We start from the raw sequence: 144,179 nt of genomic DNA on the forward strand, positions 1-144,179 counted from the left end.
AGTGTGTTTCTTATAGGCAACAGATCAATGGGTCCTGTTTTTTTCATCCATTCGGATACTCTACGTCTTTTGATTGGAAAGTTTAGTCCATTTACAATCAATATTACTATTGATAAGTAGGGACTTCTGCCATTTTGTTATTTGTTTTCTGGCCCTCCCTCCCTTCCTTCCTTCCTTTCTTCCTTTCTTCCTTCCTTCCTTCCTTTTAGTAAAGGTGATTTTCTCTGGTGGTATGATTTAGTTTTTTGCTTTTTATTTTTTGTGTATCCATTGTACATTTTTCAATTTAAGGTTACTATGAGGCACATAAATACTATCTTATAACCTATTATTTTAAATGGATGACAACACTGATTACATAAACAAACACAGAAAAAGAAAACTAATAAAAACTCTACATTTTAACTTCATCCCCTTGCTTTTTAATTTTTTGCTGTTTCTCTTTTGGTTTATGGTACTACCTATGTATTGAAAAATTGTTGTAGTTATTATTTTGTATTGTTTCATCATTTAGCCTTTCTACTTAAGCGTAGTTTATGCACCATAATTACAACATTAGTACAGGAGTGGTGGCTCATGCCTGTAATCTCAGCACTTTAGGTGGTTGAGGCGGGCAGATTTTTGAGCCCAGGAGTCTGAGGCCAGCCTGGGCAACATGGCAAAACCTGTCACTACAAAAAATACAAAAGCTAGCCAGTCATGATGGGGCACACCTGTAGTCCGAGCTACTTGGGAGGCTAAGGTGAGAGGATGGGTTGAGCCCAGGAGGTTGAGGCTGTAGTGAGTCACGATTGTACCACTGCACTCCCACCTTGGTAACACATACAAACATACACACATACTCTGGAGTGTTATAAACAATTACAGTGTTATAATATTCAGTTTTTCCTTTTTTTCTATGAGCTTGCCTTTACCAGTGAGTTTCGTACATTCAGGTGATATCTTCTTGCTCATTAACATCCTTTTCTTTCATATTGAATAACTCCCTTTGGCATTTCTTGTAGGACAGGTCTTGTGCTGATGAAATACCTAAGCGTTCGTCTGTCTACAAAGGTCTTTACTTCTCTTTTATGTTTGAAGGATATTTTCACTGAACATACTACTCTAGGGAGATTTTTCCTTCAGCACTTTAAGTATGTCATGTCCGTCTTTCCTGGCCTGTAAAGTTTCCACTGAAAAGTTTGCTACAAGACATATTGGAGTTCTATTGTACATTATTTGTTTTTTTCTTTTGCTGCTTTTAGGATTCTTTCTTTATCCTTGACCTTTGGAAGTTTGATTATTAAATGCCTTGAGGGAGTCTTTTTTGGGTTAAATCTTCTTCGTGTTCTATAATCTTCTTGTACTTGAATGTTGGTGTCTTTCTTTAGGTTTGGGGAGTTCCCTGATAATATTCCTTTGAATAAACTTTCTACCCCTATCTCTTTCTCTGCCTTCTATTGAAGGCCAATAACTCTTAGATTTGCCCTTTTGAGAATATTTTCTAGGTCTTGTGTAATTACAAATAGCCTGTCTTCAAGCTCACCAGTTCTTTCTTCTACTTGATCAATTATGCTCTTAAAAGTACCATAGAGCCTAAAGTATAATAATAATAATAATAATAATAATAATAATAATAATAATAATAATAATAATAAAAAGGAAAAAAAATTAAAAAAAAAGACACTGATGCATTCCACAGTATGTCAATTGCATTTTTCAACTGTAGGATTTTTTTCATATTCTTTTAAATTATTTCAATCTCTTTGTTAAATTTATCTTATAGAATTATGAATTTCTTCTCTGTGTTATCTTGAATTTCTTTGAGTTCTCTCAAAACAGCTATTGTGAATTCTCTATCTGAAAAGTCACACATCTCTCTTTCTTCAGGATTGGTTCTTGGTGCCTTATTTAGTTTGTTTGGTAAGGTCATATTTTCCTGGATGCTACTGATGACTACAGATGTATTTTGGTGTCTGGGCATTGAAGAGTTAGGTATTTACTGTAGTCTTCACAGTCTGGTCTTATTTGTGCCCATTCTTGAGATGGCTTTTTTTCTAAGGAACTTGGGCTCCAAGCCCAATATTTCTGTGTTTTTTGCAGACTTGTAGAGAGATACAACCTAGGTGGTATTGCATAAGATCCAGAAGAATTCTCATTCTCTCTCTCTCATTTTGTCTCTCTCTCTTTCCCTTTCTCTATTTCTCTCTCTATTTCTCTCTCTCTCTCTCTCTCCTGAGCTGCCTGGAACAGGGGGTGGTGGTGATGCTAACACAAGTGTGGCCACTACCACTGTTTCTGCACTGAGTCAGACCTGAAGTCAGCACAGCACTGGATCTTGTTCAAGGCCCACTGTAACCACCTCCTGTTACCACCTATGTTCATTCAAGGCCCTAGGGTTTTATAGTCAGCAAATGGCAAAGCCAGCCAAGTTCGTGTTCTTCCCTTCAGGCAGCAAGTTCTCCCAGACCCTGGGCAGGTTCAGAGATGCTGTCTGAGAGCCAGGGTTTAGAGTCAAAAACCTTAGCAATTTGCCTAATGTTCTATTCTACTGTAGTTAAGCTGGCACTCAGTCCACAATATAAGGTTCTTTCCACTCTTCTGTCTTCTTTTCAAAGGCAGAGGAGCTTCTCTCTTGGTTACCTCCACCACCAGGTCACGGAGGGTGCTGCCATGCCACCACCAATGTTAATCTAAAGCCTAAGGGCTCTTCAGGCAGCTTGTGGTGAATGCTGCCAGACCTGGGACTCACCCTTCAAGGCAGTGGGCTCTGGGCAGGTCTAGAAATGCTGTCCAAGTGCCACAGCCTGAAATTGGTGACCCCAAGAGGCTGGTTGGTGCTCTGTTCCCCATCGTCGAGGGGGATAGAGGCAGGACAAAGTCCATTTTACTCTTCTCCCTGCTTTTCTCAAGCAGAAGGAGTCTCTCCTTGTTGCCACTACAGCTGGGAATGTACTGGCTCACACCTGTAGTCAGCACATTTCAGAACACAAGGCCCACAGCATACTACCAGGATATCACTGCTGGTTATTTAGGGCCCAAGGGCTCTCTAACCAGCAGGTGATGCATCCTTCTAGGACTGGGTTTTTCCCTTCAAGACAATGGGATCTCTTTTGACCCAGTGTGTGTTAGAAATGTTATCTAGGAGCTAGAGCCTGGAATGAGGCTCTGCCCAGTGCCCTGTCTTACTGTGGCTGAGCTTGTATCCAAGATGCAAAACAAAGTCCTCTTTACTCTTTGCTCTCATCTCCTTAAGCAGAAGGAAAGATACATTTTCATTGCTATGAGCTGTACTGCCTATGGTGTGGGAGGATGGCAGAAGCTCTCCTTTGGCCACTCTGTCTTGTATTTCCCTAGGTTACATGCCACCCTAGTCCTCTGGCTGTTAGCCCAGCCCAGCACTAACAGTTGCCTAGGAATTGTAGTCCTTGTGTCCTAGGCTGCCTTTCAAGTTTACCTAGGACCCTAGAGTGCATTGGCCTGTGGTGATGAGGGCTGCTGATACCTTGAGTTCAGACCAATGGGGTTGGCAATTTCCCTTTGCTTAGGTCTGGTCCAAATTCTCCCTCTGTTCACAGGCACTGGCTGAGCCAAACATGGCTGTACTCTCTGCTATGATAGGGCAGCACTGAATTCAATGTAAAGTCCCCAGTCACTGCACTCTCCCTCCCCCAAATGCACAGACTCTGTGCTATAGGCCCAATCCAAGGGATGGGAAAGAAGTAATATTAATGATCCAAGACTGTCTTTCCTGTCCTCCTGAATGCCTCTTTTAATGATATGAAGTTAAAACCAGTTACTATCATTGCCTACCTGATTTTTGGTTCTTGTGGTGGTGCCTTTCTGTGTGCAGATATTTGTTAAAATTTGATGTTCCTGCAAGGAGTACAAATGGAGTAGGCTTCCATTCCTCCATCTTGCTCCAACCTCTCCAGTTTTTTGTAGACTTTTAAATATTTTCTACATAGAAAATTATGTCATCTGTGAACAAATATAGTTTTGTTTACTCCTTCCCAATATGTATGATTTGAATTGTCTTTTCTTGTATCATTTCAAATAGGAGTGGCAAAAGATGATATCCCTACCTTGTTTCTGATCTTATGGAGAAAACACCTAGCTTATCATTATTTAGTATGATATTAATGTAGGGTTTTTGCAGATGTTCTTTATCATGTTAAACAAGTTCCTGTGTATTCCTTCTTTGTTATAATGAATAAGACTGAAAATACATATAATGCTTTGTAAAAATTTATTGATACGATCATATGATTTTTTCATTTAGCCTGTTGATAACGGTGAGTTACATTAATTGAGTTTCAAATCTTGAACCAGTCTTGTATACATGAAATAAACCTTACTTGGTTATAGTATATGTAAGTTTTTAGACATTGTTGCATTTGATTTGTGGATTTTTTAAAGGATTTTTGCATCTATGAGATATTCATGAGAGATATGGGTCTCTAATTGCCTTCCTTGAAATGTCTTTGTCTTGGTTTAGTATTAGGGTAATGCCAGTGTTATTGAATAAATTAGAAAGTGTGCTATCTGCATCATTTTATAAAAGGGATTGTAGAGAATTGATATAATTTCTACATTAAACATTTGGTAGAATTCACTGGAGAAACCATTTATGCCTAGTGTGGTCTTTTTTGAAAAGCTATTAATTATTATATAAAAATATTACCAATTACATGTATACATATATTTACAACCATATATGAATGGTTTTATGTAAATCATATACATATAAATTATAAATAAATCATATATGTAAATTATATATAAAATTATATAAATTAATATATATATGCCTTTTTAGTTTATCTTTTCTCTTTGTGTAAGTTTTAGTAATTTGTATATTTTAAGGCATAGGTCCATTTCACGGAAGTTATCAAATTTGTAGTCATAAAGTTTTACATGACTTTTACTTATTATACTTTTAATGTCCTTGAGATGAGCAGTGATGGCCTATTTCTTATTTCTGATATCAGTAATTTGTGTCTTCTCTCCTTTTTCTTAAATAGCCTGGCTAGAGAATGATCAATTTTATTGGACTTTTTCAAAAAATACCTTTTGGTTTCTTAAGTTTTCTGGATTGATTTTCTCTCTTTAATTTTATTGGATTTTGTTCTAGTTTTTATTACTTTTTATTATTTCTTTTATTTTGCTTGATTTAGACTCAGATTGCTCTTTTTTCTCTGGTTTCCTAAACTGGAGAGCTTAGATTACTAATTTTAGATAATTCATTAGCTTTTGTTTTAAATTCAGAGGTACATGTACAGTTTGTTATATAGGTAAACTTGTGTCATGGGGGTATGTTGTACAGATTATTTTGTAACCCAGGGTATTAAGCATAGTACCCATTAGTTATTTTTCCTGATTCTCTCCCTCCTTCTACCCTCCACCCTCCAGTAGGCCCAATGTCTGTTGTGGTCCTCTATGTGTCCTCATCATTTAGCTTCCACTTTTAAGTGAGAACATGTGATATTTGTTTTTCTGTTCATGCATTAGTTTGCTAAAGGTAATGACCTTTAGCTCCAGTCATGTTCCAGCAAAGGACATGATCTTGTTCTTTTTGATGGCTGCATAGTATTCCATGGTATATGTATACCACATTTTCTTTATCCGGTTTACCACTGATGGGCATCTAGGTTGATTCTGTGTCTTTGCTATTTTGAATAATGCTGCAGTGAAGACATGTGTATATGTGTCTTTATAATAGAATGATTTATTCCTTTAAGTATATACCCAATAGTAAAATTGCTGGGTCAAATAGTAGTTCTGCCTTTAGGTCTTTGAGGAATCACCACCCTGTTTTCCACAATGGCTGAACTAATTTACACTGCCACCAACAGTGTATAAGCATTCCCTTTTCTCCACAACCTTGTCAGCATCTGTTATTTTTAAACCTTTTAATATTAGCCATTCTAACTGGCATGAGATGGCATCTGATTGTGGTTTTGATTTTCATTTCTCTAATAATCAGTGATGTTGAACTTTTTTTCATATACTTTTTGGCCACATGTATGTCTTCTTTTGAAAAGTGTCCCTTGTTGTCCTTTGCCTACTTTTCAATGGGGTTGTTTTTTCTTGTAAATTTGTTTAAGTTCCTTATAGATGCTGGATATTGGATCTTTGTCAGATGCCTAGTTTGCAAAAATTTTCTCCCATTCTGTAGGTTATCTGTCTACTCTGCTGATAGTTTCTTTGCCTTTGCAGAAGCTCTTTCCTTTAATTAGATGCCATTTGTCAATTTTTGCTTTTGTGGCAATTCCTTTTGCCAACTTTGTTATGCAGTCTTTGCCAATTCCTATGTCCAGAATGGTATTGCCTAGGTTGCCTTCCAGGGTTTTTTATGATTTTTGGATTTTACATTTAATTCTTTAATCCATATTGAGTTAATTTTTTTATGATATAAGGGAGGTGTCCATTTTCAATCTTCTGCCTATAGCTAGCTGTTATCCCAGAACCATTTATTGAATAGGGAGTTCTTTCTGCATTGCTTGTTTTTGTCAGCTTTGTCAAAGATCAGATGGTCAGAGGTGTGCAGCCATATTTCCATGCTTTCTATTCTGTTCCATTGTTCTATATGTCTGTTTCTGTGCCAGTATCATGCTGTTTTTGTTAGTGTAGCCCTGTAGTATAGTTTGAAGTCCAGTTGTGTGATGCCTCCAGTTTTGCTCTTTTTGCTTAGGATTACCTTTACTCTTTGGGCTCTTTATTTTTCTTCCATATTAATTTTTAAAAAGTTTTTTTTTCTAGTTCCATGAAGAATTCCATTGGTAGTTTAATAGGAATAGCATTGAATCTATAAATTTCTTAGGGTAGTATGGCCATTTCAACCTTATTGATTCTTCCTATCCATGAGCATGGAATGTTTTTCCATTTGTTTGTGTCATCTCTGATTTCTTTGAGCAGTAGTTTGTAATTCACCTTGTAGAGATCTTATATCTCCCTGGTTAGCTGTATTCCTAGGTATTTTATTATTTTTCTGGCAGTTGTGAATGAGATTCCGTTCCGGATTCAGCTCCTGCTTGACAGTTGTTGGTGTATAGGAATGTTAGTGTCTTTTTTATGCTGATTTTGTACCCTGAAACTGCTGAAGTTGTTTATCAGCTTAAGGAGCTTTTGGGCCATGATATGCAGTTTTCTAGATATAGGATCATGTCATCTGCAAAAGGGATAGTTTGATTTCCTCTCCTCCTATTTGGATGGCCTTTATTTCTTTCTCTTGCCTAATTACTCTGGCCAGAACTTTCAATACTATGTTGAAGTGAGAGAAGGCATCCTTGTCTTGTGCCAGTTTTTAAGAGGAATGCTTCTTGCTTTTGTCCATGCAGTATGATATTTGCTGTGGATTTGTTATAAATCGCTTATTATTTTGAGGTATGTTCCTTCAGTACCTACTTTATCGATAGTTTTTTAACATGGAGTGGTGTTGAAGTTTACTGAAAGCCATTTCTGGTTTGCATATTGATTTGTATGCAAATCAATAAATGTAATTCATTACATAAGCAGAACTAAAGACAAAAACCACATGATTCTCTCCATTCAGAAATTGAACCAGTCTTGCATCCCAGGGATAATGCCTACTTGATCATGGTAGATGAACTTTTTGATGTGCTTCTGGATTCAGTTTGCCAGTATTCTATTGAGGATTTTTGCGTTGGTGTTTATCAAAGATATTGACCTGAAGTTTTCTTTTTTGTGTGTGTGTCTCTGCTAGGTTTTGGTATCAGGATGATTCTGGCTTAAAAGAATGAGTTAGGTGGAGATTCCTTCTCCTCAAGTTTTTGGATTAGTTTCAGTAGGAATAGTACCAGCTTTTCTCTGAACGTCTGGTAGAATTTGACTGTGAATCCATCTGGTCTTGGGCTTTTATTAGTTGGTAGAATATTTATTACTGATTCAATTTTGGTGCTTGTTATTGGTCTGTTCAGGGATTTAATTTCTTCCTGGCTTAGTCTTGAGAAGGTGTATATGTGTAGTAATTTGTCCATTTCTCCTAAATTTTCTAGTTTACATACGTAGAGGTGTACATAATATTCTCTGTTAGTTATTTGGGTCTTCCCTCTTGTCATCTTTATTTGTTTAGCTAGAAGTCTATCTATTTTATTAACTTAAAAAAAAAAACTCCTGGATTTGTTGATGTTTTGAATGGTTTTACATGTCTCCTTCAGTTCAGCTCTGATTTTGGTTATTTCTTGTCTTCCACTGTCTTTGGGGTTGGTTTTCTCTTGGTTGTCTTGTTATTTTAATCATGATGTTATGTTGCTAAGTTGAGATCTTTTTAACTTTTTATGTGGATATTTGGTACTATAAGTTCCCCTCTTAACACTGCCTTAGCTGTGTCCCAGAAATTCTGATATGTTGTATCTTTGTTCTCATTAGTTTCAAAGAACTTCTTGATTTCTGCCTTAATTTTATTATTTACCCAGAAGTAGTTCAGGATCAAGTTATTCAATTTTCATGTAATTGTATGTTTTTGAGTGAATGTAGTAGTCTTGATTTCTAATTTGATTGTGCTCTGGTCCAAGAGACTCTTTGTTATGATTTCAGTTTTTGCTTTTGCTGAGGAGTGTTTTATTCCTGATTTTGTGATTTATTTTAGATTATGTTCCATTTGGCAATGAGGAGAATGAATAACCTGTTGTTTTGGGATGGAGAGCTCTGTAGATGTCTATCATGTCCATTTGATCTGGTACTGATTTCAGATCCTGAATATCTTTGTCTACCACTATTATTGTGTGGGAGTCTAAGTCTATTTCAAGGTCTCTAAGAACTTGCTTTATGAATCTGGGTGCTACTATTTTGGATGGATATATATTTGGGATAGTTAGGTTTTCTTGTTGAATTGAACTCGTTACCATTATATAATCCCCTTCTTTGTCTTTTTTGATCTTTGCTGATTTAAAGTCTATTTTGTCTGAAGCTGGAATTGCAACCCCTGCATTTCTCTGTTTTCTATTTGCTCGGTAGGTTTTTCTCCATCCCTTTATTTTGAGCCTATGGTTGTCATTGTATGTGAGATGGGATTTTTGACCCATATCAATGGGTCTTGGTTCTTTATTTATCTTGCCCTTATACCTTTTAATTGGAGCATTTTAGTCCACTTACATTCAAGGTTATTATTGATATGTGTGGATTTGATCCTGTCATCCTGATGTTATCTGGTTATTTTGCATACTTCTTTAGATGGTTGCTTTATAGTGTCATTGGACTGTGTACTTCAGTTTGTTTTTATAGCGGCTGGTAATGGTCTTTTCTTTCCATATTTGGTGCTTCTCTCAAGAGCTCTTGTAAGGTAGGTTTGTTGTTAATAAATTCCCTCAGGATTTGCTTGTCTGAAAAGGATCATTTATCTCCTTTGCTTATGAAGCTTAGTTTGGCTGGATATGAAATTCTTGGTTGGAATTTATTTTCTTTAAAATGTTATGTATTGGCCCCCAATCTCTTCTGATTGTAGGGTTTCTGCTGAGAGGTCCACTGTTGGTCTGATGGCCTTCCCTTTTTGGTGACCTGGCCTTTCTCTCTAGCTGCCTTTAACATTTTTTCTTTCATTTTGACCTTGGAGAATCTGATGATTATGTGTCTTGGGAATAATCTTCTTGCAAAGTGTCTTACTGGGGTTCTCTGCCTTTCTTGAATTTGAATGTTGGCCTCTCTAGATATGTTGAGAAAGTTCTCATGGATGATATCCTGAGATATGTTTTCCAAGTTGGTTCCATTCTCTTATTCTCTTTCAGGAACACCAATGAGTCATAGATTAAATCTCTTTACATAATTCCATATTTCTCAGAGGTTTTGTCCATTCCTTTTGATTCTTTTTTCTCTTTTCTTGTCTGACTATCTTATTTTAGAAAGCCAGTCTTCAAACTCTGTGATTTTTTCCCCACTTGGTCTATTCTGCTATTAATACTTGTGATTGCATTATGAAATTCTTGCAGTGTCTTTTTTAGCTCTATCTGGTAGGTTATATTCTTTTCTATTTTGGCTATTTTGTTTGTCAGCTCCTGCACTATTTTATTGTGATTCTTACATTCCTTGGATTGCATTTCAACATATTCCTACATCAAATAATCTTCATTCCTATCCATATTCTGAATTCTGTTTCTGTCATTTCAGCCATCTCAGGCTGGTTCAGAACTCTTGTTGGAGAGGTAGTGTGGTCATTTGGATGAAAGAAGACACTCTGGCTTTCTGAGTTGTCAGGGTCCTTGTACTGGTTGTTTCTCATCTTTGTGAGCTGATGTTCCTTCAGTCTTTGAAGGTGCTGACCTTTGGAACTTTTTTTTTCTATTATCCTATTTGATGACCATGAGGGTTTGAATGTGGTATAAGATGGATTCAGCTGACTGGTTTCATTTCTGGACTCTGATGGGTGGTGTCAGGCAAAGTGTTTTGTGGTGTGGTGACAGTGGGTCCCATCCTCGTCTGCATGTTCCAGCAGCAGCAGCAGCAGCAGCAGCGTGGTAGGGTGCACACTTGTTATCTGTGTCAATTAAGAGTAATACAAATAAAATATTTATTTTACTTTCTTTAGTCCTTCTCTGACACTTTTCCTTTATTTAGATAGATCTGAGTTTCTCACCACCATTTTTTTCTACTCTCTGAAGAGTATCTTATAACATTTATTACAGGAAGGTCTACCGGAGATAAATTCATTATTGTTTGAGAAAATCTTTATTTTTCTTTCACTTTTGAAGAATAATTTTGGTGAATACAGAATTTGAGGATCATGTTTTTCTTTTGTTCTTCATTCAACACTTCAAATATTGGAGAACCTTGGATTTAAATTTTAAAAATTAGACAGCATCCAAATGAAACAAACATTCCACTCTCTTCTTGCTTGCATGCTTTGTGATGTGAAGTGTAATGTAATTCTAATAATTATTCCTCTATCTTTAAGATGTTTTTATACCTTCTGGATTCAAGATTTTCTCTTTGTTTTCAAACTCATATGATCTTCATATGCAGTTTGTATATGATATGGCTTGGTGGTATCTTTCCTTTTTGGTATCTATCCTCCTTGGTGTCCTGTGAGCATTCTATTTTCATTTTTTAAAGGCAAATGTTATTTAAATGCATAAAAATAAAATTTAAAAATATCTTATTTTATAAAGCTTTGCTTCTGTTCACCCTCTGTATATCTCTATTTCAGTTGTTTTTCATTTCCATTCCTGTATATCTCTATTTCAGTTGTTTTTCATTTCCATTCACCCATTCATACAATAAAATTTACTGGACTTCTGCCAGGCATGGTGACTCACTCCTGTAATCCCAGCACTTTGGGAGGCCGAGGTGGGTGGATCACCCGAGATTGGGAGTTTGAGACCAGCCTGACCAATATGGAGAAACCCTGTCTCTAATAAAAATGCAAAATCAGCCAGGCCTGGTGGCGCACACCTGTATTCCCAGCTATTCAGGAGGCTGAGGCAGGAGAATCGCTTGAACCCAGGAGGCAGAGGTTGCGGTGAGCCAAGATAGTGCCATTCCACTCCAACCAGGGCAACAAGAGTGAAACTCCATCTCAAAAAAAAAAAAAAATTACTGGACATTTATTCTATTATGTGTTAAAACCTGATTTTGGAAAACAGGACCATGATCTTTATATTTGTTTTGCAAAATTAATTTTGTCATTCAATTTGCAAAATTCTCAGCAACTGTTACTTTAAATATTCTGCTTTTCTGTCTCCCACCTCCTCTTCTGCTTCCTTTTCCCCCTCCCTCTCCTCTTCCTCTTTCTTCTTTTGCTTTGCATTTGTTATTCTGTCGTTTCTGCTCTAAGGAGGTTTAGTGTTTGTTTCTTCAAGTTATTTGAAGGCACTGCCTGTCTAGGTCAGTCAATTAACTTCAAGCTTGGGAATGTTTGTGCAAGATGATATACACTTTGGCTGAAATACCTAAAGTAGTGATTTTCAAAGTCTGTTTCTGAACCAGCAATATTAACATTATCTGGCAATTTTTAGAAATGCAAATTTTCAGAACCTACCTAGATCTACTGAATCAGTACCTTTGCAGTAGGTCTCTGCAAACTGCTTTAATAAGATCTCCACGTAATACTGATGAATGGTAACTTCTGAAAACAATCAGGTTTTGGAGGGCCAACATATGCCCAAGCATTCTGAAACTGCTTTATCCCTTTAAATTCACTGCTGAGATTTGAGAGGATTGATTTTCTTTGCAGATCCACAGTAGGGAATGGAGAGAGTAGTTGTAGATTATAGGTGAATTTTATAATGAGGGAGAGACCCTTTTTGGATCTAGCTACCAGTGGAGTATTTTCTATTAGAGGTCCCACTTCACAAGGTCCAGGAGCTTGGTTTCTTGTGTGGAGCCTCTAAAGCTATAAAAATCTAAGATCAATGATGAAAGTGAGTTGATACCTATACTCTCCTTTCTTACTTCTCTCCTTTTCTAAGTATCCAGCCCTTAAAATACTTATTTTTTGTCTGCTCAGTGATGCTTATAGTTTTTGTTTTGTTTTGATTATCATTTATTTGTTTGATTTAAATTCAAGATTCTTGTCAACTTCAGTAGACTAGTACCCAGAACCATGCTGCATGCAAAGCTTTTTCATCCTTGCTATTGTTATATACTCCTTTATCATTTCTATTGCTGTGGATTGTTTCTTCTAATCTATATTCTATCACCTTTCTCTTTCTTTGGGTTCAATTTGCTAATGAAAAAAAAGACAGTCAGAGGACTGTATGTCTAAAGAACTGGTCAATTTCATTTTTAATTTCAATGTATAAGTTCTAGATTCTGGAAAAAGAGTTTGTTTAGAACAAGCTTCCCTGGAATGACCTTCCTGGACAAAACTCATATTTATTTTGAAAAAATAAACAAACCCCACAGCTCTTTGAAAGCCCCAGGAAGTGACGAAAATTAGACCAAACAATCACCTTGTGTTTCTGGTCGGACAAGTAACTGTTTTGAAATATACCCAAAATGTTCTCCACAACAGAAGCCTCTAAGAACTCTCTAAGAGAAAATAATTTACCAGAGCTTTATCAAATTAAAGAGCAGTCTACGAAAGACAAAGTACAGTAGGTAAGATTTGTGAGCAAAGAAGTCATAAAATTCAAAAGAAACTTGAGAAAGGAAGGGATTTCCCTAGGAAGGAACCACAGAGGAATGAGAAATTTGAGAATCTCTCAAATTTCACAAACTTCTTGCTAATTACTAATGTCATGTTTGGGCCACAGGGGACCTGGGTTGGAGAAAGCAGAATCTAAAATCTTAAATAATTCAGAATTTGAGCCCAGCCAGACTGCCTGCTTGAAATATAAATTGGCATTCTTCAGACAAACATAGCAATTCAGAAGCTCTACAGTGTCATTTATGATGTCCTGTTGTATAAATCAGTAAGCATGAGAAGAAAAATGTGACCCGTACTCAAGATAAAAACAGTCAACAATACCAATCCTAAGATAACCTATATGTTACAATTATAGTAGATAAAAACTCTTAGAGTCAAATGTAGAGCTGAAAATGCTTATGTAGAAAGGAGGAAATAAATTGAAATTCATGACCTTATTTTCTACATTAAAAAACTAGTAAAGAAAGAGTAAATTAAACCAAAGTAATAAAATGAAAGAAATAATAAACATGAGAGAAGGTATTAATAAACTAGAAACTTTAAAACTATAGAGAAAAGCGACAAAGCCGAAAATTGATTTTTAAAAATATTAATAAATCTATAAAGACTGATCAAGAAAAAAATTAGTAATATCAGTAATGAAAGATAGTATAGTATTATAGATCTTACAAGTGTCACAAGAATAATAATATTATGAACAACATTTTACCAACAAATTTGACAACTCAGAAAATAAAAAAATTTATAAAAACTGCTTATTAACACTGACAGAAGATAAAACACAAAATATAAGTATATATTTCTATATTATATATTTACATATTAATTGAATTTGTTATTCAAAACTTCCCCCATAAAGTAAATCACAGCCTAGATGACTTCAGCCACAAATTCTATCAACTATTTAAGGAGAGAAATAATACTATTCTCACACAAACTCTTTCAGAAATAGAGGAGGAAGAAACACTTTCTTATTTGCTTTATGAGGGCAGTATAACCCTGATAACAAAACCTAACAAATATACATGAAATGAAAATTATAGACCAATATCCTTCAGGGAGGGAACTTTTCTCAAAATATTTAGCAGGTCAATTCATTGAAGCTGTATTGGGTTAAAATTTATTTAGTCTACTTTTATAGTATTTTTTATGATTTTTTAACTCAATTTCATTAAAATTATTATTAATGGTAGTTCCTAATACTTATATAGAAATTAACATGTCATAGGCATTTTAGCACCATATACATGTTAACTCATATCAACTTCTTTTATTAATAAGGAAATGAAGGCACAGAAAACTTTTCTACTGTCATAAAGTTAGTCATACAAGATTCGAAGTTAGGTCATATGACTGCAGAGTTTGTGCTGTTAAATACTTTATTTCTATCTCTTTATTTTGCATGTGATTATTTCATTATCTGTGGACAACTTCTAATGCTTATTTTGTCTGCTGATTCTCTATTCCTTATTTACTTATGTATTTTGTACCTATTGATTTGCATCAATAAATATAGATATTTGTGGAAATCCATTGATGCTCTTTATGTTCACACTTTTCCAAAGGATAGACTTTATTGCTGCCAGCTTTTTATGTTAACTTCTCTTTTTGGGTAATATATCACAGCTTTTATAAATCCACAGTTGCAAACCACAGGAATGCAGACCTGATATTCTGAATTCTCAAATGAGATGTTTTCCAAAGCCAGTTCAAGACATGCTTCCTTGTAATCTTAAGTCACTGATGGTGACTTTTAAATATTTAGTTCCCTCTTTGCCTGAGGATATAGATTGTTGAGAACCCCAACTTCTAAGTTTGTATGAATCCAAACCTCATTTTCTGAACGTGTGAGTTCATTTTATGTTACTGAACTTAGCAAAAGTTCCCAAACTAGGTGAAGTAGCAGTGAGAATGCACCAGTATCATTTTCAGCTCCTGTGAGTTTGGATTCTGGAGATTTGTTTTCACTTTTTTGAAAACTCAACAGTGTATCTACACGGGTTTAACTAGGTATCAAGGACTGTGAGATGCTGTCTCTGGGTAATCATGCACAGAGAATTGGAGAAGAGGCTTTTGATTATTTTAGTCTTCCCTTAGGGACAAGGAGGCTTTCCTGGACCTGTGACTAGATCAGTTATAGCTGAGTGCATTTGCTTGTTTGGGGAAAGGTTGGTTAAGGTAGGTTTGTGGCATGGGTAAGAAGTGTGCAGTGGGGAGAGGGCACACATGATTGCCCTGCTCTTTTCATTATGCAATTATTTAATCTCATCAGAAAGCTTCAGAACATGGGCTGTGTACCAGTTGCAGTTTTATGGTTGTCTGACCACCTAAAGCTGTAGCAGGTAGGGTCATAAACTGTACTCTGTGGCATCTCCTGGACATCTGTGTCAGTTGACAGCTCACAGACATCAAAAATTTAAAGTCTGGGTTTACAATGATGTAATTGTTGACTTTTAAGACCAGGAAGATTTCTATATTATTGGACACTTAAAAACACAGACATAATTTATTTTTAGATGGGGATTCTCTGTAGATAACCGAATATGAATTTTATGAGTCTGTCTTTGCCTGCTTTGGAGCGTCTGATTTTTTTGAACGGTATTTGTCTTCTTACAATACTTGCTAAGCCACTAAATTTAACAGTTTGAAACAGCTGTCCCCAGGCATCCCTGGAAATTAATACTGTGGCACTACACTTCATTTTTCTTAAAATTAATATTTTGGCTCTCTATAAATTAACTTCTAGCAATCTATCAATGTAAACATTTGTTCTTTTAATTTAAATTTTTTGACACAGGAGGTGTTTTCAAAGTAGAAGAATGTACAATTATTCACCTCAAAAATGGCACATGAAAATGAAGGCATAGCTACATCTCTGACATATATTCTTTCACAGTTGCTGCTTAAACTCTGAATCCTAACTTTTTTTTTATGGAAGTACTCCCTTTTCCCTCTTTATTTTTTGAACTTAGAGTCATTATGCTACCAAAAACATTTCATTGTATTTTCTCCCTTTCTCTCTCTTCTCCCCATCTCTCCCTCCCTTCCTCCTTTCTTCCCTCCCACTCATCTTCCCTCCTTTCCTTCCTTCCCTTTTTCTTTCTCTCCCTGTCTCTTTCTTTTTAAAATTTGATCTATCTAATATTATAACTCTTGTTGAGAACACAAGTGGGCAAACACAAGTTTTTCTTTACATCTTCTTTGCTTCAAGATCTCCTTTCCAACATATCAAATGAGTAAAATTTGGCTGCCTGTAAAAGAAAATGCAAAATAACAATGTCTTAAGCAAATTATATATCTGTCTATATACTTAGTTTCTTCTCATGTATAGTCCATAGGTAGTATGGCGGAGGCTGGTGTGGTGATGGTCGGTTCATCATTACCAAGAGCTTGTTTTCTGTTTTTACTCCATTTATTTTATTATGTCAGCTCAGGGTCCACAATAACTACTGGAGCTCTGGTTATCATATGTGCCTTCCAGTTGTCAGAAAAACTGCCAGAGCATAAATGAGAAGCTTTAAATTCAAATTTAATCAATTTTCTTTAAGGTCCTGTCTTGGTCAAGGGGTAGGAACATTACCAATGATAGTCTAATACATGAAAAATAAACACCATGGGAGCTGGATCATCCTGCTGATGTTTCACTTATTCCCGTTACATTATTAACAGATCTTCAGAGTTGAACTGATTCCTATTCTTTCTGTGGCCTACCTTTGTTTTCTGTTTTTCTTTTTCGATTTTTTTAGACAGGGTCTTGCTGTGTTGTCCAGGCTTGAGTGCCTTGGCATGATTACAGCTCACTGCAACCTCCACCTCCCAGGCTCAAGCCATCCTCCCACCTCAGTTTCCTGAATAGAGAAGCTGGGACTACAGGTGTGCACCACTATGCCATGCTAATTTTTAAAAAAATTTTGTAGAGATGGGGTTTTGCCATGTTGGGCAGGCTGGCCTCAAATTCCTAGATTCAAGTGATCCGCCCACCTCAGCCTCCAAAAGTGCTGGTATTATAGGCAGGACCCACCGCATCATGCCCTATCTTTGACTCTTGAAATAACTCATATACAGTAAATTCCATTTATTTATTTATTTAAAAACAGCCTGAGTTAGTTTCTTTTTTTGGAACCAAAGACACTTAAATAGGAGACATAACAAGAAAACTTAACTCACATATTTTTGCCATGATTTTTACATGTACGGGGTGTGGGGAGAATGAGTGCTGTTGTTGGGTGAGTTTCTCCAGGGTAAGGACCATAATTTAAAAATCCACACTAATGAGTGTACTCAGTATTTGTTGTGTCGCGCCTTCCCAGTTAATTCTCAGAGAATAAAAATTATGCCATCTACTTAGAGAGAAAATATGATACATCTTTCAAACCAGGATGGACATCAGAATAAAGAGGGAGGCACAAAAGTAATTAACAGTTACTAACTGACTCTTATTTGGACTGTGCCAAGCAAACCAGGATATACATATATTTATTTCCACCTAACAAAATGCTTGATAACTGGCTGCTACTTTAACATTGGTGAATTTGATGACATATCTCAATGTAGATTTGTAGGTTATGGATAACTCATGGAAACCTTTCCATATAATAAGATATATGTGTGTGTATATATGTGTATACACTATATATACATATGTACACACACACACATATATGACTGAGCACTAAATTGGTAGAGGTATAAGAAGCTGTAGCAAACATGCTAACAATTTCTCAGAAATGAGTTGTAAATACTTATAGTAAGCAACTTACACTGACTGGAAAAAGAAAAGTTACCTAAAAATAGCTCCTCCAAAAAATTCCTAGGTACTTACAGTTTATTGAAAGCAATTTTAGCAATATGCATGAAATTACTTCCATTTGGATATATAATCACTTTTGTGCCATCAGTACGCATTTACTAAATTACCTTTCCAATTATATACTCTCACTTTTATAATTGTACTTCTATTTTTTCAACATGACAAACTTTGTTGCAATCCAATTAAAGTTTGTAGCACATACTTTAGGTTGGGTTTTCTAGAAAGAGACTTGGATAAAAAGCTGGAAGCAGAATGTGTAGCTGGGAGTGCTCAAGGAAGATACACCTCTAGGATGTGAGGAAGGCAGAGTTGGGCAGAGGGAGAAGCTGACTCACACTGTGATAGAAACTTTGGCCTCAGAAAATCCTGCACAGATGGCCAAAGTATCACAGGTTGAGGCAGGGTCACTGAGTCTTTGTATCTCTCCATCAGGTAGTTAGATATAGAAAGCTCCCTATGAAGGTGGCTTAAACTTGGACAGGGAAGAATCTATCGCTGAGGGCAATTGCCGGAGAGGCTGATAACCGTGCACCAGTACATCAAATCCAATGAAGGATCTGGGCAGAGCACTGCAGTATTCACTACATGAAGTATATTTTGCACTGTGGACACAAATTAGAAAAATTGCAAGTAGTGGTATATTGTAACTGGCATGCCCTGTATGTGCAGAGTCAATGTGTCTCCTTGTAGAATATTCTCTGATGATACTCACTATTATCCTCTCTCTGCTAAGCTTTGTTCTGTATCTAAAGGGCATAAAGCATGGAAACTACATTTTTCAGACTCCATTACCAGAAGGATATGGTTGGATTTCAGCAATGAGTGGGCTTTGCATAAAGTTTAGAAGACGAAAGAGAAGAAAAACCTGGCTGCTGCAGGTTGGAACACTGGCAACAATAGATACGGAGTTTGCAAGAAGCTGCTAAGCTTCCTCAGGAAAATTATTTGTTTCAATATTTCTGGCATACGGGATCATCAATTGTTGTTTTCAGTGGTTCTGGCTGAAAACTGGTTCAATTCTTCTACCTGAGAATTGTTCATTTCTGTGTTTTAGAAATTGAGAATTGTTCATTTCTGTGCTAAGACCATCACTGGCAGTTTTTTTTGAGGGATACTTGTGCATTCATTTTTCCTTAAAACAGCCTTCCTAATTTTTACTCCTCCAGCCTCCATGGTTGTGTAAGCCTTTAATTCTTAGAGTTACATTTCTCTTACTCAGTAAATCCTAGTGCAGCTTCTGTTTTCCAGACCCAACCCTGACTGATATAGTCTCCATATGTTTTAGATGGTGGGATAGTTTGGATATTTGTCCCTGCCCAAATTTCATGTTGAACTGTAATCCCCAGTGCTGTAGGTGGGGTCCAATGGGAGGTGTTCAGATCATGGGGGCAGATCCCTCATGGCTTGGTGCTGTCTTTGTGATAGTGAGTTCTTGTGAGATCTGGTCATTTTAAAGTGTTTGGCACTTCCACCATTTCATTGTGTCTTGCTCCTGCTTTCACCATGTGAAGTGCCTGCTCCCGCTTCACTTTTCACCATGATTGTAAACTTCCCAAGGCCTCCCTAGAAGCCAAGCAGATGCCATCGCCAGGGTTCCTGTAAAGCATGCAGAACTTTTAGCCAATTAAACCTCTTTTCTTTACAAATTAAAAAGCTCTTTTCTTTACAAAATAGAAAGAATAGAGGTATTTCTTTATAGCAATGCAAGAATAGCCAAATACCGATGGCTCCCCCATTAGTGAGAAAATTGAGACACTTTCTCTAGATGGCAAAAAAGTTGTAAAAATAAAAGGAAATTATTAATATACCATCTATTGTGATCATTTACTATGTTAAGCATGTTATTAAGAAGATAAGCATAAGTTTAACACAATTTTGGCAATGAAGAAGATTGAAGGAGAGAGAGCATATGTTGGCTTTGCTCTGGGAAACTCAGATGAAATGGTCACCTGTTCTAGCAGCTCATGAAAAATTCTGCATTGTTTATTATGTGTCAGGATCAACCTTAAATTCAGAGTTATAAAAAGTTTGATTATTACAAAAAAAAGGGAAGCACTAAGTAATATAGGTACAGAGAAGGAACAGTGTCAAACAGAATTTTCAATCTGTGTATAAGGATACTTAAGCCTTTTTTAAGGAAAGCAGAAAGAAGCATGAGAAAGTCTACAATGACATCTATGCCAATATAATGAGCTAGATATTTAGAGAAGAAACTCTTGATTAAATACTTTTTATAATATGAACACCACATATAATATGACATGACTGTGTTTGTGGAACATAAAGAAATTCCTCTGACCAAAGAGAACTGGAAAAAAAATGAAAGAAATTATAGAAATTGGTGGAAACAACAAGAAATGATCGGAATGTCAAGAAAGTGAAAATCTAGAGTGGCAGATAAACACTGGATTGACATTGTTTGGGGGAGTGTTGGTTTATATCTGGTGGCCTAATGATGATTTAAAGGGCATGAAAGCGGGAGGAGCCAAGATGGCCGAATAGGAACAGCTCCGGTCTACAGCTCCCAGCACAAGCGACGCACAAGACGGGTGATTTCTGCTTTTCCGTCTGAGGTACCGTGTTCATCTCACTAGGGAGTGCCAGACAGTGGGCGCAGGTCAGTGGGTGAGCGCACTGTGCGCCAGCCGAAGCTGGGGCGAGGCATTGCCTCACTCGGGAAGCGCAAGGGGTCAGGGAGTTCCCCTTCCAGGGGTGACAGACAGCACCTGGAAAATCGGGCCACTCCCACCCGAATACTGTGCTTTTCCGACGGGCTTAGGAACCGGTGCCCCAGGAGAGTATAGCCCGCACCTGGCTCAGAGGGTCCTACGCCCACGGAGTCTCGCTGATTGCTAGCACAGCAGTCTGAGATCAAACAGCAAGTCGGCAGCGAGGCTGGGGGAGGGGTGCCCGCCATTGCCCAGGCTCGCTTAGGTAAACAAAGCAGCCTGGAAGCTTGAACTGGGTGGAGCCCACCACAGCTCAAGGAGGCCTGCCTGCCTCTGTAGGCTCCACCTCTGGGGGCAGGGCACAGACAAACAAAAAGACAGCAGTAACCTCTGCAGACTTAAATGTCTCTGTCTGACAGCTGTGAGGAGAGCAGTGGTTCTCCCAGCATGCAGCTGGAGATCTGAGAACCGGCTGACTGCCTCCTCAAGTGGGTCCCTGACCCCTGACCCCTGAGCAGCCTAACTGGGAGGCACCCCCCAGCAGGGGCAGACTGACACCTCACATGGCCGGCCAGGTACTCCAACAGACCTGCAGCTGAGGGTTCTGTCTGTTAGAAGGAAAACTAACAGAAAGGACATCCACACCAAAAACCCATCTGTGCATCACCATCATCAAAGACCAAAAGTAGATAAAACCACAAAGATGGGGAAAAAACAGAGCAGAAAAACTGGAAACTCTAAAACCCAGAGTACCTCTCCTCCTCCAAAGGAACGCAGTTCCTCACCAGCAACGGAACAAAGCTGGACGGAGAATGACTTCGACGACCTGAGAGACGAAGGCTTCAGACGATCAAATTACTCCGAGCTACGGGAGGATATTCAAACCAAAGGCAAAGAAGTTGAAAACTTTGAAAAAAATTTAGAAGAATGTATAACTAGAATAACCAATACAGAGAAGTGCTTAAAGGAGCTGATGGAGCTGAAAACCAAGGCTCGAGAACTACGTGAAGAATGCAGAAGCCTCAGGAGCCGATGCGATCAAATGGAAGAAAGGGTATCAGCCCTGGAAGATGAAATGAATGAAATGAAGCGAGAAGGGAAGTTTAGAGAAAAAAGAATAAAAAGAAACGAGCAAAGCCTCCAAGAAATGTGGGACTATGTGAAAAGACCAAATCTACGTCTGATTGGTGTACCTGAAAGTGACGGGGAGAATGGAAACAAGTTGGAAAACACTCTGCAGGATATTATCCAGGAGAACTTCCCCAATCTAGCAAGGCAGGCCAACATTCAGATTCAGGAAATACAGAGAACGCCACAAAGATACTCCTCGAGAAGAGCAACTCCAAGACACATAATTGTCAGATTCACCAAAGTTGAAATGAAGGAAAAAATGTTAAGGGCAGCCAGAGAGAAAGGTCGGGTTACCATCAAAGGGAAGCCCATCAGACTAACAGCGGATCTCTTGGCAGAAACCCTACAAGCCAGAAGAGAGTGGGGGCCAATATTCAACATTCTTAAAGAAAAGAATTTTCAACCCAGAATTTCATATCCTGCCAAACTAAGCTTCATAAGTGAAGGAGAAATAAAATACTTTACAGACAAGCAAATGCTGAGGGATTTTGTCACCACCAGGCCTGCCCTAAAAGAGCTCCTGAAGGAAGTGCTAAACATGGAAAGGCACAACCGGTACCAGCCACTGCAAAATCATACCGAAATGTAAAGACCATCGAGACTAGGAAGAGACTGCATCAACTAACGAGAAAAATATCCAGCTAACATCATAATGACAGGATCAGATTCACACATAACAATATTAACTTTAAATGTAAATGGATTAAATGCTCCAATTAAAAGACACAGACTGGCAAATTGGATAAAGACTCAAGACCCATCAGTGTGCTGTATTCAGGAAACCCATCTCACGTGCAGAGACACACATAGGCTCAAAATAAAAGGATGGAGGAAGATCTACCAAGCAAATGGAAAACAAAAAAAGGCAGGGGTTGCAATCCTAGTCTCTGATAAAACAGACTTTAAACCAACAAAGATCAAAAGAGACAAAGAAGGCCATTACATAATGGTAAAGGGATTAATTCAACAAGAAGAGCTAACTATCCTAAATATATATGCACCCAATACAGGAGCACCCAGATTCATAAAGCAAGTCCTGAGTGACCTACAAAGAGACTTAGACTCCCACACATTAATAATGGGAGAATTTAACACCCCACTGTCAACATTAGACAGATCAACGAGACAGAAAGTCAACAAGGATACCCAGGAATTGAACTGAGCTCTGCACCAAGCAGACCTAATAGACATCTACAGAACTCTCCACCCCAAATCAACAGAATATACATTTTTTTCAGCACCACACCACACCTATTCCAAAATTGACCATATACTTGGAAGTAAAGCTCTCCTCAATAAATGTAAAAGAACAGAAATTGTAACAAACTGTCTCTCAGATCACAGTGCAATCAAGCTAGAACTCAGGATTAAGAATCTCACTCAAAACCACTCAACTACGTGGAAACTGAACAACCTGCTCCTGAATGACTACTGGGTACATAACAAAATGAAGGCAGAAATAAAGATGTTCTTTGAAACCAACGAGAACCAAGACACAACATACCAGAATCTCTGGGATGCATTCAAAGCAGTGTGTAGAGGGAAATTTATAGCACTAAATGCCCACAAGAGAAAGCAGGAAAGATCCAAAATTGACACCCTAACATCACAATGAAAAGAACTAGAAAAGCAAGAGCAAACACATTCAAAAGCTAGCAGAAGGCAAGAAATAACTAAAATCAGAGCAGAACTGAAGGAAATAGAGACACAAAAAACCCTTCAAAAAATAAATGAATCCAGGAGCTGGTTTTTTGAAAGGATCAACAAAATTGATAGACCGCTAGCAAGATTAATAAAGAAAAAAAGAGAGAAGAATCAAATAGATGCAATAAAAAATGATAAAGGGGATATCACCACCGATCCCACAGAAATACAAACTACCATCAGAGAATATTACAAACACCTCTATGCAAATAAACTAGAAAATCTAGAAGAAATGGATAAATTCCTCAACACATACACCCTCCCAAGACTAAACCAGGAAGAAGTTGAATCTCTGAATAGACCAATAACAGCAGCTGAAATTGTGGCAATAATCAATAGCCTACCAACCAAAAAAAGTCCAGGACCAGATGGGTTCACAGCCGAATTCTACCAGAGGTACAAGGAGGAGCTGGTACCATTCCTTCTGAAACTATTCCAATCAATAGAAAAAGAGGGAATCCTCCCTAACTCATTTTATGAGGCCAGCATCATCCTGATACCAAAGCCTGGCAGAGACCCAACAAAAAAAGAGAATTTTAGACCAATATCCTTGATGAACATTGATGCAAAAATCCTCAATAAGATACTGGCAAACAGAATCCAGCAACACATCAAAAAGCTTATCCATCATGATCAAGTGGGCTTCATCCCTGGGATGCAAGGCTGGTTCAATATACGCAAATCAATAAATGTAATCCAGCATATAAACAGAACCAAAGACAAAAACCACATGATTATCTCAATAGATGCAGAAAAGGCCTTTGACAAAATTCAACAACCCTTCATGCTAAAAACTCTCAATAAATTAGGAATTGATGGGACGTATCTCAAAATAATAAGAGCTATTTATGACAAACCCACAGCCAATATCGTACTGAATGGGCAAAAACTGGAAGCATTCCCTTTGAAAACTGGCACAAGACAGGGATGCCCTCTCTCGCCACTTCTATTCAACATAGTGTTGGAAGTTCTGGCCAGGGCAATTAGGCAGGAGAAGGAAATCAAGGGTATTCAATTAGGAAAAGAGGAAGTCAAATTGTCCTTGTTTGCAGATGACATGATAGTATATCTAGAAAACCCCATTGTCTCAGCCCAAAATCTCCTTAAGCTGATAAGCAACTTCAGCAAAGTCTCAGGATACAAAATCAATGTGCAAAAATCACAAGCATTCTTATACATCAATAACAGACAAACAGAGAGCCAAATCATGAGTGAACTCCCATTCACAATTGCTTCAAAGAGAATAAAATACCTAGGAATCCAACTTACAAGGGTTGTGAAAGACCTATTCAAGGAGAACTACAAACCACTGCTCAAGGAAATAAAAGAGGATACAAACAAATGGAAGAACATTCCATGCTCATGGGTAGGAAGAATCAATATCATGAAAATGGCCATCCTTCCCAAGGTAATTTACAGATTCAATGCCATCCCCATCAAGCTACCAATGACTTTCTTCACAGAATTGGAAAAAACTACTTTCAAGTTCATATGGAACCAAAAAAGAGCCCGCATCGCCAAGTCAATCCTAAGCCAAAAGAACAAAGCTGGAGGCATCACACTACCTGACTTCAAACTATACTACAAGGCTACAGTAACCAAAACAGCATGGTACTGCTACCAAAACAGAGATATAGATCAATGGAACAGAACAGAGCCGTCAGGAATAATGCCACATATCTACAAGTATCTGATCTTTGACAAACCTGACAAAAACAAGAAATGGGGAAAGGATTCCCTATTTAATAAATGGTGCTGGGAAAACTGGCTAGCCATATGTAGAAAGCTGAAACTGGATCCCTTCCTTACACCTTATACAAAAATCAATTCAGGATGGATTAAAGACTTAAATGTTAGACCTAAAACCATAAAAACCCTAGAAGAAAACCTAGGCATTACCATTCAGGACATAGGCATGGGCAAGGACTTCATGTCTAAAACACCAAAAGCAATGGCAACAAAAGCCAAAATTGACAAATGGGATCTAATTAAACTAAAGAGCTTCTGCACAGCAAAGGAAACTACCATCAGAGTGAACAGGCAACCTACAAAATGGGAGAACATTTTCGCAACCTACTCATCTGACAAAGGGCTAATATCCAGAATCTACAATGAACTCCAACAAATTTACAAGAAAAAAACAAACAACCCCATCAAAAAGTGGGTGAAGGACATGAACAGACACTTCTCAAAAGAAGACATTTATGCAGCCAAAAAACACATGAAAAAATGCTCACCATCACTGGCCATCAGAGAAATGCAAATCAAAACCACAGTGAGATACCATCTCACACCAGTTAGAATGGCGATCATTAAAAAGTCAGGAAACAACAGGTGCTGGAGAGGATGTGGAGAAATAGGAACACTTTTACACTGTTGGTGGGACTGTAAACTAGTTCAACCCTTGTGGAAGTCAGTGTGGCGATTCCTCAGGGATCTAGAACTAGAAATTCCATTCGACCCAGCCATCCCATTACTGGGTATATACCCAAAGGACTATAAATCATGCTGCTATAAAGACACATGCACACGTATGTTTATTGCGGCATTATTCACAATAGCAAAGACTTGGAACCAACCCAAATGTCCAACAATGATAGACTGGATTAAGAAAATGTGGCACATATACACCATGGAATACTATGCAGCCATAAAAAATGATGAGTTCACGTCCTTTGTAGGGACATGGATGAAACTGGAAATCATCATTCTCAGTAAACTATCGCAAGAACAAAAAACCAAACACCGCATATTCTCACTCATAGGTGGGAATTGAACAATGAGAACACATGGACACAGGAAGGGGAACATCACACTTCGGGGACTGTTGTGGGGTGGGGGGAGGGGGGAGGGATAGCATTGGGAGATATACCTAATGCTAGATGACGAGTTGGTGGGTGCAGCGCACCAGCATGGCACATGTATACATATGTAACTTACCTGCACATTGCGCAGATGTACCATAAAACCTAAAGTATAATAATGATAATAATAATAATAATAATAAAAGAAAAAAAAAAAAAAGGGCATGAAAGCAGCAGTGCAAAAGACACGGCCTGGACGTTACTGGGTTGAAAGATTGGATAATCACATTTATAGGTTGTATTTTTTTTTTAAGATGGAGTCTTGCTCTGTCACCCAGGCTGGTGTGCAGTGGCTCAATCTCCGCTCACTGCAAGCTCCACCTCCCGGGTTCACGCCATTCTCCTTCCTCAGCCTCCCGAGTAGTTGGGACTATAGGCGCCTGCCACCACCTCCGGCTAATTTTTTATATTTTTAGTAGACGTGGGGTATCATCATGTTAGCAAGGATGGTCTCGATCTCCTGACCTGGTGATCTGCCTGCCTCGGCCTCCCAAAGTGCTGGGATTATAGGCGTGAGCCCCTGTGCCTGGCCTATTGGTTATATTTCTTAAAAAGTAGACGTGAAGATGGATGCCTCAATCTTGACTGTGGGTAGATTAGAAAAATGTTTCCTGTAGAAATTTCTAACCACAAGTGCACTTTTATTTTAAAAAAATTAGGATCAAAACCACTTTTTTAGTATGAAAAACCAAAAGCTAAAAGTTTATCTTCAAGTGGGCCTGATAAATGGTGTCAACAAATCCTGCCTTCTTAAAAGAAAAATCTCTAAATCCAGCTTATATTTTACCCGGATAAATCTTTGGTAAACATGAACTCACAATAAATGACTAACCACTGGAGTAAGATTAGTGTAAATGGAAAATTATGCAGACCAGCAAAGAATGTAAATATTAGAACTATCAGAAATAGAAAGTAAGTATGTTTAATATGTTAATAAAAAATAAAGACAGGCTATATGAAGAAGGAATATGATTCTTTCAAAACTCACTAGGGAACTTTGTATAAATTCTGAGTTGGGAAAGAAGGATGAAATTATATCCAGTTCGAGTTCCAGGAGAAGATAACATAAATAATGGGAGAAGTAAAACATTTTATAAAATAGTGTATGAGATTTTCAGTATATGAGAATAACATAATCCACAGGTTCCAGAAACCCAATTAATCCTCAGTATTATATAAAGTAACCTTACTAGCAAATCATAGTGAAATTACAGAATACCAAAGTGAAAAATAAAATCTCAAAAGAAGCCAATGAAAACTGGTATATACAAAAGGATGAAAGGCAAATTGGCTGCTGATTTTCTACAGAAACAAGTGAAACCAGGAGCCAGAAAATTATGTCTCTATATTTAAAATTAAAAAAACGAATATTTTAAATTGATAAAGTAGTATGTGTTTATGGTGTACACATGATGTTTGAAATATGTATGGATTGTAGAATAGCTAAATTGAGCTAATTAACATATGTATTACTTCGCATACTTTTTTTTCTAATTAGAATATTTAGTCATCAAATTACAATATCTTTACTGAGATAAAATGTTCATCAACCCAGAATGTTTTTCCAAGCTATCTTCTAAGAATGAAAGATAAATGAAGAGATTTAAAAAAAATACAACTGAGAGTGTTTACAACAGGCCTTTCCTAAAATAGCTTACAAAGGTTGTACTTCAAGAAGAAGGAAATTGGACTCAGAAGGGGAAGCTCCAAGAAGCAAGAAGAAATGGTGGGTAAAATAATGTTAAATATATTTAAAATAGTATGAAAAATTATATTTAAACTAACATTGACTATGTAAAACAACTAAAATAATATTTAATTTGTGAAGTTAAAAAATGATATAGAACTAAAATCTTGAAGTCAATAATCCAGGATGAAACTATTGTACTTTGATAATTCTGGGCTCATGAAATTATTAAAACATTGTTAAATATGAGTGTTAGGGCTTCTATGATAAATAATACAATAATATAAATAAAATCTATAAATTATAAACTAGTGGAAAGAACCACTAATAGAGGTGGCCATTTTTCCAAAATTAAACAAGAAATAAGAGAAATTAAGAAACACACAAACAGTAGAAGTTATAAACACAAAACAACAAGAAAAATTAAGTAAAATGCATCACTAGTTATAGCAATTTAATGGAATACATTCTGGCTATTTTATACTAACGAGGAGACCAGCCTATTATATGTGATTATAAGCGATACAATATGCAGAACGGTTGAAAATTAAATAATAAAAAAATTAAAAGCAATGCTAATGAAAACAGGTTTATATGCTGTATAAATAGCAGTCAAAGTTATCTTTAAGGCATAAAACAGAGAATAGTATTACTAACAAAGATAAATAGTTATTTTTGGAGATACAAATGGTTGCTAGAAGAGGGACCAACTCACCAGGAAGTTATAAAAGACTTAAAATTCTATATACAATTTCTATTCTATATAAAATAAATATTAGTAGCACTTAAAAATAATATCAAATCTCTATCAGTATGTAAGGTTTTTAACATAACTAACTCACTAACTTATAGATCAAGTAGATAGTAAATCAGTAAGAATATGGGAGATTTGAGCAACAAAACATGGAGTTTGATTACACTCAGCAATCAGAGTATATGGATTTTTTTCAACATTTAGAACATTTACAAACAATGACCACATACAAAATAATAAAGCAGCTCAATAAATTTCATAACCACTATTGAATATACCACATTCTAACCCATAAGAAAAGATAACTTAAAAATCCCCAAAAACCCTATTATTGAGAAATGTAAAAACACACTAAATTATCCATATGTTAGTGAAAAAAAAGTCCTATCAGAAATTAGAAACTACTTAGAACTGAATGGTAATGAAATTATATCCTGTAAAACATGTGCAATTCAGGTAATAAAATATTAAGACAATATACAGACCGAGAAAAGAAGCCTTGAAATTTTACAAGTTAAGCGTCAACAATATTAAGTGAGGGGAAAAGCAGAACAAATTTATGAAGAGAAGGAAATATGTAGTAGCAATCAGAGTAGAAACTAATAAAACATAAAACAAACCTAGCACAGAATATCTTAACAAATCATAAAGTTAGTTCTTTAATAAAACTGGAAAAAAATATACAAATCTCTGGTAAAAATTGAGTCAGCAGAAAAGAGAAAATGAACAAATAATATTAAAAATGGTAAAGAAGACAGATTTTCTGCAGCAATATTAAAATATGGTAAAATAATGTTTAAACATTTTCATATTGATGAACACAAAAGTGAAATGGACAATTCTTAGAGATACGTAAAGTACTAAACCAGTAACTCAAAAAGAAGTATAAATTTGCAATTGCCCTATAATGATAAACAATTAAAATAATTGAATAAAAAGTGTATTCAGTACCATATAAAAGGTCAGTCCAAGGTATGTCAGTATCTTAAAGGAGAATATGATCAACTCTTCTTGCCTGATTAGTAAGGCTAACTAGGGAACAAGTTTTCTTGAGCTGATTCCCGAAGCATAGGTAAGAATTCACCTGTGGATAGAAAAGCACAGCTTGTGTTAAAGGTTGAAGGTGTTTAATGATGTAGTAAATTCATATTAGTCATTCAGGAAAATGGAGAGGGGTGGGGAAAACAACAAAATGAGGCAGGAGGTGAGAAAGTTGAAATAGGTAGGGCCGTATGTGTCATGTCAAATCAAAAGCTAAATATTTAATAATAGTAAATACTTATATTTTCTGTATCTTAAGAAGAATATAAAATTTCTTATTTTTTTGCAACCTTAGTGGGTGCTTACTCCCCGGATTTCAATCACAGCACATTGGAAACAACTATGGTAGATACAGGGGTCAGTTGAAGGATTTTCATGAGGAGCAACATGTTTAGGTTTGTGTGTTAACATGATCCTGGTAACAACTTGGAAGAAACATTGGAAGGAAACAATGAAATGGTAGGAGGAGGAGCAGTTAGTTGGCTATTACAATAATTCAAACAAAAGCAAGTCAGGACATAAACAAAGGGAAGAGCAGTGTGAATGGATTTTACCACCCTAGCTCAAATAATATATCAGGATTCTGCACACATTGAGGATGTTTGTTAATACATGTGACTGCACATTACTGTGCATTTCCCACAACCAAGCATCAACATTTAGGTGTCTGGGATAATCTATCAATTTGCATAATACAGATGTAGACAATGTTATTCCCCAGAATTGCTCCACTGAGATTTCAGAGTGAAAAGCAGTTAGACTGTAGGAACTTCTCTTCAGTGTCTCTATGAGGAGAAATAGAATATTGGTGGTCCTTTAGCCACCAATTTTTTGGTCTGAGGCAATTTGTGGGTGTCTTCAGAAATTCCAATAAAATATAACAGGAAGGAGGCACTGGTAGCATGGGGTTGGAAAAGATAAGAGTGAAAAGCCCATGTAAATGGGCTATCTGGGAGCATTTCAGGGAGAAAGTTAATGGAGTGTTAAAGATGGACTCTGGAGCAATTACAAACTATGAGAGAATTGGAGGTGAGAGGCGAGGGGATTTTTATAACATATCATAGTTGCTGATCTAGGTGTCTACTAACACCTCTAGACTGGTCCACATGAGCATCTGGCCTCTATTTGACTTACACAAAAAGTAGAGGGATCAAAAAGGTTTTGCTTGCATGTGGCATCGTAAAAGAAACAAATGTAAAAATCTGTCTCATGAAATATAGTTTAAACCAGAAGCATATGGAGAAATAACGCTTTAAAAACACCTTGAGCTTTTTATCAGGTTATTAATATACCCACAGATTTTCATATCTTTTCAAATATTAAAAATGAATTGAGAAACATTTTAATAATATAATCGTCCTTAGAATATTTGTAATCAGATAATCAGCTGACGAAACATGTGATTCATCTTTGCCATGGAAAATTATTTTAATTTGTATAACTGTGTTAAGCCAAACTCACTAATTTATAGGTGTGAAAACAAAAAAAATAAGAAAACTATGTAAATACTAAGGTCCATTCCTTAAGACACAAACATTCCGAAAAACTTTAGGTAACAATTCATTATTCTATCTTGAACTTTTTTAAAAAAATTGCAATCTAAAGAGCAAGACCAATGTTATAATAAGACCACATTGTCAATGGATGCTTAGGTGTGAAAACAAGAAGTGTTTAATATTTTATTTATTATAGACCTGAGCACTTGCTGTGTTGCAATATATTGCTCAAGCTAACTGGATCTTAATATTTTTGTTATATTTTTGAAAAACTTCAGCTTTCAAAGTTATAATCAAGTTTTACCTCTAGGGTAGATAATTAAATTGTTAAATTCCTGTGGGGGCATACTCTCTCTTCCCTAGAAGGAGTAGGGGGGTTGTGGTGAAATTTTTAGTTTGGTAGATATCAATCATGTTTCTTCTCATTGAAATTAATGGGATAAGGAAGGGTGAAAAAAGGGAATTGTCACCGGGAATCACTTGGCCCAGAGGCATGATGGCATTCCAAATGGTGAAAGTATTGGGGATGTTGATATTATACCACTGATATTTGGCAGGTAGCTGAGAATTAAGTAAAAAAAATAATAATAAAATAAAAATCAGCCCTCTAGAGATTCCAAAGTTGATCTGAGGACTCTAGACCCTTTTGAGTAGCTGCCTCTAATAACATTTGGAGATGACATCCCAGAGAAAAGCCTTGTTCCCTCCTACAGATAAGAGAATTAGCATGAGCTGAATGGATCCACAAAGGACAGCAAAACAGAGGATAAGCAGTAGTTGAGAAAATGACCTAGTAGCAGATAACACCAACAACATGGTGCAAAGTTATGCCGGAAACTGATGCTTTTGCAACATTTTTATATGTCAGGCCATATATTAGGCATTTAAAATACATTCCTTCATTTAGTAAACCTCACATATTTTTAAAATAAACAGTTTTCCTCCCAGTTTGCAGACAAGAAAATTGAATATGAGATGTGAAATAACATGTCTTTGTCAAACAGCTAATAAATGGAGGAACTACAATTTAACTCAGGTCTAGGTAATTATTTAAATTGTGGTTCCTCCATTTAACTGTACAAACTATGCTTCTTATACTATTGTGTGCAGAATTGTAATACATCACTTTCTGGTTCTGTTTTTATAATTCTTCAAATGCCTAGATAGCATTTTCATATCCACGTTTTCAACTAACTTTTAAAACGGAGCAGCACAATGTTCTACTTTCATTGCAAAATAGTTGTCATTGTTTGATTAAGTATTTCTTGGGAATTTTTGAAATAGACTACTAGTTTGTCTGTTCACTGAGCCAATATCATACTCTGTGTTTTTCAGGCTAGAAAACATGCAGAAGTAAAATATTTGCTAAGATAATGTTTCTGAATACTAACATGGAAAACTTAGAAACATGAATTAGTTTAAAGGGTATGCTATCTGGGCTACAACTTCCAAGGAGATTTCTTTCATATACATTAAGAAAATAGATCACTGAGATATGTCATATCCTAATAATGGTTTACTTTCACTGAAAACTTAAAATTGAAGTTTAAAAATCACTCAAAGTAATGGTCTTTATATGGGAAGGAATCACAGAGTCCTAAATTTCATGTAGTCAACAATCTTTTGTATCCATAGTCATATATCCAATCTGTCTAGGTTGCCAAGGAGGCAGTGCATAGAGTAGATGAGTCAGCAAGTGTGGCTGCTTCAGGACCACTTCAGTGACTGATCTAATTGCTGCCTGGGTTATCATAATGCCACTGTGCAAACTAACAAGAATAATTCAAACAGAAATTGTATGTTTTAACCTACTTATCTGCAAAAAGCCCTTTATGACTGTATAAGTGGTAAATATAAGCAATTTCTTATACCCTCATTATACTGACGTGATTAGAAATTACCTCCAATTTTTTTGGACATAGCAATTAACATGAATTGAAAGATGTAATAGATTTTTTTTTTTTGAAGCCTAAGCTATGGAAAGATAAAGACCACAGTAGGAACTACTTGTTACAATGTGGTACTTAAAAATACACATTTTAAAAAAGGAATACCTGGGGTAAATTTTTTTGTATATTTAGTTATTTGTTGGTAAATAATAACTTGTGTCTATCTTTTTAAATTTTGTTTCCATTTATTAAGATAACTTTATCATAGCTGAGCATCAGAACCTTAATGATGATTCCTGTTTACAGATATTACTGTTATGTGATTAGTAGGATTATTTAAAAAGTAAAATCAATCTAACTCTATGATTATTTCTGATATATCACCATGCCTAAATTGCATTAGCCTAAATAAGATTTATGATTTTTATAGAAACTATAAAATGTGAAGGAAATTATGATAAATACCTTTTTTGCTTCCACTAATCAACATTTAAAATAGTTAACTATATATGTATATTAAAATAGAGGATTAAGTGAAATTCTGTCACATCTGGAAGTTACATTGTTTTTGCATGTGAAAGCAAGATAAATTACCTTTCATCTTTAAATACTGTTGAATTTTTTTCTATGTTGGGCAAATTACTTTTGTGTGGAAAATTTCTTGCATAAGAGGTGGCCAATATTTTAGATTTGAATAATTCATCAGACTACATGCATCAATATAGATACTTTGAAGTGAAATGTTCAGGGCCAAGAATCTTATATAACTAAAATAGATAGATAATTTCCACTTCTGCACCAGAAGAGGAACAGGATATTGTTTAATAATTGAAGCATAATAATGGTGGTACATTAATAAAAGTCTATTCATATAATTATTGTGTCAAAAAACGTTTGAAACATAAATAAAGGTATTGATGGAAATGACATACAGATAATTATTGAAAATTGCTTTAAAATTAACAGAGTACTTAAATGCAGTAATTTTAGAACAAGATGTTTTTAAAATTAAATTTCACACCATTTTATCTTATAATAAAGTATGATTATTATACTTATAATAAAGTATAATAAAGTATGAATACAGTAGGCAATATAGAAAAGTAGAAAGAAGAAAAATATAACCATAATATATACCATCAGACTTTCTAGTATCTTGCCATTCCATCCCTTCCAGGGTCCTCATAACAAAGCCAACAATGGGCAGTCAATATGCCTAGACAGATTCTCCTTTCTAATCCCAATTCTTTATATTCAACTGCCTACTGAAAAGAACTACAGCATATGGTACTTTAACATAGCCCAAATTTAGGCTGAACGTGTCAATAACAAGCCATGAAAGTAAAGAGACCGAGAAAAAACACAAACGTGACTCCATCACTCTGGAATGTACTCTATAATATAACACAATGTAGGCCTATTCAGGTACTAACAGACACAGACTAAAAAAGGTTATATAAAGTGTGCAAAATTTCTTCTGCTAGGTTTAGCCCTCTCTTTAATCTTGTCTAGGATTCAGAGATTTCCCATTCTGAGTGAGTAACAAGATGGTGAAAATTAAGGTAGTAAATATTTCCCAAGGATATACATTAATTTTTTTGTAAGGCAATAGCTTTAGGATGGTGCTATTGGTGTTTATATTTATCTAAGCCAATAGGTAGACCTGAGGTTTTTTTTCAAGAAAATTATGTAGCTTATTTTATTTCTATCAAGGACTTTTTGCTTAATGAACTTCTTCTCATGCATTTCTCAAGTCTTTCTATCAAGAATAGAAACTGCTTTTTCCCAATATTCAAGCAAGGTGGTCTCTAAGTGGGGTATGTGTACATACCAAGGCCCTGAAACACCAGGCTTTATTTTTTTTTTATCATATCCCTTTTTAATATCTATTTTGGTTTATATGTTTTATAATGTACATCTTACAGAAAAAAATCCATACTAATTAGCACGTAAGATATATATATACCTGTGGTAGATGAAGTATATTTTAAATAGTGAAGATAAACATTATCAAGTATGTATCAAAATTGAATATGACAACAAATAAATCAAAATATACACTGTTGCATGTTGCTATCCCTGAATATGTGCACTGCATTTTTTCTGCACAGTGTATATTTTTAAAATTTGTTTTCTTTTCTTAGAATATATTGTTACAGAGTTAGGAAAGGCCACATTCTTTCTTCAGTTTTAGTGTTGAACTACTATTAATGTAATGGCTGCTCAGTGACTCAGAGGAGGCACTGAATAGCTATTCAAGTTAGGTTCTTAGTAAGAGAAATTACAAACCTCCAAATAACATTTCTGTTTTGAATGTGGTACCAGTCTAGTAATGTATGTTTAAAGCTTTGCATGCTGGGCTTGATTATTCCATTTCAATAATGAATAAGAGTATTTAGATGACATTGTGTTCCATGACTGATCTACAGTTTTATTCAGGTGAAGACAGGCCATGACTCAGAGAAATATTAACATGCTCTTACGTACCCAGTGTAAACTATTAAGTCGATCCTCTTCATATGATTATAACAATCACCTCCCACCAGTATCAAAGTAAGTTCTTTTAAGAATTAAACAAATGTAGATTTAGATTAGCAATTGAATAGCTCCTTAATCTCACATAAACATACATAAATCACAATTGGCACTTACTTTTGCATTTGTTTAGTCACTTCAATAATGTTTCTCTTGAAGAACTTCAATCATCATTGACTTTGCCTAGAATTCTGGGGTTTGTGGCTTTTCCATACTCAGTTAACCTGTGTACCACTTGTTTACAGGACAGACAACTATAGCAGACCATCTCTAAATTCTCAAAGCCAGAGCTGTTAAGACAGTATGCCCTATCATTCTTCTTTTGTAGGCTCTATGTAACCTAACAGAAATGACCAATGATTTTATGTTAATTAACCTGCTCAGGTTTTCAGTTTCTGGGGATTTTAAATTTTGATGATTTAAATTTTTATAAGGAATTATTCATTTATTTAAAGTTTTTAAATGTATTGCTATAGAGTTACAAATATTACTTTAATTTCACCTTTTCTGTGCCTATGTTTCCTCTCTCTTAATTTTGTATCTCTCCCTCTCTTTTCTCTTGTTGGAATAATACAAAGTTTAGCTATTTTATTTGTCATTACAGAAAAACAGCTTCTGAATTATTTCTTTCTACTAATTTTGGCTATTTACTTTCTGCTTCATTAATTTCAGCTGTTATCTTAATCCTTTTTTTCAAAAGTATTTCAATTTTGTTAATTTTTTCTTATGTATAATTAATTTTCTTCATTTTTAGTCTTTTTAGTAGTAAAAGAACTAAATACCACAGAATTTTTAAGCAGTTTTTACTGTGTCTCATAAGTTGTCAGTTTGAAGTATTCTTTTTTCAATAACTGTAAGGTATTTTGCAATTTTCTATTGATTTTCTTTTAGATCCATGGATTTTGTAGAGGCCTGTTTCTTAATTTCTAATGAACTAAGAAGTTTGGTCACGTTTTGCTATTTATACTTGATTTTATTGGATTTAGATCAGAGGACTTAGCATGTAATTTTCCACTTTCAAATTTGTGTAGTTTCTATGTGGCCAAGAAAATAAATATTTTTTGTAAGTGTTTCATAGACATAAGACAAAAATTATACTCCATTTGAGAGATCTAAGGTTTTTTACCTGTGCACATGTGTGTGTCCAAAGTTGTTAATTTTTAAAAATTCAATTTTTATATACTGTTACTGATTTTTGCCTACTAGATATGTCCAAGATAGGAAGAGAGATATTTTAGTCTCCTACTCTAATTCTAATCAATTTCTTCTTACATTTGTAATAGTTTTTGCATCACGTATTTCATTTGGCACACAGTTTTATGAGTGTTTTATCTTTTTTATAGATTGTGATTTTTATTATTATTCTTCAGTTTCACATTCCTCTATTCTTTGAACCTTAAATTCCACCTTGTCTGGTGCTACTTTATTTCTATTTGCATTTTCTCTCTATCCCTTTAAGTATTTTTTTAAATATCAAATAACTGTATGGATGGGTGGATGTGTCTTTGTGTGTGTGCTTAAACATAATCTGATTATGTTTCTATTTTAATTGAAGAATTCAGACCTTTCACATTTAGGATAATGCCTAATATGACTTATTGTATTTTTTATTCCTTACTTTGAGTTTAATAATTATTTTGAATTGTAGTTTTTTGTTCACTTTTATCATTTTAGATTTTATTGATTGTTACATATTCGATATTTTTCTCTTGTTGATTTTGAAGTTCTCCATAATTTTCCACACAATATTGATTCTCCTCCAGCTTCCACATCTGTTATTGTTTACAAGTTAGATCTCCTGAATTGATTCTTTCACCTGCTTACCTTTTCTCTTGTTTTCTATATCTGAATAGTTTTCTCTTTGTTGTAAAATGTTATTTTTTCACGTGATAGTCCAGATTGTCCTTCAAGTGATTATGCTGTTCTTTATTGAATTATTTGGGAACTCGTGTTTTTATTTAAGATCCAGAAAGACTGTTTCCTGTGTGATAATGGTATACCTGATTTTGCTTAAATGCCTCTTCTCCCCTTTTAAATTAAAAACATTGCCTGGATTGTCCAAAAGCTGTGTTTTATACCATATGTTTTCTGACTGATCTTCCTCTATCAAGCTGCTCAGCACCCATGGATGTACTGCTATTTTTCTTTGTTGCTTCCCTGAGGCTCACATTCAATTGCTGGAATACTCTAAGAGGTGGCATCCTAACCAGCGATGGAAGATGAGTTTGGCATTGCAGACTGCAGTCGTAGAAGCAGGCAGATTTCTAGACATTTGCTGAGGCACTTGGAAGCTTTCCTGCTATCTGGATTCATGTTCTTCCTGTACAGAGATAAGTCTGACCTAAGTCATTTTTTTTCTTGGCATCTTGTGAACGGTGGGAGATCAGGAACGCTGGAGAGAAAGAAGGGACAGTGTTGCCTTTCCTTAAAGGATAAAACAGATCTCTGAAGAACACTGCTTTGCTTTCAACTTCTTTAAGGGCTCCTCCGAGTTGATCTGACACCCGACCACTGGAATCAAGAAATGCTGTTGGGCAGGACTTTCTAAAAACTGAACTTTAAACTTCCTCTTTTGAACCTTGAGTTATGACGCAATGGGAGGAAGGTTATATTCTCTTCCTTTCTTCCCATGGAAAATTGTCAGACCTATTGAATGAAATGAATTGTGCAATATTCCAAGGAAACACATTTCTGTTTCATTTTAGCTGGTATGTGTACTGTGAGCAGATTTGATTTTTCCCACTGGCCTCGTGATTGCCCAGTTTTAAAGCAAGAATTCCTCCATGTTTAGCTTTATAAATAATGCTTGAATATTTCACAAGCCAATTTTAATAGTATCAGTCACTTTAGAGCAAAATCTCTACCAGTTATACCTTCATTAAATTTGACCATTTAACTTTAAAGTGAAGGTAGAATAAATTTATCCTTATGAGTTGCAAAGACCATCTAAAGTTTAGATATAATTAGCAAGCTGAAGTTATATTTCATAGTGTTTTATAAAGAATTGAATTCCCTTATTAGCATTCATGATTTATAATAAATAAGAGTAGATAAGTGACTGCATAAAAATTTAATCTTTGTCAGCTGAATGGTTGGACTTTTAATTATGAAGCTTTCTGCTTTACGTCGAAGAAAATGTCCTCTTTCACATTGCTAACTTGTTAATTATTACTATTAGGTGTTCTTCACTTATTTCTCTTTATTTTTCTTATCAAAGTTTATTATGAGAATAAGTATTCTTTGGAATATTTATGGTAATAACATTAAAATATCATTCAACAAGTTCAGATCTTTTAATAACAAGAAAGGTTAGCCATACCATTGAGAAAAAAAGGTGACTGAGGAAAAATTCAAAAACATTAATAATTATTTTCAGTAGCATGATGTATTTGTTTTTGACAGAGAACTGAAAAACATAAAATCCAATACACCAAAATCACAGAACAAACTGCTCCTTTCATTCTTTTAAATCATTTTTAAAATCTGTTTCTTTAATAAAATGTAATTACTTTTACCCTCTCCTAGAAAATGTTTCTCAGAAAGCAACCTCCTTTCTTCAAATCTTCATCTGATTTTTTTTGTCTGAGATTTCTAAATTACCTTCTACATGAAAATCATACTTTCATCAACTTCATTGTAAAACTTTTCTACCAACCTTCAACTCACAGTAATTTTTCAAAGTCAAATAAAGATATAAAAGCATGCTTTAGGAGGATCTTAGAGTTTGTGGAAGGCCATGTCTGCATGTAGACCATGCTATATCATTCTTGAGATGTGTGCCATAATGGGAAGAGAAATGATTCCCACATTTATCTGTGCGGTACCAACTGAGGCTTTCCAACATGTCTTTAGGTAGAGTCTGTCTATGGTCAAGTTGTGAAGGAGGCAAAGTGCTTGTCCACTTGATCTTTAAGCCTATATTTCTCTCCTTCTTCATCCAGGTCTCAATGGCACCCAATGCCTTCGTGCTGTCACCTCTCTGCTTTAGGTCCTGTTGTACTGATTATGTTGTAATGCTTCAATTCTTATAGAAGACTGCTAATCAATAACCAGCCTGTTCTCTCTAAATTTCATATCGCAGCCTCCCTTGAAGTTGGTATGAATAGGCTACTGAGTTCCAGGCAATGTAATATGAGCAAAGTAAATTTCTTCACTTCCTGGGTGAGCTCTTACGAACCTCTCAAAGGTGGATCCTCTATGTCTCCATATTTCCTCCCACCCTTTGGTAACCCTGGTAGCTATAAGTTGAAGACAGAGAAACTGACATATGAAAGGTGCCTGAGTCCCTAATTCATCATTTATAGAAAGCTGCTTGCCAGGAAAACCCATTTGGATGATTCATAGTGATAAATAGTCTTTTGTCATAAAATATTGTATACTTAGATATTTAAGATGAATTAGAATAAATATCAGAGTTTCACAGGTGATGTTTATATTCTCCCACTGATCCTCAACTTCCGTTTTTTCCTGACAAAATTTGCCAGTTCCTAATTCTGTTTTGTCTCCTGATAAACAATAGTGTCCCTGTATGACTACCTCCTACTTCTACTACCTAACACAATAAACCCTTCATCATTGCTTTTGAAGTTCTTTTGGGCCTAATTATTCCCACACTCCAGGGAAATTATTTTAATTAAAAAAATGAAAAACTCAGGAAAACTGTCCCTTGGAGACAATTAAGTCAGTTTTCTTGGGAGAGCTCTGGAGCTCTTTGTTCTTATGGTCTGCCTCTCTCACTAGGCATAATCTCTGTCCTGCTGCTCCAAAGCTGGAGGCAGGAACAGTAGTCTGCTTCTCTTGGACTGAGGCAGTGCAAAGGGGGGTAATCATTGGCCTTCCTGGCTTCCTTTCCCCAACAGGGGAACTTCTTCTGTGAGCCAGCTGGGGTAAGGGTCATCTGGTTCCCAGTATTCTTGGCTTGCCTTGCCTAGAATGGAGCCTCCATCCAATGAGTGGAGGCTGGTAGAGGAAGAAAGCCTCCAACCTCACAAGTGTACTCTCCTGGAATTTAGTCTCTTCAGTACAAAGGTGAGGGGAGGGTATGAGACACGCTGGTGGTCTTCCTCTTCTGAGGATATATGTTGGCCCTTGACTGGGAACTGGGAGGAGGGAGAACCCTATTTTCTCAGCCACACCCATCAGAGTGGAACTTCTGTTATGATGAGATAGAGAGAGAGGTGAAAATGCTGCTGCTCAAGTGATGCAAAATCTCCCTATTCTTACAGAGATTAAATAGAGTTTTTGAAACAATGTTTCTTAATTTTCTATATGCCTTAGGACAATTACCTGGGGCTGCAAATGATTGTTTGCTTGTTTTTAAAAATAATTTTCATCACTAGCGTTTGGGGAGAGAGTGTGCAGAGCTCCTCACTCTGGCACTCAGAAACTGTCTTATACTTTAATAATTTTTAGAATTGTATTGAATTTATATAATTTTTATTCACTTTAATAATTTATATGCCCTATGTTTCTTATTATATTTTAAGCGATATTTATTTTCTTTTTATTCATTTAAGTTTGCCTTGTTTATATGAGTTTTGTTTTCTTCTACTTCTTGTTGGGCTTTATCAGCTCATCTTTTATTTCCTCTGTTGATTTCGCATCTCTATATGTAGAAGACTGATACAAAATTTTCTTTAAAAAAATCATGATGAAACATATGATCTTTTTATCTGTTTCTTCACTGGTTTTCTCATCAGTGTATTCTGCCACTTTTGTTGTTATTTCTTTTCTATAATTTTTGTGTACTACATTTTTTAGATCTTATGATGGTATACTTTTTATTTCTCATTTGTGATGGAGCAAAGTTTTTTCTAAATGAATTATTTACATGTATTCTATGTGAAGGAGGAATCAAGGTCAACGACTAGTCTAAAAGAAATTTTCCTTGTAACCTAGTTTTGTGTGAGTTCATTTAACTTTTACTGTCTCATCAGTAATATCAGAGAGCTGTAGAATTTTAAACAATGCAAAGCTTCTCTTTCTCACTATTCTGCCTCTAAATTTTTCCTGTAAGTAGCTTTTCTGGGTGATTCTCATATCCTTTGCTTCTTAGAACAAAACCCATTCTAGAAAATCTCTTATTGCTAATCTGTATGTTCTTTTACTACAAAAAGGATTTAAGTTTTACTCCCCAGGATATGCTTCTTACTTTTAAGAAGTATATTTTCTGTGTTTTGCTGTGATTTGGTACCATGGCTTTCTTTCTTTGCTTTCATCTACCCTACTCTAATCAATCTTTAATTTTTTAGTAGCCATTACACCCATTTTGTTCTTTGTAATGTTTAGCTTTCACCTACTTTTATAAAAGTGGAGAATAATTTTATATTTTTAATTATCCTCTTTGCCTTTGTATGACTTTTTAGAATAGGAGGAAAATGCTAGAATCTTCAAACATAAACTGAATAAGGGTTATTATAAAGTGATGCTAATAATGAGATTTCATAAATGTCAATCACATATGATTATATAGATACCGGAGATCACTCTTTCTATGCAAGATACCATTTTTATCTACAGAAAAAGTCATACTGCACCAGTGACAGCTTGTTTTCAACCCCTGCCCCCAGCTTTATCTTTAGCACATAGTGCTCATATATTTAGTAATAGATAGCAATGCAGTTGAAATAATTTTTCTGCTACAGCTAATCAGTAGGATTTTAATTAAAGATATAAACATGTGATCACACTGTAATACCTGGGAATATTTTAATTCATGTACTAACATGAGAACAAACAAATTTTTCACACTAGTGAGAGTTGGAGGTGGTCCATGTTTGAATAATGCAGCTCGGCTTGATTTTAATATTTATTAAGTTCTCTCTCTCCCTGTCTATGTATTTGTGTGTGTGTGTGTGTGTGTGTGTGTGTATAGATATATATCCATGCTTCCTTCCTTCTCCTTTAAAGGTTCACCAGGGTAGCCTACTAGTTTAGAATAACGCCTGTCAATCTATTAAATATTGTTTTAGATGGTGTAACTCCTTATGGGCCATCTAATTGAGTCAGCATTAGTGAAGAATCTAAATATCATCTGTGCAAATACAAAAAAAATTAGATATATAGATAGAAAAAACAAAGCTTATAAGCAAACAAACCCAGTCTGTGGAGGCTGCATATCATAGGATTCAAATGATATGGCATTCTGAAACAATCAAAAGTCTAGATATATTAAAATGATCAGTAATTACCAGAGATTTGGGGAGAGGGTTGAATGAGTGAAGCTCAGGCAAGTTTTTTCAGTATATGAAACTGTTTTGTATGATATTATAATAATAGATACATGATACTGTGCATTTGTTAAAACTCCTAAAACTTTACAACATAACCATAATATATGCAATTTTAAAAAATCATTTAGGAGATTGAGTGATCTCGGGAAAGAACACAGATTATGATAAGAGGACATAACTGTGTTAAAAATATATAAAACAACCTCAATGAGGAAGATGGGGAAAAAGATGGTGACCTAGGTAACTTTGGAAATGAATGGAGTCTGTAAGATCAATGGCAAAAGAAACCATGAGTAAGCACTGTACCCTAGTTGAAAAGGTTTTCCTATGGATGTATGGTTTAATAATTCTCATACCATTATATGTTTATACTGGAATTGAACAATTAAGTAAATATTTGAGGAAAGATGGAGCCAGATTTCTTGTGTTTCTTCTTATTGGGGTGGGAAGTTACAGACAAGGGGAGGAAGTTAGAATGATCTATGTAGAAATGCATTAGAATGGAGACATTGGTATGAAGTCATGTTTAGCTTATTATAAATAAAAGTGGTCACACACAGAGATATTAATAGATATGTGTATGTTGTATGTACATGGGTTATTACATACATATATATATTTTTTTCTTGCTTTATCATCCAAAATCAGCACAAGTAAAGCCCAAATTTCGGTTTCTACCACCTTTCTCTAGTACCAATTATCAGAATCCTTGAAGAAATTGCTTAATCTAAGACTAGACAAGGAAATATACAAGATTAGTTTAGGGCATTTTATAGTGCCAGAATGTAAGGAAATGTATAAAACCAAAGCTTTGTAAAATATGGGAAGAATTCCATAATCATGTCTGTCAAGGACTCGTATTTTCATTCTCAAAAGAAAAACATTATACAATCACTTAACATACACCTGTGCTCTCCTATTCCATGGCATCCCTCTTACACCTGTGCTCTCCTATTCCATGGCATCCCTCTTTAAAATTTTGGAAACTTATATCTCTGGGTGAAAAAAAAATTACAGAACCCTACAATGCTTTAATATGTTGGGAATTTTTAAATTAAGACATTTTGATGTATATCGGCATTTCATTAACACTTCTCTAATTCATGTAATTTTCTTTTCAACATTTCCTCTATCTCCCTGTGGAACCATTAAAAGTATAATAGGCTCTGTTTTTTTTTCCTGGCTACTTAGACTCAGTTACTCTGGAAAGAAGAGTTCTCTTTTACACTCCTGCTGTCTAAACCAAGAAACTATAAGCTTTGGGTTTTCACTATTTTGTACTTAGTACTTAGAAGTATTTTTGGAATTTGGTATAATTGGTACACAACACATTTTTGAGAAGAGGGAAGGCAGGCAGAGAATAGGTTCATTGTGCAGCTAACGGACTGTGTGTGCACAGCTTGGAAGACAGTGTGTTCCTGGGGGATGGGAGGAAAGTGTTTACTTCTTGACAAAATTAGAATTTTATTTAATAAGATTTACTGGTAGAGTAACATGCCAAATTATAGAAAGAATAGGATAAAATAGTGAAGACTGTATTGTAGGATTGTAGGAACATGGTATTATATTGTGAAAGGAAAGAATGATAGGCGGTGCCAATGGAGTCATAAAGCTTGGCTACAGCATGGAGGAAATTTGCCTCACGGGTATTTTCCCACTCATTTATTCTATTTATTTGGTTGTGCTTCAAGGCAGGATTGTTTGTATCAGAAATATGAACTAGAAGTAATCTCATGTGGAAATTCTACTTTTAATTTTAAATATTCTGAAGTCTTAAAATTACATATACCCAGAGAGTATCAGCAGGATGTAGGGAAGTCAGCATTAATTAATTCTTTTACAGGAGAACTCATGGGTCAATCTAGCATTTTGTGTCCCCCACCATGACCCTGGTAAGTCAAGGAAGATGAGAGTAAATTATGCCAATACCTGCTCCAACTCCTCTAACTTTTACTGTCTTGCTGCACTCCAACCTGTCTCCAGCTGCCAGTGCCTGAATTTTTGCATGAAAGATTCCCTAAGCCAGGAGCTCACGTGCACAGCCAGCCTGAAATGCCAGGAATTACTGCCCTCCCCTCACCCCCACATCCTGAAATGATGACTGACTGGAGTCAGTATGTAAGAACCTTAGTCTCTCGCTTCTTCAGTGGAATAACTCTAATTTTTTTCTAGATTTCTCCAAAAATATTAAGATCCAGTTATCCACAGGGATAACTCATTTAATAACACACACTTTATTGATTGCATTCCCTTTCACCCTTTCCCTGTCTCGTTTTTCCTGGGGCTATGGGAGGGCAGTAAAGTGCAGCACTCCTACTGGTGTTTCCTAGACAATCATTTCTCCATCAAATGACTCCCACTCCTTCTGGAGGAAGCCAACTAAGTGCAGATACATTTGACATAATTTTATTCAAAAACATAATTAATTATTTTTTATGTATAGATGTCATGGCTTTCTTACTTCTCCTGTCAGGTTATTGCTTATTCTCTCTAGAGTGTTGTGGGAGGTCAGACTATATATGCAGCAGTGTCAACCCTCCTTCTCCAATTTTCATATTTCTTTAATCCTTGGAATTTCTGAACATGACATGATGCAAAAAGAATATTTTATAACACATCATTTTATTTACAAAATTTCCCTCGGTGTCTTGTTCATAATCTAAACTCTTCATTATTAATATCAATATGTAGGCTCTTGCTAGCCCTGAACAGTAATGGGGAAAAAATGGTTACTTACTATTTGTTTTTAGAGACTTCTAGACTAAATTCCTCTCTAAATTTTAAAATATGTACAAGACCTATATTACTTTTTAATTTACTGTATGACATGAGTTAAGCATAGGTAATAAGATATTCCATGCTCATTTGCTTCATGTAAATTTTAAACATTCTTAGTGATAGCCTGATGAAATAGAAAATATGGTTTAACAAATTCTTACAAAATGGTATTTACTCACTTGTCTGCAAAGAATTACAAGAAAAGAAAAAATAGGATCCTCTAAAAATATCTGCGTTTGCATCTTTAATTAATGCAGAATATTTTTCTTATAATTCTCTTCTTAAGGAGCATGAATGTCATATTGTCTTGTACAAGGTAAAGGAGAATCTAGGATTTAAAATCTTAATCTAGAAACAACTGTATCTACTATTTATAAAAACTGGAATTTTGGGAGCAGAGTGGGAGGTAGGAGGCATACAATTTAAAAAAATTAGAGCATTCTCCAACATAACAAATATTCTGCCTACGTCTGCAGCTGAGCTATTCTAGTCTTACCAGTCAGAAATGATAACTCTTTTAGCCAGTTTTTACATGACATTTGTGGAAATAATAAGCTTTCATTTTGTTACTAATGATATAAACTCAATCCAAACTAGCTAAAGCAATAGAGAGGGATTACTGGTTCACACAATGTGGAGATCCAGAAGTAGAACTGCCTCTAATAGTGTCTGAATACAGTGTTTCAAATGACAATACACAGATTATGCCTTTCAGTCTCTCAATTCTGCTTTCCCTTTTGTTGGCTTTTTACCCATTTCTGGCACTATACGTGGTTGCCAAAATAGTCAGCAACTGCCCCAGGTTTACACTGTCTTTAAAGTTTTTATCTTGGAATCCATGCCAGTCCTTTCAAAGGACTCTGTGGCCTTGATTGAGTTCCAGGTCAATCCCCTGTGCCAATCTCTTTGTGTCATTATGATTGCCCAAAGTCAGTATCCAAACAATATTCTTAAAGAATAAAATTTCACATTTTGGGATGGGGTACAGACACCAGTATAAACAAAATCAATCAGCAAGGTATTTTCAGATACTGAGAAGTACTGTGAAGAAAATGAATCCAGGTTCTATGATGGAGAGTGACTAGAATGTCAAGTTCAGGGTGAGCAATAATGGGCTTACTGAGGAAAAATATTTGGGCAAATGGATAAATGACAAGAGTTTACATTTCAGGCAAAGAACACGGCATTGCCTGGGCATGTTTGAAGAGCAAAAAGAAGGACAATATTACCAGAGAATAGTGATTCAAGAGCTGTAATGGTAAGAGTAAGATCATGGGCATAGAAGACCACTTTAAGGGCTTTACACTTTTACTAAAGTCAATGCGCAACCATTGGTGGGTGTTCAGCAAGGAAAGAATAGGATATAATTCATAAGCTTGTGAAAGAAAAATATTTTGGATGTGTGTTTGTGGGAAAGTCTATAGAGAAGTAAGAAAGAAAGCTGGGAGCACAGTTGAGAATCATGGTGGCATCACCGTGGCCCATAACAAGTTATTTGGGCTGAGTGGTAGAAGAAAGATGACTAAAGTAGACTTATTTATATATTTTAAATAAAGAGATTCCTGATAAAACAGATGTGAGGAATGCAGGAGAGATGACAATCACGAATGACTCCTCATGATAGAATTAGATCTTCACAGCAATCCTGTAAGGTAATGACATTATCTGTGTTGTACAATGAAGCCTCCGAGGCTTTAAGAGGTGAGTAAATTTCCCAAAGCAGTGGGGGGCAAAGTAGGACTTTAAACTCAGTTTTTATTGCTGTTGGTCTTGTTCAATCTAAAGACTTTCTACTATAGTTGTCCCTCTCCATCTGAGGAGAATTAGTTCCAGGACCCCAGGAGATACCAAAATCTGAACATATTTAAGTCTCACAGTGGATGATATGGAACCTGCAAATAGGAAAAGTTGGTCCTCCATATATGCAGAATGGCAATACTATATTTTGGTCTGTGTTTGGATGCAGATGCAGAATCTGCTGATCTGAAGGACCAACTACATTTATTTTAAAATCTTCTTGTAGGTGAACCTATGCAGTTCCAATTTGTGTTTTTTATGGGTCAACTGTATATGGGTTGGGGTCATAACCTAAAAACCACAATCTCGAGTACTATAATCCCAAATGTTCAAATCTTGAAAGATCAGGATCCCAAAAATATATTTCTGGAAAAAATAATTTTAAAAATTATTTAAAAGAGATCTATTTACATTTTAAAAGGGGATTTGAGATTACTTTAATAGTAATAGAGATTATACAATAAAATAGACAATAGCATACATATTTTACAAGCATAAACATTTAGGTATACTAACCAACAACAGTCATGCAGATATGACAGTTCTGAGCAGACAAACCATATTCACAAAGAAAGAGATCAAAAAGCAAAATGTACAAAGACATATTACTACGGATGATAATTGTATGCACCCAGCTTTATGACTCTGGTCATGTGAAATACCGTGATGAACAACCTAAGTCTTTCAATGAGGTTGATTACAAACCATGATGGCTCATCACCACATATGCAGTTGCCTAAGAAGTCAAAATATCAAGAAATATTATCTTTCACAAATGTAGATGTACAAAAAAGACTTCCTTCCTTCCTTCCTGTCTTTCTTTCTTTCCCTTTTTTTTTTTTGAGATGGAGTCTCGCCTGTCTCCCAGGCTGGAGTGCAGTGACGTGATCTCGGCTCACTGCAAACTCCATCTCCTGGGTTCAAGGGATTCCCCCACCTCAGCCTCTTGAGTAGCTGGGATTACAGATGTGCACCCACCATGCCAAGCTAACTTTTGTATTTTTAGTAAAAACAGGGTTTCACCATGTTGGCCAGGCTGGTCTTGAACTCCTGACCTCAAGTGATCCACCCACCTCGGCCTCCCAAAGTGCTGGGATTACAGACTTGAGCCCTCAGGCCTGGCCGACATCGTTCATTTATTGAGAAAGTTTCAACATTTTCATGTACATGCCCAGTACTTCACAGGCAAAATCAACTTTATGATAATGCATTTTGTGAAGTAAAATTTGCACAAAAAAAAAAAAAACATAAAATGAGTTAGAAATCCCTAAAGGTCTTTACACAATTTATATCTCTGGGTACTGGAAATGATATGAAGATGAAATACATAGTGTAGCAAATTGGTGCTATGTGCGGAGGAGCAGAAGTCTTATGATAGAATAATTTCCTAGAGGAGATTTCTTGTATTTTTTACCTGTGTGCTCACCCTTTCTATGATCTTCAAAACATTCCCTGCAATTGTATTTTGGCAGTGGTTGTGGCCTACAAATTTTTTAAGTATATATATATATATATATATATATATATATATATATATAAAATAATCAGACTATATATATGACAGTCTGATTATTGCTCAGCTGTTGCAACTAAATGATTTTTGCTTTTGCAGCACCAATAGTAATTAACTTTTAAAACTTTTATCTTTTGCCATTAAGTAGCCTCTTACTCTTATAATAGCCTTTTTTGTCAGGGAACAATTTCACAGACCTCTTTCATTGTGTTGTAAGGAATACAGTAAAAAGGAATGATATTTGGCTTTCCCAATACCAAATCTGTGTTGATCAGGATTCTCCAGAGAACCAATAGTTTAGATGTATATGTATATGTGTGTGTGTGTGTATATATATATATATGTGTGTGTGTGTGTGTGTGTGTATATATATGTGTGTATATATATGTATGTATATCTATATATCTATCTATATCTCTGTCTATCTATCTATCTATCTCTATCTATGAGGAGATTAGGGGAACTAATTTATGCAATTATGGTGGTTAGGAAGTCCTAAAAGAGGCCATCCGTGAGCTGGAGACCCTGTGAGGCCAGTAGTATGGCTCAGTCTAAGTCCAAAGCCTGATGAGTCTGGAGTTCTGAGGTCCAAGGCAGCAAAAGAAAAATCTGTCACAGCTATCAGAGAAAGACCAATTCACCTTCTGCATTTGTTCTCTCTGGGCCCCCCTTCTATTAGATGGTGGCTGCCCCAACACCGACGGCAGGTATTCCCCACGTAGTCTACTCTGATTCACATTAATCTTCTCTGGAAACACCTTCACAGGTATATTCAAAATAGTGCTTCAGTGGGTTTCAAAGTATTCCTTAATCCAGCCAAAGTGACACCTAAAATTAAGTCCCACAAGTCCACTCCTTGGTAACTTGGCACCTAAAAACACATCTCCTTAACTCGTACTTAATTTCCAAATAAAGAAAATAACAAGGTATTAGTTCCACCTAACATGAAACCACTAACATGATGCAACTCTTATACACAACTGAAAATGCATGAATCCCTTTTCTAGAGTTTGGCTTCCAGGATTTCAGGATTTGGGATTTTAATCTTTTAAGGTTATAATTTTCAGCATTTTAGACATTGAAGATTTGAAACTTTAAAAATTTTGATTTTTAAAGATATTGATTTTTACGGATTTCAACATCTGGAGTAATGGCATTCAGGATTGTGTCTTTCAGGACTATAATCAGCACCACTGCCATATTGTACTTCTAACAAGAAAAATACATTTTATTAAATTCACAAAGGAAGGATAAGAACTTGACAGCAGCTTAGAACTAGCTGAAGGAAGCTTCCTTTGCTACTGAAGTCCTTGTGACTTACTTTCTCTATAATACATTAAATATCTATGATATGGAGATTTTAAGACTAATGATAAACTCTTCTTATTTATCTTCTCTATAAATATGATCCACTTATGGAATTCAAAAATCTGGTTATATCTCTTACAGATATAAAATAAATTCCTTAAGAAAGTTTAAGCATGATGCATTTTAAGAACAAAATGATGAGGAGATAATTACTAAACATGAGTGTTTGATTGAGGAAAATTACAAAGAAGTGGTCTTCTCCACTAAAAGAAATGGAATTTAAGCCACCACTGCATGGGACTAGGGAAATTGCTAAGCATGAAGCACAGATGAGTGACAGAACCAAAAAGACCTGTCACGAGCTATTATCCTATGAGGAGTAACTAGAGGCAGGAATGTAGAAGAGTGTATTGAAGATTGCTTAGCAAGAGGACTTGCATTATAAGAGTTTTAGAAACTGGTCTTTCAACACCTTTTAATTGCAAAGAAAATCTTTCCAATTTTACCAGATTCAAGACTAACTGATATATTCTTATTTACGTTTATTTCAGGCATAATTTTGGGGGGATACTAATTTTTTTGAGTCCCAGCTATTTGCTCATTTTTTTTTCAAGAACACTGATATAACTTGACAATGGGTATTGTTAATATGGATGTGAATGGTCTTTATAGATTCATTAGTAACTATTAATCACATAATTAATAGTTAAGATCTCTTAAACATGTCAGTCTGTCCTAAAATTCTCTTTTAATGATCCTTGAATAATTAATTTATATGGAAGTGATTATTGCTGACAAATGTTTGGTAAAGAGTGAGTAGACATGCTATTGCAACAAACAGAATCAGAGGCCTAAGCAGCTTTCATCGTTCTCAAAGGCATAATCTCTTCTACATCTTTCTTATGTCACTGGCTTCTTACAGTATATCCCCAAATAATAGCACATATAATCTTTATATAGTCTGTGCATTACAACTTCCATCTGAGGTTATTACATTTGTTTTCTGACTTTGTCTAAGTTTCTCAATAAATTCTAGTTAAATCCTCCCTTAATGCAACATTAAATTCCTTAATAAATCCTGATTAAATGCTAGAGCTGTGCTGGGATTCTTGACTTTGTTCTAATCAAAAGCTTCAGAAATAAAAATATTTCTGTCACAAGAAGACAAAGTAAAAGCATGGAATGTAAATTTATTTAAGTTCTTCAATTTTGTGATAAAAAATAAGCTTCGATCTTGAGGAAATAGAGGTCAAAGTATCTGAATATAACACACTGACAATGCAGTCAGTTTGATGAATACATTCATGGAATTAGTCTAATTCACTTTTAACTAGTTATCTAACTTGACAACACCCTAATCATACTGTACAACCTTAATGCCCAAATTAATGCTAGACTGATATAACAGATACTGAGCTTTTGTATTTAATGAGATTAGATATGCTATGAAGGAAAAGGGCCATAACAGGTTATGCCCAAGACCTCCTGTCCGTTTCCATATTAATTTAGTCTGTGCTTCAGTTTTTAGATATGTAACACCAATTACATTACTTCACTCATTAAAAGTTATTATTTATTACAGTATATGTATCCCAAGACTTCTTCGTTTGTGTGTAATGTTAACACTTTCCAAAAAACCTTTATATCTTTATTATGAGTACTGACTGAATTTGAATTTTATATCATGCTATTGTCTAAGCATTAAATAATCTAAAAAATATAACTACGTTCTTCTTTTACATTATTAGAAAACCATAGAGATTACTCTGTTTTTGTCACTGATTAGTATTTTTTCACAGGAGCACTTTGACTTACTAGTTTTTTGGAGTTTTTACCTAATGAGATGGAAAAAAAGATTATAGTTACAATAAATATATACAGCCATTTAATTTATTTGTATGGGTTTTAAGTAGGCCTAGTATACATTTTGTTCAGGGTATGGATAATTAGATTACTTTTCCAGAAAACTAAGCAATATCAAAATGATATGGTAGAGTTACAATAAAACTCACAATCTTTTAAAAAGTCAGAATATTAGGGATGCTGCTTTATTACACCAAAGGAGATAGCTCCCCCAAATAAGGCTTAAGTTTGATTTTATAGGTAAAGAGAGAGAGAAAGGGCTAAAGAAAGGGAAAAGAAGAAAAGAAAGAAGGAAGAAAGGGAGGGAGGGAGGAAGGAAAGGAGGGAGGAAGGCAGGGAGGGAGGGAAGGAGACATAAATCAAGAAGATAGGCTGGGAGAATGGCATATTGTAAAGTAGATAATTTTTTTGGTTTATGCTATTTTACTAACTTAGAGCTGTCCAAAAAATGATACAACTTTGTAATTTCTACACTATAAATGGAAATATCTTTTAACACTGAGACTTTTTTAAGCGAATTCATGCCTTAAAATATTTCAACACGACTGTCTAGTTCTGGATTCTGTCAGTTTCCCCATAGGTCTTCCAATTGCTTGATGTTCTTTTATTTTTTTAAATTATACTTTAAATTCTGGATTACAGGTGCATAACATGCAGGTTTGTTACATAGGTATACACGTGCCGTGGTGCTTTGCAGCACCCATCAACCCGTCACCTACATTAGGTATTTCTCCTAAAGCTATCCCTCCCCTATCCCCCATGCCCCGACAGGCCCCGGTGTGTGATGATTCCATCCCTGTGTCCATGTGTTCTCATTGTTCAGCTCCTACTTGTGAGTGAGAACATGTGGTGTTTGGTTTTCTGTTCCTGTGTTAGTTTGCTGAGAATGATGGTTCCCAGCTGCATCCATGTCCCTGCAAAGGACATGAACTCATCCTTTTTTATGACTGCATAGTATTCCAGGGTGTATATGTGTCAAATTTTCTTTATCCAGTCTATCATTGGTGAACATTTGGGTTGGTTCCAAGTCTTTGTTATTGTGAATAGTGCTGCAATAAACATATGTGTGCATGTGTCTTTATAGTACAATGATTTATAATCCTTTGGGTATATAACCAGTAATGGGATTGCTGGGTCAAATGGTATTTCTAGTTCTAGATCCTTGAGAAATTGCCACACTGTCTTCCACAATGGTTGAACTAATTTACATTCCCACCAACAGTGTAAAAGCATTCCTATTTCTCCACATCCTCTCCAGCATCTGTTGTTTCCTGATCTTTTAATAAAGTTAGCTATCCTAAATATATCTGCACCCAATACAGGAGCACCCAGATTCATAAAGCAAGTTCTTAAAGAGACATAGACTCCCACACAATAATAGTGGGAGATTTTACCACCCCACTGTCAATATTAGACAGATCAATGAGAGAGAAAATTAACAAGGATATTCAGGACTTGAACTCGGCTCTGGACCAAGCAGACCTAATAGACATCTATAGAACTCTCCACCCCAAGTCAACAGAATATAACAGAATATACATTCTTCTCAGCACTACATCACACTTTTTCTAAAATTGACCACATAATTGGAAGTAAAATACTCATCAGCAAATATAAAAAACAGAAATCATAACAGTCTCTCAGACCACAGTGCAATCAAATTAGAACTCAGGATTAAGAAACTCACTCAAAACCACACAACTACATGGAAATGGAACAACCTGCTCCTGAGTGACTAGTGGGTAAATAACGAAATTAAGGCAGAAATAAATGAGTTCTTTGAAACCAATGAGAACAAAGACACAACATACCAGAAATCTCTGGGACACAGCTAAAGCAGTCTTTAGAGGGAAATTTATAGCACTAAATGCTCACAAGAGAAAGTGGGAAAGATCTAAAATTGACACCCTAACATTACACTTAAAAGAACTAGAGAAGCAAGAGCAAACAAATTCAAAAGCTAGCAGAAGACAAAAAATAATTAAGACCAGAGCTGAACTGAAGGAGATAGAGGCACGAAAACCATTCAAAAAATTAGTGAATCCAGGAGCTGATTTTTGAAAACATTAACAAAATAGACCACTAGCCAGACTAATAAAGAAAAAAAGAGAGAAGAACCAAATAGACACAATAAAAAGTGATAAGGGGGATATCTCCACTGATCTCACAGAAATACAAACTACCATCAGAGAATACTGTAAACACAGCTATGCAAATAAACTAGAAAATCTAGAAAAAATGGATAAATTCCTGGACACATACACCTTCCCAAGACTAAACCAGGAAGAATTCGAATCCCTGAATAGACCAATGACAAGTTCTGAAATTGAGGCAGTAATTAATAGCCTAACAACAACAATAACAACAACAACAACAACAACAGCAGCAACAAGCAGCCCAGGATCAGATGGATTCATGGCCAAATTCTACCAGAGGTTCAAAGAGGAACTGGTACCATTCCTTCTGAAACTATTCCAAACACTAGAAAAAGAGGGACTTCTGCTTAACTCATTTTATAAGGCCAGCATCGTCCTGATACCAACACCTGGCAGAGACACAACAAAAAAAAGAAAATTTCAGGCCAATATGGCCGATGAACATTGATGAGAAAATTGTCAATAAAATACTGGCAAACTGAATCTAGCAGCAATCAAAAAGCTTATCCACCATGATCAAGTCAGCTTCATCCCAGGGATGCAAGGCTGGTTCAACATATGCAAATCAATAAACGTAATCCATCACATAAACAGAACCAATGACAAAAACCATGATTATCTCAATACATGCAGAAAGGGCATTCAATACAATTCAACACCCTTTATGCTAAAATCTCTCAATAAACTAGATATTGAGGGAATGTATCCCAAAATATTAAGAGCTGTTTATTGTAGACCCACAGCCAATATCATACTGAATGGGCAAAAGCTGGAAGCATTCCCTTTGAAAAACGGTGAAAGAAAAGGATGACTTCTGTCACCACTCCTGTTCAACATATTGTTGGATGTTCTGGCCGGGACAATCAGGCCAGAGAAAGAAATAAAGAGTATTCAAATAGGAAGAGAGGAAGTAGATTACCTCTGTTTGCAGATGACATGATTATATGTTTAGAAAAGTCCATCGTCTCAGCCCCAAATCTCCTTAAGCTGATAAGCAACTTCAGCAAAGTCTCAGGATACTAAATCAATGTGCAAAAATCACAAGCATTCCTATACACCAATCATAGACAAACAGAGAGCCAAATCATGATTGAACACCCGTTCACAATTGCTACAAAGAGAATAAAATACCTAGGAATCCAACTCACAAGGGATGTAAGTTCTTCACCTCTTCAAGGAGAACTACAAGCCACTGCTCAAGGAAATCGAGAGGACATGAACAAATGGAAAAACATTCCATGCTCATGGACAGGAAGAATCAATATTGTGAAAATGGCCATACTACTCTAAGTAATTTTTAGATTCACTGCTATCCCCATCAAGCTACCCTTTAATTTCTTCACAGAATTAGAGAAAACTACTTTAAATTTCATGTGGAACCAAAAAAGAGCCCGTATAGCCAAGACAATCCTAAGCAGAAAGATCAAAGCTGAGGCATCACACTACCTGACTTCAATCTATACTACAAGGCTACAGTAACCAAAATGCATAGGACTGGTACCAAAACAGATATATAGACCAATATAACAGAACAGAGGCCTCAGAAATAACACCACACATCTACAACCATCTGATCTTTGACAAACCTGACAAAAACAAGCAATAGGGAAAAGATTCCCTATTTAAGAAATGGCATTGGGAAAACTGGCTAGCCATATGCAGAAAACTGAAACTGAACCCCTTCCTTACACCTTATACAAACATTAACTCGAGATGGATTAAAGACTTAAACATAAGACCTAAAACCATAAAAATCCTGGAAGAAAACCTAGGCAATGCCATTCAGGACATAGGCATGGGCAAGGACTTCATGTCTAAAACACCAAAAGCAATGGCAACAAAAGCCAAAATAGACAAATGGGATCTAATTAAACTAAAGTAGACAACTTTTAATACACAGTTAAATATTGAGAATTCTGCTTTTCATTTTCATTGTAATTTAGTAGAATATAATCACATAAGACATTTTGATTCATAGGCTTCTAATTTCTCAATGTTCTATTTTTGGAGACAATTAAATTCTAGAAGTAACGCAAAGACCTCTTACAAAATATAATCAAACAGCATCACACTGTGTTATATCTTTATTTTTATCTATTTTTGTATGAAAATTAACCCCAACAAACCAAAGCTACAGACAGAAGGAAATTAAAGACACGGTATAAGAACCTGACAGATTTATGGAGTGTTTAAAGTTTGGCTGTGACAAAGTGTTTAATCAATGCCTTCAAGTAGTCAAGGCACTGTTTTATTCAAATGTATTCCATTTGGTAAGCAGTGTGAATAAAAGGGAAATCATTCTTTGTTTTGACAGTGTATTTAACATTTTGTTTTAATGTTCCTTTTAAAAATAGTTATGTTCTCCTAATGCTGTGACTGGTGAATTTTCTGTCTAGGAAGGTGCTATCATATTTGGGTGCTATATTTTGTCTCTAGGAAGGTGTGCTACCATATTTGGGAGGGAAATATGTATCCACTGGATGTATTCTTATCCCCAAGCCTATACTTCTTTTATATTGGAAACACACACACACACACACACACACACACACACACACACACGATAAATACACCTTCTGGATAATGAATAAAGTAATTCAGAGTTTTTCATTAAAAAAGAGAATTAGTAGTTACAATATTTTCTTCAATGTGTATAGGCTTCTGCAATCAAGTGACTGCAGAGGCAAAACTGGCTCTAAAGTGTATGTTCTATGACAGCAGATTCTAGGCAACATGAGGCGAAACTTCCAAATAATAAGAGTGGTGAAAGTCTGTTTTAAATATTCTATTACTCCTGGGGATAAAAGTGTAGAAAGAAATGGAATGAAGACTGATAACATAATTAAACTGTATTCACCTTGATGAGATTTTCCCAAGTTTCACTATGGACCATGACCCTCTCATTTACTTTACCAATGACAAAGTCAGACTATAGATATAGACATAGTCTTCTCACAGAACTACTTGGTCTGTCTTTGAGGAAAGCAGTAACTCTCCCTGACTTAATGACTCCATAATAAATGCAATTTCAAACATCCCACATCCATGAACAAGAGAATTAGCTTTTTTGTGGTCATAATACATTTAAATTCATTGAAATATAATATACCTTCAAATTTATAAATGATAACTGTTTAACTAATTAACGGATATCATTGCCATGTAATCCTTCACTGTTTGAAAATGACAAACTAGCAAAGTTTAATCATAATGCAATCAGTAATGGTTGGCTTCATCCTATATTAGTGAGACATAATGCAAATCAGTGAAGATTCAAGAGAAGTTAATGAAAGAATTCCACTTAACAAGGAAAAGAAATGAAAGATGTCTTCTTAAACATTCATTACAAAGTAAGCTAAAAACTATTTTTGCTAATTTAGTTCAAATTATTTATAATAATCATTTATTTTAGATTTACATGTTAGACATAGTACAAGACAATCAATGATATTATTACATTTAATCTTCAAAGCAATCTTATAAACTGGGTATTATTATCACCACTTACAAACGTGGAAAATAAACTTGAGGAGCTAAACTACTTGCCCAAGATCAACCAACAATAGGTGGGAGAATGGAAAATGAAAATTAGATCTGTGACTTTCAACAAGATACCTTGTGACCTTTCCAGTTGGCCTTCTTTCCTTTGTTCTTTTTTTTTTTTTTTCAGCCATGACTCATTTTTATGTTATAGGTCCAGAAAGTCAGCAGTGTGGAAGACCAAGCCTACATGGTATTTTCTGCTACTGCCATTGTTTATAGAATGTATTGCGTTAAAACACAGGGAGGGTTACAGCCATTCATTTGTTCAGCATCTGTGCATCAGTCATTTGTTCTGGGTATTGTGTTTAAGTGCTGGTAATAAAATGATGAGTAAGTTATCTAATAGGAAATTATAATTATATTAATTTACTGTTATATGTATGTGTTATTAAAGTAATTTTTCCTATATGCTTTACCCTAAATATCATTACCAAATAAACATTTGTATTCAAATATGTAGGCAAATCTCTTAGCTAAAAGAATTTCACTTCTATGTGTTTGCATAGCAATAATATATTCTGGCGACAATATATTACAACATAATGTCAGATCATCTCCAGTCAACATCATCATTGTGTTAAATAAATTACTGGAAAGAACTACTGAATTCCCTGATTCACTAGTATTTCTCCTTAGAATGAACTTGGCGGAAGTAATTGCCAACTGAATTTATCAAAGTAGCTCCCTCAGATCTTCAAATTTAAGAGAAAAAAATTAAAAGCACTCCATTACCCCCTGCTCTGGTATACATTCCTATCATCTGTTTTGGCTGAGCTATCTTGAGAGGTAAGTACAAGACAAGGGTAGAAGCAAAACGAAACACACACTTCACCCAACCGGTATGTAGAGGATCAGCATACTAGTAGGTCCTTAGACATAATAATCACATTAAAGCCTATTAAGGAATACCACACTTAAATAATTTCCTGGTTTAGAATCATTGTCCTTATTTGTGGGGACCTTCTTTTTTAAAGTAATCTCATATTGACAGGCTGTGTTCTGTCTCTTGCCAATTCACATTACGTTTTCAGGTAGGTTTGCAGGCATATTAAACAGACTTCTGATAAGAATACAAGCTGATGTCTTTAAGTTATCATCAATTATGAGATACCATGGAATAAGTAGTGCATATTTGAAATTATTTACCTATGATTAGGGAAGTATAAGATGGAAAAAGTTTTGCAACTTCTTCGAATCGAATGATGTAGTAATTAAATGGCAAGATGCAATAATATTTGAAAAACTTTATCACTTCTTGGGTCTGTTAATCAACTTAGCTACTCTCATATTTTTATAAGCATTTCTTTTATTTAACTTACAATCTCAGAGTAATTCTCCTACACTTTAAAAGTTATAACCTGAAGTGTACATTTGTAATAGTGGTTAGTTTAATTACCTCTTTAGAATTTTGTCTCAGAAGTAAATTTACATTTCTATCTTTTATCTGTATTTCATCCAGTGAAACAAAAACAAACAATTTTTTATTACTTTAGATTGTCAGATGATATGTCCCAGTAGGGAGGCATATTTCACAGAAACAACTGAATAATTTATAAAATTGGTGGAAGACAAGGAAAAAATTTTAAATATCAATAATATACAAGCTTTAAGTTTCCAATGTAGTTCTAGCCTATAAATTAAAACTTTACAATTGATAACATTATATTTTGATTTTAAAACTCCATGGATTTCCCCTCATTTACTTTAATATAAAATTTGTTCTATCCCATCCCTGGTTTCATAAAATCAGTCAGCTCTAAATCTTGTAAATTTCAGATTTTGTAACTTAATTTTCCTTCTGAATTCATATGCCTTATTTCGTTACTCTGTAATCATATTAGATTTCTATTGCTGCTGTCACAAATTACCACAAACTTAATGGCTTAAAACAATATACATTTATTGTCTCGCAATTCTGCGAGTCAAATATCAGAGTGGGCTCAGGTGTTTTCTCTGATCTGGGCCTTATAAGGCCAAAATTAAGGCATCAGTCAGCCTGGGCTCTTGTCTAGAGGAAAATTTGCTTTCAAGCTTTTTTATGTTTTTGGCAGGATTTGGTTGCATGTAGTTGGAGTAAGGAATCCCTCTTGTTTCCTTGTGGGCTATCAGCTGGCAGCTACCTTTAGGTCCTTGAGGTGTCTCATCACATGGTTCTACATGAGAGCAGTGGCACACTGAATTCTTATCCTTGGAATCTTGTTGAAGTCTCCTGCCACATCCCTTTTGTTTCCAGTCAGAGAATTTCTCTCCTTTTAAGAACTCATGTTATTCCCTAGCCTATCTGGATAATCCACAGTCATCTTAATTTAAGTTCAGTGACCTTAGTTACATGTGCAAAGTCTCTTTTTCCATGTTATCATAACGTATTCACATTTTCTGGGGATTTGAGTATGGGCAACTGTAATGGTTAATCTTATTTACCTACTTGACTGGGTTAAGAGACACCTAGATAGCTGGTGAAGTATTATTTCTGGGTGTGTCTGTGAAAGTGTTTCCCGAAGAGATCAGCATTTGAACAGGTAGGCAGGGTAATGAAGATCCACCTTCACCAATGTGAGCAGGCATTATCCAGTCTGTTGAGATCTTGCTCAAGTAGAACAAAAAGGTGGAGGAAGAATGAATTCGCTCTCTCTTGAGATGGAACATCCATCATCTCCTGTCCTTGAACATTACAGCTCCTGGTTCTCAGGCTTTTGGACTCCAGGGCTTAAACCAAGGCATCCCGGTTCTCTGACCTTTGGACTTGGACTGAATTAACACCACTAGCTTTCCTGGTTCTCCACCTTGCAGACAGCATATTATGGGACTCTAGCCTTCACAATCTTGTGAGCCATTCCCATAATAAATCTCCTCCTATATGTATCCTATCAGTTCTGTTTCTCTGGAGAACCTTGACTCATACAGCATCTTTAACGTTCATTAATTTGCCTATTATAACAATATACTATCTTTTTTCACATTTTAGCATCCTTGAAATGGGATGAATTTTAAAGCCAATGGTTTGTCATATTAGAATTGGCAACAATTTTTCCCTTGTTCTACATTATATGATGATGTATATTACCATGATATGTTAATCTATGAATAATAATTTATTATATGCTACTCTTAAATATTATGTAAACACAGAAAGAGCTATGAAAAGTCATAAAAAAGCAATTGCTGTGGTACAAAAATAGACAGCTGACATGAACAAACAACTCACAAAATAAATCTAAATGGACAATATATACACAAAAATTTTAACTTTACTAGAAATCAAAGAAATTATCATTAAAAGAAACTACAATATTTACTCTATCAAATTAGAAACATTTTCAATAGATGGTACCTATCCTTCATGAAAGTAGAAGGAAACAGAGTTGGAGATAGAAACTATTTTGGAGGCTAATTTTGCAATATATTTCTTAAGACTTAAAAGTCTTCAATTACTTCAACTCTAGAAATTTTTGCCATAGACGTATTCAAAGGTCCATGCAAAACTATGTACATATTCCACATATATTTTATATATCCTTTGTTGCAATTCTATGTATAATGATGAACGACTGAAAACAAACTTCCTGTTGTCAAATAAACATACTGGTTAAATCAATATAATACATGTTTATGAAGAGCACTTACAGGGCCAATAAAATGATGTTATATGAGACTCTCTAAAGAGAGGAAAATATGCATGAAACATGAGAAAAGTAGATTATATGATGGTAGGTATATAGTAATTTTGAGAAAGAAAAAATAATCAAGTATTTATATCTGTTCTTCTTGCCAGTTTAAGTGGAAGAAGTGTCTTTTTTCTCTCAATGGCTCGTAACTCCACTCATATTCTAGATATACTACCTTTCACTTCCTCAAGAGCTGTTGTTATTCCTCATTATTTTCTCTATCTTCTGTTTTATTTGTTCTCCCAAATTTTACTCCCACCGGCATTTAAAAATGCCAAAATTACTTCCATCAAATACATGCGTACATACATAATCATATGGGTAAAGCCATTCCCCATAGGTATTGATCATCCCTCCTTTTTGTTTCAGTCAAGCTTTTACTGTTTTTTTTGTACATAGGTTTTCCAGTTTGTTTGATCACTGCGGTTAATACAAAACTGTGCATTTATTCAACAAATAGTTATTAATACTATGTGTGGGATCCAGTTCTATGTTTGGGAGCTATGAATATAACTTGTGAATAGGGCAATATATCTGTATGAATATTGGAGAAACAAAAAATAAAACAAAATCAGATACAAGTACAACATAGATAATTAAAATAAGTTCATGTCTATGACGTAGGCAGAGTAGTGACTAGTAGGCTAATCATTTCAATGTTCAGGGAAGGCTTCATTTAAGCTGTTATCTCAGTTGTTAGAAAGTTCAGCAATATGAAATCTGTGAAAAGAGAATTTTCAGGTAGACCTTATCTCAGATTTTAAGAAGTTGCCTGTCTAGAAAAGGAGAAACTACAGATTAGGAAACAGCTAGAGCAAAGATCCTGAGTTGGGAATGATCTTGGGATGATTGGCATCGATAAATAAGGATAAAATGGGTGAAATATATTGGCCTAGAGGGAGAGTAGTAAAAGATGAGACTGTGAGAGGTCAAACCACATAGGATTTCCCATGCTAAGATATTGGTGGTGTGGAGTGGTATTTTACAGTGGGAAGAATATACTGATTATCTGATTGTTGTTTTTGAGGATTAGTCTGTTTGTAATGTGAAAATGGATTGTGATGGGGACAGAAGTGGAGGTAGGAGACTGGCTAGGAAGTTCTTTTAGGATACCGTAGTTATTGTGGTGGTCTGAGTGCTGAAAATGTAGAGAGTTGTACCAACAGAAGACATAGGTTTGCTTTTGCACTGAATGGGAAAGGGAGTGAATGAGAGGGCTGAGGAAATAGATAATGCTGGGGCAGCTGGAATGACAGTAGTAATCTTTCCTGGGATGAACCAAGATTCTAACTTTAATATGTTGAAATGATTCTGTTAAAGGTCATGAGTGCTCTTTTAGTTTTAAATCCAATTGAGAATTCTGAGTCCTTTCCTCTCTGGACCCCTATGGAGTTTTAGCACACAAAGTCACTCTCTTTTTGTCTTATATTTTTACCATTTATCTCATTTTCCTCTGTGCTGCTGCTCATCCTTTAAATGTTGGGCTTCTTTCCCCCAGACTCTTTGTTTTTCATTCTACAGACTCTTGTAACTATCCATACTGACAACTTCTGATCTGTGTTCACAACACAGATATGATTATCCTAACAGTCTAGTCAATACGCAACTATATATAAACTGTGATTTCAAGGGCCAGAGGTACCTCGATATGTCCAAACCCAAATTCTGTTTGTCTATGCTCAAATCATGCTCTTTCTTTTAATTCATTTTCTTAGGAATTCTCCCAACATTGACATGGTGCTTGTGATACACTGAATTATTGGACTGAGTTCTTCACCTGCCTGGAGTAGTATTATGTATACATGTGTCTGTTATGGCTTCATAGAGAGTGAACTTACTACCATTTGACTTCAGCTTTTGCCAACATTACTTGTTTTGGTTAATGCAAAAGTGGTGTGTATGACACAATAAAGGCTTAACAGGCCATTGGGTTTGTTGCTTATGCACCTTCCTTTCATGATGAGAAGAAGATGCTTCAGGCAGGTGTTAGTCAAAGAAGGCTGAGAGACATGTGAAGCACATTTGGACCAAACCTGATGCTCTGAGTCAATCCCAGTCATGCTTAAGGTACACTAGCAGTTGTGTGAAACAAGAAATAAGTCCATATTATTGTACATCATTAAGATTTTGTGATTTTTATTCAGCCAAAACTAACTCATGCAAGATGCAAATGAGAAGCCTGGCAGCCATCCCTGACTCTCTCCTCTAATAACAGTAAATGGAATAATATCTAAACCATATTTTGTACACAATGTCTCCTGTGCCTCACTCTCCTTCTCTAACACCCCATTGCACTTATCTCTTCTTTAAGTCACTCTGTATCTTATTACTGGTTTCGTTGGCTTTAGTATGATCCTATTCCAACCCATTTTCCTTACTGATATTACAATAGTCTTTCCTAAAATGCAAACTAATCAAGTCATTCTGCTGTTTATAATCCTTCAAGGACCATCCTTATCTAAACAGTCATTATAAAACCCCAATTATTTAGCACATACTGACCCTCTCCACATGGCCTCCCTCTAAGTCTGCCCTTATTTTTTACATTTGTCTTTCATCTTCTCCTTGCACTCCAGCAACACCATGCTCATTCTCGTTTCATGCTTTTTCATATGTTCCTCACATATTCATAGATTTTTTATGCCTACTCTTACCCCATGCAGTCTAATTCCATCAAACTCCAATATTATCTTCTCCAGTAAGTTGTGCCTTTGTCCTCTACCCTCCTCACCTCATCCAGCCCTACTTAGGAGCCCTAGTGTTATATGTACATTCACAGCAATCAGTGATTTCTTCTGTTGGAGCTCAGTAGAATAATTAATTAGTTTCTATTTGTGGTTCAAATTTAGTTCGGATGAACTTTCTTTTTGATTTGTTTACTTTCTTGTCTTGTAACTAGTGTATACTTTTCTTGGGGTCATTACTATATCTTTTATTTCTGTATTTCCAGTGACTACTATGATGCCTGAAACTTCATTAATAGAATTGTGGAGTAAGTGAGTAAAATAAAGAAACAAGGAAAGAAAGAATTTTAGAGGAGAAAATTGAAGCCAAGACATTTTAATGAATTTTCCCATTGTTGTTCACCAAATAAGTGATTGAGATTAAGATCACTTGTGTCCTTGAGTAGTACATTTTATTTTTATGAAATGTTTCCATTTCCCAAACATTTTTTAAAAAGCATCATTCCCAGTGATTGCAAAATTACAAGTTATATATTACTAGGAATAAAAATTATAAGTACATTTATGAAGACTTTGTGTTTAAAAACATTATGAGATAGTCACATGTTTTTCTTGGAAACAAGTGGATATTATCCTGAAGGTCTGTATCTATTAAACTCTATGAAAATGATTCTGTAACATTGACAAACATTATCAGTAAAAACAAGTTATTATTAAACAAGCAAGGGCATATTGGTACTTAAGAGAATGCCATTGTAATGTAAGCAATTGCATCATCATTACCTATGCATATTGGATACAATTGAGTGGTCAGACCTAATGAACTTTAAAAGTACATCTCTATGCCTGTCTTTTCTCAAGTCTCCTTTCCTCATGTGAGCTTTTTCAAACCCATTCCATCTCATTTTAATCGACTGAGTAAAACTTTAAATATCTGCATTCCTGATTCTTTGGCATTTTAGTATACCTTTAATATATCATTATCGATCAAATATGTCCTTAAAACTTCTTTTTCCTGCCTTAGTTTCTGTATATGTATACATGTCTCTGTGTGTGTGTGTGGCAGGGGAGGGAGGGTGATGGATCTGTGTCCTCTAATATTTTCAAATTTGTTGAAAGTAGAATTATGTGTTGTTCTTTCTAAGTATTTTCTACATCAGGCTTCAGACATAAAGGTTTCTTCAATTAGCCATTAACTGAGACAACTTAGATATGTTAAACACTGAAAATGACATAAAGGTCCCATTTTATAGAAGGATCAATGGGTAAAATCAAATAACTTTATAGTGTATTGGTGGAAATCTGAAACTATAATTTTGGACTCCTATGTGACAATGCAATTCTGATTCCCCTACATAGTCTCATCTCTTAATTAGCTTGAGAAGTAGCTACTGTACTCTCAGAAATAGCCTAGAATTGTGAAATTGTATTAGTTTGAGACTATAAGCATTACCCTTGAACTTATTTCAAGCAAATCACTTTGCTGTAACTCATGATAGGAGATCTTAGAAATGATTAAATAAGAATGTGTCTTGATGATCAAATAGTATTTCAAAAAGAATTAATGCTTTAAATTTTCCTCTGTCAGCCAGCTTAATTCTTTTTACAGTACTTTTGTGATTGCACTTCTGATTCAATAGTGAGTATACTCATAATAATGATGATCATATGGCAGCACCACATCATATCCTTTAGAGCTTTATACATTTATCAGTACCTTTTGGTTAGTGTTCTAGTCTAGTGATCTTTGCCATATTCTGAAAAATAAAGTATATATTGGTACATCAAGTTGGGATTTTAGTCACTTTTTTCTGTAATTTGGTGTGCTTCCACAAAGTTAGCAATGACAAGTATTATATATTCAACTGGGTGCCAGGTTATAAAGGTAAACCAAGATATAATGCCAGATTTTAAGAATTTGGTTATATAGCAGAAGAGTAAATACTGAAGAAGAAGTCAGATTTTAATGAGATGTTATTTTAGACTGAAGGGATCAGGGAACACTTAACGGAAAGGGTAGCTTTGGAACTAGACTCTGATAATCTAAGGTGGTGTAGATATGGCATAAAGATAGAGGGCTCAGACCATGGGATTCCCTTGTCACTAACTCATCTCCTGTTGCTCGTTTGCCCAGGTAATTTAATAAATACATGTTCTAGCCATGTATCACCAAAGGTCTCATTTTCATTTGTCTTACAGAAAGGCCACTGTTTTTTTTTCTCTGAAAGAATATTTCAGGATATTACCCATATATATATTTTTTAAAATAGAAGACTGACCCTCAGGAATGATGATCTAGAATTGAATAATGTACTTTATAAGACTTGATACATCAGTCTAAAATAAGGGTTACATCATTCCATGTTCATTTCTTTCCTGAAGTGTTATGACGTTGGAGAGAGTAAATCCCACAGGGCAGTGATATTTCTGTTCCTCTCCCTGACTATTTGATTTTGGCCCTCCATTTCCTGCTCACTTTGCATGCATCAGACTCTTAAGACTTTTGTCATCTCTTTCACCTGACCCCATACTCGCTATAATTGCTTATTCCCTTTCAAAATACTCAAATAATTAATCAGCACCAATAAAATGCTAGACCTGAAGATGCTAATACTTACTCATCACGTTTAGGCCCAATTGACTGTGGCTTCAGTGTGCATGTGTATGGCGATGAGAGTATGTCTGTCCGTCTACTTGGTGTGGTTAATTGGGTGGTTTCTAAGGTCTTTCTGTTTAAGGATTCTAACGTTTGAATGGGAAATACATTAAATGTTGAATACTATACACAGTTGTGATTGAAACACTGTTTATATACATTATTCAATTGCTTTATGATCCTCTGCTATCCTCAGCAAACAGTACTGGCAAATCAGGGAGAAATCTAGTTCCCTTATGGAAATGGATTATGCATCATATCAAATATTCAGAAGAGTGAGGAGTCTACTGATTTTTCTCAAGAAGATAATAGCATGGTAAAAACTGTGACATTTCAGGTGCAAAATTTTATTTAGAAAATGGTCTCCTAACCAGGCTAATCCAATCTTGACATTACTTGAAGAATGAGTGTTTTAGACTGGGCTATTAAAGAAAAAAGTTTCCACTGTGTGTATTTATTGTACTTCATCAACTTTCTGCCTTACCATTTGGAATCTAAATATCCAGATGATGAGTCTATTCAGTAAAAAAAAACAAAAACAAAAATGAAAAAGAAAAAAAATCATATCAGATTCCACCTTTCACAATAATTTATTTGCTTATCATCCTTTCATATCTTAATATTTGCTTTTAGAACATAGTTCAATTTTTCTAAATCATTATAAAGGGTTTTCTTGCAATTGAACAGAAATTATGCCTTTCTTCTTCCACATTTATTTTCTTACTACAGTGCTAAAAGAACTCACTTTTACAACCCACCCAAATCAATGACTAAGCTGGTGGTTTATATTTCATAAACAAGGCATTATTCCTTTTAATTTCATCCCCTATATTAGGATCTTCCTTCTTGCTTCTTTTTTTTTTTTAGTTCTTGCCAAGTGATTTTATTAGGCTCACAGCTCTGTTGTCCAGCTTCTAAAATTGTCAGCTTAAGTTAGAAATATGTGTCATGACAGTCATTCCAAAATATTAAGAAAAGCAGAAATTTGGTGACATGAGAACTTGAAGAAAAAGAAAGTTGGCAAAGACTGACAATGGTTAGATTGATTCTTGGCAGTGCTAGAGATATGAATTTTGTCATCTTTATTATCTTTTTTCCATTCCTGGAAGTGGAAAGTAATTTTGGAGGTAATTATAACTTCATGTATTTAGCACTTATTTTGCCATTTTCTCCAAACGTATATTTTTAAGTAAACTAAAAAGTTTTATTTAATTAATAGAATCTTAAAAGAAAAATTATTTAATTGTTGCCTACTATATCCATATAGCAGCTTTCAAATGCATGCTTTCATTCTCTGTCAACACTCACACACATACAGTATTATATAATATACATATGTGTGTGTATACACACATGCATACACACAGTCCATTTTTATTATTTGTGGACTTCATTTTTGTGAATTGGCCTACTTGCTAAAATTTATTTGTGACTCCCAGACCAATATGGGTGGTGCTTTTCTGGTCATTCATGGACATGCATATGCACAGAGTGGGAAAAAATGTGAGTTGGTCCCAGGCATACATTCCCCCAGCTCAGGTCAAAGTGTGGCATCACCTTCTTGTTGCAGATCTCCTACTGTAAATAAGTGTTTTTGTTCACAGTCTGGTGACTTTTTCACATTTTTGTGCTTTTTGTTGATTATTTCTCTATTTAAAATGGCCTCCAAGTATGTGCTGAAATGCTGTCTAGTATTGCTAGACACAAGAGTGCTGTGATGTACCTTAGGAAGGACGTATGTTTGTTAGATATGCTTCATTTAGACACAGTCAGTCAGTGCTGCTGACTGTGAATTCAATGTCATTGAGTAAACAATGTATACTAAATAAGGTGTGTTGAAACATAAACACACATAAAACAAGGTTATATATTGATCTGATGACCAGAGGCTCCCTGAAACCTAACCCTGTATTTCCTCTAGGAGTGATAATTCAGTATTCATAGATACAGCATTTATGGTGACTTTATAGAATGTTACTACCATAAATAATATGAATATACTCTATATACCTTATTAAGTTTTAAATTTATACTATTCACATGTATATATAATCACATATGCACCTATTCACACACATAAGTACACATTTATTTTTAACTAGCTCTCTAGTTACACTACCAAAGTTTGAGGAACACTGGTTTACTAGGATATGAAGTTGAAGGGCATAAGACTTTACAGTTTAGATTCAATTGGCTAACAAAGGTGCCTAGAATTGTTTCTGTTTTTCTTGTGAAATAGCCATTCCAACAATTGAATCAGTCTATTATTTTAGTAATAACTCATTTTCTGGGAGTTAAAAAGACTCTAGACACTTTCCGTCATAAACCTATGGTTTCTGGTTCCTGCTTATTGCTGTCATCTTCTCTGCCAGCTCACATTTCTCTCTTTCTTGCTGAGAAATCATTAAGTAGAAAGAGAGTGGAGTGAAATATTTAAAGTGTTGAAAGAGAGTGGAGGTAGAGAAACTAGGTGCTTTCTCCCTAAGATTGGGAGCCAAGGATGTCTCCATTTACAAGTCCTTTTAAACATCATACTAGATGTTCTAAGTAATACAATAAGTTAAATAAATAAAAGTATGTATGTTGATTTAGAAGAAGTTTATCCTCAGAATACATGACTTCCTAATTAGAAAAATCCAAATAATTGACAAAAAACTTCTGCAATGAAGAAAAAACTATAGTGTGGTTGCAGGATATAAAGTTAATATGTAAAAGTCAATTGTTTCCTATATACTAGCAATGTAGAATTGAAATTTGTTTTTTGTTCTTTTTTGTTTTGGGTTTTTTTGGTTTTTTGTTTTGTTTTTTTTTTTTTTTTTTTTTGAGAGGAAGTCTCGCTCTGTCACCCAGGCTGGAGTGCAGTGGCATGATCTCGGCTCAGTGGAGACTCTGCTGCCCAGATTCAAGCGATTCTCCTGCCTCAGCCTGCCGAGTAGCTGGACTACAGGCATGCGTCGCCATGCCCAGCTAAGTTTTGTATATTTAGTAGAGACAAGGTTTCACCATGTTGGCCAGGATGGTCTTCATCTCCTGACCTTGTGATCCACCCGCCTCGGCCTCCCAAAGTGCTGGGATTACAGATGTGAGTCACCCCGCCCAGCCTGAAATTTATTTTCAAGATCTCACTATGTTGCTCAGGCTGATCTCAAACTCCTGAGCTCAAGATACCATCCCACCATAGCCTCCCAAGTAGCTGAGATTACAAGTGACTGTTACTGTACTCAGCTCAACTGGAATTGGAAATTAAAAATAGAATGCCATTTACATTAATAACAAAAGATTAAATGTTAAATTATTAATCTAACAAAATGTGTACAAGATCTATTTGAGGGAAACAACAAAACTCTGATGAAAGAAATCAAAGAAGATCTAAATTAATGAAGAGACATTCTATGTTTGTGGAGAGTAATATTCTATATTGCTAAGATATTAGTTCTTCCCAAATTGAAGTACTGATGCAATGTAATCTCAATCAAAATACTAGTGTCATGATTGCCAAAAACCAGAAGAAATCAACATGCCCTTCATTAGTTAATGGATAAACAAACTGCGGCATGCAAGAGAACATGCAAGAGAACTTCATCAATAAAGAAGTGAAGACCCTAAGCCACAAAAAGACATGGAGGAAAGTTGAGTGTATATTGCTAACTAAAAAAGTAAATTTGAAAAGCTATGTACTGTATGATTCTAAATATATAACATTATAGAAAAAACACAACTTTAGAGACAGTAAGAACAGTGAATGCCAGAGGTTTGAGGAGGTGGAATAGGGATGGAGCACAGGGAATTTAATAAGTCTACTCTTACTAAGTAAGGGAGAGTAGTAAGTCTACTCTCCATGATAGCATAATGGTGGCTACATGGCATTATGGAGTCATCAAAACCCTAGAACTGCAAAATATTGATAGAGAATCCTAATGTAAACTGTGGACTTCAGTTAATAATAATATATCAGTTTATTAGTCAACAAATGTGCCACACTCATGTAAGATGTCAATAATAAGGGAAACCATGAGCAGTAAGAGGTGATTCATGGGAACTCTCTGTACTATCTGCTCAATTTGTTGTAAACCTAAAACTCATCTAAAACATAAAGTCTATTAATTTTTTAAAGCTTATATTAGATATTTAATTTTTAAAAGATTATTTTGTCCCATCTTTTACTTTCTTGTGTCAAATAATGAAAACTAGTTTTAAAAATGATCATTACGAGTCATTATAGAAATACTGAGAAGACTTGTACATGTGTGTAAAATAATTGATTGGGATAAAAATTGACTGCAGTGATGCTTAAGTAGCTAGAAGGTATTTTAAGTAGTGGAGAGGAAGAGAGAGGTAGTGATTCCAGCAGGGAAAAGAGCATGCATTGACTCAAGAAGACAGAGTAACCATGTTGTGAGACAATAAAGTGGGAGGCAGTGGCATATGATAGAGGTTATTTAGAAAAGTAAGTTAGATTATAGTTATGGAGAAGTTTTGATGCCAGGGGAGGTGTTTATCCAAACCTGTAGACATAGCAGTAACATGAACAAAGTAGTGTTTTAAGGATTAAATAATGTCCATGTGAATATACTTAGTCCAATGTCTGGAATATTGAAGGGACTCTATAAATGTTAAATTTCTTGTCTTTTCAGATAATTATTTTCATGGTTAAATCAACTCTCAAGCAATATTAAGCAGGTAAGTCATTATAACCAACCACTTGGGACAAAATATAATTAGTTCCCTTAATTAAAATTACGTTAAAATACATTTTTCCTCCTTCAGTCACAATGCTAATTGATTAATGTATATGTCATATTTTTATTTAGATTGCAAGCTTCTAAAGAGCAGAGTATTAAAATTTTGTCATTAGAAACAAAATGTTCTATCTTTCTATATAGAGTGGTTATTAATTAAATATTTCTTAAGTATTAAATGAATCATTAGGATGCAATTGATAAGATATGATTAGAACTCAAACTGATTAAAATGCTATGTAATTTGGATGATCCGTGCTGCTCTTCACTATTCAAGCACAAAATAACTAAATTCTTCTCTTTCTCCGTTAGGCTAAGGGTACGATGATTCTTAAGTGTCCATTACTTGAAAAAAATTATTTAACAGACATATGTAGACGATTTTCTTATATAAACTAAAGGGTCCTCAGTTGATTCTCTACCTAATACAATTTAATTTCCACAGATCTTTGTGACATTATTTGAGCATTTAATGCTCAATCTAGTCCAAGTGATTTACAGTCACTCGGAACCTTAGAGATGAGGAAATGAGGAGGTATCACATAATGAGGCAAGGACCCTACAATGGCCAAAGAGTTTCATGATGAGGGGAATGTAATTAGTGAAAGAACAAACCTTCTGTGTCTGACTGCTAATTAACCTATTCACAGTTAAATCAAGAAGAAAAAAAAACTTTGGGGAAAAGAGGTCATCCTATCTTCAAGCAGAGTTTTGAGACTGCTATTTCTCTTTTTCGTTTCTGTGAGATTTCATTGTTCAGTCTAAAATCAAATGACAACTTTTGATGTATAAAATCTAATATTAAAACCTTGAATTTCTAAACTTCAAGATTGTTTAGCATGATTTTTTTCAGTACGTCAAGATTTCAGCATGATTTTTTTTCAGTACATTGCGTTTTCTGCTTTAAAAATACGTATTTCAGAAGGCACTACTCATCATCCCCCAGTACTCTTAACTATCATCATTAGATTCAATTGATTAGATTTAATTCATTAGATATTTAATATTTTAAAACTCAGTAGACATATATCACTTAAAATAACTGTGGTTAACATCTATTAAAGATATTTGTTTATTGCAAAAATTTTCTCCCATTCTGTTGGTTGCCTCTTCACTCTGATGGTAGTTTCTTTTGCTGTGCAGAAGCTCTTTAGTTTAATTAGATCCCATCTGTCAATTTTGGCTTTTGTTGCCATTGCTTTTGGCGTTTTAGACATGAAGCCCTTGCCCATGCCTATGTCCTGAATGGTAATGCCTAGGTTTTCTTCTAGGGTTTTTATGGTTTTATGTCTAACGTTTAAGTCTTTAATCCATCTTGAATTAATTTTTGTATAAGGTGTAAGGAAGGGATCCAGTTTCAGCTTTCTACATATGGCTAGCCAGTTTTCCCAGCTGTATTTATTAAATAGGGAATCCTTTCCCCATTTCTTGTTTTTGTCAGGTTTGTCAAAGATCAGATAGTTGTAGATATGTGGCATTATTTCTGAGGGCTCTGTTCTGTCATCTGACAAAGGGCGAATATCCAGAATCTACAATGAACTCAAATTTACAAGAAAAAAAACAACCCCATCAAAAAGTGGGCAAAGGATATGAACAGACACTTCTCAAAAGAAGACATTTATGCAGCCAAGAGACACATGAAAAAATGCTTATCATCACTGGCCATCAGAGAAACGCAAATCAAAACCACAATGAGATACCATCTCACACCAGTTAGAATGGCGATCATTAAAAAGGAAACAACAGGTGCTGGAGAGGATGTGGAGAAATAGGAACACTTTTACACTGTTGGTGGGACTGTAAACTAGTTCAAGCATTGTGGAAGTCACTGTGGCAATTCCTCAGGGATCTAGAACTAGAAATACCATTTGACCCAGTCATCCCATTACTGGGTATATAGCCAAAGGATTATAAAACATGTTGCCATAAAGACACATGCACACGTATGTTTATTGCGGCACTATTCACAATAGCAAAGACTTGGAACCAACCCAAATGCCCGACAATGATAGACTGGATTAAGAAAATGTGGCACATATACACCATGGAATACTATGCAGCCATAAAAAAGGATGAGTTCATGTCCTTTGTAGGGACACGGATGAAGCTGGAAACCATTATTCTCAGCAAACTATCACAAGGACGAGAAAACAAACACTGCATGCTCTCACTCATAAGTGAGAATTGAACAATGAGAACACATGGACACAGGAAGGGGAACATCACACACCGGGGCCTGTTGTGGGGTGGGGGGAGGGGGAAGGGATAGCATTAGGAGGTATACCTAATGTTAAATGAAGAGTTTATGGGTGCAGCACACCAACATGGCACATGTATACATATGTAACTAACCTGCACGTTGTGCACATGTACTCTAAAACTTAAAGTATAATAAAAAATAAAATAAAAAAAGATATTTGTTTATGTAAGTTACAAATATTATTTTTAAAAATCAGCTTATGTTCTTATACCTTGACTAGGTCCTTGACCGTGTTCAAGGTGATCTGCCTTTTCGTTTCTGTCTCTATCATCAGTGTTGTAGTGGTGGCCCCATCATCATATTGGTGACTCAGCCTATAATTATATATGCAGGACAAAAGGGGAAACAACTTCACATAATCTGCATGAATCAAAGTGCTAAAATAGTTTTAGTTCAGTCACCTAGATCCAGACTCCAGAAGAGTTGGGGACAGCAAAAATACACTACAGATTTACAGTTTTTGTCCATAACATTATAAACTAAAGAAAGCTAATTCTCCACTTCTCATTAGTTCTCATCAGCATAAGGGGCTGGCCTCATATTTACTCTAAAAGATTTGAAAGGGGTTGAAGTTTAACTTAAGAAAATAGTCTTATAAAAATGCACAGTCTCATAAAATGGAAAAAGCATTCCAATAAATGTATTACCCGATTTGAACATTACATTTCATTGATAGAGTGTTGGGTTTCATGGTACTGGTAACTGATGGAAGTTGAAGAACAAGATTCTGGAATGCAATTTTAGTTGGCGTAGTTCAGAGAAAGAAGTTCTTTCATATTCCCCCCAAAATATTTTACAGAGTATATTATTAAAATTCTTTACTTTGTAACCCACCTCACTAATACATTAGAAGATTTTATTTGCTAAACAGCCTAAAAACAGTGAGCCTACCTTTAAGATCTTGCTTACACTGTAGAAGATAGGGAGAACAGAATGAATCAACCAGATTCCCAGAAAATGTTTGTAGGTGAATAGCAAGGTGAGTGCATAGTTGGCTGAGTCATGAGATATCATAAAGATTTGTAGCTGGCTGGTCCCTGAGGTATTTTTCAGAATGATTTGAACACATTTAGAGAGTTCTTGAGGAAGTTGTTTCTTCAAGGCATTTGTGTATGCGTGTGTGTGTGTGTGTGTGAGAGAGAGAGAAACCAGAATGTACTTCAGCACACAGTCTATTGCAGAGCAGTTCTGAAACTTAAGCATGCAGTATCACTTGAATGTCTTGTGAAAACACAGGTTGCTGGGCTTCAATCTCAGAACATTTTATCCACTGAGTCTAGGATGGGACCTAAAAATTTGCATTTCCAACATGTCCTCAGATGATGCTGATGCTGCTGGTCTGGGGACCCCATTTGGGGAATTCTAACTGCTCTGGAGCAGATTCAGTCCAGTGTATAGACATAGATTAACTAAATAACTTGGAAGTCAACAAATTCCACCTTCTAGATCCTGTTTTAGCAATATCTTTCTAAGAACTTTTTGAATTTTAAGCCAGATGTCTGGCTTCTGTCTGTGTCCCCTTGGAGTACAAATCCAAATAACATGTTGCTAAATTTCATTTCCTTTTCATCATGTCCTGTTTTTCCCTGGGTTGATACATCTTTGAAGTTGTTCAAAAATGTTCAATAATTTGGTTCAGTGCTCTTGGTCCCAATAGAAATGAGATACTATTAGAAATTATAGGCATTTTAAATAAAGACAAATAAAGGTAATACTTTTAAAATTAAATTTTAGATAATTACCACTTGCATACCTTGAACTAATAGTATTTGAAACTTATGCATGAAATGTATTCCAAATGAAAATATCATCTCTGTGTTTATGCCTGTTTCACATTCACAGTTTTTTTGAAACTTAAGAATTGGACTGGATTATGCTAATATTTCTGAAAAATAACTGCAACTTACCTCCTCCAAATACCTGAGGAAATAGAACAAAAACACTAATAATTCCCCTAATACTCATTCAAAACTCTATATTAGTATATACTTTTTCTAATGCATGGATTGAGTTAATTATTCACTTTAAGGTATACACAGGTACTATATGTAGAAATTAAAACTTATCTTGAAAACATTTTGTTATCTCTACTTTCTACTTCTCAACTGTTTGCCAAGCATACACTACACATTTTTCCCCTTTGTCCTTTTATTTTTCCTTATCTTATTTCTAACCATGCAATCTTGAAAAAAAGGATATTTGAGTATATTTTTGATGAATGTTATATGGATATGTCATAATCTGTCTCATCTATTTTTAGAGGTAAAAATCCCTGATGGGAAAGACATTGTCTTTCAATGCAACATGTACCGCACGACTCGTAGAATTTTTTGGGTATTTAATAACTTTTACATCACCATCATTGATATTATTATCATCAATCATAGATGCTGTTCTCAGCTCTGATTCAACTAGATGTAGAGAAAAAAGAAGTCTCTTATGTTTCTGGTTGCTGTTCAGCATAACAGCTCCTCTTTTTAAAAACACATCTGTTCTCTTTCAAGTAATTTTTGTGTGCCTCTCAGATCTGTAATGGTGGTACCTTCAAATTAGTGTCAGAGAAGTTAATTGAAATGAGCTGGCAGTTACTGATGAAAGTAAGCGCTGGGTTCAGCATGACAGTGCTAACCTGTTTCCACATGGCTAACCAGTATTGCACAAAAGTAAATCAATGAAATGTAGTCATTCTCTTAATCATCTAATGGTTCTATTACTTACGTATAGAAAAATGCACACAGGGCAACCTGTTGTCTTCAGTAAGGTCATTCAGTAATCATTAGGGTCGAGTAAACAAGGGTTATACTGCCCTTCTCAACACTGTAAACTTACCTGCTTATATACATCCTATAATTATGGAGCAGAAATATAAAATATAAAATGACTTTCACTGATACATAGAATTACAGAGCCTGTAACCAGAGACACCGTTTGTCCTTTCGAAAAGCTAAAATATTTTAGAACTTGAAAGATGTGTTGAATTAATTTTCATCTATAGAGTGCTTTGTTCAAATGGAATTTTATTTGGTAGCATTTTATGTGAAAGAGATAAAAGCTTAAGTTATGAATGAAGTCAGACTGGGAGGTCGGCTAGTTGAACTGCTTTTCACACCAGCATTTCCCAAGGAGCCTCCACAGTAAGACAAGGGATGTCAAAGCAGCATAAAAACTTCACTATTTGAAAGTTAGTCAGTGGTCAGTTTTTTCTCCAAAGCATTTATCACAATATAACATGCCATGCACAGCATTTTATTTTCTTACTTATTAATTACTTTAATTGGAATCTAAGTTCTATGGAGGGAGGGCCTTTTTTCTTGTTTGTTTGCTACATCATAGGTACTCAAAAGTATTTGTTGAATGAATGAATGTATGGATGAATATGTTTACTAATTAGCGCAGTGAAAGAACAAAATTAGATTTCCAGAATCAAAGAAAAAGTGAAACACAGTCATTGACCCAAAAGAACACACGGAGAATTTGGAGCAGATTAAATGTCTAAAAGAAACAACTAATAATGTAAAGCCAGTACATACTGGATAGCTTTCCAATGGTAGAGGAACAGTGTACTAACATAATTCGGAAGAGAGGAAACTGGGTCAAGAAGATGAGGAAAAAATCAATAGGGGAAATGAAGAAAGAAAGTAGCTAACTAAATGTATGGCCTTAAATAATGTGCTTAAACTATCTAGGTCTCACTGTCCTCATATAAAATGTTTTTCTAGCTAAGTAACCAGCAAGAACCCCAGCAAAAAAAGGAATCTTTGAATGGATGGTAAAAACCTAAACTAGATTGGAGACAATTTGTCTGCAAATTTGCCTTGGGAACTAAGTTTTAGTGCAGTATGGAGTTCATAACAGTCTAAACTAAAATTTTCTTTAAAAACTACAGTATACTGACTTCCTGTGCAATAGATTAGTTTTCCTCCTTTTTGAACTTCCTATAAGTAGAATCTTATGTGATGGACTACTTTCTTGCTTGTTTCACTTAACATTGTGTTTATGACATTTATAAACTGATAAGTTTAATGACTAATATATTTTTTTTTACTTTTTTTTTTATTATACTTTAGGTTTTATGGTACATGTGCACAATGTGCAGGTTAGTTACATATGTATACATGTGCCATGCTGGTGTGCGGCACCCACCAACTCATCATCCAGCATCAGGTATACCTCCCAATGCTATCCCTCCCCCCTCCCCCCACCCCACAACAGTCCCCGAAGTGTGATGTTCCCCTTCCTGTGTTCATGTGTTCCCATTGTTCAATTCCCACCTATGAGTGAGAATATGCAGTGTTTGGTTTTTTGTTCTTGCGATAGTTTACTGAGAATGATGATTTCCAATTTCATCCATGTCCCTACAAAGGACATGAACTCATCATTTTTGATGGCTGCATAGTATTCCATGGTGTATATGTGCCACATTTTCTTAATCCAGTCTATCATTGTTGGACATTTGGGTTGGTTCCAAGTCTTTGCTATTGTGAATAATGCCGCAATAAACATACGTGTGCATGTGTCTTTATAACAGCATGATTTATAGTCCTTTGGGTATATACCCAGTAATGGGATGGCTGGGTCAAATGGAATTTCTAGTTCTAGATCCCTGAGGAATCACCACACTGACTTCCACAATGGTTGAACTAGTTTACAGTCCCACCAACAGTGTAAAAGTGTTCCTATTTCTCCACATCCTCTCCAGCACCTGTTGTTTCCTGACTTTTTAATGATTGCCATTCTAACTGGTGTGAGATGGTATCTCATTGTGGTTTTGATTTGCATTTCTCTGATGGCCAGTGATGGTGAGCATTTTTTCATGTGTTTTTTGGCTGCATAAATGAATGACTAATATATTTTTAAATATTACTTTTTTGTGTCACCATCACCTGAATACGGTTCATTATACCCATTAAGAAATTACTCACCCCGGCTGGGCACAGTGGCTCATGCCTGTAATCCCAGCACTTTGGGAGGCCGAGGCAGGTGGATCACTTGAGGTCAGGAGTTCGAGACCAGCCTGGCCAACATTGTGAAACCCCGTCTCTACTAAAAAATACAAAAATTAGCCAGGCATGGCTATAACCATGGCGCAGGAGGCTGAGTTCAATCACTTGAACCCGGGAGGTGGAGGTTGCAGTGAGCCGAGATCGCGCCACTGCACTCTGACCTGGCAACCTGGGTGATGGAGTGATACCCTGCCTCAAAAAAAAAAAAAAAAAAAAAAAGAAATTACTCATCCCTCATCCCCATCCCATCCCTTCCAAGTCTCCAGTGTCCATTATTCCACATTCTATGTCCATGTGTACAAATTTAGCTCCCACTTATAAGTGAGAACATACAGTATTGGACTTTCTGTTTCTACTTTTTGACAATCAATTATTGTTCTTTTTTCCTCAATCTTACCTGCTTATTGAGTAATTATTTAAAATTATTCTGTTATTCCTCTTTATTATTTTTAGTTCTCTTTTACATTCACTTAGTAATTTTATGCTAAATATTAGAAAAAGTCTTAAAGATGTCTCAGGATCTCTTTAAAATTTTGCAAATTATTGGGAATCCCAAAGATTTTTTGATGATGCAGGCTACATATATTGATATTTATCATATTAGACATTAAAACTGAAAAAGTGTTAAAACAAAGAATACACAACTACCTGTTACATTAGTCATTAGAGCAAGGATAATGCCACATGTTATGTTACCTTTGGAAAACTTCACTATGTAATAACAAGAGAATGAAAGCAAAAAAGCAAATAATATCTTAGTATTATAATGAAAATAATTGTCACTGCACACATTCCCTGAAAGTTTCTTTTTTGGAACTTGCTATCCTGGAGATTCAACATGAATACTTAATTTATCAGACTCTACTGTAGATTCGTATTTTTTGTGTAATTTCTGCCCCTTGATTGTGGTGTGAATACAGTGACTCACTTCTAAGGAATAGAATGAAGCAAAAGTGGTGGGGTGCAGATTCCATGATTAAGTTTCAAAAAAGATTTTGGCACGTGTGCATTCTTACTCCCTCTGGATTCACAGAGAATCTGGGAGAAGCCAGATGCCGTTTTACAAAGGCTTTGTGGAAAGGACCACATGAAGAGCCTCTGAGGAAATACTTCCCTAATCAAGCCTTGAGATAAATGCAGCCCCGGCCCAACCTTGATTGCAGCCTCATGAGGGATCCTAATACCCAACCATCCAGCGAAGGCCTCCCAGATTCCTAATCCGCAGAGGCTGTGAGATAAGAAATGTTTATTGTTTCAAGCTGCTAAATTTCAGGGTTGTTATACAACAATATATAACCTGGATACCTGGTGCATGATTTCCATGCTTTACTTTCACATTTCTGTACTTTTATACCTAAATGCTTTTTTTTTTTTTAATTCTGTAGAAGACTTCAGGGAATTATTTGTATTATTTGGTCAATTTGCATATTTATTTATAAATTTAAGTTCATATCTACTATCTTTACTGTTTTGAATTTAACACAATTATGTTACATTATTTTATATTTCCTTATTCTCTTATTTTAGATACTCAATTTTTAAATTATATTCATTTCCCTGTATTAATGTGTTATTTATTATTTTTCCCTATTTTCTTTGTGGTTATCCTGACAATTATGACACACATAATTATTTAAGTCAATTAAAAAATCTAACTTTTTCACCTTCCCTTAGTAATTCTGAAACCACAGAAAAAATTAACTTAGCTGACTTCTTTCTACACGTCTGCCTATGTTTTAGTTCATATGTATTTAAAATATCATAAGACATTATAATAATTGTTCTGTATAACCAGTATTGTGTTTGCTTACATGTTTACTCTTTTGTGTGTTCTTTATTCCATCATGTATTTTCCAACTTCCAGTGTAATAATTTTATTCTGCCTAAAAAATTCTCTTTGCTATTTATTTTTGAGTAGGCTTCCACGTAACAAATATTTCACTTTTTGTTGTTTAAAAATGGCCCCCATATTTTGCCTCATATTTGAATAATATTTTCCCTGGAAATAGAAATGAACAGACACTTCTCAAAAGAAGACATTTATGCAGCCAAAAAACACATGAAAAAATGCTCACCATCACTGGCCATCAGAGAAATGCAAATCAAAACCACAATGAGATACCATCTCACACCAGTTAGAATGGCAATCATTAAAAAGTCAGGAAACAACAAGTGCTGGAGAGGATGTGGAGAAATAGGAACACTTTTACACTGTTGGTGGGACTGTAAACTAGTTCAACCCTTGTGGTAGTCAGTGTGGCGATTCCTCAGGGATCTAGAACTAGAAATTCCATTTGACCCAGCCATCCCATTACTGGGTATATACCCAAAGGACTATAAATCATGCTGCTATAAAGACACATGCACACGTATGTTTATTGCGGCATTATTCACAATAGCAAAGACTTGGAACCAACCCAAATGTCCAACAATGATAGACTGGATTAAGAAAATGTGGCACATATACACCATGGAATACTATGCAGCCATCAAAAATGATGAGTTCATGTCCTTTGTAGGGACATGGATGAAATTGGAAATCATCATTCTCAGTAAACTATCGCAAGAACAAAAAACCAAACACCGCATATTCTCACTCATAGGTGGGAATTGAACAATGAGAACACATGGACACAGGAAGGAGAACATCACACTTCGGGGACTGTTGTGGAGTGGGGGGAGGGGGGAGGGATAGCATTGGGAGATATACCTGATGCTAGATGACGAGTTAGTGGGTGCAGCGCACCAGCATGGCACGTGTATACATATGTAACTTACCTGCACCTTGCGCACATGTACCATAAAACCTAAAGTATAATAATAATAATAAAAAAGAAAAAAAAAAAACAAACAAAAAAAATGTTAGATCTAAGAATTGATATTCTGTACACACACGTGTGCACATGCACAAGTTCTTCTCTGTGTGTAAGAGCAAGTTTAGCCTTTTGTAGGGTCATGGGAGTGAGTGGAGACTGCAGTGTTATTTGTGGAGAGAGCCAACAAAACTTCCCAGAGGATTTGGTATCTTCTGAAGGGTTTGTTCAAACTTTGCCATGCAGCAAGTTTGAAAATGGCTGCTCCTATCATAAAGAAGTGTCTCTGGGTCTCTTCTAAAAAATAAAAATAAAAATGGCCCTCATATTTTGCCTCATATTTGAATAATATTTTCCCTGGAAATAGAAATTTTGTTTGACATTTATTCTATGTTAGCATATTAAAGATGTAATACCAGTAGACAATAGAATGTCTACTGGTTTCTATAATTTCTGCTGTGTGTTTAATGCAGTATTACTGCATTTCCTTCCTTCACTGCATCTTAGCCTCAAGTTTTGGGTGGATGTGTCCTAATGCTTTCAAATAGCAGGTTTAAAAACAAATTTAGCCTGTTTTTGTAGTTGTTTTAAGACAGAGGGTTGATCAGTTATTAGTTATTAAAATAGCCGGAAGCAGAAGTCTAGGTGGTCATTTTTAAGTAAGGATTAATTCTCCAATTTTGCTAGACATTTTATTTGTTAGGGTAGAGGACTTTGTCTTTTGTAGAATAAAAAGAATAACTTAGTTGCAGCCTTTTCATAATTTGAACATATTTCCATTGTGGTTGAACAATAAAATTGCCTTTTATATTATTTTTATTACACTTTGCATAGGAAGAACATTAAAGTCAAAGATGGTAAGGACAACAGAGATAGAGTTATTCATTATGCCTTATGGCTGCTATATACAATATATCAGTTTGGGGAAGAATGAGACATAGGGAGAATTGAGTCTAAAAAGAAATAAGTTGATGTAAATCTTTAGGGAAAACTGACAGCCCTTTCTTGTAGATAGGATTTTATTCCACAGAAAAATGAGGAGTTACATGAATCATATTAGTTACAGTAAGATCACAAACCATAATCACATTGTGGTTTAGAAGGACACAGCTTTTGTAAAACACAAAGAAAAGGAGAGTAATGTTAAAATTGGTGAAGTTATTGAATAGGCTATTAAAACTGTTGAAGTAAGTGAAAGTTGATTTAGTGCTGAGAAGTATCACTAGAAATAGAAAAGATGAAATGGAGTTACATGATATTTCAGGGAAGTAGGCATTGGGCTTGATTATGAATTGGACATGGAAACGAAAGATATACAAAATGAGGACGGCACTAAATTAGTTAAGTGTTTATTAAATAAAAATAAATTACCTAGATACAAATTATGTTCTTAGAAATTTACATATCAAGAACATTGATCAAAGCTAATTCTGAAACTCTCTTAGCACTCATGAAAGTAATCACTATTGAAGAAGGCTGGATTCATGATATGACATTAGAGGAGAAGGGGGGGTTCTTTCGTAGAAGAAACATATATTTGTATAACAAAATGATGTCTTTGTACTGGACAATGGGTAATGCAGTAGACCCAGGGGAGAAGCACTATGCGTACAGTGGGAACCTGAAGTACTTTCTCTTGGACTCTGGTGGAAGTTATTCTTCACTTCTTTATTTAATGACTCAGCCTCTGATACAAAGCCAGCTAGCACTGGAAATTCATTGGCTACTAAGAATGGCAAAGAATAAGACACATAAAAACTAATAAAAATTATGAAATCTAATTCACTATGTTAATTAATGTGGTAATTCTTGACAAAGGGACTAACATACCAAACTTGACCTGGGGAAGGAGTGAATGTTTTATAATTGTTGGATGTTTGATGAAAGGGCACAGTAATTGTTAGAGAGTACTAAAAAACTTACAGTATATAGGCAAATAAATAGTGATGTTGCTGGTATTAAAATTAATAGTTATTTTGTGAGAAACTTGGAAAATTTTTGTAAAAAGAAAATAGAACAAAAACATTATTATCTTGGCATACAGAGATAATGACCGATAATAGTTTAGAAATAAGCTTTCATATTTTTCCCTAAATTTATCCCAAATAGGCTCAAATCTACTTAGGAATAGAGGCATAATTCTAGGAACAATATGTAGTTTTCATAAAATAAGAAAGTAGTCATTTATTTAGCCATGGAAATGAATGCAATAAAAATACTCTAATTTGAAAACTTCCCTTTTGTTATTTTAATTCAATTAAGTAAAAAGCATATATCTTTATAATAAGAAAACATAATATAAATGTTGTTATTTGAAAATTGGAAGCAGACATTCCTTACTCTAAGTTGGAAGATGAATCTTTCATCATCATTAAATCTGTACAAAATTTTGAGAACTATTTTCCACATAATATTAAATATAGTAACTGTTTTAAAAATCCATGATCGTGTCTATGACTATTGGAAACCAAGAAAAGACTCCTTGGTAATGGCAAAACCCAGAGGAATTAGGATCCCCTATGCCTAAAACAGTAGTCCCTTTCCTGGAGTCATTTCCATTTTCCAGGAATGCTTCCCCATTCACTAACCAGTAACGAGTCATCTCAAATATGGAGGCAAATACACAAGCAAGACTCATTTAACATTTTAGGAATGCTAACACCATAAAATGGGGGTACCACACTTAGCAAACAGAAAAACTGAAACCCAAGGGGAGAGATTTATAAGAGACTAAGAAGAAAAAATTGAAATAAATATAATTTATCTTCTCAGAGATATTTGAAAGATGGTGACATTCAAAAGAAGAAATTGGTGGGGAATTATAAAATTAAAAATTTGATTTTTGAAACAAAAATCTCAATTTGAATAACAATGATTATGGCTGAAGAGAAAATTAGTAGGCTAAAAATAATTAAGCTAAGAGAATCTTTCAAAATATAGCTGAAGAAGATAAAAAGAAAGTTAAATGAAAAGTAACTCTGAGCATTCAATTTCCACATAGCAAGTGATAAATAAGAAAAAACAAGTGATTTACAAATAAAAATATAGAAAGCCATCATAGAAAAAGAAAATACAGATCTGAACTAAATTTTTATTTTCCATACTAAAAGGACAATTTAGTAAACAGAATGAATAAGAAAGGCTACATCCAGATTATATTAGTCTATTTTCATGCTCCTGAAAAAGACATGCAATTTACAAAAGAAAGAGGTCTAATGGACTTACAGTTCCACTTGGCTGGGGAGGCCTCACAATCATGGCAGAAGGCAAGGAGGAGCAAGTCACATTTTACATGGATGGCAGCAGGCAAAGAGAGAGAGCTTGTGCAGGGAAATTCACATTTTTAAAGCATGAGATTTCATGAGAGTTATTCACTATCATGAGAACAGCACAGGAAAGATTGGCCCCCATGATTCAATTATGTCCCACCAGGTCCCTCCCACAACACATGGGAATTATGGGAGCTACAAGATGAGATTTGGGTGGGGACCCAGAGCCAAACCATGTCACAGATACATACAATAAAATATTAAAATTCATTGATAAAATGAAAAGTAAGTGATTGTAGACAAGAAAACTGAAAAGAAATGAGGATTCGATTAATATGCTTCTGCTTGGTTAAGAGGGGGACAAGGAAACAATAAAATCTATAAATATCTGAGGAAAATAGTGTTGATCTAAGAATTATTCATAGAATTATGTAATCATATGTAAAAGGAAATATTGCCAATTTTAATATTTGCAAATGCTCAGAAATTTTACCACCCATAAAGAGTCACAGAAACAGTTACAGAAAGATACAGTCCAGCAAAACTGAAAACAAACCAAAAACCTGTGGAACCCAAGAAGCGATGGCAGGATACAAAACCAGTAAATCTTTTCAATTATAAATGTTTACCGAAAAAAGGCATGATTATTTGTGTATGTGTAATAACACAATGGAACTAAAACAATATTGGTTGAAAGTATGAGAAGATATAATGTAACCAGTAGAAAACTGGCAATGTGTTAGACAAATCAATAGACTAGGGTATAATAGTTTATAAATAGAAACATACAGATATATAAATTTACCACATAATAAAGTTAGCTTTTCAAATGGGGGGAGAAGTGTATCCAATAACTGGCTATGCATTTGGATTTATATATCTATATACTTTCTTCCCATGATCAATACTAATAAATCCTGTGGAAACAAATAGCTATGCATTTGAAGTTATGTATCTTCAATACATAATTCCCCAAATATATTCCAGATGAATTTTAGGCCTTTTGGAAATAAAGATATTCAAAAGAAACTTTGGGAGAATATGTGTACAACTTTGGTTTGGGAAGGCTTTTTATTTAAATATTCAACAAACCATAGCCATAAAATTAATGACTAATAAATTGACTACTTATAAATGTAAGCTTTAAAATAATGAAAGTTATCAAAACAAAGTTAAAAATAGTTCATAAAATGGGAAGAGTATTTAAATGTTTATAATAAATTATATTTGAAATAAACATATCCTACAAATTATTTAAAAAGCAAAAACATACAATCTAATAGAAAAAGAAGCAAATGAACAATTAACAAAAGATAAAATACAAAAGGCCAACAATCATAAAGGAAATCATTCAACCTCACTGATAATCTTAGAAAATCAAAATGAAAATACAATTAGATAAACATTTTGTTAATAATTTCACAGTTTGACAATATCAATTGAGGTGAGGGCACAAGAGAAGGTACTCTCATGGATGAGGATGATTGGTGGTAGTATTAAATGGTATAACCACATTGGAAGACAATTTTGGAGAACTGATTTAGACTGCAGCTCTGATCTACCAATTCCACTTCTTAGTATTCACTTAAGAGAGTTATTCAATATATGACTGGAGTAGCATGTGCAGATGTTTTTAATAAAATATTATTTAGGAAAATGAAAAGATGTGGACTACAATTTTTCTTCAGTAGAGAAGTAAGTAACATGGGCAAATCTCAAAAACAATTTAAATGAAAAGAGTAAGTTGTAAAATGATACATTTCTATCATTTCATGAAAAAAGCTAAAACAAAAAGTGTATACATGTACATATGTGTGTACAAATGTCTGTAATTGTAGAAATGTATTAATCAGTAAACTATTGATCATAGATGGTTACCTCTCACAAGTAAAGTTAAATTGGAAATAGTAAAAACAAAAAGCATAAACATTTTTTAGGTTGTCTAATATTTTATAATGATAATGTATATTTATGTTACTTGTATAATTATAAATAAAATTTAAAATTTTATGTAGTTTTGATATATTCAAAATAGTTTGTAATTAAGCAGCTTGCATGTAACTAGAATGCTGTCATTGTAAATGAATTAGGAAGATTAATACTTGAGAAATAATGAGTTATATTGTCTTAGAAGCTGAATATAATTTTTTCAGAAATGATGGAATGGAATTAAGTCAGTTGTCCTATTGTTTTTTTTTGAGAAATTTAACATGATAATATCTTGAATATAACACCTGATTATAGATTAGTAACAGGAGAAAATACAAATATCTGTGTGTAAAGTAACAATAACTGGAAAAGCTTTTTGTCATCTTCAATTTAACTGATTAAACCTATCTCTTTGACTCCTTTTTCAGCTTTATTGAGGTATAATTGACAAGTAAAAATTGTTTATATTGTACAATTTGATGTTTTGATATACATTGTGAAGTGATCACAATAAGGGCAAAAAGCTAATTAACATATCCATCCTCTCACACAGCTACCATATCCTCTTTTCTCTACTTTTTCTTCCTTTTTTCTTTTTTTTTTCTTTCCTTCTTTCTCTTTGTTTCTGTGGTGAGAACACTTAAGATCTACTCTTTCAGCAAATTTCAAGTATTTGGTAGAGTATTGTTAACTGCAGTCAACATGTTGTACATTAGCTCTCCAGAATTTGTTCATTTTATATTAATGAAAACTTTGTGCCCTTTGGTCAACATCTTTCCTTTCCTCCCTCCCCCAGTTCCTGGCAACCACCGTTCTTACTCTCTGTTTCTATGAGTTTGACTTTTTAGGTTCCAAATATAAATGAGATTATGTTTGTCTTTCTGAGGCTGGTTTATGTCACTTTGTATAATGTCCTCCAGATTCAGCTATGTTATCACAAATAGCAGAGGTTTCTTTTTTTAAGGGCTGAATAATAGTCTATTATATATATGTATGCATATATGTTTTCACACGTATGTATGCATGTATATCACATTTTGTTTATCGGTTCATCCACTGATGGACATTTAGGTTGATTCCATCCCTCTCTTGGCTACTGTGAGTAATGCTGCAATGAACATGGAAGTACAGATCCTGATTTCATTTTCTTTGGCTATATATTCAGAAGCAGGATTGATGGACCACATAGTAGTTCTATTTTTAAGTTTTTGAGGAATCTTCCTATTGCTTTTCATAATGGTTATACTAAGTTACATTTCCACCCGTGTAAATTAGTGTACAAAGTACACTACAAAGTATATACTGTACAAGGGTTCCCTTTTTTTCCACATTCTTGCTAACCTTGTTACCTTTCGTCTTTTTTATAGTAGCCATCCTAATAAGTGTGAGGTGAAATCTCATAATGGCTTTGATATACATTTCCCTGATGATTAGTTATGTTGAGCACCTTTTCATATAGCCAATGGCCATGTATATATGTCTTCTGTTAAAAGATGTCTGTTCAGATTCTTTGCCCATCTCCTTGACTCTTTTTCTTTCCTCATTCAGATTCATATATGCTCACATCTTAAAATGTGTAGATTGATTGACATCTCAGCTTTAGACACTAATATTTTAGCAAATAAAAACAAGAAATCTAAAGGCTAAAATAATAAGTAAAGAGCTTGTTTTTCTCTAAAATTACCATTTTATTTGAAACACAGTTTTTATTTTAAGTATGCCATGACTCATTATCCAATATTGATTGTTGTAATATACCTTGATTTTTTAATGTTTATTTTTCCTTTGCTATTTTATTTTATTTTTGCTTTGGAAAGTTAAAGCAGATATTATGGTATATGAGAAATACATTTTATATTCATCTTCAAGAAATGATCACATCTGATGTTATATTATTCTAAGATGTGAGGTTCTTGCATCTTAAAGCAATGATCCGTGTAATTGAAGGAACAGTAGATTTAGTTTGACGACTAACCTGAGTCAAGGTTTTGCCACTGGAATTACTTAGGTTTACTTTCTAAGTCCCCAGAATGTCTCTTGTATTCTGGGTGATTGATTTAAGAGTTACAGCAGTAAGCACAACCGAGCCACTATTATCCAATTCAAGGACATAGTATATACGTGTGAGTCACCATAAAAATGAATTGATATGTGCAAGGGATGCCAAAAAATGTGTAGTAGTTACCAATTTTTGCATGTATTGGAGCTATTGCAGGATTGTTATTTCTCTTCCAAACACATCCATACAAAGAACATGCTTGTTTTGCTCTCTGTTGCCTCTCTAGTGCCTGGCACAGACTAGGCCCTCAATAAATACTTGTTGAATTAATGAAATAAAGAGCTTAAAATTGTGGAATCAATTTGGTGATCATTAAAATGCAAAATAATTTTCTGGCCAAATCCCAGGATGCTTTATCACTCATATTTTGTTTTATTTTTATTAGAATTTGACACTTGTTATATTATCAATCTGTTTATTGTCTGTTTCCCAGCCAGAATTATGATTGTGAGGGATAATCATATGAAGACAAATATTATAAACCCAGAGATTGTTTCTTTTTTATTTTCTACTGTATCCCAGCCAAAATATTCTGGCATGAAAACATATTCTGAACAAATGAGTAGATGAGGAGCTGAAGACATCTCAACCACAGTAGGGCACAAATAAGTTTGATTCATATAAGCACTCCATCTCTAGTTTGTTTGCTAACCAAAAATTAGTGAGTAGACACAATTGAAAGTGATAATTAATTCTTCTAACACTTATTGATGGGTTGATGGATTTACTCTTTCATCATTCAATATAGGACCAAGATGTAGAATTTAGGGCTCGGTTCCTCATTTAGGACATGGTTCCTCATTTCCTAGAAGGGTTCTGTTAAATATTCAAGTTTAAGAAAGAACTCTTTAGAAATTAGGACCCCTGAACAAACTGATATAGTTCAGCTACAAAATAAATTAATCAGATGGCTTAATGGTTTAATGTTTTCCCTCTGGAGCAAAAGAATATTTTGACTACAGTTTTATTTGAACCAGCTAGGTATTACGGGGAGTATGAGAAGAATAAATGATATTTAATTTCACTTCTATTTATGTAACACATGTAAAACCAAAACTGATCATTTATGGTTTAAGTAGTTCAAAAATTGTTTTTCCTTTTTGTTATCCTGTTCCTGAGTATTCATACACGCAATTACCCAGTTTCTTTAGGAAACTGAGCCATCGTGTAAGCTACAGTAAATCTGTTCTGAGCTAAACTTCATGTATTTTAAAATTAATTCTATTCATGCAAACACTTATAAAAACAATATTTTAACAAGTGCAATGCCATTTAAGTCGAATTATGTAGGGAATTGAAGGTAGAGTTTTTAAAAAATATTTTAAAAAGTGATTTAATAAAATGAACCAAAGTACATAGAAATAACCACCTATAAAGCAGACACTGTGAAAGAAGCTTGGGAATAAGAAAAGTTACATTAATTATAGTATTTTAGTACATGGGCAAAACAAAATGATAATATCATTTTAGAATTACACATCACAATGGAAAATGATGTTGAAGAGGACATTTCCTTTTACCAAAATTCATAGGTATTATCCAAAGTTGAGGACAAAATATCAAGTACCTCACATTCTAGAGAGAAATGAACTCAACTGGAACCCCACCAGTTCTTCCACACCCCAGCATCACTTTAGCCCTCACCCCCTTAGCCCTCCCCTATGTGACAGGAAACGAAGGAGTAGAGAAGGAATGGGATAAACAATCAGCCATTACTGTCATGGGACTTGGACTTGGATGTAAAAAATCTATAGTTTTTGCTTTTTCATTCCTTCTCCAGGAAGAATGGGTGTCTTGTGGCTCCAAGAGAATTACGCATGGAGTTTAGGCATGAAACTGCCTTTCCATTCTGTATTTGCTATGTGTGACATTGCTGAGCGGCTCTCCATGCCTATTGGAGAAAAGAGGAGAAAGAGTCAGATATGGCAGAGTGGAAAGAAGACACCAGGGATGCAGTCTGAATTTTCATATTTAATGTGTAATAACGTGTGGGTTTAATCTGGTTTACGTGGTTAACACTGAAGATAGCCAAACCTAAATCAGTGGTTTTTTAGGGAGGGACATCACAGCAGCAAAAACTGTTATAACAAAAACCTAAGAAAAGAGAAATGAAATCAGTGTACTTACAGCTGCATTCACCATCATGTCAATTTAATGTGGTAATTCCAACAAAGCAGCTAATACATCAAACTTGATTGGTGGAAGGGAGTGACTGTTTTATAACTGTTTCATGGCTTATAAAAGAGCATTGTAATTGCGAGGTACTCCTAAAATCTTACAGTTTATGGAGAAACAGTTGCATGATAATTTTGCTTGTATTAAAAGTAACATATTGTATTGCCTCCAATTTCCTACTAGGCTAGCTTGGCTTCTTTAGTTGGTGGTCTCAAATAGTATTCCAAGAAAATAATAGGAATACTACAAAGTGTCTTAAGTCCTAGCAATTAGAAGTATTATGACATCCCTTCTGCTTTATTCTACTGGACAACTGCCATCCCAGATTCAAAGAGAGGAGGAAATAGACTCCATTTCTTATGGGAATGACAAAAATCACATTGTCTAGTGGGTACACACTGGATTGGGAGACATCTGTGGCCACATTTTGAAATCTACCGTAGGTAACAAAACAATTAGCTGAGAACAACTAACATGGGCATACTTTTCATCAACACTCTAAAAGAAACACAAAGTAGAGCATGGGTATTGATTTCCAGTTCCTTTTCACTAAAAGGCTGCTAAAATTGCTTGACCAACTATGACTAAAGACAGTATTTTTGTAATAATGGAGTTTGTATTTCTCTTTTTGCATTGTCCAGGTTCTGTTCATTGTCTATGTCCATTTTCCATTATAAGCTTTACACTTTATCCTTAGGATAACAAAAAATAGTTATTATTACTTCCTTTTAAAAGATAAGGAATCAAAGATTTAAAAAGGCTAAGTAATTTGCTAAGCCATATAGCTGGTGAGTAGTGGAGCTGGAATCCAAACCCAGATAACCTGCCCCAAGTCTGTGCTCTTAACCACCATGGTTACTGCCTATTTGATTAATTTGGGGTTCTATTTTCACTCTCTTGTAGATTAGAATACAGCTTGCTTATATCAGAGATTTTATTTTTGGCCTCTGCTAATGCACTTGTTCAAAATTCATACTTAAAATAACATCTTAATCAGTGTGAAGTAGTCAATGTCTGGCATAATTAATCTGCTTCAGCCATTAGTGGGATTTGTCTGGTCTGTGTTGTATAGACTGGATAGTGAGTTATCCAGACCAAAATGTCTGAAACAGTCATCCACCAGGGCCATCGACTCAGGCAGTGTGAGATGGAAAAAAACATAGGTTTCATAGTAGAAGAAGACACAGGTTGGGACCAGACTCCAGGGTTTCAAATTCTAGTTCTGCTACCTACTAGCTGGGATACTTCAGGCATGATACTTAATCACTGGGGATAATAATATATTCTACTTGATAGTATGATTACGAAGATTAATGAGTTCATATTTGTAGAAATGCTTGGAACTCTATCTTTGTGCCTTTTAAACAATTTAAAAAAAATGTATTTACTCAGACCACATAGCCAGGGCAAGAGATGTGTCTGGGCACTCAGTACATCTGAAGTGTCTGGGGTGGTCAGATATTAATCCAAACATAGGTTTTATTTATCCCATTATCCAATTTGTTCAACCTATTGAAAATACTGATCTTCCATTTGAGAGTTGTCTTTGGTTCAACTGAACTAGATATGGGATTGGGGGATGATTGTGTCCTGCATTTTACCTCCCAAAGAGTAGAAAAGGTATTTTTTGTCCTCATCCATACCCAGTATTAACCACAGTGGGTTTCAGAAATTAAAAGGGAAAACTTTCCTCACCTAGCCCCAGCCTGGTCCCTGAGTGACCTGGGTGACAGCAGCCCCTTGACCTATCACATCTCATCAGCATCTCATACTTACAAAGTTCTACCCATGGATGACAGATGATCAACCCAGTGATCATGGTAGTCTAATCAGCCTCCCTTTTCTGCACCTCTGGACCTTTGCACAATGAGCACTAGGCTGAGGTAGTTCAAGTGATCTGAACTTCATTAGAAAACATGGGGCTAGGCGTGGTGGCTCACGCCTGTAATCCCAGCACTGGGAGGCCGAGGCGGGCAGATTACTTGAGGTCAGGAGTTTGAGACCAGCCTGGCCAACATGGTGAAACCCCATCTCCACTAAAAATACAAAAAATTAGCTAGGTGTGGTGGCATGCACCTGTAATCCCAGCTACTGGGGAGGCTAAGGCAGGACAATCGCTGGAACCTGGGAGGCAGAGGTTGCAGTGAGCCAGGATGACACCACTGCACTCCAGTCTTGGTGACAGAGCGAGCTCCATCTCAAAAAAAAAAAAAAAAAAAAAAAAGAAAAAAAGAAAATGTGGTTCTCTGGCCTTCACTGGCTCTTAAAATTGGAAGTTATTTTATATTACTAAATATCTCTTTCCTCAACTGTACAACAGGGATGATAATAAAACAGTACCTAATCTCAGTACCTAGTGTATCGTTAGCTCTCATTAAATGGTAGCTATTCTCATTTATTGGATATATAGTACATGCTTCAGTTATTTCTCTAAAGCTCAAAGGGCCTAGTTCTCATGGGATATATGCCTATTTCTTGGAAAATGTATCCATGTATAAACCATATAATATTGTGCTTTGGAAAAGTACATGAGAAAAGTAAAATTTTTACACAATTCAACTTTAGGAAAATACAATGTTTCATATAGAAAAAATTTAGATCATTTATAATTAGAAGGGCTACTAATTTTAAATTTTAAATTTCAAAGCTCATATATTAACCATAAAATATATATCATAGTGTAAGTTAAATGTACCATTATAAAGCCTCTATTTTAATTCATAAAGTTCAATTTTTATTGCTGCCTTTTGATTTATTAAAAAGGTGGTTGCTTTATTTACCCAGTATTGATCTAATATAAACTTCCTAAGCTTCATTCTCTTATCAACCAAAAAGTTCTGACTTATGGAATGTTAAGATAATCCATTAAAAAATAAAAATACAATGCATGAATGGACAAAAGAAATGTATATATACACAATGGAATACTATTCAGCCATAAAAAAATAAAATTCTCTAATTTATAGCAACATGGATGAGCCAGTAGGATATTATGTTAAGTGAGATAAACCAGACACAGAAAGACAAATACCATAGGATCTCACTCATGTGTAATCTAAAATAGTTGATCTCATAAAAGTAGTGTATAAAACAATGGTTACCAGAGACTGGGAAGGGAAGGAAAGAGGAGTAAAGCAGAAAGGTTTATTAATGTGTAATACAAAGTTACAGTTGGAAAGGAAGAATAAATTCTGGTGTTTTGTTGCACAGTAGGGTGACCATAGTTAACAATAATGCCTTGTGTGTGTTTGAAGACAGCTAGAAGAGAAGATTTTGAATGTTGCCACCACAAATAAATGATAAATATTTGTGGTATTGGATATACTAACTGCCCTGATTTGATCGTCACACAACATATATGTTTATCAAAACATCACAATGTACCTCATAAATATGTACAATTATTGAGTTAATTAAAAAGAAAAATAATTTAAAAATAAAAAAGCCTGAGATTTGAGCTGCTTACAAATAAATGTTATGACATTACATTTTCATTATCACATTTTGACTCTAATACGAAACTGTCAATTCCACAGCATTTAAGAGCATTTGTTTAATGTCAATAGCAGAATTCACAAAACTGACAATTTATCTCACTCTCTTGCTCTCTTTATGTTAAATAGATCAAAATCATGACCAAGAGTCCGAGAAAATGTGTTGTTTATATTTAATAGAGTCCAGTACAACTAGAATTTATTCTTAGAAAAATTCAAATTCTTCAGAAAATTTGAAATGTCAACTCTAGATCCTAAGATAAAAATTCATACTAACTTGAATTTGGTTCAAAAATAAAAATATATCCCTGTTAGAATTATTCGTTGATTGCTTGGAGAGATTTCAAATATTTGACAGTAGGATTAGACAATCCATCATTTTAGAACTGGCGTAAGTCTTTGCATTTTAGCTAAAATATTCATGGTTTTAGAAAGATTTAGTATCGTCTTAGTTAACATTACCTTCAGAATTCATAATTAGCATTGAGTTTAAATATTTATTACAAATGGGATAAGAGTTCCATATCACTCCTTGGTGAAATAATACAAAAATTAGTGTATCCATGTCATCACTCTGCCAGCTGCTATTGTTTGAGCGTCCCCTCCAAAACTCACATTGGAAACTTAATTCCTAGTGTGGCAAATTTGGGAAGTAGAACCCTTACAAAGTGAGGTCTAGTTGGAGGTGTTTGGATTAGGGGGCTCTGCTTTCCTGGGCTGCTTGGTATCATTCTCATAGCAGTGAGTTCTCCCTCTCACAAGATTGGATTAGTTTTCGTGGGTATCTATTAGTTGCTATGAGAGTGGGTTGTAATAAAGCAAGGACACTCCTTGTGTTTTGTCTGTTTGCACTTGTCTGCTTCCCGTTTGACCTTCTGGGATGGCAGCACAAAGACCTTCACCAGAAGCCAAGCAGATGCTGGTGCCCTGCTTTTGGACTTTCCAGACACCAGAATCACAAGCTAAACAAACCTCTTTTCTACACAAATTATTCAGCATCAGGTATTTTGTTATACCAACACAAAACAGACAAGACAAAGACACCACCTACAGAAAACAGTATATAAAGAAATCAAGTCTCACAATGTTCAAGTTAGCTTATAACATCTGGCTTTGATTTTTTCATGAAATAAATATTTATAGAGAACCTTCTGTGTGAAACTTAGAAGAACATTTGATCTTCTCCATTTCTGTTTACTTCTTGAGTTTTGTGGACAGAATATTACTGTTAACAGCTGTTCAGAGAAAACAAGATTAAGAGTCAAAATGTTAGAGAATCTTAGATTTTAAAAAGCAACAAGATTTGTTTACGGCGAAATTGCTTGTTCTTTTATAAAATTCTTTAAGAAGAGGATTCAAGATGTTATAAAATTTCCCAAATATAAATGGCCATGGGCCCCTTACCTCCCATCCTAGTAATATTTATTAATATGTTAATCAACATTATAGTGTTGTGAAATCTGTTCCTGAAAAGTCATCTTTTCCAATCTGCTTTTCTCGTGGAGTGGGTGACTGCAGACCATTAAATTTAAGTTTTCCTCAAGGACAATATTAGATTTATTTTGGAATTAAACATAGATTTTTTCCACTTCAAACAGATTTTTTTCTACTAAATGTTATTTTTTCCATCCAAGTGCAGGCTTTTTCTAGGATCCTGCCATCTAAAGGATCTTGAAATGAATAACCTGATATTATCTAATTCGATTTAATTTGGTTTTACTGCTTAAAATATGTTATATTTTTCTAAACTCTCAAAGAGTTAGATAAATTCCTTTAATAAAAGCTCAACAATCTCCTTATGTAAAAATTCTTTATAAAATATCATGAATAATTAGTACTAACTATAATCTATTATATTCATAAGCATATATATACATACGTATATATTTACTTCAGATGGTCAGGAAGTCTTCTGTATTTGTGGGTTTGTGTTTATGGTTTCAGAAATTTATATCAGAAAAAATATGAATAATTAGTACTAACTATAATCTATTATATTCATAAGCATATATATACATACGTATATATTTACTTCAGATGGTCAGGAAGTCTTCTGTATTTGTGGATTTGTGTTTATGGTTTCAGAAATTTATATCAGGGTCTGCTCACCCTTATTCTTTTTCTTATTGTTTTTGTTTTTATTGATATTATGCTCCTCTCTTGCCATAATGTGATAAATTTTAAAGTGTTTATTATTTATTCATACTATCAATCATGTAACTAAAACTTAATGTTAAGTATATGTAGTTGAGAGGGAGAAATATTTTCATAGTGGGGACAGAACAATATTTAAAATTACATTATGAGAAAGGCTCCTAAATTGTCTTCTATGTGAACAAAAGTACAGAAAATTAAATAAACAGGTAGTGTCAATTTCATTAGAATTCTCCTTTGTACATAAGTCAAAGTTTTGTTTCAATATGATAAAATTACTATGACAAATTCTTTGTCATGAAATATAGGTTCATCTTATCTTCTACATTTTTTACCTAACATATTAAAACTTTTTATTTAAGTAAGTGTGAATTATGATGTTACCTTGATATCCTTGATATTAGTTAGCTTTATTTAATGAGTGGTGGTAAGAAATGAGTTCTTATTAAAATGGAAGAAACTTTGATTCATAAGTAATAAAAGAATGCCTGGAAATTGACAGTTTGAAACAGGCAAGTCTGTAATGATCCAGTCTAGATTATTTTAATTGGCTAGACCTTTGTTACTCTAGTCAATCCCAATAAAGAGTTGATAAGTTACAACAATATGAAACTCTATACAATATCCACATCATCACAGGAGGATTGAGGTTTGGTGGAATCAGAAGCTTATACAATTTGGAGGAGTAATTTTTAATAAAATCTTAAAAATACAGTAGTGCAAAATTGCTAGACATTTCTTACCAGTTGCCTATTCCAGTGAGAGGTCTTGCAGTTTAAGTTTCAACAGGTTTATGATAAATAAGCCTTTCTATATTATTCAGATGTCAAGAATATCTGCTGAAAAGGCATCACAATCAAGGACAAGAGAGCTTTGCCATTTCTGAGATGAATCGTTCTGGATTTTGATTTCATTACAACATAGGCAAGTGTGCATTACATAAAATTATCTTTAAGATTTCTTTTGATTGAAGAATTTCTATTTTTAAGTGGAAAATTTATTACTTCTGGAGCAAGGCATTCTCCAGGCTAATGTGGAAAAGCGAGTGAATCTTGTTAATTTATTTTGGTACCCTAATTTACATGATTATTTCCTGCCCTCTAAGTTATATTTGTTTTCACAGAGCAAAATACATGTTGACTGTTCTCAGATGCCTCAACTTGTTAAAATACGTTGTTCTTGTTTTACAGTAATAGTCATTATATTTTCTAAGTCAGGATCCTGAGTACTAGCTCCAGATCATTAGGGGGAGGTGGGGATCTTATAGCAGAGAAGAGAAAAAAGGAAGAATAGGAACCCATTCCCATCATCTGCCTTCTCTTCTTCAGCAAATCTTAGAATTGAAAGCTTGACCTACTAACTGAGACATTAATATCATATCTTTGAAAGTTGAAATGATAAGTTCCTATCATTTAGCTTCCACTTATAAGTGAGAACATGCAGTATTTGATTTAGTTTGCTAAGGATAATGGCCTCCAGCTCCATCCATATTCTTGCAAAAGACACGATCTTGTTCTTTTTTATGGCTACATAGTATTCCATGGTGTATATGTACCACAATTTCTTTATCCAATCTGTCACCGATGGACATTTAGGTTGATTCTATGTCTTTGCTATTGTGAATAATGGTGTAATGAACATTCATGTGCGTGTATCTTCATGGTAGAATGATTTATATTCTTCTGGGTATATACCCAGTAATGAGATTGATGAGTCAAATGGTAATTCTGCTTTTAGCTCTTTGAGAAATCACCATACTGCTTTCCACAATGCAGATGCTAGGGTCTACTTGAGGAGGGAGTTGGGAGAAGGGAGAGGAGCAGAAAAGATAACTATTGGGTACTGGGCTTAATACCTGGGTGATGAAATAATATGTACAACAAACCCCCATGAGACATGTCTACCTGTGTAATAAACCTTCACATGTACCCCCAAGCCTAAAACAAAAGTTAAGTAAAAAAGAAAGCTGAAACGATAATTAAGTTGTGTGGGTAAGCAGAGTTTTGTTTTTTTAGCACCAGATCAGTTAATATAGAATAGACATGAATATCATTGACATGTGAACATATTTATAGGACTATTTTCCCACAGTCGATAAAAGAGAGAGTCTCTTTCCTTTCATTTTCTATTTATATATGAAAATATATAGAGAAAAATTATTCAGAGATGGACCAAAATTTTATCTTTGTGTGGTGCCTATTTGTAATCATTTTAAACAACTTAAAAACTGTAAGACTTTTTATTTTTGAAAGTCTTCATTAAAAATATTATGCTAATCCTAATAGATTAGGAGTTCAGTGGAGAGAAAAAGTATGTGTGTTCTTAAAACATACACAAGTGATTAATATCAAGTAGCCATATTAATTAAATTTTTATTGAAAAAAATGATTTCAAATGTACAGAGCATTATCACTGTTCAAAATGTATATTGGCAGCAATAAGCCTATGTTTTCTTCTGTGATCAAAATACAAAATAAAATAAATGTGATAACATTAACCATGGCTTATATGTAAAAAGGGAACTATTATTCATACTTCTACCACCTATTTCAGCCCTAACCATTAACATTTATGCTTCAATTAATTTGTCAAAAGTGGGTCACCCCATATATATATATGCATTTGTGTGTCCAAAATTTTATATACTATATGTGAATGTAAATCTCTTACAAATTTTCTAAAATAGGAAAAAAAAGAAATAAAATATCATTAATCTCCAGCAGCTCTCCATTTTGTGAACAGAAGAGTTAATATATAGGATTAGCAATAGCCAAACACTGTCTTTTATACACACAAGTATATAAAGCAAAGTACTCTTAAAGAAAAATCAAGCATTGTACTGAAATAGCCTTCCAATTTTACTACAATGCATTTTTTTTGTGCGATAGATTGGACTATTTCACATAGATTAAATTTGACAGGATACCAGACTATTGCCATATTTTTACTTTTAATTCAGTACCCTTTTTGATAAATGTGAGGCAGAAAATATATATTTTTGGGTTTTTTTCTGATGGGGAAAGCAAATTGAATAATATTTCAAAACTCTGCCATGACTGTGTATCTGGCTTACATTATTTTATAGATAGCTGGAAGGTATTTTAGCCTTGACATTTCACTTGTCCTGAAAATAGTGATGATACATGGACCAGCACTACATAGAGATCCCATTTTTCTTTCCGAAAGTGCAGTGTGATTAGCCTTTTTATCCTCCCAAGACTGCTACCTAGGTAGGCTCTCATGTCAAAGCCAATGCAGCTTTGATGAAGCAGCATCTCAAGATACTATGGTTTAAATTCAGGGCAGCAGTTGGGAATGGATTGTTTACTGGTCTTATTGTTCACTCAGATTTGTCCTTGTCTCATACAGGGATTGCAAAGGATTTTTTTTTTTTTTTTTTGAGATGGAGTTTTGCTCTTGGTTGCCCAGGCTGGAGTGCAGTGGTGCAATCTTGGCTCACTGCAACCTCCCCCTCCCGGGTTCAAGCAATTCTCCTGTCTCGGCCTCCCGTGTAGCTGGGATTATAGGCACCTGCCATCATGACTGGCTAATTTTTGTATTTTTGGTAGAGACAGGGTTTTACCATGTTGGCCAGGCTGGTCTCGAACTCCTGACCTCAAGTGATCTGCCCGCCTTGGCCTCCCAAAGTGCTGGGATTACAGGAATGAGCCATGGCACCTGGCCAAAAAGGATCTTTTAGCTGAACTCTGCATACTGTTTATGGCCTTTGGAGACAGAAGAAATCCAAAGAGGATACATTCGGGGCAAGGGGAATGAAGGGAGCTGGGAAAGAAGCGACAGTTTGTTTCTACCCTGGCATCATGGAAGTTCCCGGGCACATATGCCACTCTGTCAAGGTGAAAATATAGTTATTCCTGCAAACATTAAGAAAGATTTCAAAATAAAACTCTCAGATATGCAAAACTTTAAAAGGACAGAGTCAATCAAATAGGTCTGAGAATAAGCAGAATTAATGTCAGTTAAGGCCATTTCCCTCTGAATAATGGTGAGAGCACTTGGTGGAGAAGTCTAGGTATAACTGACTCTCAGCATTTGTATCCACATATCATTATTGATTTATAACTTTCCCTGGTCTATCTAAGTCCTACAATCTGCCTATGTTAGTAATCCCTGCCTAAACTGGCACAGCTCACTCTGGCCCGTGGCAGCATGGCACATTCATCTTTGGGGCCCAATCTGTTCTGAAGATAACAGAAGGGACCCCACTACACTTTAACAGATTACTCAAAGGGATTCTATCCCCGTAAGCTTCTTCACATCGAAAAATGAGATAATGGCAATTCATCTAACAGGAATACAATTCTTTGGGCCTGCAGGCAGCAAAATAATCACAAAAATCAATGAGAAGGAAGCTAAGAATCCCACTGGACCCAATAGGTAAAACAGAAGAAGTCTCATTATGTTCATGAAACATTAATTTGTATCTGTTTTTTTCATTTGCATCATATCTGGGGAAAGGTAAGTAATCCACACATTATTTTAATTTTAATGTTTTTTTTTTTTTTAGATAGGGCTGTGCTCTGTCACACATGCTGGAGTGCAGTTGCATGATCATGGGTCACTGCAGCCTTAACTTCCTGGGCTCAAGCAATCCCCCTGCCTCAGCCTCTCAAGTAGCTGAGACCACAGGTACATGTGCCACCACACCCAGCTAATATTTTTCTTTCTTTTATTTTTTATTGTAAAGATAGGGTCTCACTATGTTACCGAGGCTGATCTTGAACTTCTGGGCTCAAGCAATCCTCCTGCTTTGCTCTCCCCAAGTACTGAGATTGCAGGCATGAGATATCATGCCCAGCCTCTTATTTTTAATTTTTAAAAATCTGATCAAACAGGAGCTGAGATCTGCTTCTATGAAATGGAAGAGTGGTGGTCAAAGAAGCAGTCGTTGTACTAATTAATGGCTTGAAAGGATTGCGCTTTTCTGTCATCTCCATTAACCCTCCCCACCCACCATTAAATAAAACAAATCAAAAACAAAAGCAAACAACCCTCAGTAAATTTTCCATTTACTGAGTTTTACTCAGTAAAAAAAAATCCATTTACTCGGTAAAAAAAAATCAACCCTCAGTAAATTTTCCATTTAGGTTAAATTTTGCCATGCAATGTTTTAAAACACATGTTTTAGTCTCTCATATAACTCCCTGATACACACACACACACACACAAACACACACACACACACACACACACACACCTCTCCTACCAAGAAAAATGGAGGCAGCAGGACTGGAAGAAGAGACAGGACTTCACTTACCTTGGTGGCTACTGTGTCCAATCTTCCTGGCTCCTTCTTCCTCCTTTTTCTTGTCGGCATTCGTAAATTAAGGCATGCAGAAGACATCTGGTATGATTACCCTAGGATTCCTTGTATTATCACAAAATTCCCTTTCAGGTTTCCAAGGGATGATCCAGTTTGCATATTAACCATGATTATACAAATAAATAGAACACATTGTGAAACAATTTGAAGTATTTGCTCAGAATGAACAATATCCTTTACTCAGTAGGTGACGTGTATTGGTTGACGTTACATAACAAATATTTTAATAAGAGAGTGCTTTTTCCCACCCCACCCTTCATTGCACATAGTTTCTTTCTGCTGCAAACTCCTCTCAGCAGTGGCTAGTTGTAAACTGAAGGCTAAGATGTCTGCAAGAAGCTGAGATTCTTAGCACTGTGGAATGTAGGCTGTGGGGTGAATGGCAAGATAGATGTAACAAAGTATAGAGAAGAAGGAGAATTTCTCTGCCTGGCTAGGACATGTCATATATTTAATGGAGAAAGCAGTCCACATAAAAAACACGTCTACACATAAGGTGTGATTTAAATGGCTAAGTTTAAATGAAGACAGTCTGTGCCTCATATTGATTTTTAAGTTATTCTTTGTCCTGTTAATTGAAATATTATTATTTGGATATATAATTCTCTTATTAACAGCAGCTATGAGAAAAACTTTAGCATGAATTGTTCATGTGGTGTGCACATATGAAGGAATTTTTAAATTGTCACTGGGTTTTGTCATATTTCAGAAAAAAAGTAGCAAATCGCTCCTTCAAAGAAGAAACTTGACATTATCAAGGATGTTGTTCCCATGGCATCATTGACTTTATCCAATGGCAGCAGCTTAAAATTTCCATAGAAACTGGATCTGACAATGACTGCTAAAAGTGCAGTCCCCCATAGCAATATCAGTTGAATTGAAAAGGAAGCGTAAATTGTCTTATCAAAATCTTTTCCCACAGAGTCCATATTCTCACACTGTCCTCTGCTATTTTATTAAATATTGACTTGCTGCCCAAAGGAGTGGCTTTGTAAGAAGGCTTGAGAGATATAATAGTAATACCAATGATTTAGGTGTAAAATAAAGAAAAAATTATAGTGCTTATTTCATTGGTTAGAGATAAATGTATGTAAGTCTTCCAGCAGAGAAGTTTCCAAATCACTGATTTTTTCCTTCCTTCTTTACTTCTTTTTCATTTATTTTTTTCTCCCTTCATTCCTCCTATCCTTCATTCTTTTTTTCTTTCCTTTCTTTCTTCTTTTCTTCCTTTCTCCTTGTCTCTCTCTTCCCCCCTCTTCCTAGCCTTTTTTCTTTCTATACATCCATCTTTCCTCTCTTCCTTAGATATGTTTCCCTTTCCATATTTTGAAAGCATCCAGGATTAAGTCCTGTGCTAACTAAAGAACCAACAATTTCTTTATCTTCTTCTCTCATTTCTTAACTTGATCTAGTTTATACCTATCTAGTAATGAGTAATCTGTGGCTACAAGAAAAATAACAAGTTCAAATCCCTTCTAAGGTAACTGAGAGATCCCTGTGCGCACACCTATAAAGACACAGCCCTCTGCCATGTTCCTCAACTTTGTACCATTCAACAGAAAAACTCCCAGGAAGAACAGCAGCTCAGAATTTTTCTAGTAAGCTCTTTGATAGGAAAGCCAAGATGTCCTTTTCCTGTTTTCATAATGGGCTATTGTTTCTGCCTTTCCTCTAAGGGTGTCAGGCAGGGAGATAAAACTCTGGAGGGAAGACTGGATGCAGGCATCTGACTAATAACTTGAGTCAGAAATAGGAAAAAAAATAGTTCCTTATTTTATTTCCATCCGCCTTACCTCATTTATTTGTTATCCATTTATATAAGATATTAACTAAGTGCCAATATTTCGTCACATCCCCACATAATGCCACTTATCTGTTACTTTGCATTCTTGATTAATATGCTTCACTTGGATTTCTCTGATAGCCCTTACTTGTTGTCTTTTTCTCATCATCAACCCTTTTCTTCAACCCACCCTACAAATCTGTAGCCAGGTCAAGCTTGCTATAGGGCTGTTTGGATGCTGTTATTTCCATTCTCATGAACTTCCAGAATCTTCCCAGTTTTATATAATAAAATCCAAACCTTTTAGCCTTCAATTCAGGGTCTTATAATCTGGGTCCAACAATTCTACTTTTGTAATACCTTATACGTAAGCAAGACCAAGCTATGTGTTTGTTCTCCTTGTCCTCTTTTTCTCTTCCTGTCCGCATGCTATGCTCTCTAAGTGCTGATTGACTCACTGATCTTTTTGTCCTTCTTCCTTTACTCAACTGTGAAGCTTCCCTTCATCTTCCCTTTTCTGCTCTCCAGCAGGAATTCACTTCTAGCTCTTCTACAACCCGTGGAATTTCATCTCTTCTGTAACCTTTTGCATTTTTAAGTTTATAGTTATGAGTATTTGCATACATCACTTATTTGCCGTTTTAGAATGTATGCTCCTTGAGAGCAGAGAGCACCATTGAATATCCTTTATAGTTCAACAGCATACTTCATAGTCTTCAACTGAGTAAATGGATGTATGTGCTGCAACACCACTCTCTATCAGTTTTAGAAAGACATACTTAATAATAAGCCTATTGCTAATTTCAGCTATAATGGGTGATATTATGGTCCAGTAAGAGCCTTTTGTATCAAGACTTTAAAAATTTTTCTTGCTACGTAGGCAGTGGCTGTTCCATCAGTCCCAGCAAGATCAGAACCTCTGGAGAATCATAACCTTCCTTCGGTACACAAACTGTTGTCCATTAGCATCTTACTGCCTGTAATGATGCTTACCAATCAAATTAAGAAATGTACTCCTAACCCAAGACAACGATACCTTTTACTCCTTATTCCTAACAGTCTTCTTTGAATATGTTTTTAAAAATTCACGAGTTTCCAAAATCAAAGTGTATTAAAAAGTATATAATGCAAAGTCTCCTTGTCACTCTATTTGTCATGTGCCCAGTTGCCAGTACACTACTAAATAGATATTCCTGTGTTAGATTCTTGGGGATCTTCCTATAGAGCTTTTTAATGTAAATGTTATTATGTATATTTAAGATATGTAGCATGATGTTGTGGGATACATGTAGATAGTAAAATGATTACTCTAATGCAACAAATTAAAATATCTGTCATTTCATATAGCTGCTCGATTGTGTATGTGTGTGGCAAGGGCAGCTAATATCTACTAATTTAGCAAAACTCCTAAATACAAGGCAATATTATTTATTTATTTATTTATTTTTATTTTTATTTTTTGAGATGGAGTTTCGCTGTTACGCCGAGGCTGGAATGAAGTGGTGTGATCTCGGCTCACTGCAACCTCCATCCACCAGGTTCAAGCGATTCTCCTGCCTCAGCCTCCCGAGTAACTGGGATTACAGGTGCACGGCACCATGCCCAGCTAATTTTTGTATTTTTAGTAGAGATGGGGTTTTGCTATGTTGGCCAGGCTGGTCTCGAACTCCTGACCTCAGATGATCCACCTCCCTTGGCCTCCCAAAGTGCTAATATTACCGGCGTGAGCCACTGGCAATATTATTAACTTGGGTGTGAGGCCCAAGGCAATATTATTAACTATAGTCCTCATGTTATACATTGCTATCTAGACCTGTTCATCTTACTTGTCTGCTACTTTGTATTATTTGAGCTATATCTCCCCCATTTTCTCCCCAGGACTGCCTCCTGGTAACCACTGTTTTATTCTCTACTTTTAGGGAGATTTTTATGTACATAAAAACAAATATAAATAAATGTTTTTCTCATGTTTTATACCAATCGTATCATACTATACACGTTTTATGTATTTGTGTTTTTTTTCCTTTAAAATGTTTCTTCAAGATCTTCCTAGATCATGTTGTGTCATATTCAATTGTATTATAGTGTTTCATATTCAGTTTTGGTGATATAACATACATAAAGAGTTACTAGTTGACAGATAATGAAGTTTGTTTCTAAACATTATTACAGCCTATACCACAATGAATAACCTTGTACATACATTATTTTCTGTGTATGGGAACTTACCTGTATGATACTTTCCTAGAATTGGTTGCTGAAAGTGTATATAATATTGGATAGATACCTTGTAATCTTGGGCAGATATTTCAAAATTATCCTCCATTTAGACTGTACCAACTTGGACTTTTATCAGCAATGAATGAGAGTTTCTATTTCCACAGACTTGCCAGTTGTGTTTTAAAACTTTGATTTTTGCCAAGTTGATGCTGAAAAATAGTCGCTTTAAAAAATATAAAATGTTTCATGAATTTGCACATCCTCTTTGTTCAGAGGCCCTGCTAATAATCTCTGAATGGCATCAATTTTTGGTATATGTGTTGCTGAAGTAAGCACTCTGTTTACCTTTTATTTGCCTCTCTATGATTGTGAGATCAATGTGTTTTCAGGTATTTGAGATATTTGCAGATTTTTAGTTTCAATATGAATTTAATACAAATTTCTTTAATATTAATTTTGAATTTAATATGAGATTTTCTTTTTAAATTACTAATGTATTGAAAATTTTTATATATTTCAGATCTAAACTATGATGTGACTTGCATATATTTTTTTCAGTTTATCATTTGTCCTTAGCTGTTCAATATGATGACTTTTGCCATGTAAAAGTGTTTTGTTTTGTTATTCCTTTTTTATGAATTCTGAATTTTGAGTCCTAGAAAGCCCTTTTTGTACATTGAGATTATAAAACAATTCTCTTGTCTCCCCACCCCACACAGTCTCACCCTCTGTAGCTTTTGTAAACTCATTTCCTTGCATGTAAATTTTTGAATCATTTGAAATTAATTCTGGTGTGGATCTGACACTATTTTTGCACCAATACCATTTATTTAATGTTATTTTATCCATACTGGTATGAAGTGACTTTATAACATACTAGCTTTAACATACCACCTTTAAATAAGTTTGAGATCAATTTTTGAAAATTCTATTCATTTCTATTGAATTCATATTCATGTGCCAATACCACAATATCTTAATTACTGAAACTTATAATATGTTTTTGCTATTTAAGAGTGCTAACTACAAAATATTGCTCTTCTTTTTCATAAATTTTATGGCTCTTTTTACTTTTAAATTTTCCAATATACAATTTAAAGTCAGCGATGTATTTTAAGAAACAGTTAATTTTATATCAAGAGCATATTAAATTTATAAATTAATGGGCAAAACTGATTTCTTTTTATGCTAAATCTTCCTATCAAACAACTCTGTAAGCTATTACCTCAAGCTGTCTTTTGTCAGAAGTATATTAGAATTTTACTAATTTTTTGTTAAGTTTATTGCTAAGTACTTTTCTTGCTTTTAGAAATTTTAGTTTTCATTTTGTCATACTGTCTAACAAGTTGTATACATGAAATCATTTACTTTAATTATAATAATTATTTTCTATGGCTTACTTGCCAAATTCTCTTATTTATTGTAGTGAATTTTGTTAATTACACTTAATTTACCTCCAAAATAGCAATCCCCAGTCATATAATTTGCAAATAGATATGTAAAACCTATCTTCAAAGCTTATAACACATTTTTCCTCTATACTCTAATTGTGTTGGTTATAAAATTATTAAATAACAATTATTGTGGACTTCCTTTTTGTTTTATCCTCTGCAACAGCTTAAGTGGAATTGGGATTATGCATTCTTTTGGGTTTTGTAGAAAATTCCTCTGAAAAATAACCTTTAGTAGTTTTTGGTGATAGGTACTTAACAAAATTTTTCATTTCTTTTATGTAAATTGGTCTTTTAAAATGCTGGTGTGTTTTTTTTCAAAAACGGGTTTCTGTAAATTATGTTTTTCTAGGAAATTGCTTAATTTTTTAGGTTTTACATAGAGGTAAGCACAATCATTTCTTATGACTCTAAATTTTCTCCTTTTGTATTTTGGGTTAACTAGCTACTTAATATTTCTAACTTTTGGTAATTATGCTTTCCTCTCTTTTTCCTAGATTTGTTTCATTAGCTCTATTTTACTGTTTTCTTTGTTTCTTTCCTTTTTTTTTTTTTTTTTTTTGAGATGGAGTCTCACTCTGTTGCCCAGGCTGGAGTGCAGTGGCGTGACCTCGGCTCACTGCAACCTCCACCTCCCTGGTTCACGCCATTCTCCTGCCTCAGCCTCCCAAGTAGCTGGGACTACAGGTGCCCGCCACCACGCCCGGCTAATTTTTTTTTCATATTTTTAGTAGAGATGGGGTTTCACTGTGTTAGCCAGGATGGTCGCGATCTCCTGACCTCGTGATCCTCCCGCCTCAGCCTCCCAAAGTGCTGGGATTACAGGCGTGAGCCACTGAGCCCAGCCTGTTTTACTGTTTTCTTCTGGTACTTCTTGGCTTCCCTTGCATTCTTCTAGTTTTTCTCTTATGTTTCTGGTCATTGTTTATCAAATTTCTTTGCCAGTTTATTTTGGATATCTAAATTGTAAGTATTACAGGTTAAAGGTTTAACTAGCCTTCTTTCTCAACATATTCTATTTCTGTATAAGCTGTCTCATCGATAACGTGGTTTAAGTGGTTGTCCACATGCTGACGACTCCCTAAAATATATTACTCATTGAAATTCCACCGCTTAGTTATAGGTGCACATTATTCCTTCAGTCATTCATAGACTAATAAAATTACATATATCTAAAACTTGGTTCTCTTCCTTCAGTGTTTCTTATCACAGTGAATGCCACCAGCATCTGCCTAGTCTCAATCCCAGAATCCTGAAGGGATTCTCTCATACGTTTGTTCTCTTATTGTCTATTCCCTCTAAATTAATGGATCCCTTTAATTTTCCCACTTAAGTGTCTCTTTAACATATCTTCTCTCTTTCCTGTCATGACCCTATTCTAAGCCACAATTATCTTTTGCCTACCAGGGGGATGGCCTCCTGCCCAGTCTCACTATATCCACTCTTGTTTCTTCCCAATTCATTCTTCATATTAAAGCCAGGTTAATTCCATAATCCCTCTCTCTTGCTTAAGTTCACTCATAACTTGTTATTATTGTTCAGGGAAAACATTAGAAATACTTATATGGTTTTTAAGGTTCTGAATGATGTAGGCCCTAGACACCAGTCTCAGCTTGAGCCACTCTACCCTTTGCTTTCTCCAGTCCAGATAAACCAGTTATTTTTTCATTTTCCAAATGGATTATTCTTCTTGTATCATCTTATGATATTTGCACATTTGCAATCACTGTTTCTTGAGAAATTCATTCTATTCCATTTATTACTAATTCATTATCTTTAGACTTGGTCTTCAAGATATGTTTCTCAGATTTTTTTTCTCCTTTTTTATTTTTAATTTTTGTGGGCACATTGTAGGTGTATATCCCAGATAAGATTCCTCATATTCATCTTTTCTAGATCCTTTGGGTAGCTCTCTTTCCTCCATATACCAGTTGAGTTTTCAAGTACATAACAAATTACATAATTATTTGTTTAGTGCTGATTTTTCATACAACATGTAGCCTCAGCGTGGATATCTCTTTGGTAAATGACTTAATCCCCAGTAACTAGTAAGATGACTATCCACTAAAGAGTTCAAAACATCGAAAGAAAAAAATGTTATCAAGAAAAAAAAGTAAAAGTTTAGAAAATATATTATTCTTTTCTAAAAATTGAAACAGAAGATCTGTATTAACATGATATTAATAATCAAGTAGGACAAATAGTTCAAAAGAGAATTATAAATTTAACATTTCATCTTGGCAAAGAAATAAATGATTAGTTAATGATCAGTATTATTGTCTAGATGTCTAACCATCTAGAATCATAAACAGTGTGAGATGCCCAAGTTATACCAAATAAACTCTACATGAATATATACACGAATATATATGCAAATTTATATGTAAAGATTTATATGTAAAATGATATAATTTTATTAAATTATGGGAAGTAAATATGCATAAATATTTATACAATCTTGGTCTGAATACAACCTATAAAATTTGAGGGCAAAGGCATATATGACACAAGAAATGAATAGTGATTGAAACCAAATAAAAAATGAAATATTGGCCAGGCACAGTGGCTCACGCATGTAATCCCAGTACTTTGGGAGGCCGAGGCAGGTGGATCACCTGAGGTCAGGAGTTTGAGACTAGTCTGGCCAACATGGTGAAACCCTGTCTCTACTAAAAACACAAAAAATTAGCTGGGTGTGATGGTGTGTGCCTATAATCCCAGCTACTTTGGAGGCTGAGGCAGGGGAATTGCTTGAACCAGGGAGGTGGAGGTTGCAGTGACCTGAGATGGTGCCACTACACTCCAGTCTGGGTGACAGAGCGAGACTCCATCTCAAAAAAAAGAAAAAAAGAAATACTGTTAGTAGAAAAAATTCATAAAAAGTATTCAGAACAGGAGGGTAAAAGTTGTTTAATATATGTGATGGAAAATAAGTTATTGTCCTTATATGTTAAATAAAGTCTTTGTGATTATTTAAGAGATAATCACCAAGAAAATGACAAATGTCTAAGTTAAAGAAAAAATAATGATTTTAAACAGGCAATTCATACAATATTAAACGCCGAATTACATGGTAATTTCAACTGCTTTAATAGCCATGGGAATGGAAATAGAAATGGTATATTATTTAATTAGGATGGCAATGATTAAAAGAATGATAATATAAGAAATAAATTAAAGAATATATTAACATAATTAAGGAATGATCAGAAGAACTAGCTAACATGGAAAAAACAGACATTGTTATACAAAGCTGGCAAGATTATAAATTGAAATAACCTTCACAGAGGACAAACTGGCATTATGAGTCAAAAATGTTTAGAATGGTCACACTCACTCATTCCTCTCTGAAAAACAACCTAAGAAAATATTCAATTGAACACAAATGGACATGTCTTACTTGTCATTTAGTGTCCTATTTGCAAAAGTGAAGAGGACTTTATGGCATAATTATTTATATTACCCATGTTTACAGATACACCTAATTTTCTTCCCCTTGCTATTAAAAATTTTGTTTTTTATTCACTGTGATTTTTTTCTATAAGTCCTTACATATTTAGAAACACATCCTGAAACAAAATAAAATACTAATACACATACACACAAATGCACACACCATTGCTATCTGTAGTTGCAGCTTTTAACAGAGTGCTTAATGTGTAGAAACCATTCCATGATGTCTACTTAAATCAAACTGAAGCGAATACTGTATCATAGGAATTATACGAGCAGAACATGTATTACCCACTTATCAAGGATGTTTGCCTTCTTGTGAAATAAAATAAATCTTTAAGGTTTTTCCAAAGCTTATCTCTAGAAGCTAAGTCATGGTATGCTTAATTGATTTTGATTTGCTCTCACACTTTGTATATAGATTTCCTTCATTTCACAGAAACACCATCTCTATTACAGGATTTGGGTAGAGCTGGTAGAGCTGCTGTTTACCCTAGTAAGTGCCCTAGAAAGTCAATTGTTGAAGGCCGAAAGAGTGAGGGTTGTGATCAACTCAGCATACCACTGGAGGCTATATGAGTAAATGGCAAACTGTTCTCATGAAAGCAGGATGTTGGCAAACTGACAAACTGTCTGCCACCCACAAGGAATGCTGAGGGCAGTCATGACCCTCAGCATTCTTGTGTTTCTTGTGGTCAGGCAAATCTGAAGCCTGTTAGCAATAACGTGAACCTGTGATCAATCAAGCAGCTGACCAATCATTACCTCCTCCTCCCTGCTCTTGTTACCCAATAAATACGAAGGGCTGTGGAAGCTCGGGGACTGCCTTTGCTCACTAGAAGCAGGGAGCTCTCTTCTTCCCCTGGCCCTTTCCTTTAAAACAGTTTCTTTTGTCTTAAGTTTTCATTTCTACTGTTTGTTCCTTTGTTCAGTCTCATAAGTAGTCTCAAGTAGTAACAGTAGTAACTGTTGTAATGACAGTCTCAAGGAGTAACAATAGTAACTGCTGTAATGATGGTCTCAAACAGTAACAGTAGCAACTGCTGTAATGATGGCCTCAAGTAGTAGCAGTGGCAGTTTGCCACAGTCAATTCTACTTTATCTACAATCACCAGCACACAGGTACCTTTTTTTTTGCAACGGCAAATATACAGTAAGTTGCCAGCCAGCAAAGTCTTCATCTTACTTATCTCATCACTCTATCTAAAACTTTAATTTTCAGCTAAGCAAGTCCAGAATTAAACTCCTCATTACTGCTATTAGGCATTAACTTAATTGGTGATGATTATTTTGGTACATTTTTCAAAGTAAGATTCTCAAATGGCTGTGACATGACAATCTGGAAATTCAAGGCTAAAAGAATATTTGATTTAATTTGTAGAAAGTATAATTCTTGAGGTGAATTAACAAATACTAATAAATACAAAGTTTAACATAAAATTAGTGTTATGCAGAATTGTAATAATAAGGGAAGTGTTTTGATTTTGTAACAGGTTAGGTTTTAAATAAATACAGTGTTTCATTACTTTATTTGAAAAAAATGATTATTTATAAAGCATACAATTTGGTAATTGGATACAGATTTTCTTGGCAGGAAGATATTGCAAGTACATGTAATTGAACATTAAAATCAAGGATATTACTACTGTGTAGACCTAAAAGTGTTTGTTCATCAGAAATTAAAGATTTTGCAAATAACTTTCTGTGGTCATACTATTTTTTTTTCTTTTTTTTTTGTGACGGAGTTTTGCTCTTGTTGCCCAGGCTGGAGTGCAATGGCGTGATCTCGGCTCATGGCAACCTCTGCCTCCTGGGTTCAAGTGACTCTCCTGCCTCACCCTCCCAAGTAGCTGGGATTACAGGCATGCCTTACGACGCCCAGCTAATTTTGTATTTTTAATAGAGATGAGGTTTCTCCATGTTGGTCAGGCTGGTTTCGAACTCCAGACCTCAGGTGATCCACCCGACTTGGCCTCTCAGAGTGCTGGGATTACAGGTGTGAGCCACCATGCCCAGCCTGTGGTCATACTATTAATGAAACAATAAATATCCTGATGTCATAAAGCCAAATTACTACGATATAGTAAAGACCTCAGATTAAAGGATATTCTTTTTTTATTATTATACTTTAAGTTTTAGGCTACATGTGCACAACGTGCAGGTTAGTTACATATGTATACATGTGCCATGTTGGTGTGCTGCACCTATCAACTCATCATTTAACATTAGGTATATCTCCTAATGCTATCTCTCCCTTCTCCCCCAACCCCACAACAGGCCCTGGTGTGTGATGTTCCCCTTCCTGTGTCCACGTGTTCTCATTGTTCAATTCCCACCTATGAGTGAGAACATGCGGTGTTTGGTTTTTTGTCCTTGCGATAGTTTGCTGAGAATGATGGTTTCCAGCTTCATCCATGTCCCTACAAAGGACACGAACTCATCCTTTTTTATGGCTGCATAGTACTCCATGGTGTATATGTGCCACATTTCCTTAATCCAGTCTATCATTGTCAGACATTTGGGTTGGTTCCAAGTCTTTGCTATTGTGAATAGTGCCGCAATAAACATACATGTGCATGTGTCTTTATAGCAGCATGATTTATAATCCTTTGGGTATATACCCAGTAATGGGATGGCTGGGTCAAATGGTATTTCTAGTTCAAGATCCCTGAGAAATCACCACACTGACTTCCACAATGCTTGAACTAGTTTACAGTCCCACCAACAGTGTAAAAGTGTTCCTATTTCTCCACATCCTCTCCAGCACCTGTTGTTTCCTGACTTTTTAATGATCGCCATTCTAACTGGTGTGAGATGGTATCTCATTGTGGTTTTGATTTGCATTTCTCTGATGGCCATTGACGATGAACATTTTTTCATGTGTCTTTTGGCTGCATAAATGTCTTCTTTTGAGAAGTGTCTGTTCATATCCTTCGCCCACTTTTTGATGGGGCTGTTTGTTTTTTTTTCTTGTAGATTTGTTTGAGTTCATTGTAGATTCTGGATATTAGCCCTTTGTCAGATGAGTACATTGCAAAAATTTTCTCCCAGTCTGTAGGTTGCCTGTTCACTCTAATAAAGGCTATTCTTACAGTCTCTGTAAACACAGGGATTTTCACACCTTGGTTTGAGTACCTTTTACAATAACTTTTAAAATGGTTATGGATCATTTGTGATTACAATTACTTAGTGAATTAGTCTGTCAATATTTGACAACTCCTAAGATAAATCTAAAATTTCATAAGTTGATCCTAAAATTCACCTGTAAGATTAAATGACTAAGAAAAGCAAGATAACCTTAAAGAATAGTGATGGGAAGTTTATTGTAAAACTATTTTTTACATTTATTTTTTATTTTCAATAAATAATTGCTAATAAATTTTTAAATTTATTTTTTATTGACAAAAATTGTACATATGTATGGGGTACATGTAATATTTTGATATATGCATACAATGTGTAATGATTAAATCATGGTAATTGGGATATGCATTACCTCAAACATTTTTCATTTCTTTGTGTTGAGAACATCTCAAATCTTCTCTTCTAGCTACTGTGTAATATACAATAAATCATTGCTAACTATAGCACCCCATTGTGCTATTAAACACTAGAACTTATTTATTATCTCTAACTATATATGTGTACCCAATAACCAGTCTCTCTTCACCACCTCACCCTCTTCCCAGCCTCTGCTAACCACCATTCTACTCTCCACCTCCATGAAATCAACTTTTTTAGCTCCCACATATGAGTAAGAACACATAATAATTGTCTTTCTTGCTTATTTCACTTCACATAATGACCTGCAGTTCCATCCATCCTGCTGCAAATAACAGGAATTTATTCTTTTTGGATGGCTGAATAGTATTCAGTTGTGTATATATACCACATTTTCTTCATCCATTGATGAACACTTAGGTTGATTTCATATCCTAATTGTTAGGAATAGTGCCGTAATAAACATGGGAGTGCAGATGTCTTTTTCATATATTGATTTCCTTTTTTTTTATTTTTGGATACATGCCCAGCAGAAATTGCTGGGTCACATGGTAGATCTATTTTAATTTTTTGTGGAGTCTCTGTACTGTTTTCCACAGTGGTTGTACTAATGTACATTTCCACCAATGGTATGCCAGCATTCCCCTTTTTCTGCATCCTTGCCAGCATGTTATTTTTTGTCCTTTTGATAATAGCTATTTTAACTAGGTGAAATGATTTTGCATTGTGGTTTTTATTTGCATTTTTCTAATGACTAGTGATGTTGAGCATTTTTTCATATGCCTGTTAGTGATTTGTATGTTGTCTTTTGAGAAATGTCTATTTGGGGCATTTGCCTATATTTTTTAAATTTATTAATTTATTTTGTTTTTGAGACAGGATCTTACTCTGTCACCCAAGCTAGAATGCAGTGGCACTATATCAGCTGACTGCAACCTCCACCTCCCAGGCTCCCCACCTCAGGCTCCAGAGTAGCTGGATTATAAGTGTGCACCCCCACACACAGTTAATTTTTGTACTTTTTGTAGAGATGGGGTTTTGTCATGTTGTCCAGGCTGTTCTCGAACTCCTGACCTCAAGCGATCCATCCACCTCAGCCTCCTAAAGTGCTGAGATTACAGGTGTGAGCTATGGAGCCCAGCCATTTGCCCATTTTTAAACTGAATTGTTTTATGCTATTAAGTTGTTTGAGTTTCTTATATATTCAGGTTATTAGTTCCGTGTCGGCTGCATTAATTTGAAAATATTCTTTTCTAATATGTAGGCATCTCATGTTCATGGATTGGAAGAATTAATATTGTGAAAATGACCACATCACCAAAAGAAATCTACAGATTCAATGTAATCCCTATCAAAATAACAATAACTTTCTTCACAAAAATAGAAAAACAGAATCCTAAAATTTATGTAGAACCACAGAAGACTCCAAATAGCCAAATAAATCTTGAGCAAAAACAACAACAACAAAACAAAGCTGGATGCATTACACTGCCTGCCTTCAAAAATATATTATAAGGCTATCAAAACAGCATTGTACTATTTTAATAACAGACATATGTTCAAATGGAGCAGGTCAGAGAGCCCAGAGATAAATCCAATATTTCCAGCTAACTGATTGTCAACAAAGGTACCAAGAACATTGATTGGGAAAAGGACAGTCTCTTCGATAAATGGTGCTGGGAAAACTGGATATCTGCAAGCAGAAAAAATGAAACTATATCCCTATCTCTCACCATATATAAAAGTCAAATCAAAATTGTTTACAGACTTACAAATGTAAGACCTGAACCTGTGAAACTACTAGAAGAAAACATTAGGGAAATGCTTCAGAACGTTACTCTGGGCAAAGATTTTGGGGCAAGATCTTTGCAGGCAACAAAAGCAAAATAGACAAATTAGATAACATCAAGCTAAAATGCTTATGCACAGCACAGAAAACAATTAATATAGTGAAGAGACAATAAATAGAATGAGAGAAAATATTTCAAAATCATATTAATTAAAAGTTTGTTGTTAGTGCTGAAAAAGACAGTAGTTAGACCAATAGAGCAGGAGACAGCACAGAAAGAGTCCTGAGCACAAATGGGAAATCATATATGACAGAGGCAGTATCTGGAGAAAAAATTATGAACTATTCAATGAATGTTAACAAGAAAGAGACTATTCATAGGAGGGAAAATTTTCAGATTCCCATTATAGTCATGCAGAAAAATAAATCCTCAATGGATTAAAGACCTAAATGTGAAAAGCAAAATTATAAAGACCTATGAAGAAAATAAACAAGCATATGTTTATACCATAGGATTCATAGGATTTCTTGCAAAGATACAAGATATAAAAAATTATTGATAGAGTTGATAACAATAAAATTAATAAACTATAAAAAAAGTTAAATTACAAACTAAACCAGAAGTTATCTGCACTGCATTTTCTAGCAAAGGATTATATCTAGAATATATGAGGATATTGTACAAATCACTAAGTAAAGCAATTTAACGGGCAAAATTATCCAAGAATGTAAATAAAGGCTATAAACATAAGGAAATATTCTGAAATATTCTTTTTTGAATAAAAGAGCTGCCATACTCATTATATTATATATCCTTATTAGATTATGTTATCAAACATTTTAAAATCTGACAATTCGAATTTTTTTTTGTGGACGTAGGACACAATGTATATTTCTGGTGGTAGTATAAATTGGTACTACTTTGCATAATGAAAGTGGAAATACCTAGTAAAATCAAATACGCACCACACACACACACACACACACACACACACACACACACCACAACCCATAATGTTCACCTCTAGATAGATTTTCTATAAACCAGAGGAAACCTATCATATCTGAAATAGGGTATATACAAGCAAATCTGCTGAAGGTTTTTATAATAGAAAAACATTGAAATTATTGTTACTGCCTATACACAGAAGAGGATTAAAAATCTAAGATATTAGGCAATGATATTCATTCAGGACAGGCACAGGAAAAGATTTCATGATGAAGACGCCAAAAGCAATCACAACAAAAGCAAAAATTGACAAATGGGATCTAATTAAACTGAAGAGCTTGTTCACAGCAAAAGAAACTATCAACTGAGGAAACAGAAAATCTACAGAATGGGAGAAAGTTTTTGCCAACTGTGCATCTGACAAAGGTCTAATATCCAGCATCTAAAGGAACTTGAACAAATTTGTAAGAAAAAAAAGACCTGGACAAGTACATGAACAGACACTTTTCCAAAAAAAAAAGGCATACATGCAGCCAAAAATCATATGACAAAAAGCTCAGTATCACTGATGATTACAGAAATGCCAATCAAAACCACAATGAGATACCATCTCACACCAGTAAGAATGGCTATTATTAAAAAGTCAAAAAATAACAGATGCTGGCAAGGTTGTGGAGAAAATAAAACCTTATACACTGTTGATGAGTGCATAAATTCGTTTAGCCATTATGGAAGACAGTGTGGCGATTCCTCCAAGGCCTAAAGACAGAAATACCATTTGACCCAGCAGTCCCATTACTGGGTATAAACCCAAAGGAATGTAAATCATTCTATTATAAAGACACATGCAAGTGTATGTTCACTGCAGCACTATTCACAATAGCAAAAACATGGAATCATCCTAAATGCCCATCAGTGATAGACTGCATGAGGAAAATGTGGTAAATATAAACCATGGAATGCTATGCAGCCATAAAAAGAACAAGATCATGTCCTTTGCCAAGAGGTGGAAGAAGTTGGAGGCCAATATCCTTAGAGAACTAACACAGGAACAGAAAACCAAAAACTGCATGTTCTTACTTATAAGTGGGTGCTAAATGATGAGAACACATGGACACATAGAGGGGAACAACACACACTGGAACGTATTGAAGAGTGGAGGATGGGAGGAGGGAGAGGATCAGGAGAAAAACTAATGAGTAGTAGGCTTAATACCTGGGTGATGAAATAATCAGTACAACAAACCCCTATGACTCACGTTTACCTATGTAACAACCTGCACATATACCCCTGAACTTAAAATAAAAGTTAAAAAGTAATCTAAGGTATATCACTGTGTTGGAAAGCTACTTAGTAGTGAATTAATGAAATAGAACCACATGAATCCATGTAGATAGATCTTAAAAAAATACTAAGTGTGTAAAAAAGCAAGCTGTGGAAGTATGCCACTTGTTATGGTAAATACTAAAAGCATCCAAATCAATATCAAATATTGATGAAAACTGTAGAACACCATCCTCACTCCAGTGATTTTACTGTGCTGGCTCACAATTTAGAAAGGGAGGTCTAAGTCATCTAATATTAGCAATTGCAATATCTTCAATCAAAATATGTGCATCTTTGTTCAATACCTGAGTGACAAAAGAGAGAGAAGAGATTTTCTGTAGCCTGCTTTCTCTCCCTTCTTTTGTAGTTTTGTTTAGAATGGCGTTCTAGTTGGCCATGAGAAGTAGAGAGCAAGCCACTTGAAAGGTAATCTCTCAGCAGGAATGTTCACTGCTTAGTCTAGCAGTTTCCTTTGAGCTACTCTGTGTGAAGACACTTTCCTGACTGCACTTTGGTGAGGCTGCTGGTAGAGTGACAGAGCTACAAGTACTTTTTGAGAGTAAAAGGGATGACACTGTGGGCTCTACATCAGTTAGAGGGCTGCCATATGACAGAGGGTATTACCACTGTGGAAAACTGTACATGTTTATTTACCTTTTTTTTCTGGTAAAAATCTTTAGAGCACTGGGTTCCTGCCCCAAATCTGACTCCATGTTAGGAACCAGCTGCAACAATGGTCCCACTTTGCTAAGGGGAGGACTGATACTCAGAGTGATCCAAGACCTCCATGTCAGTAACTAAAACATTTAAATACTTTCATCTTGACTGCTGTATCTCTGACCTTCACACGGACCAGCAAACGAAAGGTTAATGCACTTCTTCAAGATGTATCTGTTTTTATTGGTACTTGAGCTTTTCAAAATTCTAAATATTTTATTATCACCTTGGCTTGGAGACCAGTTATATAAATAAAAGTTTAGAGGGATGATTTTTATGCTTTTCTGCCACATATACACACACACACAGATTTACATAAAAAATTAATGTGAAACAGTTTAACATATAGAGTATATTGTGCATTACTTATATTAAAGGATGTCTTTGGGATGAACGCCTATGATTGTGAGGTAAAGGGAGCTAGATTTGGCAGAGAGAGAAGTTGAGGTACAATGTAAGTCAACAACATTCTGAGCTGACTCCACAGGGAGCTCTGGAGCTCATGTGACCCATTGTAGGTACACCTCATTGAGACAAAATGGCTAGGTCTTTATAATCTCCATCAGTCAGTGGATTCTGCTGACTCAGGTAGGGCGTGACCTTAGGTGATGTTGCTCTACAGCTCAGGCCTTCTCCAAAGTCACTGGCACCTGAAAGGTCTCTGCTGACAGGAATTCCATCAGCAGAGGCAACAAGTCCTTCCTTGAAGAGAGATCTAGGTGGTACATCTCCACGTTCATCATAAATCAGCACTATGGTTTTATGATAGCACTGAAAAAAAGATAAATGCACTTTAAGATAGGTTTGGCTTTAAAACCTGAAGATAAATCAAGTTTTTTAAACTGTATGTTTTAGTACATGCACAATATTTTAAATTTGGACTTCCACAGATATTACCCATTAATGTATGTGAGATTAAATATCTTCCTGTAGTCTAAAAATGTTAAATCAGTTTCACCATTTCTCTTATTACCTCTTTTAATTTTGCCCCTCTGTTTCTTCTTCATTTTATCTACTTTCTTTATAAAATACTTCTCCTTCATATAAATCATAAATAAACTCAGGAGAATAATAATGTCAGGGTCAGATTAATGTAGAATATACTAGAAGAGTGACATTATAGATATTAGAAACCACTTACAGGTTATTTTACTATTAATAGGCTCACACATTTGTAGCAACTTCAAGTTTGATGTACCATATGACTCAATTCCTCTACTTACACTGCTATAATTTTCCTCAAATTTTCTTGTAGACCAGAAGAAAATTTGGAAGATTCTAAGCATTACCATCGGTCTGAGCCAGGCTACATTAGAGAACAGAGCCTGAGGTGAAGCTTACTGCTATACTTCATTAGGCATGCAATACCAGGGGAGCAAGAATGAAAAGAGCACTGGAGCCAGCAAGAGAGAGAGCATAATGGTTAATTTTATGTGTTATCTTGATTGGGCCAAGGGATGTCCAGATAGCTGGTTAAACTTTATTTCTGGGTGTGTCTGTGAGGAGGTTTCAGGGAGAGATTAAGGTTTGAACTGGTAGACGGAGTAAAACAGATGGCCCTCCCCAGTGCAGATGGTCCTCATCCAATCAACTGAGGGCCTGAATAAAACAAAAAGAGGGAGGAAGACTGAATTAACTGCCTGATTGCTGTGCTGGAACATCAATCTTCCCTTGCTCTTGTACTCCTGATTTTCAGGTAGACCTGAACTAGAATTTAGATCATTGGCTCTCTAGCTCTCAGGCCTTCAGATTATACCACCATTGGTCCTAGGTCTCCTGGACAGCAGATAATGGGACTTCTCAACCTCTATAAATATGTGAGCCAATACCCTATAGCAAATATCTTCATGGATAGATAGATGTAGATAGATGTCCTATTGCTTCTGTTTTTCTGGAGAACCCTGACTAACATAGAAAGTGAATAAAAGGTGACTGCTTAAGATATCTTCACAAGAAAGTACAACTGATTTCTTAGTCACTATGGATGGTGCTTAGAAACTGTCAGAGGGGAAGAAGGACAAATAATTTATCTTCTTGTTCCTTCCAATATATTTTTTCTTACTGTTCAAAGGTTGGTCCAGAGGCATTAATTCCTTGACAATTTCAGAGTATACTTTATACAGCCCCACCAGGCAATCACTGGAAAAGCCAGATTGCTCTTCCCATGTCATGGGACCTCACCAGAGTGTGGACATTGTGAATGAAACCAGAGTCTCCATAGATCTAGCAACATTAGGATGAAAGTCATGTACAATGCTGGCCTTCTTATCTGGGGATACTAAGTTGTCAGGAAACAAAGCTAAGGGCATAGGTTGGGATTACATGCACAGGCAAGCTACACCGATACAGATTGAGCTGGCTCAGGGGTTGCCCTACTGACCCAAGGGTAGAGAAACTGGAGAAACTCAGGTAAGTCTGAGTCTGGCTGTACAACCAGGCCTGAGTGAAGTGAAATGAAAACCTAAGAAATTTTGCCTTTCCCAAGAGGTTTTGCTTTTCCCAAGGTTTCAATCAGTTAATGACCATGCTGATCTGGACCTTTTGGCTCTATCTCCCTTTCACTCCTGCTACTATGTGTTATTGTCATTTCTGAAAAAGTGAAGAATGAACAGAAATTAATAGAAAACATGTATGTCAGTTGCACATTCACAGAAATCAACATTTATAAACTCATTCTATCATTAAATCTCATATTGTATGGAGAGAAAGACTAGGTAAGAAAAATAATTTTGTACACCCTGGAAAGTGACTTTTAGAACTCGAAAGTAATATGTGGATAGCTATGGTATTTCTTTAACCATGCTCTTTTTTTCTCGAAGTTATGGTGAGAAACAAGATGTTATTCCTGGCCTAAATATAAATAACAGCTTATCTAGAAATTATCTAATTATCTAGCAAACTTGTTAATTTTTACTCCACATCTGTCGTTACAAAACAACTTTTAAAGTCATCTTCATTATTTAATATAGACTTTGATTTTTTTTAATATTCAATAATAATTTGGATTTCAAAGGGCATTTCAGCAATCTCCCTAAAGATATAAACCCAGTATTTTCAGAATATATGTCTTATTAGAGAAAACTTGGGGACTAACAAGGTTTTTGTGATTTGGGGTCCGTTCTTGGGTTATATTTTCTTTCAGAATGAAGTTGTTCTCTGCTCATTACACGCTGTGTTCTTTTTATTCACTTCATTATTATTTTTGCTATATTAACTTTGCCTAAATTCTGACTTTTGTCTTTCATTTTGCTCCTTTGTGTAGATTGGCAGCTCTATTTAGACCCTTTATTTTATACTGAAATAGAGTAAGTTTTTCTTGATTACTTTGTATCTGAAGCCTCTCTCTCCTCTGAGCCTTTTGTTGAGGACTGGATTTTTGCAGCACATGGACTGGGGGTTGTAGGAGGCTGCAGAACCTGAATGGTTCAGTAGGACTATGTGGTCTCTGCATCCATTTTTGTCCAGGTTTCGTTAAATGCTCCACACCTGTGTTCATTCCACTGTGTCGGGGATGCATCCCTGCCCAGTGCGGATATGGCCTTTGACTTCAGATAATTCCCATAACCCAATTTGGAGACACTGACACATTCACTATGATTAGTTCAGTTGTTATCTCATCTTTTCTCTTGTATCCACTTCCTAACAATAGAGGAGAAAAACATATGCATAATATGGTTTTGGCATTTACTTTCTACAATTATTTTTTAAATTTTTTGTGGGCACCTAGCAGGTATACATATTTATGGAGTACATGAGATGTTTTGATACAGGCATGCAATGTGAAATAAGCACATCATAGAAAATGGGGTATCCATCTTCTCAATCCTTTGAGTTACAAACAATTCAATTACATTCTTTATTTTAAAATATACAACTAAGTTTTTAATGACTATAGTCACCCCACTGTGCTATCAAATAGTAGGCCTTATTTATTCTTTTTACATATTATTTTTTTACCCATTAACCATACTTACTCTTCCCCCCAATCCTCTACTACCCTTTCCAGCCTCTGGTAATCATTCTTCCTTCTGCTCTTTATGTCCATGAGTTAAACTGATTTAATTTTTAGATAAAAAATATTGTGGTGGGGGAAGCAGCTGAGGATCTCCATAAGCAATGTCTTCCCCCCACTTGCTCTCAACTGCTTGCTTATTTATTTTATCTTTTACCTTCTGTTTGATTAAATTGCAGTTTGCTACTGGAAATAATTAGCACTGAGCATTTATGGGACTGTTTAGCTTTTCCTTTACGGCTTTGTGCCCATTAGGGAATCACCAAAATGTGAAGTACAGTCATTTTCCCAGCCCCTTACAGTGACTCAGAAGAGATCAGGTGGGAGCTTCTAATCTTGTGGAAATGTCTACTTCCTCCCCCAGACTCCCAAAACTCATCCGCCTTCCATTATTCTCTTGAGTGGAGCTATGAGTGATACTTTTCAGGACACTGGTTTCTCGTCTAATCCCCAACCCCCTCCTCAACACACAGTGAGCAAAATTTGGCACTGCTTCAACTGGCCCAAGCCAAAACATGTCAATATTTTGAGCACAGTACTACCCATTTCTTTTGCTATCCTGCAATCATTTTCTTTCTTTTTTTTTTTTCTTTTTCTTTTTGGAGACAGAGTCTCACTCTGTCACCCAGGCTGGAGTGCAGTGGCGCAATCTCGGCTCACTGCAACCTCCACTCCCTGGGTTCAAGCAATTCTCCTGCCTCAGCCTCCCGAGTAGCTGAGACTACAGGTGCCCACCACCACCACGCCTGGCTAATTTTCATGCTTTTTGTAGAGATGGGGTTTCACCATGTTGGCCAGGATTGTCTCAATCTCTTGACCTCATGATCGGCCTGCCTTGGCCTCCCAAAGTGCTGGGATTACCAGTTTGAGCCACCACGCCCAGCCAATCATTTTCTTTTATTGTATATTTGTATATTTTTGTTGTGTTTTGTTTAAGTTTTTGTTTCTCCCCATTGCTTGATTTTCTCATAAACAGCTTTTACTATTTTAATGTAAGTTAACTTGCTTAAAATTAATGTCTAGAAAAGATAACCTTTTAAATGACTAAAATATGAATGTATTTACAGAAGGACTGCTGTGATCAGTGTTAATGGACAAAATATATGAAAAGAGTAAAGGGATCATTGATTCTTTCTCAATGTTTTTTTCTCATTGCATGTTTATATTTATTTCCTCGATTTAGTGTTCTCGCCTGGAAGAGTCTGTCTTCTCTTTCATTGTGTACTTTGAGTATTCACGGCATATTATATCAGTGTTCTTAGGAGGCACTTGAATCTCAGTATTCTCATTACTCACAGAGAAGAAAGAATAAGAAAGTGTGGTTGAATTCTGACAAGGGACTTTCTCCTTCCTCCATTTCTCAGCTCAGTACACACACACACACACACACACACACACACACACACGCACACTCTCTCTCTCTCTAATGTGTGTGGTCATCATAGAATGTTGGGAACAGACCCCCAAATCTGGCTATAAACTGGCCCCAAAGCTGGCCATAAACAAAATCTCTGCAGCACTGTGACATGCTCGTGATGGCCTTGGCGCCCACCCTGGAAGGTTGTCGGTTTACTGGAATGAGGGCAAGGAACACCTGGCCCACCCAGGGCAGAAAACCACTTAAGGCGTTCTTAAACCACAAACTATAGCATAAGCAATCTGTGCCTTAAGGACATGTTCATGCTGCAGATAACTAGCCAGACCCATCCCTTTATTTCGTACCATCCCTTTATTTTCCATAAGGAATGCTTTTAGTAAATCTTATGACTGGCTTGCTGTCAATAAATATGTGGGTAAATCTCTGTTCGAGGCTCTCAGCTCTGAAGGCTGTGAGACCCCTGATTTCCCACTCCACACTCTGTGTTTCTGTGTGTGTATCTTTAATTCCTCTAGCGCCACTGGGTTAGGGTCTCCACAACTGAGCTGGTCTCGGCAATAGACTACAATATTTTCTTAGCTGTAAAATCAGAAATACAATGTTCAGAGATTTCCTTTGTGGCTCAACTTTCCCCACTGAAGTCATGTGGTATGAGTCCTTATTAAGATCCTCCTCTGGAAAAGGTAATGGCCACTATCAAGAAAGTTGCTGGGTTTCACTGAAGACAGCACCTACTGCTACTGAGAAGTAAAATTAGAAAGCAGATGGTTACCTGCAAAGAAAAGGCCTAATTTGGGAAGTTAGCCAAGACTGCTGTGCTGGTGATGTTGCCAAGACTCCCCAGTATTCTTCACAGCTACAGGGTTCCATTAAGTTAATAGGAGACTCCTACAGTGGCCAGAAATTAATTCAGTCTTTTTGTTTAGCAGTGAAAGTTATACTGACTTTATCAAAGTCAAGATGCCAAGCGTTAATTGAATACAATTTCCATAGTAATGTCATAATTTCAGGATTCTACAGTGTACCTCCACAGAGGATATGACACCTATAAAAATATTTGAAAAAACTGTGCACACATGTGCCTACACACACACTTAGAAGATACACATATAGGAGAGTATATATACATATATCAAGTAGGATATATATATAATTTTTTTTATATTTTTATATTTATATATTGTATATATTGTATATTTATGTGGGTATGGAAAGTGCCCAAAAGAAATCATTTGATTGATGATTGTGAAGCTGACAATCAATTTATATTCTGACAAAGTGGCCATTATATTAAGATATATCCTATATTTGTTGAATGAATGATACTAGAAGATAATGGTTTTATTATAATTTGTGCTACTCTAAGCAAATATAAATTGTCAATAGCTTATAACTAATTAAGCAACTAGTTAGTCTAAACAGAATGAGTAGGAGCTAGAAATTTTTACCACAAAGGAAAACAAAACAATAAAATGTAATTTATATAACAGAGCTAACCCAGAGTCACTATTTAATAAATAGTAGCTATTGTGATAATAATGATTTTGAAGTATTTTCTTTTCAACTATTGTTTCTGTATAATACTAACTTCCAAAAAATACACTAAAGCAGTATGTACTAGAAAAAAATTTTTAAGGAACTTAGTAACTACTTAATAAAAGCTGAAACAGAGAGAGTTATGTTATAAAGGATTAGAGGTAAATTGGGATAGGGAATCATCCAGGAAATGATGAACTAAGAGAATCCATTACAACTGAGCACAAAACTTACCTCTGAATATAAGTCAAGGAAAGAAGAAAAACATAATGAGACATAGCTTTAATCACTGAAAAACAAGGAATCATACCAATTTTCCAGAAGAGACAAATACTCCCATATCTATGCAATCCATCAGAAATTTATCTTGTGAGTATTTCTATAAATAGGATGTACTACTTCCAGTTTGCTAGGGGCTATTCCAATATAAAACCTGTAATTATCTATGTAAAACTTTCTTTCTTTTTTTTTTTGTTGTCACTCACAGGTGGGAATTGAACAAGGAGAACACTTGGACACAGGAAGTGGAACATCACACACTGGGGCCTGTTGTGGGGTGGGGGGAGGGGGGAGGGGGGAGGGATAGCATTAGGAGATATACCTAATGTAAATGATGAGTTAATGGGTGAAGCACACCAACGTGGCACATGTATACATATGTAATAAACCTGCACGTTGTGCCCATGTACCCTAGAACTTAAAGTAAATAAAAATATATATATTATATATAAAAATCTATGTAAAACTTTCACTCAAAAATGTTAATGTTTGTAAAATAAATTACATGGTCATCCTCTTTAATAGCAGAAAAGGTACTGAAACACATGGATTAATCTAGTTTTAATGAGGCCTGAAATATATTGGAGGCCTTTTTAAAGAAACAGAATATACAATTATATATACAATATTACAAAATATTTATTTTGTGAAAAAATAAATCTCACAAATTGATACTTGAAAACTTGACAAAAAGACTAACAGTCTGTAGTAACTCAATATTTTGCCTATGTTTGTTGACTGTATTCTCTAGCAACACCTCTTCCTAGGACAACAATTGTACTATATTATCTATAAAGAGAATAGCACAATTAAATGTTTTTATTATTACTGATAGTTGTGAGAATTTTATTAGAGCTTCATCATTTGTAATGCCACATAAATTTTTAGTGTTGTTGTCAAATTTGGGAAAATCTCAATCAAGTTCCTTTTATATATGAGCTGTAAGAATTCAGGGAATTTATATTTTAAGTTTTCTTGGAATGACTAATTTTAAGTATTTCTTAAACTGACAACATACATCGAGCCAATACGGTATCAATGCTTTGGTTCCTGTAATGTATGAGTCTTGTTGTCTCTATTAATGTCAGCAATTCCTGTCAAATTGAAGTTGAATCAGCAAGAAATTTAAACACTTTCTATGTATTCACATGATGAATTCCTCTTCATTTATTGGATTATCAAACAATCCAGAAGTCTATTTGTTGCTTCTGTGAGAAACTTATCTTTCTTCTTCAGGATTTACTGTTTTAAGTATGATCTAGTTAGTATTTTGTCTGAAACGTCAAGAGTTCAGCAAGAGAAGAGCTGTTGGATAAAAAGATATGATCTGAAACATTGGAATGCATAAAACATGTAACTTCACACACACTTGCTTGCTGTTTATAGTACTTCTACAGGTTTGTGTCTTACAAAGACAGGAATTCTGATAGGTCATTTTCCCTATATTCCCATGGGGGAAAAATGTCCTGTGGTTGTTTAAATTATTTATACTATGTTAAGTTTATTCCTGGCAGGGAGAAACTTCTATATTCACTTCGCATCAATGGGAACAGAATTGTCTGCTAACCATTTTGCATGTTTTATAGTTAGAAGAGTTGTTGAAGGACTAGTTATGGCTATATTTCAAACCATGTGTCTTTTCCACTACCCTCATTCTTCCAATTCTGGCCACATTATGACCTCATGCCCTGCAGCTTTGTGTCACAACACCAGAGGAGCTGGCGCATTATGTACTAAGATGGCTAGGAATAGCGAAATTTTCTAATGAGGTGACTGCCATCACACGATACAACCCAATAAATTTCAAATAAAGGTTTGACCAACCCAAATTCCTCCTAGATACCTAACATTTCTGGGGCCACACTAACTTCACCAGACAAGGAAAGAATTGTGTCAAAGGAGAAGGTGGAATGAACTCAGGAAGTGGTTTTAATACGTTGTTGAGAAAATATTTTATTTCTGGAAATTTTATGAAATTTTCTGCTTTATGAACCCAGTGTAAGGGCACCTCTCAGTGCCGAGGAAGGTACCTATGGGAGTAACAGGCCCTGAAGGCGTAACTTCGTTGTCTTCATGGTAAATCTGACTGGGCAGATGTGATACATGGGGACTTCCATTAATGCAGATCTCAGTAAAGTCCTAGGGCCATGAGTTAAGTAGGAGTCAACCCTACGAAGTCTTGAAATATAGCTTTGTAGTTTGTTTTACCATAAGGAATCTAGAAAAATCAATGTTTAGAATATCCTAGTTTAATATCAATACTCTAAGCAAAACATTTTTTATGAAACAATTTAAAATTGAGATAGGTAGGGAAGCAATTCTATATCACCAATCTGAAAGATATCTACATGTCTGAACATGTAATGTGATATAGTCAGACTTTAGTTTTAGTAATATCATCTTCCATAAGGGTGGTCCTGGTATTTTCCAATCTGATCTCCAGAATATTGACTTTACTGGGCAGAGGCTAATAACGGATATATTTATATATCAAAACATATATCTTTTTTTCGGGATTTTATGAAGTCATATCTGGAGTTATAGAAGGTGACTGAGCCTACTCTACTCTGCATAAGGACTACAGATGGCAACATTGACAATTAGTTAAGAAAAATAATTTCCTATGTCAAAGTATGTGACATTGCCAATTTTATAAAATGCCTGCACAGGAAGAAATTATTTGCAGTGGATCTTGAGAAAGTAATTGGCTCAAAGGAAAGACACTTTAAATAGGAGAAAACAACTTGACCAAAATTGTGAAGATAGGGCATTTTCTTAAAACAATACTCTTTTTGAAAGCAGTAACACTTTCTCTATTAAAAATGAATTTCAATAGTCTTAAAGTCCCTAATCATTCCCATTGTAATAGTTTTCTCTCAAAATTACTGAGAAAAATAAACAAAAGGAAAAAGCAAATGGCTTATTTCATGAATTATTTACATCTTTACTAAGAAAGTAAAGGAGTTGAGAAGAGAAAAGCCTTGGCTTCAAGACTTTGATCTTTCTGGCTAGCATGGAGAGGTCCATGCATGAGAGGACAAGGAAACCCAAGAGGTTCTCTGGGGCTTGTGAAAAGAAAAAGGGATAATTGGGGCCTCTTTTTGAGGAAGCACAGAAAAAACAATCCTTTTGTTTCCCGTCTTGAAGGGAAACATGGTGTGGGGCTCACTCAATGATTTTATCTTCTCAATCATCAGTCTTATGCATAAATTGATATGAGATCATAAGGCCTGATATTCAAGGCTTGGAATAGTAGTCTCGCGTTTCATTTTCTTCTGTCCTTCTGAATATCTTCTTGGTCTATTTTCTCCTTATCCCATGTATTCTGAGTTGTAATGTTATCATGCATTAAATTATGTTTAACTTTTCTAGCATCCTTCAGGATGCTAGACAATTAGCAAACGTGTATGATATGTTTTTGTAGACAAACAGACATCTATATCTGACTAATGCAAGAATTTGTACTTTATAATTTCTGTGCACAGTCTTGCCCCAGCCCTAAAGAAGTAGAGAAACATCATTACAAAATATTGTAGGGAATTAAAATATTGTAGTTGAGGATTATTCCCCCAAAACATACCTACAATACTTATATTTTCTATTTTTAAACCAAAGACTCACTTTCACTTCTATAGTCAATAATAGAGGAAATACCTTTTTAACATTATTGCCATCTTTATATAACATTTGAATGAATTTCTTCCTCCCAATCTAATTTTTAAAAATAAATTGCGTAATATGTTTTCAAGTATAGTGTGAGTCTATATTCCATTATTTCAATTGGGAAAAGTCATAATATATTCCTTGCCTAATGAAAAGTCTCAACCACAAATACTATGAAAACTTTCTCGGACATCTAAATATCACATAAGATAAACTGTTTATAACACCAATTAAGTAATTAATATCTAGCTAGCTTGTTAGTGGCATGCATGTATTCTAAATGCAATGATAACATATAGAATCAGATAAAAACTATATTGTAATAACACCTATTGAAATATTAATAAAATTGAAAACATGATTTAGATAGGTAAGACATGCACACAACAATTAGCAGAATAAAATATAACAAAGCCATGATAAGACTGGTTTAAATATTGAAATATGTTCTACTAAAATATTTTCTTATATGGGATATAAAAATTTACAATCACAACAAGCATTTTCAAAATGAGAGTTTGAAGTTACAAAAGCTTAATTTTTACACATTTTAAGCAAAAGGGAAGAATGATTTCAGTTCAGATTTTTTTTAAAGAAAATATCTCTAAAAGCATTTCTAAATGTATTGTGAGTGGCTGAGTAAAACCTAGCTAATAACTTCAGTTTAGAAATGCAAATTATATTTTATGTTATTCACTCTCAATAAGCCATCAGTCAAAGGTGATGCCACTGATAATAATTTTTCTTTCCCATTAAAAATAACCAAAAGTTCCTTTCAACACATTTTTATTTCTGCTGTCTATAAAACAGTTCTTAAATCTGTGACAATTATATTTTTAAAATTAAAAACTCTTTTTTTCACAAAAAGCAATGGGTTTTTTTAAAAAAAGGAAATATAAGAAAATCCACCAGTACTATATATATATAATGACAAAAAAAATGGGTCATACTTTTCACATCTTTTTATAATTCCAAGTTATTCTAAAATATGGTTAGATTCTCTTTTTTAGTGAGATGTAGAGTTGGAAATGATCTTGTCAAGCTATCATAGAAAACCTTAGAACATATTTTGCCTAGTAGTGCTTTTCCCAAAGATTAAAATGGATTAATTTTTTTATGCTTTAAAAAAATCATTAGTTCAGATTTTGTTAATTTGAAATTGTTGTCATTTCAACCAGTACTGGACTGAAGGTTTGCCTCTTTTAAATAATATTTATTGAAGCATAACCTACATAAGGAATATGCACAAATTATATGTTACAGTTTGATGAATTTTTCACAAACTGAACACACCCAGCTAGATCAAGAAACAGTGTTGCACCAGCCTCCTAGAAGCACTCCCTTGTGACCTCTTCCAGTGAGAACTAACCCCTTGGTCTAAGAGTATTCCTGACTTCTAACACCATAGATCAAGTTGGCCTGTTTTTAACTTTACATGCAAATCGTACAATATGTAGTCACTTTTGTCTGGATTATTTCACTAAGGATTCTCATTGTGAGACTGATCTATATTATTGAGAGTAATAGCCACATTTTTTATTATCATTGCTGTGTAGTATTTCATTGTATGAATGTATCAAAATTCATCTTTTCTGCAGTCTTCTATCATTGGACATTTGCGGAGTTTCTAATATGGGACTATCATGAATAGTGCTGTGATAAACATTTTATATGTCTTTTGGTGAACACATGTACACATTGCTGTCCAAATAGAAATTGCTGGGTCAAAAGATATGGATATATTCGTGGTTAGTGGATAGTGCCAACTAATTTTCCAGAGTTTTTCAGTGATTGCATCAAGCTATATCTCCCACCAAGAGTGTACGTGACTTTTGGTTTCTCCACATTCTCATCCACATTTAGCACTGTATTTCATTTTCATTTTAATCATTCTGGTGAGAGAAATTTGCCATTTTTATCTGTAAACTCCTTTTCTAAGCAAAGTAGTAATGGAAGTAATGATTAATCACAGCATTATCAATATTTCCTTGCGCAGTTGTGACTGTTTCACCATTTGAAATGGCACACTTTCAGTGTCAAGTGTAGCAATTAATAGATGCTGTTGTATAGAATATAGTTATGCATACCCTTTTTCATTCTTTTTTATTCAAAACACTCTATTTTAGATACAACACTAGACTCTTCCCTATTTGGAGAAGAGTATCCTAAAAAATCATAATAGAAATCTGTTAAATCTTCTTAATGCATTATCTATCCAGGATTCTTCACGTCTCTGTAACTATTTTACAGTCATGAGTTGCTTAACAACAGAGATACATTCTGAGAAATGCATATCTAGGCAATGCCTTTTCTTCGTGTGGACATCATAGACTATATTTATTTTTTATTTTTTATTTTTTTGAGATGGAATCTCACTCTGTTGCCCAGGATGGAGCGCAGTGGCATGATCTTGGCTCACTGCAACTTCTGCCACCCAGGTTTGAGCGATTCTCCTGCCTCAACCTCCCTAGTAGCTGGGATTACAGGTGCCTGCCACCACGCCCGGCTTATTTTTGTAGTTTTAGTAGAGACCAAGTTTCATCATCTTGGCCAGGCTGGTCTTGAACTCCTGACCTCGTGATCCACCCGCCTCGGCCCCCCAAAGTGCCGGGAATACAGATGTGAGCCACTGCGCCCAGCCCATAGACTATATTTAAACAAATCTAGATGGTAAAGCCTACTAAGCACCTAGGCTATATGCAATGGCCCATTGCTCCTAGGCTAAAAACCTGCACAACACATTACTGTACTAAATTTTGTAAGCAATTATAACACAATGCTAATATTTGTGTATCTAAACACAGAAAAAGAACTGTCAAAATACAATATAGAAGCTAAAAAGTGGCCCAACTATATGAGGCTTTTATCGCAAATGAAGCCAGAGATTGCCCCAGTGAGTCAGGGAGTACATGATGAGTAACTGTGAAGGCTTAGGACGTGACTGTTACACTACTGTAAACTTGATAAGCACTGTACATTTAGGCTACACTAAATTTGGAAAAATATATTTTTTATTCTTCAATAATAAATTAACTTTCACTTACTATAACTTTTTTACTTTATAACTTTTTTAATTCCTTAACTTTTAACACTTAGTTTAAAATACAAATGCATTGTACAGCTATACAAAAATATTTTGTCTATATACTTATTCTTTAAGATTTTTTATTTTCAAAATTAAAAAAAATTTAATTTTAAAGCTTTTCAAATTAAAAACTGAAACACAAATACACACATTAGCCTAAGGCACATAGGGTCAGGATCAGCAATATCATCATCTTCCATCTCTACATCTTGTCCCACTGGAAGTCTTCATCTCCTATAAGACGAATGCCTTCTTCTGGAATACTTCCTGAAAGACATGCCTGAGGCTGTTTTATAGTCAATTTTTTTAATAAGTAGTTTTTTAAATAATAAGTTTATATAATAATATGTTTATATGATATATAGGAACATACATTTTTTAAATAAGTAGTTTTAATAAGTAATTTTAAAAAAGAACAATATGTAGAATATATTAAATACATAAACCAGTTAACACAGTCATTTATTATCAAGTATTATGTATTGTACATAATTGTATGTGCTATACTTTTCTATGACTGGCAATTCAGTATGTTTGTTTACACCAGCATCACCCCAAACACATAAGTGATGTGCTGCACTATGACTTTCATGTCACTGCGTGATAGGAAGTTTTCAGCTCCAGTGTAATTTTATGGGACTACTGTCATCTATGCAATCTGTTATTGATCAAAGTGTTATGTGGTACATGACTGTATTTTAAAAATTGAATACATTTAGAAATAAGTGAGGAAAATGTTTAGATCCTTCCAATAGATATAATGTGTACCTTATAAATAGGGTGACCTAAATTTCAGGTTGCCTGGGATAGTCCTCCAGGTTTGCAGCTCTTGCCCTGGAGGAGTGCCCCTTTGACTTACAAAGGTATCCTAGTTTGGATAATATATTTATGAACACCCTACGCATGCCAAAAACAAGCTCATCTCCTAACATTCTGATTAGTTTAAGTAAGAAAGAGATCCTGTCTTTGAGTGGCTTATAGCCTAGAGTAATTTTCTACTTCAGGTTTGTCTGACTCAGCTCACATTTGATGAACTTTATTTGGGAAAAAAAAAATTTCATGTTGACTTAATGCTGTATGATTTCAAAGTTAGTTGCATAAAATAAATTTGAGCTTTCATATTTGTCCTTTTTGCTGGTTTGAGATCTTAAGCAACACTTTTCAGTGTTTCAGAATGGAATTATGTTGCCTCACCATTACCCTTATTTCTAAATGTGAATTCACTTATTGAACTGGAACATTTTCTCTCAATAATATTGTTAAAAATGTTTTCTTTCATCGCTTGATTTCCTTTATTCGTTAAATTTTCTCTCAAAGCAGCACAAACATTGTGTATTTTTTTAAATGAGGCTTTATATTCATTTGAATGTTCTTTTAAGAGAAATGACAGTACATATTAAATGCTTTGTGATAATGCAATGTAGCGTAAGCTGGAGACAAAACAAGAGTATATGAGTGCATATAAAGGATGTCAGTATTGAAATTCCTTTTGCAGCCTGAATATATTAGAACATACTATTTTATATACCAAATCCTTGGATTTATGTGGATTACATTATGATATGAGAAGTTTGCCCTGAGTAGTTCCGGCTGTTTTAACATCATAAAATCGTTATTTGGAGCTTAAAACACTGACCAGGGATAAAGTGTATCTCAAAGGCAGACTCAGAGTTAGCTTCCTTGTAAGAAATATGGATTTGATATATAAGGGACCAATCTGTGCTTATTAATCATAATGAAAATAAGGATACAATGTAATCTGGTGGGTGGTTTTGCATCCATGACCAGCAAGTTTGTAGTCTTCCAGCCACCATATCTTAACAAACAGTATCTCACGATCCCTTCTCTTACACAATCTCCGTCTGGTTGAACTATTTGCAACTAGAAATATATGCTTTCATGTCCACAATATGGATTACAGCTGTTCGTAATAATAGTCATGTTACATCTTTGTTCACCCAAATCCATGATCTCATTATACTACACTCCTAAGACACAGGATGATCCTAACCTACAAACCAATGATACTGGAAGTGCTCAGCAGGGAGAAACTTCAGAAATGAGCAGTGGAAATTATGGGGAGTGATCATTAATAGGAACATTATCAGATATCAAGTAAGTGATGATAAAACAAAAAACCATGCAGACAAATCATTGTTTTAAAACCACGAAATAGTTGCCTGGAACTGTCTTCATTCAAAATGCTATGGAGTAAATATACCCATGTATTGCTGTTTATATAGTCTATTGTCCTTTGTGCAGCATGATCTTTTGGTGAATGGTGGGGATCTGAAGTCAGCCAGAACTGATTTTGAATCTCTGAGGCTTTAGATAGGTTGCTATTTCTCTAACTCTCACTAGTTTCTCATGTAATCTGGAGGTAATAATAATAACAATTTTCTTACGATGTTATTCATATTTATTGAAATGATGTATACAAAGCACTTATCACAGTCATGGCACTTAGTAAATATTCTACAAATGATAGTTATAATTTATTATTTTAGTCTTGTGCTCGTGCTAAGACAACATTCCAGAATAATCAAAGTTGCTCAAAAAATCCCTAGGAAATCTAGAAAATTATTTAAAAATACTGTTACCAAATTTTGAATACTTTTATTCAGGCCTTTCTGAGGGCAAAAAAAAAAAAAAATCTCAAACAATTAAACCCCAACTTGGGGATATACTAAACAAAAATATATCCACTAATTAGTGTTAATAAACACTGTAGGCATGGCATTCCTGTAACTCCTCTTCCTCCCAGGGATATTGTAGAAATGCTTTGTCTGGCACGACTAAGGATCTTGCTCAGATCCAGGTGTTCTCTGTCCATTCATTTGCTAGCTCTTTTCCATATGCTACACTATGGGGCTCCAGATTAAAGTCCTGAACTTACTGCTTCCTAGATTGTGATTTTGAGCAAGATATCTACTTTTTTACACCTTTTTTTCCCTCTAACATGGAGGTCAGTATAAAGCACGACTGTGTGAAATGATCGTGAAGGATACATAAGGTAAGTCCTAACATATTGTAAAGAGCAAGTAGAAGTTAGCTAACTACTTGTGCTTTAATAGTCACTAACTCTGAAATAGGTTTACCACCAGCTTCAGTTCATTTTTAGTGTCTCTGAAATTGCTGAGGGTTCAGACATGAGGTAGTCATTTTAATTAATTATTTACATGAATCTATGGAGTGCTAGAATTTTAGGAGGTTTGCTTGCTTTTCAAATGCTGCCTGAAGCTGCTTATTAGGAGGAATGTCCTCTGCGCCCTGCACGCACTTGCTCATTCTCTCTGTTCTCTGTGCTCTCTGATCTGTGTCGTGTCTCTCTCTGAACTGTGCTACCAAAGTGGGAGATTTTTGTTTTTCAACTTGAGCTTTAAGTAGGAAAAGAGTTGCTTCTAGGTCATATATGATCTCAGAATGATTCCTTGGCTGTACACAGAAATTCTGGACTATAAGTTACTTTCTACAGCTACAATTTTGAAGAACCACCCTAGTGGCAGCGACTTAGGAATTTGCTATCTATCTCAATTCACCATTATAATGAATTATCATGTAGACTATTTATCTACATTGAAGTAACAAATGGGCTTCAATAACAATATATCATACCTTATGATTTCAAATTATATTCTGAATTTTCTAGTTTGTAAGATTCATTTATTCATTTCACTCATTCAACAAATATTTATTAAGCACCTTCCATGTGCTACATACTATTTTAGGTATTAGAGGTTCATTAGGGAACATAGTTGGAGTATGTTAAGTGCAGAAGTTTTAATTTTGAATATTGGCCCAGAGATAACATTTGAGTAAAGGTAAAATAGCAAGCCAGTTGATATTTGGGGAAAGTGTATTTCAGACAGAGGAAAAGCAAGCAGAAAGACCGGGAAACAGAAGTGTGTCTGAAGTCTTCAGGTAGCTGCAGGCTGAGCAAGAAGACGAGTATAAGATAGAAGACCAGAGAAATATCTAGGGATGAGGACAAAATGGGCTTATGCCCCTAAGTCATTGAAAGAATTTTGGCTTTTACTTTGGGTTAGTGTTTACAAACTCAGATTATCTCTGCAAGATAGAGATAAGGAGTACACATATGGGAAGGCTGTCCAGCTATGCAGATACCTGAATGCATTGTTGAGAGTAACTAACTGGAAAAGGAAGTTGTAGGTGGCTGTATCAGTAGGTAGATTAAAGATTCAACCAAGTACAGAAATGTGGTTCAACCTCTATCTCTTCAAAGTGTATGCTACTCAATCTTACACCAGTTATCACAAGACTGAAATTCCATCCTCTTTGATTATTCTTTCTGCTTCAAAATATATTTCTTCAAAAGTACTATTATGAAAAGCAGATATGGTTGAGAACAATAGTACATTTAGCAATGACCAGATCTCTGAGATCAAGGATTTTGACAGTAGTAAACTCTATAATAGCTAAAGTAACACCTGAAATTTGGTAAGTACAGTCATGCTCTGTATAAGGACATTTCAGACAACAATGAATTACTTATATGATGATGGTACCATAAGATTATAACGGAGCTGAAAAATTCCTGTCACTGGTGATCTTGCAGCCATTGAAAAGTCATGGTGCAACATATTACTTACGTTTTTGTGGTGACGCTGGTGTAAACAAGCCTGCTGTGCTGCCAGTCATATACAATTATAGCTCATACAATTAAGTACAGTACATAATACTTGCTAATGATAATAAGTGGCTGTATTATCAATTTATGTATTTACTATACTATACATTTTTTTTTTTTTGAGATGGAGACTCGCTCGCTGTGAGGCCCAGGCTGGAGTGCAATGGTGCAGTCTCGGCTCACTGCAGCCTCCGCCTCCCGGGTTCAAGCGATTCTGCTGCCCCAGCCTCTCAAGTAGCTGGGACTACAGGCATGTGCCACCATACCCAGCTATTTTTTTCTTTTCCTTTTTTTTTTTTTTTTTTTGTATTTTTAGTAGAGACGAGGTTTCACCATATTGGTCAGGCTGGTCTCGAACACCTGACCTCAAGTGATCTGCCCACCTCGGCCTCCCGAAGTGCTGGGATTACAGGCGTGAGCCACCATGCCTGGACTATAATATACATTTTTGGTTTTTTTAAAGATGGGGTCTTCCTGTGTTGCTGAGTCTGGACTCAAACTTCTGGACTCAAACAATCCTCCCACCTCAGCTGAGACTATAGGCACACACCACAGGACCTGGCTTTCTTACTATGCATTTTATCATTACTTTAGAGTATACTTCTTCTACTTATTAAAAAAAATGTAAAACCTCAGGCAGTTTCTCCAGGAGCTATTCCAGAAGATGGCATTGTTATTATAGGAGAAAACAGCTCCATACATGTCATTGTCTCTGAAGACCTTCCAACTGGACAAGATATGGAAGTGAAAGATAGTGGTGACTGATGATCCTGACCCAGTGTAGGCCTAGGCTAATGTGTGCATTTATGTTTTATTTTTTAACAAAAAAGATTAAAAAATTAAAAAATAGAAAAAACCTTATAGAATAATGAAAAAATGTTTTTGTGTAGTTGTACAATGTGTGTTACATTATTACAAGAGTCAAGATGTTATAAAAATTTTAAGTTTATAAAATTAAAAAGTTACCATAATGTTAGGTTAATTTATTATTGAAGAAAGAAAAATACTTTTTATGAATTTAGTGTAGCCTGTGTACAATGCTTATAAAGTTTAGAGTAGTGTACAGTAATGTCCTAGGCCTTCACATTCACTCAGCCCTCAACCAGTGACTCACCTGGAGTAACTTCCAGTCCTGTAAGCTCCATTTATTGTAAGAGCCCTATATAGTTGGACCATTTTTCATCTTTCTTATTGTATGTAGACTGTACTTCTTTTATGTTTAGGTACACAAATACCTACCATTGTGTTACACTTGTATATAGTATTCAATACAGTAACATGCTGAACAGGTTTGTAGCCTAGAAACAATAGGCTATACCATATAACCTAGATGTAAGTACATCTGTAATGCTCATACAATGATCTAGGTTTGTGTAAATATACTCTATAATGATTGTACAATGAAGAAATTGCCTAAGAACACATTTCTTAGAATGTCATTAAGTGACGCATAACTGTACTTAACTATCAAGCAATCAGGTGCCAAGGTGGTCAATGACAATGGCCTTAATAGTGGTCAAGGACTATGAGCCAAACTGAAAGTAACAAGCCTTTTTTCACTTAATTGTCACAATACAAGCAAGAGACAAAAAGTGATGCTAGTTCCCTCATATTCCATTTTCATAAACAGTACCAGCCAATGGTCAGATGGATGCAGCAAAAATGGGAGAAAATCTCTTACTGCCAGGAAGTCCAGAACTTCTGTATGTTTATGGACCTATAAGTGGGAGACAGAGAGGTGGTGGGACTAGGAATGAGTGAGTTAAAGTGGAAAAAGTGCATAAGCCAAGGCTTCTTACAAAGGGATCTTAGTGGAAGCCCCTGGGAAATGCCTCTGTTACCAAACACCAGGGCTTAATTCTAGGTCCTGCTGCTTGCCACCCAATCACTGAGATGATGAGTATTGCCAAGGAAGAAGGCTTTAATCAAGTGTGGCAGCTGAGGAGATGGGAGCTCAGTCTGAAATCCACCTCCCCACTGACTAAAACTAGGGATTTTTGTAGCAAGGAGGAAATGTAACAATGTGTAAGGAAACAGGAACTAGGAAAAAGGCAAGGAAACAATCATGATGAATGAGCGGTCCTGCATCTCATCGTCTGGATGTGGTGACCTCTATGGGACTACTGGGTCAGTTTCACTTACACCAAGACTGGATAAACAGGCCTCCAAGTGGAGATGTCTGGATGAGAAATGCATATATGCGTGTGAGCATGACTCACACAAAGAGTCCTGAGTCCTTGACTGCAGCTTCCTCCAGAAAACTGCAATGTACTCTCTGTACAATCAGTCTGGTGGCAAAACCTGCTAACTGCCTATGGTCCGCCTCAAAATATCAAATGCAGGATTTTGGCCTAGAGACAGACTCTTCATTAACAGATATTGTTGAATGAATAAATAACCAGTAACATCTAGCTGAATGATAACAGCTATATCCTTTCTAATGGTCATAATGTAAGAGAGAGAAGAAAAATAGCAAATGGGCTTCACTATGAACAAACTTCTTTATACTCTTTCCTACAGATGATCCTGAGTTGATTTTACTAGGGCCAGTTTAGATGTCCTGATTAGCTGAAAGAAAATTGTGTCAGCACACAATAGCAGCAAAGTTATATAAAAGACTGTCAATCTATATTTTGATATTTTATTCCATATAACTGGAACAAATGAAGATGAATCATTTAAATGAAAGTTGCCCTAAGGGAAGAACTTCAAACAGTACAATGTGTCTCTAGAGGCATAATTTCTTTTTAAAAATATACTAGAATTGGATTTAATTTTTTTTGTCGTTATTGGTGAGACTTTAACTATTATATCTGTAATCTATGCTTGGTAGACCTGTTTGATAAATAAATGATGGTTGCTTTAAAATAAAAGGAACATTTTTCTTGATTTCATCATCTTCTCTGTTCTATTAGTAACTATGAGATATTGAGACAGATGGAATTGAAAATTAAGAATAAGTAAAAATAATATTGAAATTACACAGTCAGATATCCAGCTGTCCCCCGAATACTGACACATTAGCATAATCTGATATACCTCAAAGCATTTGTTTGAGAATTCAAATAGCAACAAGACTGTTAATTAATTTGCATTTTACAAATGTAATCACTCTAGCAAATTTTAGCAAAGTGTGAAATGCCTGAAAAGGCTAAGACTTCGTTCCAAAGTTCTTTAGTAACAGAATATAGATTATTTACACGAGAAAAATAACACAATGGTTGAGAGAATTAAATATTAAAAGCCATAATTGTGTACTCATCTTTGTATGTGGATTGAAATACTTAAACATATAAATTTCTGAGGCAATATAGTCATTGGAAATAATAAATATAAATCATCAGTAACAATCTTAAATTGTTTAGTGTTTTCTGAATCTTGAATACATGTATAGTATGTTAATATATTTAGAACATTCTGTCATTAGGACTTTGGGTTCTTCTAGGAAGCTAAGGAAATATTGTTTTAGTGTTATCTTTCCTCCATATCCATATTCTTTCCTTCAATTTGCTTTTAATTATTTTTAATTATATTTAATTTTGTGAAAATCTATTTAGAATCTAAATACATGTGTGTATGTGTGTACATATGCATTCAATAAGGATTGCTTATCTAAAACTTGTTCTGCTATTTTTCTTCCCTAACAGCTTTCCTTCTGTTTTGTTTTGCTCTCTGGTTAAAAAAGATGACTTGTGTCTAAGTATCCACGATTGGTGTTGTCACCAAAAAATTGTGTTATTATGTACTCAGATGTCCATATTTTAAATAGGATTTAACATGTACATTAATTTGTATTACTTAGAAACCCTACAATGAGTATATTTTTTCTATTCATGTAACAAAAGTTATTTCTAAAGAATTTTTAAAATAAATAGCAAATGCAGAAAAAATTATGTATTTTTTCCATCATAATGATGGCAGCTGCTGCTTCTCTGGAGTGGCCACTGTGAGGACACCAGCTGCCGTGGGGGAGGTGCAGCCAGGGCTGCGCAATCTATGGAGACAGTGGGGACCAGGAACAGGTGATCCCAGTGGCAGCCCTGCACTCTGCTGAGTTGGCGGAGTGAGAGCCTATGCTCTGAGGCACAGCTGCAGCCTCACAGCTGTGACTCCAGACCTAGGCACCCCTGTGCTCTCTGGGCCCGGGAGTTCCCTGCCCCTGCAGGCTCAGAAGTGCCTCCTCCTACTTCCTAGCCTCTCCCCACTCTTGGCACATGCTCCAGTGCAGAGCAAAGTTGTAGACAAGTCTGGGCACTGTTGTGACCCAGCTAGGTGTGCGTGTGCTCAGGGCAGCGCTGACACGACAGCCAGTCCCCACCATCGCCTTGGCTTCCTCTGAAACACTGGATGCTGATGAGCCCAGGGAGGGAGGCTGGGGTAGGGGTGGTGAGGGCAGGCCTGTGTGCGCCCCTCAGCACAGACAGCCTGGGCACCGCGGATGGCACATTGATGGCAGCAGGAGGCAGACAGGGTCCTAGGTGGGGAAGGGAAGGTTCCTGGTGAAACCCCACATTCAAACCAGGGACGGCCTGAAGCCTGGGGGCCAGGCTGCCACTTTCAGGTGGAGTCCATGACCCGAAGTGAGAACTTCGTTGACGCCTTTTGGGCAACAGGATGATGCTTTTTCCAGGCCCACCTATGGCTACCCATGGACCAATCAGCATGGACTTCCTCCATTCTGAGCACATAAAAATCCCTGACTTAGCCAGACTGACACACTCATGGGGACAACCTGCCTGCAGAAAGAAGCTATCCACTTCAGTTCTCCTGAGAGCTGTTCTGTTGCTCAATAAAGCTCCTCTCCACCTTGCTCACCCTTCAGTTGTTAGAGTAACATCATTCTTCCTGGACATGGGACAAGACCAAACAATAGGAGCAAAAGGAGCTGTAACACGTTTCTGGCAGGCTCACTGAGCTACAGGCAGTGACACACTCCTGGACTGTGGGAGTGAAGAGTGGCAACCCTTCTGGGGGCCCAGACTTTGGGGTTCCCTAAGCCAGAACTGCTGCAACACTATAGCACTCTCGCCCTCTGTTGGCACTGGGTGGCTGCTCCACATAATGGACTGAGCCAGCCCACGTAGTGGTGGGACTGGGCCAGCCCAGGTGCTGCTGGCCAGAGCAGGGTGGCAGGACTGAAGGAGCTGTAACACAAACGGGCTGAAACAAGCCCCCCTGCGCTCTACACTGTGGGTGGCGAGAAAGAGAGAAGAGCTGTGGCCCTTTTGCAGGTCCAGACCTTGGGTTTCCTGATTCTGGTCTGTGACACACTGTAACACCCTCTTTGGGGTTCTGCGGTTCCTGGCATCTCCAAGTTTTGGGTGCCACCTCATTCCCCAGTGCCCTCAGTGGAAGCCACTTGTGGTACACCTGGTTCAACTGCAGCCTTGCACAGAGGCAGCACCTGTGCCAGCACCTGGAGCTGCCCACTCTGCTGCGGCTGGTATGCCTGGCTGTGCACAGTGGCTGGACCTTGCACTTCCTTACTCACACACCCCTTGCTGCTCCACACCTGGCTCATCCTTGGCAGGCATGGGATCCATGCCAGTAGTGCTAGCTGAGTGCAGCCTGCTGGGCTGAGTGAAAAGAATGAGCCCAGCAGGCATGAGCAAAACTCAAGCAGAGGAGCCTCTGGCCACAGAGGTTTACAGATAGTGAAGCAACACCCTAAGGATCCTGTGACAATAATGGTAATTGATGGAAACTTTTCTTTGATAAACTTAGTGTGAAGTTTTGTGATTAAAAGTTATTGTTTAAAGTCACTGCTAACTCTACCTTCCTCTGTGATTTTGGTGGAATAAAAATAAATAAGGACAGAAAAATAAGGCTTTATTTTTAACAAAACTGTGGAAGAGTCACTGCCAAATAGAATAAAATATACATGAAATTGAGGGAAGATACTTAGGATTTAAACCATTACAGATGCTTGTAAGTTTGTGGCCTTTCCCCCCTGAGTTTTGTATTCTGTTGCATTGGCCTGTGTGTCTGTTTTTGTACCAATGCCATGTTGTTTTGGTTACTGTAGCCTTATATTATAGTTTGAAGTCTGGTAATGTGATGATTGCAGCTTTGTTCTCTTTGCTTAGGATTGTTTTGATTATTTGGACTACTTTTTGGTTCCATATGAATTTTAGAAAAGGTTTTTCTAAATTCTGCGAAGAATGGCATTGGTAGTTTGATAGAAACAGCCTTGAATCTGTAGATTGCTTTGGGCAGCATGACTATTTTAATGATATTGATCCTGTAATCCATAAGCATGGAATGTTTTCCATTTATTTTTCTCACCTCTGATTT

At 35.3% G+C, this 144,179-nt stretch overlaps 1 long non-coding RNA gene and 1 other non-coding gene across 2 annotated transcripts; both read right to left on the reverse strand.

The window, feature by feature from the left end:
• Positions 1-17,146: 17,146 nt before the first annotated feature.
• On the reverse strand, positions 17,147-102,294 carry LOC134761421 (uncharacterized). The gene is made up of 3 exons (XR_010140016.1): positions 102,030-102,294; positions 29,652-29,784; positions 17,147-19,487 (listed from the first exon to the last, which is right to left on the reverse strand). It is a non-coding gene; the product is annotated as an uncharacterized LOC134761421 (long non-coding RNA).
• Positions 102,295-106,326: 4,032 nt separating this feature from the next.
• On the reverse strand, positions 106,327-106,434 carry LOC112133585 (U6 spliceosomal RNA). The gene has a single exon (XR_002915222.1). It is a non-coding gene; the product is annotated as a U6 spliceosomal RNA (small nuclear RNA).
• Positions 106,435-144,179: the final 37,745 nt, after the last annotated feature.

This window comes from Pongo abelii, chromosome 4 (assembly GCF_028885655.2).
Source record: "Pongo abelii isolate AG06213 chromosome 4, NHGRI_mPonAbe1-v2.0_pri, whole genome shotgun sequence".
Classification (NCBI taxonomy): domain Eukaryota; kingdom Metazoa; phylum Chordata; class Mammalia; order Primates; family Hominidae; genus Pongo; species Pongo abelii.